General features: G+C 36.8%; 1 protein-coding gene across 1 annotated transcript; it reads left to right on the forward strand.

The window, feature by feature from the left end:
* The first annotated feature begins 10,137 nt into the window (after positions 1-10,137).
* Positions 10,138-93,978, forward strand: LOC140165174 (LLGL scribble cell polarity complex component 2-like). The gene is made up of 28 exons (XM_072188616.1): positions 10,138-10,295; positions 10,446-10,596; positions 15,027-15,124; positions 35,796-35,877; positions 37,069-37,178; positions 37,823-37,966; positions 47,114-47,186; positions 49,225-49,432; positions 52,844-52,895; positions 55,224-55,378; positions 56,204-56,276; positions 56,576-56,723; positions 57,766-57,993; positions 59,267-59,419; positions 60,084-60,328; positions 61,073-61,241; positions 61,979-62,105; positions 62,974-63,090; positions 64,369-64,532; positions 65,755-65,860; positions 66,689-66,881; positions 67,380-67,726; positions 70,070-70,102; positions 76,617-76,725; positions 77,894-77,919; positions 81,271-81,314; positions 89,040-89,167; positions 93,418-93,978. Exons 2-27 carry the CDS (start codon positions 10,516-10,518, stop codon positions 89,163-89,165), a joined length of 3,411 nt encoding a protein of 1,136 aa, XP_072044717.1. The 5' UTR covers positions 10,138-10,295; positions 10,446-10,515; the 3' UTR covers positions 89,166-89,167; positions 93,418-93,978.
* The last annotated feature ends 7,761 nt before the right edge of the window (positions 93,979-101,739 follow it).

Genomic DNA, 101,739 nt, shown 5'->3' on the forward strand with positions numbered 1-101,739 from the left:
ATGATAGCATTATTGAAATCAGATGCTATCTACTGATGATAGCATTGTTGGAATCAGATGCTATCTACTGATGATAGCATTGTTGGAACCAGATGCTATCTACTGATGATAACATTTTTTGGAATGAGATATGCTATCTACTGATGAGAGCATTATTGGAATCAGATGCTATCTACTGATGATAGCATTGTTAGAATCAGATGCTATCTACTGATGATATAGTTGTTGGAACCAGATGCTATCTACTGATGATAACATTTTTGGAATGAGATGCTATCTACTGATGATAGCATTATTGGAATCAAATGCTTTCTACTGATGATAGCATTGTTGGAATCAGATGCTATCTACTGATGATAGCATTGTTGGAATCAGATGCTATCTACTGATGATAACATTGTTGGAATAAGATGCTATCTACTGATGATAGCATTATTGGAATCAGATGCTATCTACTAATGATAGCATTGGTGGAATCAAATGCTATCTGCTGATGGTAGCATTGCTGGAATCGGATGCTATCTACTGATGATAACATTATTGGAATCAGATGCTATCTACTGATGATAGCATTGGTGAAATAAGATGCTATCTACTGATGATAGCATTGTTGGAATATGGTGCTATCTACTGATGGTAGCAATGTTGGAATCAGATGCTATCTACTGATGATAGCATTATTGAAATCAGATGCTATCTACTGATAATAGCATTGTTGGAATCAGATGCTATTTACTGATGATAGCATTGTTGGAATAAAATGATATCTACTGATGATAGCATTATTGGAATCAGATGCTATCTTCTGATGATAGCAATGTTGGAATCAGATGCTATCTACTGATGATAACATTGTTGGAATCAGATGCTATCCACTGATTATAGCATTGTTCGAATAAGATACTATCTACTGATAATAGCATTATTGGAATCAGATGTTATCTACTGATGATAGCATTATTGGAATCAGATGCTATCTACTGATGATATCATTGTTGGAATCAGATGCTATCTACTGATTATAGCATTGTTGGGATAAGATGCCATCTACTGATGGTAACATTATAGGAATCAGATGCTATCTACTGATGATAACATTATTGGAATCAGATGCTATCTACTGATTATAGCATTGTTGGGATAAGATGCTATCTACTGATGATAGCATTGTTGGGATAAGATGCTATCTACTGATGATAGCATTATTGGAATCAGATGCTATCTACTGATTATAGCATTGGTGGAATCAGATGCTATCTACTGATTATAGCATTGTTGGGATAAGGTGATATCTACTGATGATGGTAGCAATGTTGGATTCAGATGCTATCTACTGATGATAGCATTATTGGATTCAGATGCTATCTACTAATGATAGCATTATTGAAATCAGATGCTATCTACTGATGATAACATTATTGGAATCAGATGCTATTTACTGATGATAGCGTTGGTGGAATCAGATGCTATCTACTGATGATAGCATTGTTGGAATCAGATGCTATCTACTGATGATAGCATTGTTGGGATAAGATGCTATCTACTGATGATAGCATTGGTGAAATAAGATGCTATCTGATGATAGCATTGTTGGAATATGATACTATCTACTGATGGTAGCAATGTTGGAATAAGATGCTATCTACTGATGATAGCATTATTGGAATCAGATGCTATCTACTGATGATAGCATTGGTGGAATCAAATGCTATCTACTGATGATTGCATTGTTGGGATAAGGTGATATCTACTGATGATGGTAGCAATGTTGGATTCAGATGCTATCTACTGATGATAGCATTATTGGATTCAGATGCTATCTACTAATGATAGCATTATTGAAATCAGATGCTATTTACTGATGATAGCATTGGTGGAATCAGATGCTATCTACTGATGATAGCATTGTTGGAATCAGATGCTATCTACTGATGATAGCATTGTTGGGATAAGATGCTATCTACTGATGATAGCATTGGTGAAATAAGATGCTATCTGATGATAGCATTGTTGGAATATGATACTATCTACTGATGGTAGCAATGTTGGAATAAGATGCTATCTACTGATGATAGCATTATTGGAATCAGATGCTATCTACTGATGATAGCATTGGTGGAATCAAATGCTATCTACTGATGATAGCATTGCTGGAATCAGATGCTATCTACTGATGATAACATTATTGGAATCAGATGCTATCTACTGATGATTGCATTGGTGGAATCAGATGCTATCTAGTGATGATAGCATTATTGGAATCAGATGCTATCTATTGATGATAGCATTGCTGGAATCAGATGCTATCTACTGATGATAACATTATTGGAATCAGAGGCTATCCACTGATGATAGCATTGGTGAAATAAGATGCTACATGTATCTACTGATGATAGCATTGTTGGAATATGATGCTATCTACTGATGGTAGCAATGTTGGAATCAGATACTATCTACTGATGATAGCATTATTGAAATCAGACGCTATCTACTGATGACAGCATTGTTGGAATCAGATGCTATCTACTGATGATAGCATTGTTGGAATAAAATGATATCTACTGATGATAGCATTATTGGAATCAGATGCTATCTTCTGATGATAGCAATGTTGTAATCAGATGCTATCTACCGATGATAGCATTATTGGAATCAGATACTATCTACTGATGATAGCATTGTTGGAATAGGTTGCTATCTACTGATGATAGCATTGTTGAAATCAGATGCTATCTACTGATGATAGCATTGTTGGAATCAGATGCTATCTACTGATGATAGCATTGGTGGAATCAGATGCTATCTACTGATGATAGCATTGTTGGAATATGATGCTATCTACTGATGATAGCATTGTTGAAATCAGATGCTATCTACTGATTATAGCATTGTTGGAATCAGATGCTATCTACTGATGATAGCATTGCTGGAATCAAATGCTATCTACTGATGATAGCATTGCTGGAATCAGATGCTTTCTACTGATGATAGCATTGTAAAAATCAGATGCTATCTACTGATGATAACATTGTTGGAATCAGATGCTATCTACTGATGATAGCATTATTGGAATCAGATGCTATCTACTGATGATAACATTGGTGGAATCAAATGCTATCTACTGATGAAAGCATTGCTGGAATCAGATGCTATCTACTGATGATAGCATTATTGAAATCAGATGCTATCTACTGATGATAGCATTGTTGGAATCAGATGTTATCTACTGATGATAGCATTGTTGGAATCAGATGCTATCTACTGATGATATCATTGTTGGAATATGATGCTATCTACTGATGGTAGCGATGTTGGAATCAGATGCTATCTACTGATGATAGCATTGTTGGAATATGATGCTATCTACTGATGGTAGCAATGTTGGAATCAGATGCTATCTACTGATGATAGCATTATTGAAATCAGATGTTATCTACTGATGATAGCATTGTTGGAATATGATGCTATCTACTGATGGTAGCGATGTTGGAATCAGATGCTATCTACTGATGATAGCGTTATTGAAATCAGATGCTATCTACTGATGATAGCATTATTGGAATCAGATGCTATCTACTGATGATAGCATTGGTGGAATCAAATGCTATCTACTGATGATAACATAGCATTATTGGAATCAGATGTTATCTACTGATGATAACATTATTGGAATCAGATGCTATCTACTGATGATAGGCCTAGCATTGGTGAAAAAAGATGCTATCTATACTGATGATAGCATTGTTGGAATATGATGCTATCTACTGATGGTAGCAATGTTGGAATCAGATGCTATCTACTGATGGTAGCATTATTGAAATCAGATGCTATCTACTGATGATAGCATTGTTGGAATCAGATGCTATCTACTGATGATAGCATTGTTGGAATATGATGCTATCTACTGATGATAGCATTGTTGGAATAAAATGATATCTACTGATGATAGCATTATTGGAATCAGATGCTATCTTCTGATGATAGCAATGTTGTAATCAGATGCTATCTACCGATGATAGCATTATTGGAATCAGATACTATCTACTGATGATAGCATTGTTGGAATAGGTTGCTATCTACTGATGATAGCATTGTTGAAATCAGATGCTATCTACTGATGATAGCATTGTTGGAATCAGATGCTATCTACTGATGATAGCATTGGTGGAATCAGATGCTATCTACTGATGATAGCATTGTTGGAATATGATGCTATCTACTGATGATAGCATTGTTGAAATCAGATGCTATCTACTGATTATAGCATTGTTGGAATCAGATGCTATCTACTGATGATAGCATTGCTGGAATCAAATGCTATCTACTGATGATAGCATTGCTGGAATCAGATGCTTTCTACTGATGATAGCATTGTAAAAATCAGATGCTATCTACTGATGATAACATTGTTGGAATCAGATGCTATCTACTGATGATAGCATTATTGGAATCAGATGCTATCTACTGATGATAACATTGGTGGAATCAAATGCTATCTACTGATGAAAGCATTGCTGGAATCAGATGCTATCTACTGATGATAGCATTATTGAAATCAGATGCTATCTACTGATGATAGCATTGTTGGAATCAGATGCTATCTACTGATGATATCATTGTTGGAATATGATGCTATCTACTGATGGTAGCGATGTTGGAATCAGATGCTATCTACTGATGATAGCATTGTTGGAATATGATGCTATCTACTGATGGTAGCAATGTTGGAATCAGATGCTATCTACTGATGATAGCATTATTGAAATCAGATGTTATCTACTGATGATAGCATTGTTGGAATATGATGCTATCTACTGATGGTAGCGATGTTGGAATCAGATGCTATCTACTGATGATAGCGTTATTGAAATCAGATGCTATCTACTGATGATAGCATTATTGGAATCAGATGCTATCTACTGATGATAGCATTGGTGGAATCAAATGCTATCTACTGATGATAACATAGCATTATTGGAATCAGATGTTATCTACTGATGATAACATTATTGGAATCAGATGCTATCTACTGATGATAGGCCTAGCATTGGTGAAAAAAGATGCTATCTATACTGATGATAGCATTGTTGGAATATGATGCTATCTACTGATGATAGATGGTAGCAATATTGGAATCAGATGCTATCTACTGATGGTAGCATTATTGAAATCAGATGCTATCTACTGATGATAGCATTGTTGGAATCAGATGCTATCTACTGATGATAGCATTGTTGGAATATGATGCTATCTACTGATGGTAGCAATGTTGGAATCAGATGCTATCTACTGATGATAGCATTATTGAAATCAGATGATATCTACTGATGATAACATTATTGGCATCAGATGCTATCTACTGATGATAGCATTGTTGGAATCAGATGCTATCTACTGATGATAGCATTGGTGAAATAAGATGCTATCTACAGCTGATGATAGCATTGTTGGAATCAGATGCTATCTACTGATGATAGCATTGTTGGAATAAAATGATATCTACTGATGATAGCATTTTGGCATCAGATGCTATCTACTGATGATAGCATTGTTGGAATCAGATGCTATCTACTGATGATAGCATTGTTGGAATCAGATGATGATAGCATTGTTAGCATCAGATGCTATCTACTGATGATAGCATTGTTGGAATCAGGTGCTATCTACTGATGATAGCATTGTTGGAATTAGATGCTATCTACTGATGATAACATTGTTGGAATCAGATGCTATCTACTGATGATAGCATTATTGGAATCAGATGATATCTACTGATGATAGCATTGGTGAAATAAAATGCTATCTACTGATGATAGCATTATTGGAATCAGATGCTATCTACTGATGATAACATTATTGGAATCAGATGCTATCTACTGATGATAGCATTGCTGGAATCAGATGCTATCTACTGATGATAACATTATTGGAATCAGAGGCTATCCACTGATGATAGCATTGGTGAAATAAGATGCTACATGTATCTACTGATGATAGCATTGTTGGAATATGATGCTATCTACTGATGGTAGCAATGTTGGAATCAGATACTATCTACTGATGATAGCATTATTGAAATCAGATGCTATCTACTGATGACAGCATTGTTGGAATCAGATGCTATCTACTGATGATAGCATTGTTGGAATAAAATGATATCTACTGATGATAGCATTATTGGAATCAGATGCTATCTTCTGATGATAGCAATGTTGTAATCAGATGCTATCTACCGATGATAGCATTATTGGAATCAGATACTATCTACTGATGATAGCATTGTTGGAATAGGTTGCTATCTACTGATGATAGCATTGTTGAAATCAGATGCTATCTACTGATGATAGCATTGTTGGAATCAGATGCTATCTACTGATGATAGCATTGGTGGAATCAGATGCTATCTACTGATGATAGCATTGTTGGAATATGATGCTATCTACTGATGATAGCATTGTTGAAATCAGATGCTATCTACTGATTATAGCATTGTTGGAATCAGATGCTATCTACTGATGATAGCATTGCTGGAATCAAATGCTATCTACTGATGATAGCATTGCTGGAATCAGATGCTTTCTACTGATGATAGCATTGTAAAAATCAGATGCTATCTACTGATGATAACATTGTTGGAATCAGAAGCTATCTACTGATGATAGCATTATTGGAATCAGATGCTATCTACTGATGATAGCATTGGTGGAATCAAATGCTATCTACTGATGATAGCATTGCTGGAATCAGATGCTATCTACTGATGATAGCATTATTGAAATCAGATGCTATCTACTGATGATAGCATTGTTGGAATCAGATGTTATCTACTGATGATAGCATTGTGGGAATCAGATGCTATCTACTGATGATAGCATTGTTGGAATATGATGCTATCTACTGATGGTAGCGATGTTGGAATCAGATGCTATCTACTGATGATAGCATTATTGAAATCAGATGCCATCTACTGATGGTAGCAATGTTGGAATCAGATGCTATCTACTGATGATAGCATTATTGAAATCAGATGTTATCTACTGATGATAGCATTGTTGGAATATGATGCTATCTACTGATGGTAGCGATGTTGGAATCAGATGCTATCTACTGATGATAGCGTTATTGAAATCAGATGCTATCTACTGATGATAGCATTATTGGAATCAGATGCTATCTACTGATGATAGCATTGGTGGAATCAAATGCTATCTACTGATGATAACATAGCATTATTGGAATCAGATGTTATCTACTGATGATAACATTATTGGAATCAGATGCTATCTACTGATGATAGGCCTAGCATTGGTGAAAAAAGATGCTATCTATACTGATGATAGCATTGTTGGAATATGATGCTATCTACTGATGGTAGCAATGTTGGAATCAGATGCTATCTACTGATGATAGCATTATTGAAATCAGATGCTAATGTATCTACTGATGATAGCATTGTTGGAATCAGATGCTATCTACTGATGATATCATTGTTGGAATATGATGCTATCTACTGATGGTAGCAATGTTGGAATCAGATGCTATCTACTGATGATATAGCATTATTGAAATCAGATGCTATCTACTGATGATAGCATTGTTGGAATCAGATGCTATCTACTGATGATAGCATTGTTGGAATATAGGCCTAATGCTATCTACTGATGGTAGCAATGTTGGAATCAGATGCTATCTACTGATGATAGCATTATTGAAATCAGATGCTATCTACTGATGATAGCATTATTGAAATCAGATGATATCTACTGATGATAGCATTGTTGGAATCAGATGCTATCTACTGATGATAGTATTGTTGGAATAAAATGATATCTATTGATGATAGCATTATTGGAATCAGATGCTATCTTCTGATGATAGCAATGTTGGAATCAGATGCTATCTACTGATGATAGCATTTTTGGAATCAGATGCTATCTACTGATGATAGCATTGTTGGGATATGAAGCTATCTACTGATGGTAGCATTATTGGAATCAGATGCTATCTACTGATGATAGCATTGTTATATATAATCAGATGCTTTTTACTGATGATTATATTCAAAGTTGCGATTCATATATCACCGGGATATGGTAAAACAACATTATGTTCAAAGTTGTGTTGTATAGATGCACCAGGATATGGTAAAATAACATTATGTTCAAATTAAGTTGTGTTGTGCACCAGGATACGGTAAAATAACCCTGGGGGGTTCTTCGAAAAATTTTGTACGGCCGTGTGCCACGCAGACTTTCTCTATAGGCCTACCTACTTTTTGCTGTTTTTGCTACCCATCAGTATACCAATTTTCAAGAAAAAGCACCCAAAAAGCACCCAAATTTGCCATAATTGGGCGTTTTAAGTGCAATTTTTCCAAAATGCACCCAATTGGGCGCATTGGTCTCCGCTGAAAACCCACCCATCGATATACCAAAATCGCTGAAAAGATACCCCAAAACCGTGGCACATCCCCGTATACCTTCAACCAGGGAGAACCCCCTCCGGGAAAATAACATCATGTTCAAAGTTGTGTTGTGTAGAGATGCACCAGCAGATATGGTAAAATAACATTATGTTCAAAGTTGTGTTGTGTAGAGATTCACCGGGATATGATAAAATAACATTATGTTCAAAGTTGTGTTGTGTAGAGATTCACCCGGACATGGTAAAATAACATTATGTTCAAAGTTGTGTTGTATAGAGATGCACCAGGGAATGGTAAAATAACATTATGTTCAAAGTTGTGTTGTATAGGCCTAGAGATGTACCTATAGGATATGGTAAAATAACATTATGTTCAAAGTTGTGGTGTATAGAGATGCACCAGGATATGGTAAAATAACATTATGTTCAAAGTTGTATTGTATAGAGATGCACCAGGATATGGTAAAATAACATTATGTTCAAAGTTGTATTGTATAGAGATGCACCAGGATATGGTAAAATAACATTATGTTCAAAGTTGTGTTGTATAGGCCTAGAGATGTACCTATAGGATATGGTAAAATAACATATGTTCAAAGTTGTGTTGTATAGAGATGCACCAGGATATGGTAAAATAACATTATGTTCAAAGTTGTGTAGAATTGTGTTGCACAGAAATTCACCGCGGGATATCATTATGTTCAAAGTTGCATTATATAGGCCTAGAGATTAAAAGGGCATTTCGTGACCCACAGCATCAACCCGCACAGCATCCCCATTTTTATATTGCCCACTAGGCCTAAACCTGACTAAACCTCTGGCTACATAATGTTTAGGCCTAGGCCTAGGCCTATATAGCAAAAAAGATTAGGCCTCAGTAGGCCTAATTCCCGAGGTTAGCAAAAATATCGTGAAATTTGACAACACATAGGCCTATTATCGGGCCTATTATGGCGAGTGTAATAATTATGCATAGGCCTACTCGCAAACGCAACTGAAATTTTGGGAATATTTTTTTTCGTATGGCCTGGGGGGGGTTATACTGAAAAATCATCATAAAAAGAGGATGCAATACATACAGGCCGCCCGGACAGCCCGGCCACCTATGGGGTTGACGTTCAATCATTTTTCATGGCCAAAAAGGGTCCTGAAAATATTTTTTAGGTGAAGGCGGGGGTGGGGGCTGTAAAATATGTGATTTTTTCTTTTGCATCAGCCCCCCCCCTCTAATTACAAAGTGTTTGTGAACGGTCCCTAAGCCTGTTGTGGGCCTATAGTATATGCCCACCTAGAGATCTAATTCTGGTAAAAAGAATTAATGTAATGTTTTCCTTTTTCAATATTTAATATTTCATAATTTTCATGTCCATTTCATGATTTACTCGAGTCAACTGGTATTTTTCAAATCATTTTAGAACTGCAGGATCAGGATTTTGTTTGTGAATTATTAATCAATTAAATGGTCACGTGACTAACCGATATTGCGTATGGATATTACTATGATATCATTCGGCCCATTCAAAAAGTTTCCTATAATGGTTTTATATACCATTTGAGTAATATCATTTAGATGTGAATTATATTATTACAAATATATCATTGAATATTGAAATCATCCTACTTTGTCTTAATTGTCCGTTTATTTTCCAGACGGTGGTGTAAATGGAAAAAGCTGAAGCAGACGCTACGCGTATGGATACATCCACGACATCGGGTGCGATTCGGTCTACATAGCTGCTGTGTCGCGGCGTTGTTTGTGTGTGGAGGAGCAAGGCCAATTTCACAATAACCGTTGATCGAATAGACAAATTCAGCCAGATTTTAGGCTTTCTAGAAGCCTCACAAAGACCTGGGTTACTCAGAAGGATCATGTAAGTTACCAAGATTTAAAATGCACAAGTTGATGATTTTTAATGACTATTTAGATACGAAACCATCAATTTGGTTGCCGATTTTTGAAACCAATGTTCAACTTGATTCAATTCAGTGACAGATACGGTACCACTTTTTTATATCCACAGATCGCGAGATTTTACCCGATTGGAAATTATAAGCTTACATTTGTGTATGTGGATAATGTTATACTGAGGTATGCCGTTATTCAAGAAGAAGCACGGTGCAACTGGCGTGGAACGGCAGAGGCAACAGAAGGAGCTGTTCGCTTTTAATAAGGTGGGTGTGATTCCCAAATTCCAATGGAATACATGTACACTGCTACCCCATGTACATGCAGTGCACTGAGTGAGGATGCATTGTGTGCATGGTGGTCAGAGCATTGCATGCTTTGATGCACACACACAGTTCAGCTCTCTCAGCCATGTGTTGTGTTTTGTGTGTGAGGGGAAGTAAAGTGAGCAACAATACTTGAGCAATATTAATAACACTACAGATTTCAAATGCAGCCTGCAAATTTCTGCAAGTGCAAGCAAGGATTCAGATGCATGATTTGGTGTTGTGTGTCGAACAAATAGCGAGAGCGCTGACATCGACTGCCATATTTGCACAGATTGTGATTTGCACTTAATTGGTCGTCCTGTTTTAGCCTGATCCATGGATCGCTTTTTGGAAAGGCAAAACGTAAAAATTGTTTATTTTTGAGGCAAATTGTGTGTTATTTTGTAAAGTGAAGAGATGAAAGTGATGGTTATGAATGAGGTTTAACTTCAATGACGTCTTGCATCAGTAATAATATGTTGGGCATTGTGAAAAAATCTAAACATTTTGCTTTGGAGCTCGGAATATCACTCTGGGCTGCACCCTCTGGATATTCCTCGGTTCCAAAGTAAGATTTTCTAATCCTCCAAATAACTGATGCATGAGTTATTAACCTCCAAGCAGGAGCCCTGTTGACCTTCGATGGGGCGCTATTTTGTTTTTAAAGCTTGTTTACTTCCTGGTTTGTTGAATAGTCGTATTTTGGCCGTTGGGAGTGCTCTTCTAGAATCCCAGACTGGGTTGGATGCCCTACTTTCAAATCCTGGATAATGCCCTGCTACATAATGTTTATTTCACGCAGATTAATTTGTTTAGCAAAAATATTGTAAAAATTTGAATTACAATTACATTGTCTAGATAGAGCAGTGTAATACACATAATCATGCATAACCAGGGTTCGAATTCGTTTAAAAATTTTACATAGCAGTTTTTGGCTAATTCATCATAATCAGGATACTTCCCTAAAGTACTATAAAAAGTGCTATACAAATGCAAAATTGGATAGCAGTTACTTCAAAATTGGAGCAAACTGCTATGCGATACAGCCGAATTCGAACCCTGTGCATAACACGTGGATATCTACTGAAAAAGTCATAAAAAGAGGATGCTAAGATGACAATCACAAAATACTCCTTTAAGTAAGCACCGGGAAAATGCGTGATTTTTGAGAGCAAATTTCGCGCACCAGTTTTAGAAAATTCGCGATTTGCGTGATTTGTCCATAATATTCCTAAAATGGGTGCATTTTCCCCAAAAAGTTCAAATTTGTAGTTAAAAAAATTTTTTTTAATAATGTTTTCTTTATTCCTTGGAAATCGGAAATCCTTCCCCGGCAGGGGTGGAATTTCGATGTGAGTCGACTCGCGCAGAGACTCCCGTAAAATGCCTTTGAACAGTCAACTTGATCGGCTCATTCACTCGGCAAACTAACGTTCAAGTTCAACATCGGAATTCAACCACAGATTCTCAACATATTGAGAATCTGTGATTCAACACTCGCCATCGCGAAACACAACCAGCTTTCAACTCCGCTCATTTTTAACAAATTAATCAATACTACCGATATAAGTTTCTAACCAATGCAGTGATTGGACATGTACCCACTCACAACACGATAATCAGCCAACCTTGTTCTGGTATCTATACACGATGCATGGCACTGCAACCAGAATCGTGTGCTCACTTCCGGGACCCGGGTTCATGTTTACGACTGTCAAAATTGCACTCTGCTTTTTCCTGCATGGATTGTATCAAGTGCAGATCGCCATGGATTCTTTCAATTTGAGTAAAAATGAATACTTTAAAAATGGATATCTTGGAAAAATTGTGAAATTCGCAGCCGAACCTAAAATTCGTGATTATACTCAAAATTTGCGAATTTCTGCGGTTTTTTTGCGCATCGCGAATTCTCCCTGTGGTTACCTTTAAGTAGTTCTTGTCAAAGAGAACTTGGACCACAAATTACTCCATTTAATGTACCTGGTACCGTACTTACCAATCCTGAAGTTATTTTTTCCATGTGTCAACTGTCAAGATTATAATGACCGGTAATAGGAAAATATGACATTTTGGGTGTAGGTTACCAACTATACAATGTACCTAACATCTTGAATTTTTGGTTGTCCATCCTGACAACCACTTAGACGGTAAAAAAAAGATTCCTTGCTTTAAAAATATCCTCATCCCAATGACCGTCTCAAATGTACTGACTGAAAAACTAAATTTCTTTAATTTTGAAAACTAATACTAATAGTAGCATACAAATTACAATTTAGGTCTAGTTTTTCTAATTGTCAACTCTGTATAGTGTAGAAACCTATGCCTTGATGATGGGGAGTGACCCAATTGAAGAACTTCTATACATGTAGCTCACATAGAGTTTGTTCTAAGTTCAAGCACAATATATACACATAGTACCAAAAGTAGCTGTATTTGTCTGGCAGGCATTTAAGGGGGTACTACACCCCTGGCCAATTTTTTGCCTATTTTTGCATTTTTTCTTAAAAATTATAGAACATTGGTGACAAGTAAGATATGTATATGGGCAAGGACTATACAGCTACTGTACTGAAAATTCAGCAACTCAAAGCAAGTAGTTATTGATTTATTGATCGAATATTGGTTTTCCCTCATTTTTGACTGTAACTCCACAACTGTTGTCTGTGCTGAAATACAATTTCCAATTTAGTAGTTGTAGTCCTTGCCCCTATAATATACATATCTTACTTGTCCCCAATGCGCTATATTTTTTGAAAAAAATGCAAAAATAGGCACAAAATTGGGCAGGGGTGTAGTACCCCCTTAAAGAATTGAATTACATAAAATGAATCAGGAGCCGGCCTGCCAACCATTCACAATGAATGCACCATTCTGCCTCATTGAATAGTATTGACCCAAAATTTAATGTGCAAAAGTGGAAGTGTAATTCTAAAAGTTTGTAAAGTGTGCTGAGGCTTGTGGGTGTACAGTGCACTTTAAATCATTGCACTTTACCACCTTTGCGAACCTATTTTTAAAACAAATTTCACTCTCAGTATATTAGCGTATACACAGCCCTCCCCTTTTTAAACAGACGCCCACCCTTCACGGTATATCAAAAAAAGAGAAGAGAAACTAGAGAAAAAGAAAAGAGAATGGCTTGGGTGATTGTGACAAAAATTTATTCCATATTTGACCATTTCAGCTTTAAAAAAAAATTAATATTTACAGTTTACATGTTTCATGATCCTTTCTTAACTCCCAAGAAATTTGTTTTTGTCAAAATTTCTGCAACTTCATTTAATTTCAACCTGTTTTTGGTTCTTTTTGCCCAATTTCATGTGCATTTTCATTTTTTAGGAAAGTGCAGTCTTGTGCCTGATCATGTACAGTATTTTTTGGGAAATCCTGATCATAGCTCCAGACAAGCTGGCACAATTCCAACTGAGTGAATCATCTCATTCAGTGGTGGCACCTGGCATTGGTTCTCTACAATTCAGTCATTATTCAGTGATTGCCAGGCCTCAAAATACTTTATTAATTTTGGGGGCTACTTTTGAGAAAATTAGCCCTGTATTTGAACTTTCATGATTTTGAGGGCTGCTAAAATACCCCAAACAGCAATTCCTAAACAGTAATTTACTTTGAGCCTTGAAACAGTTCCTTTCTTATTTCCTTTAATTCAGGGACTGTTTTCTAATAAAAGTCACCTCCTGTAATTAAATTTGTGAGGGCTATTTTGGCATTTTCAGGAGAAAATTGCACTTGGCCCCCCACGTTTGTTTTGAGCACCTCAGTGAATCATCTCGTTCTGTGACCTGACAAAAGTTCTCTACATGAAATGTTTAGATGAGCAATGAGCCACTGAGGGTGAACCCTGGAAGAACAGTGTATAGATGGTGCAGTACTTTTGTATCGCAGGTGTAGTGTAACTGTGTAATGTTTATAGCATTTATGCAAGCTTCAATTTGAAGCTTGAACCTATGCACCTCAAGCCTCAACATATTATCGACATCGATTCGATGCCAATGATTACCCAAACAAAAGTATGACCTCAATCATCGGCATCAAATCGACATAGATCATAGATGATATCATGTCAAAACTTGTAGGTTCAAGCTTAAAATGACGCTTGCATTAAAGAGATGAATGAATTAGGGGAGCAGCAAGAACATGTGTGACGTAGTAATTGTTCTTACAATCACAAACTGCTCCACTTGCTCATTCAAGAAGAGCTTTTTAGATCGATCTCCTTGAGAGTTCCAGAAAAGCTATGTAATGCTCTCACAAATTTCAAACCGCAGTCCCTGGGATTAGCCGGTACTCAACTTGGGCTAGCGACAACCCTGTTTCTAATTCTATGTGCTGTAAATGTTCTAAACCCTTCTTGTTTTTTTTCCCCTTTACAGACAGTGGAGCATGGATTTCCTCACAAGCCTACTGCATTGGCCTATGACCATGTACTCAAATTGATAGCAATCGGAACTGAAAGTGGTGTCATCAAAATGTATCCTTTAAATATCTATAATGCACTATCCCATTTGAAATCCATACACCCCTTTCACACATGTAGTATGTATTTCAAATGAGTTATCTGAATGTGACTCCATTTGAAATCTACACCGCCTGTGTAGAAGATTAAGGTGAGGTCTTCCATAGGGGGTGTGTGGATTTCAACTGGAATAATCCAATATATCATTATTACTAAAATGGTCGTATTGTCAGATGGCATCTTCAAAAAATCCAAATAATAAGTATTCATTTAATATGTAGACTGTATGGTGATGGGCTATAGTTTAGGACAAAGAGTATATAGCCTAGTGTTGTGATTTTTAATTTCAATGGTCTACAGTAGGTAACTCATGGGCCTGAAACAGGCTCATAGCCCGTTTATTTTCACCCTTGCCAAAGTGCGAGCCCTGATATGATTTAGTACAAGCAGTGTACAGTAGATTGTTTTCCTACCAATTGCAGAGTAAACAATAGTTAAATGAGCGGTAAAAATTATGTTGTGTAGTTCATTGTCTACAATGGTACTAGACACAGAAAACAGAGTCAATAGCATCTTTGTTTGCTTTGTCTGTGTTTGATTATGGGCATGTTCATGAGACACATTACATGCATGTATGTACATATAATAATAAGGGCGCGTTCTCAGTATGCCTGTTTGATACCAGGACGTGGACTCGATCCTACATCGAGTCCACTTCCAAGCATAGTGAGAACGCGAAATAAGTGGTCTTGATCCTACATCCAGGATGTAGCATCGAGACCACCTCATTGAGGTAGTCTCGTACCTAGGACGTGGTATCAAACAGCATAGTGAGAACGCGTTTACAAGTGGACTCGATCCACTTATACCGGAAATGCTCTATGCACGACCTTGATAGCCGTCGCGTCGTTGTACTATAGGCTATACAATATACAGTCTACATTATATAATTTTCCATTATAAAATTTAAACATATGCATTTTCAACTTTAAAATTCATAGCTGGTATTATAGAACAAATTTCTACACTCTTTATTTCATGTAGTAATTTACAACATTTATTTTTTATGTGGAAAAAGCTTGGGGAAAGTGGCTATACACGGAAGTTCGTTTGAGATGCTTGCCGTAGTTTGATGAGCAGCATGCTTCTCGTGCAGTGTGAAAACAACGGCATCGCGGCAAGATACAGATTTTATCCAGTTTCAGAATTAAATAAAACGACATTAAACTTTACAGAAATTACAGGATAGTACAAAAGGATATTATTCAGGTGTAATATAGGCCTATTCGTTTTTGAGTCAAAATTACCAATCAAAAATAGTAATTTTGATTGTGATTTAGAGGTTGTGTTGCGTGTAAATCGGCGTACTTGACCAAAATCAGAAATAACAACCCGATGTATTTCTCTCATTTTACACGTATAGGCCTATTAAATAATAGTTTTTAGAGCGTTTTATTTCAAATCTTTCCAAATTCCATATCACAAAATAACATATCCATAGATTGCAGACTATATCAGGGGGCCTGGAAATAAAAAAATGATCTTTCAAAATTGACAGTCGGCTAGTAAAGTTTAATTTGTGCTGTGAGTTTGGCTCAAAACATGCATTGCAACAGAATTTGTGACGTCATGCTGCATGACTCATGCATTAATATTATAACATCCGGGTAAGTGGAGTCGATCCTACATCAGCATTTTGGCGTTAGTGAGAATGCGAAATCAATGTGGACTGAGTCCACTTTTATGTGGACTCGGACCTAGGTACGAAACCCCATGTTTGTAGTGAGAACACGACCTTATATAGCCAAAATTGTTTTATTTTATTATTTTTTATATTGTAAAAATGTATGTACATATTGATTTACATTGATTACATCAATTTACATGTACGTAAAAATTGCCTCAAAATATTCATCCATCAGCGTGCCATGTTTCAGATTGTCCAGATGGGCAGTTAATAATACCAGAGTTTGATTGTTGTAAAGTGACTGGGTGGACAATAATAGGGGAATAAAAAATTTCTTCTAAAGCTAGGTTTGTTGGGCTTTGTGCTTGTCTCACTGTCCTGGTCTCAGCCGTCTCACTCCTGGTATATGGAAATAGCACATCCCCTCCATTGTACAGCTAAAGCGTTTTGAGCAAAAGTTCTGAAACCTCCCCCACTTTGAATAAGGCTTTAATGTTTAGATTGCACCTACACAGTGATTGGGAGTTTTTTCGTGCAATTGATTTGCCTGAAATGTTTGCAATATTTGGAATACCCATACACGGTTGACCGAATTCATGGTATTCTTGTCGCTATATTTGTTCAGTGTTGTGTTTGTTGGGGTATGAGTGGGTTCATGTGTGTGTGAATTTTGATCAAATGTGGGGAAATGTCTGCTTTTCAATTTCAAAAACATCTTGATATTTGATGAAAAGAATCATCTGTTATAGCATGTGTGTATTGTTCTTCAGCTTATAAAAATCCATCTACAGAGGTATGCATTAGATATCTTTCTGAGTAAGGCAGTCCTGAGTAATTCTAATTAGTGAGTCATGTTGCAACAACTACACGCCCACCCTGCCGCCATGTGGCTTTGTAGCCTCTTGTGTTGCCATAGCAACAATGATGAGATTGTGAATCCTCATCTGATGGTGAGGTTTTTTCAAAGTAAGTGAAGTTGTCATCTCTAGTGAGAGAAAAATCCAATGATTCACAATAGGCTGGTTTGATGCTTGATACACCCATCTGCTATTGCCAGGTTTTATTTTTGGACTGGCATGAAATAGACGAATTTGTTACTATTTAAAAAAATATTTTTAAAATGAAGTCCTGGTCCAGGGCTAGCAATACATGGGGAGGGGGAGGGAGAGTTAAATGCATTCACCCCATATTTCACAAAATGGCCCCAAGAAAAATATTTGTTGATGGCAAGAACTACACACGGGCGTTCATTTCAGAATCTTGGATACATTGTATACCCTCCGTAATCAAGAAGTATTTTTTAGCCCTGGTCCTATGTTGTGAAACATGTAGTGTCAACAATGTTACGGTTGCTGTTGCGAACATAATTCTGCTATTCATGTACAGGTAGACCTACATGTAAATTATTTCCGGTAACAGGCATCCACATTTTTTTTACCTCTCAAAAATATTACTATACACTTAATGTGAATAGATTTGGAAACACCAATTAAGGGGGTACTACACCCCTGCCCAATTCTGTGCTTATTTTTGCATTTTTCTCGAAAATTGTAACGCATTGGTGACAAGTAAGATATGTATATTATAGGGGCAAGGACTACAACTACTGCACTGGAAATGTTATTTCAGCACAGACAACAGTTGTGGAGTTACAGTCAAAAATGAGGGAAAATCAATATTTGATCAATAAATCAATAACTACTTGTCTTGAGTTGCTGAATTTTCAGTGCAGTAGTTGTAGTCCTTGCCCCTATAATATACATATCTTACTTGTCACCAATGCGCTATAATTTTTGAGAAAAATGCAAAAATAGGCACAAAATTGGCCAGGGGTGTAGTACCCCTTAAACACCCACTAAAACTGTCCAGAATTGATAAAATCAGTGCAAATACAGATGTGGATGTGTCATTGTCTATTTAAAGATTGATGACCAATCTATGGTATATTAGTTGGTGAAAACACTTAATTATCCTTGTAGTAATCAGTGTGTTTCTAATGAGCAAGGGCTGGGTGGGTGGGGCAAGGTATATACTTGGTAGTCCCAGCACTGGAGACAGATTGGGTTGACAGTGATCAAGCCTGGAAAAATTTAATTTCTGGGAATGTAGACAAATTTTTCTCCAACATTGCAGGATTTAAGGCTTAATTTTCCAAATTTCTCAGGAAAGAAATTCATGAATTTCCCATTTTTCCAGGCCTGTCAGTATGCAGGGTAATATCAATATTCAATAACCATGATAACCACCATTTTAGGTAAATATGAGTAGAAACTAGAAACACTGTGAGGTTCTTATTTTCATGATAGCTGTGTTGAACACAAAAGGGTGAATACTAATCTGCAAAAATGTTCTCTTTTAATTCAGCACTCATTTTGCTTGGTGGTCTTACTTCATGGTGACTTGAGTTTGCTCAACCATTGAAAATATTACAAAAATACTACAAACACTACATTTGTGCCAAGTGGCTTAATATTAGACCAGGGTCATCCTAGGGACATACATGTAGAAACTCTATGGCTGGCTTGGAATGTCAAATATTGATCTGTAGTATTGGGTAAATTTGACCAGGACAGGTTTGTCATATCAGATGACAGTATATGCACTGAGCTACAGGGCGAGTTTATCTGATCTCACGGCCAATTTGGGACACCCTGAATACAGAATTATAAAGGATTTGCCAGTCTTGCCTGTGATAGGGGATAAGTAGGTCCAATATTTTAGCTAGTGGATGCCGCGCAAATACGACAAAAATATTGATGTGCCTAAAAATCCTGTCACATGATAGAGAATGGTAATTTATAAAATTTATTTAATATTTCTTTAACCAGGGTGGCCCTTTCAGTTTCTGGTACTGATCTCCAAGTGGGCCCTGACTACACAGAAGTTTTTAATGCATGAAAGCAAAAGTTACATACAAGTAAATTCAGTATTTTCATTGTAAGGTAAAGTAATAATTACACTTGGATAAAACAAACATTCCTATCATTCCTTGATTTTATTCTCATAATCTTTATTTTCTAATTTAGTTTTTTAGATGAAAATATCTAGTGCCTATAGAAATTTGAGCATATATTTTTTTATTACCGCTGATTAAACTAATCCACACTACATGTACTACTAACAAAATTATTTGATAGAGGACACCTGAATCATACATTTGTCTAACTAAAGATTGTATTTATAAGCCAGACCACTCCCACAGAATAAGATTACACATTTTGAATGATTGTGCGTTCAATCTTTTGCAGAGATTTTAAATTTTACAAATTCTTCATTTCAGTCAAAAGATCTGTGCGTATTATGTCAACACATGGAGAGCATTACATGTTGAATACTAAGCACAAATACACATGAAGGATGTATGAAGTGAATTATTTACAATAGCCTCATCCCAATGGCATAGTTCAATAACCCCAATTAAACAATCATAGTGTAAAATTTGACCTCAAATTACAGAGTATGAGTTTTTGTACCCAAACTTTCAAAGGTCATTCAATGAATGTACAAATGTATTGGGATTAAAGAACTGCACCCTGATAGATGAGAATTTGTGGCTCCTAGTGAATTGGTAGTCTAGATCTGCTGTGTGACATTTACTATGATTAAGTGCCCATTTCAATATAATTGTTTGACCCCAGTGACCTTTGGTGACCTAGTTATCATGGGAGAGCTTGTGTTGTAGCCCAGGTGTGTAATTACACACCATGTAGATTCTTTATCCAAACCTTCTGCACATTGGGAATATTCTACTTTTTTTGCAATATTAATTTTTCATAATTTTATCTGATCCAGTGCAAGTCAAATACATGTAGTCATCATTTATCAGCAGTTTCTTTTAACGGTTTCAAATATCTGCCTACACAGTACACATTAAACCAATGTCAACAATATTTTTGTAGTGATTTAAAATTTTTGGTTCATAAATTTGTCATGAAAAGTGCAAAAATAAAAAGCTGGTGAAATTTTTCCCCTATTGTATTCAACCTGTGTGGAAAGCTTTGTGACTAGTCAACCTGCTGCTGTGCAATAAATTGGGAGTCAAGTTCATGTCTGGTGTTGAATACTTCAGTTGAGCACTTGAGTTGAGAATAGGTGAGATAGCATGTAGCACAATTGTCCCCTCCCTCCCCCTTTGGGCTCAGGACTAGACCCTTGTCATGTCAAAAGATCAAAATTACAACATAGGTGATTTCCTATTATAAATACTAAAGTGATTTAAGGTGAGCTCTATGCGCGCGATCGCACTCGCGCGCCTTAAAATGCATTGACTGGTGCAAACAAATCATTCACCCCATGCTCAAAAATTATGCAATTGGTATGGGTACTTTGCCCAGGTACATGTAAAAAAAAAAACGTATGTGTAGCCTACATGAAGTATTCAAATCCAGGATGTTTAACACAAGAGTCTCGCCTGAAAATGTAGGCCTACTAAAGCATTTTTCACCCTGATGTGGCAGTGACGTCAGTGTACATTTCATTGGGCGCAGCTACAAATTGCTGGTGTTCGCTCAAAGCTCTCGCATACACAGGTGCCTCAACTCTTTGACGTCACTGCCACATCAGGGTGGAAAATGCTTCAAATAGGAATCGCTCTTTGGTGAAATGGGGAAGGTAACTTGCAAAGTGTCATTAGCCAAGCAAAACGGAAGGATATCATCTAGTATAGAAGCGAGCACAAGGCATCTAGGTGGAATGCTGAAGAACTTACATTTTAACCAATTCCATTTGAAAAAACATTCCCTTTGTGGTAGACTCTTCCACAGGGAATGGCAAATTTGAAATGGAGAATGGGATCATGTTTTCCTGCAATGCAATCCTGATTTATATTATTCACCTGTTTAGCAACAATTACAAGTCTGGTTGTACATTGAATACCCCACACACACTATGGCATGGAAAGGCCACTAACAATACGCCCTAATCTCACAGCTCTCACTGTATTGTAAATGTACAAGTATTGTACAGGGTGAAAATAATGATCTGTACCCAAATTTACAAAAAATTGTTAAAAATATTGAATATTTATTCATTATTCAGTGATTTACTAAAGTTTCAGGAAATTTTGCTCAGATGTTTATGTGCAAAAGTAAACACAAAATTAAATTTTCAGGAAATTGTCAACCATTTCAGGAAATTTTGTCATCAACCACTGGCATCTCTGTTCCAGGGAAATAAGCATATTATTTCTAGCACTGGTGTCACCTTGACAACTTTCAAACCGGGGCATATTTATCAGAGATGCCAATCTTCCGATTTAAATCGAATTCCGATTTTTTTGTATTTTAAAAAAAAAAATCAGATTTTCTAAATTTTTTTTTTTTTAATTTTCAAAAAATATTTTTGGCCAAAAAAGCAAGTTATAGACCCTAAATTACTTGTTATTCAACCATAGAAATACTGCTATTTCAAAAAAAAAAATTGCCAATTTTATTTTACAAAGTTGGATAAAGTTGTACATTTTGATTACTTTTGCTTCTATTGAACAGTCAGGAACACATTGAATTAATATACATTGCTAGCTGTTCAGTAGAAGTAAAAGTAATTAAAATGTACAACTTTATCCAACTTTGTAAAATAAAATTGGCAATTTTTTTTTTTTAAGTAGCAGTATTTCTAAGTAATTTAGGGCATATAACTTGCTTTTTTTAAAATATTTTTTTTGAAAATTTAACAAAAAATAGGGGGGTCAAAATTTGATGAATCATCGTTTTTATATTACGCATTATATATATCCATTGCAGCAATGTAGGCCATGTTATTAGGCCAAAAATACTTTGGAAAATGGTCTCTCATGTACAAAAGTATAGGAAACTGAACATTTAAAACCACTTTTTTGGTATGTAGGAAGCATTTTTTCAAAAAAGTCTAAAACTGGTTTTTATGTTAAAAATGGCCGTTTGGGGTGCTAATTCTGCTAAAATTGCCTGGGCTTAGGTACCTAATTTGCATATTTATATGGTACAATTTTGAGAAAACAAGCCTTGAAGAATATTACATGTATAATAGATAGTCTTCAATACTGCTATCTAGGCTTGTTTTCTCAAAATAACCTTATTTTTTAATCCATTTGAATGTAATTTTACCCTCAGAAATGGTGTCTCCTGCAGTGTAAAATGTGTAGAAACCCTCTGGCTTTGCCCCTCAACCCCCACGGGGCTTTGCCCCTGGACCCCACCAGGGGCCCTTAAGCTGGCCCCTGGACCCTCGGCGTGGGGCGAGACTTGATCGCCGCTCCCACGTTCGCAATTTTCAGATTTTTTTTTTCATAACCCATTGGCATCTCTGATTTATAAGCCAGGAGATATGTACCTTAGAAGGGCCTAACATACCGTATTCATTCCAATAAGCGCCCAGGGCTCTAAACAAAGTCATTTTGGGTGGGCGCTTATTTTTACCTAATTTTTTCATGTGCTGGGCGTTTATTAGAGATGAATTTACATATAAAAGGGTCCTGAGACGTTCTAGTAGCTTAAATTCTGATGTAGAAAATGTATTGTAAGTTTACGCAGGACTTGTGTTACACAGTAGTCCTGCAGCTATTTCACTGTATCGACATCTGTCACTTCAACATTAATGGTACCCTTTAGCAAATTGAAAATACCCTAGGTGGGCGCTTATTGGGGCATGGGCGCTTATTAGAAGGAATACGGTAGGCCTAATCCACAACACTGATGAGAACATAAATTGTCATAAACATATGCCTATATTAAAAGCTATGCATAATGCATCAGAAAATGTGTAAATATTGCCACATTTCAGTAATTAGATTGCGACATATCGGTATAGTAATGTATGGACGTAATTAGTAGTCTAATTAGTGTTGCAAAATTGATAACCTCACATTCATGTGCATTGTGCAGGCCATTAAATCCTGCTCAGACAGGCAAGTATTTGAACCTTTGAGTGTTGAATTGAATATTCATTCCTTCAAGTTTTGTGAAACATTGTTTAAGGCGTAACAGTTTAAAACTTAGAATAAGTTTCTATTTGCGTTTTACCTTTAGGTTATTACAAATTTATTCAAATCAGTTTGTTTTTACACTTAATCGGTAGTGACTAGTAAGACATGATGAAACTCCCAAGTTAGAACCGCTGACTGAAAGGTTACAAAATCTTTAGGAGTTTGGTCTCCTGTGTGCACGTATACCTAATGTTGCATGATGTATCTTGATTGGAATCACCTAAATCAATACATAGTAGTAGTAGTATTGATAGCGAATGAGTCATAATTTGCATAATGTGTAATTCAGTTATTGCAAATGTACATTGTACATGTAGTCGGTATCAAACAGACAAAGCATGGGACCGTCACACAAAAATCACAAACATACAATCTCTACTCTAGGACGCAGTTCTTAAACCCCAACATGCTTCTACACTCAAGCATGACCTTGGATGTGTTGGGTACTGATGATCTTTAATATGACACCTGCCAGCTATTGCAGATAGGACCTTCTTGCAAACACATCTCTGCTTGCAATAGCTTCTACAACAACCCTAAATACACACACAAATATGAGGTCTGCTACCACCATCAGTTCAGTTCAGTTCAGTTCAGTTTTATTTTCATCTCAACACACATACATATAAATAACATGATATAGAAAGAAACATTTTGTAATAAATTAGTAACAATGCAATGCCAAATAATTTACAATTGAGATACCAATATTAATATTACAAAATAATATTTTAATAATGTGGTATGAGAGATGTGGATGCCACAGAAACGCAAAGCGTGCAAAGTTGTGGCACCCATTTGAAGGTTACAGACAAGTCTATAGCTTAAATACAATATTCGACAAGCACTCTGAGTTCTGAGGCACCGGGTAGCAGACGCTACCCGGTGGGTTAGGGTAGGGCTAAGCACCTCTTCGCGCCTCGGCGCTGTGCGTCTCGGTCGCTGTTTGGACATCACAATCAGAGGGAACTGATCAACTTCAATGCTGCACATACCATTCAAATTGAATGGGAAATTATGCCAAATTGAGATTTCAAGAGTTTCCTGAATATTTTTTTTAAATACCAGATTTTTGTTTGTCAAAATCAATACCCTACTGTAGCAGAGTCACAGATGGCTGGGCACTGATCAATTTTAAACTAGCCTCCATCAGAATCATTACACAATCACATTAATTTGAATGGTGAAGGGCAGTCAGAGATAGAGACTAGCATGGGGTCACCATCTGTTGGGGATGACACACACTCTCTACAATTGCTTGACCATCTCCCAAATTGCTATGTATTGATCACCTTTGTTCATGCTAAATCAATGTATATAAGGCTTGCATACATTGAGTGGGGGAAGTACCGTTTATAGGGTCATACGGTATGCCTACTATGTGAAGCTACATGCTGAAAAACAAAGAATGATTTAGCCATCTCACTATCACAACACGGTCAACACCCTTGCCACAACACCATTCACATTATTCTGTGATAGACCTGTTATCGATGTGATTTCTAATTCAACACTGTGTCGGGGTAAACAATACGACAATCGACATGTGTCGAAACTTGTAATGAGATAAAAAAATACTGAAAAAGTCGATAGATAAGCTTAAAATCATACCGATATGAATTACGATCACCGACTTCCGGTGTAAACACACTTCCTGGTTCGTTCTACTTCGGGTTCGGGTCAACCGGGGTTATTTTCAACTTTCTGATGAAAATATGATCGTATGGTAAGCTTATTTGGACAAAATAGCATGGAAATTTAATTTTTTCTTTTTGATGAGGGTTGTAAAGTGTCGAAAAAGGACAATTTCTTTTGAAGTGTCGGATTTAGGGCCAAATCGACGATAATACGACACATACGACAATCGATAACAGGTCTATTCTGTGATAGCGTTTTGGATGCGGTTTGAATGATGGGCGTACATCACTAAATATGAAAGACCTATCTGCTTGATTAGACCAATGCATTGATATTTGTATGTGCCACAACTGAATGCACTCACTTGAGTGTACGCATGTTTTCATTCAGTAGTGTACACACAAGTACAAATAAACCAATACTGCAAAATTAATGTTTGCTAAACATTAATGGTTTATAATTGATTGAAATGTCATGGAGGTCTGGAACCATGTTATACATTATTCATTTGTACTGCGTGGACCAATCCACATGTTTCTACTCCTGGTTTCTACTAAGGGAAATGTTACCAGGTGATTGTACCAATGGTAACAGTCCTAGTAGAAACGGGCCGTACAGTCAGTCTATGAAGTACAAAGTACTGACGCGGACGCACACATTGTGCCGACTTTGAAGGCATGCATACCTGCAGCAAAGACGTAGCACTACGCACTGTTCACACGCTGTATACGCACGTGTTGTCACTTTGTTCTTCAAAGTGGACAAACTGTAGGATAGGCAGAGTTTCTATTCTGCAGACTGCTCAAACAATTGCAGCTCACCAGAAATTAGTACCCCCAGAATTTTACACCCTTAACTGGGTGCATTTCTCCCACTGACTGACAAAGTCTCTCTTTGCACACATCAGGAAGATTGGGTAAAGGGATGATGATGGGAGGGGGTAACCTCACCATTTGAGCCGAGGTGATTAAAATTACGGGGATACAGGCGGGTGACATTCTCAGTAGAAATTTTCAATAATAGCTGTAATTTTCTAGGCTACTGGGCACACCTGTCAAATGTGTGATAAAATGTTAGATCATGTGAAAACTTATTCTAAGAGATAAAAATTTATAGGGGAAAAGTTGAACTACAGCTAATTACACCAAAAAATCCAACCCAACCATGCCAGTGCCAGGGAGTTTCTTTCCCATTGATCAATATTTCTGTCTGGTTTCTCTATTAAGCAGCGTTAACTTATTGACCTTATGCAGGTTTGACTGGTGACATCATTAGGATCATATTGGGATCCAGCTATCAGTTTATAGTATTAGGACTTGCTGCAATGGGCTATTCCAGTTGAAATCCATACACCCCCCTGGTCAAGCTACCATTTTGTTCAACCAAACTGTTCCACAATGCACATTTTCGAACATTGATCGCCGATTTCATGATATCAATGTGATAGCCGGCAGTGTGCGATTTAGAAAAAAAAAAAAAAACTGCATGCACATGGTGCATGTAAATCAGAAAATCTACATGCACACCAAAAGTTTACATGCACCAAATTTTTGTCAAGTTTTATGTCAAAATAAAACTTAAACTTTGAATGCATTACACTTACCGGTTTTATCAATTTTTTAAATACGGTACCTAGTCTCTTCAGTCGTCTTTTTCGCAATCGCAATTTTTATGGAAGGAACGTACGAATGCGATCAAGACTAGGTCTAAAAATAACCAAGAAGGTGTTTTCCCATTTTGTTTACAACCGCAATTATTGCATCAGCCGGATAGCTCACGGGGATCAGACAGACCCACAATGCAAAACTTAGGTACGGTACATAAATAATGGTTTGGGATTGACGAAAATAAATATTTATTATTTTTCATGACTTTATTGTCTCAACAGTTTCATCATTTTAGATTCATTCCTTTAGATTTACCTGATTTTCAATAAGCTTACTGATGAAAATAATGCATGCACCATGTGCATGTATGTCAAAAATGTTACATGCACACAAAAAATCTGCATGCATACGTGCATGCGTGCACCTGGATAAATCGCACACTGATAGCCGGCCATTGTTGTCGACAATATTGACAGTACAGAAATCACATATTTTTTAGAGCACAGCAGGCACTCTCATACGGCACTAGCGATGTGATGGGAATTTTCGTTGTTTGAAGGACCTAATTAACACCCCCCTTTTTGAACAGCAACAACTTTGTAAATAAACTGCACTTTGAGAAATGTGTATGTGAATGCAGGTGCACAGGACCTATGTCTGAAACAAGGTACCATGCCAAATACAATCCTACATTCATTGACCTTAATTTGAGGACAAGGTCCTAGCTATCAGCTATGCTATCACAGATGTCAGGTTTGTCATCACAGCATGCCCCCTATCCTGTAGCTGATGCACAATATAATCTTGATATAATATTTGATCACACATTCAGTGATGCCCCACAGTGCCTTCATTATAAGGATCTCAAACATGACAATCTCTAGGACAGTTCCTTAATCCCAATATGCTTCTACACTCAAAGAATGACCTTTTTTGTGATGGGTACAAAAACTCATGTTCCACAACTTGAGGTCAAACTGTGTGCCTTGCTTGTTTAATTGGTGTCATTGAGCTTTGTCATTGGGAATGATATCATCATGCCACACCCACACAGTTGGGCTACTTACAGAGGCCAACCATGCCACAGCCGCATCATTGGGCTACTTACAGAGGCCAACCATGCCACATCCACACAATTGGGCTACTTACAGAAGGCCAACCATGCCACACCCACACAATTGGGCTACATACAGAGACCAACCATGCCACACCCACACAATTGGGCTACTTACAGAGGCCAACCATGCCACACCTACAAAATTGGGCTACTTACAGAGGCCAACCATGCCACACCCACACAATTGAGCTACTTACAGAAGGCTAACCATGCCACAGCCAGACAATTGGGCTGCATTCAACAGAAGGCTAACCATGCCACAGCCACACAATTGGGCTACATACAGAAGGCCAACCATGCCCTACACAACTTCACTCTGTCCTGCCAAAAAATTGGCTTCTTGTGCAAGTTTCATTATAAGGCATGGTGCAGTGGCTGTTGGTTGTAAATTTCTGTTATTTTACTGATTTTCACAGGTTTTTGATACATAAAAGTGTTGAATTGTGCAGTTTCAAGTGTTTTGAAATTAAAATTTTATTGATTGACTTTTAGACTCATTGCTGGGAAGTGGCTCAAGTTGTCAATAGTGCTTAAAATTATAGTTCAGTAAAAAGCACCCAAGCATTCAGATTTATGTTTGGTTACAAAACACACCCCCTGCTAGGGGCCTTTGGGCTGGAACTTGTGGTATTAGCCAGGGTTGCCAAATTTGCAATTTGGTAGCCCAATTGGGTGACTTTTGCAGATTTCCCCTATTGACAATTATTTTGTCCCATAGAAACCAATTGTGTGACTTTTGAACATTGGCACCTGCATCTTCCTGTAGTTTCATGTCCCATAGAAACAACTGGTGAAGATAAAAATTTGGTTACTTTTTGATGATTTGGGCTGACAATTTTTGGCAACACTGCACATTTACAACCTGAGTACTAAGTATGTGAGAAGTGTGCTGTCATGTTTCATTCACACTCATATTACAAATTGGTTTGGAGGTGTTACGTTGAACCTATTAGGTCAAAGGTCACATAAGTTACAGCTTCTGAATACACTGTGTGAGTTGTATGTGTGTGTCACAGATGCTAGATAGCAATTTGCATGGTTATCTTGTTCCCATGGTTTCAATCCAGTTTACTGGGATTTAAACCCTTCACAGCAAATGAAATTGGATTGAGTCATAAATTCCAGTTGAAATCCATACACCCCATGGAAGACATTACCTTTATTATCTCCTACATAGGGGTTGTAGACTTCAAATGGGGAGTCATTGTTCAGGTAACCCCAAATTAAAAACTTCTCACTCTCTGTGTGGAGGTGTGTAGTGGGTGTATGAATTTCAACTGGAATAGCCCAACCTGCTCACATGAATCATGGATATATGATCTGTACATTTATGGTCATCCTCCCAGATGGGTTTAGTTCAGGTCCATTAAAATCGCCCACCCGCTTTTTTTACCCTTGCCATGTGCAGATATGTCCTTATTGGATGGATCAATTTAAATCAATATTCAACCAATCAATTTTGGGCAACTTGAATTTAACCATACATTGTGTCACTGTCAACTAAATCAAGTAAGAGCAATGTGGTACATGGTGGTTTGAACAATCATACCGCACTATGCCATGCCATGTGCTCAAACACGTTGTCGCCAGTGTGTGATAATCCCGGGGGGGTCACTCCCATTCTGGCCTGTACACCATCCGCGATAAGGCCAAGTAAAATAAAAAACATGTTTCACGTCCGGGTTTTTGAAAAAAAAAAGGAGGAAGAGGGGCTTTTTATTTTTCGATTGTAAATACCCATAATTAGAGCTGTTTTAGCATATACAATAATGCCTGGAAAAAGGAGGAGGACTCTTTTGATGTGTAGTTCTGAGAGATAGGCGCCCTCTAACTATCACAAAATCTTATAAAAGTGTTTCTTGTATATTAGCAAGGCTATAGAAAGCATCTCTACTTCCTAGACATATTTTTTGAAAAGTTATAACTGAATTTCAAAAAATAAAAATGAAGAAACCTCAAAAAGGAAGCGGGAGGGGCGTGAAACATGTTTTATTTTTATTTGGCCTAATGAAAACGCGTAAAAGGGTTTTTTCAGGTGGGTAGGCACGATACGTGGCGTATCGCGTTTAGGGTGTCAAAAACATGAAAAATTGGAAAAAAAGGTAGCAATATGGCAATTGCGAAATACGCGGAAATGAAATTTAGGGTATGAAATTTGATGTTAGGAATGAAATCCCTGTTTAGGGTGTCGTTTTAGCCAAAGGTTAAATCCTTGTTTATGGTGCTTTTCAAAAGTTGATTATCGCAGATGGTGTACAGTACAGGCCACAATGGGAGTGACCCCCCCGGGGTGATAATGTTGCATCTTTCCGAACTAATATCAAAAGATTTCTAAATAAAGCTGCTGAAAAGGTCCATTGCCCCCAACTTTGATAACATCACATTAATTTGGTTGTGTTCTGAAATAATGGCCTGAAAGTACTGTATTTTCAACCATGGGAAATACTGCAAATAATTTTGGAACCTAAAGTTGATTCTTCAGGTCCCTAATGTTTGAGTGGGTGTGCACACATTTAAAGGATTTACCATAGTTCAAAATGTTACTTCAACACAGCATATATCATTTCATGAGAGTCTAGCCCCAAGTAATATTTTTTCTAAAAGTATGTATGTATGTAGGCCTACATGTGTTGCTTTGCTTGAACACTGAACAGTGTAGGCGTTCCATACTTAACTCTGACACTGAGCAAAAAAAAATCTCATTTTCATTTCATGAAATTGACCTACATTAGGCAAAAAAAAAAATATTGTTGTGTTGCCCTCAAGTGAGAAAATGGGAAAGTTGGGGTGGACGGTCGGATTTCTTTTTTTTTTTTTTTTTCTTTTTTTTTTCAAACCTTCAGTTCTTAAAAATCTCCTCAAATATTAAATAATGCTTCTTCAACTCGGGGATATTTGTCAATTCTGACTTCTGGATACCTGTTAGACATCAATTAAAGACTAGTCTTTCAATAAAATATTAATTTTAAGTGAAAAACATAGATTTTTTGAACAAATCTGTAAAAATCATCATTCAAAAAAAAAAAAAAAAAAAAAAAAAAAAAATGCCGACCCTGATTTTTCAGGATTTAGGACCGGGCGGTTGAGGGCAACACAACAATTTTTTTTTTTAGGCCTTAGCAATCAGCAGCTCAAAATGACCTGAAGTTGTGGAGAGTGAGGTTTTATGCAACTTCAAAGTCAGTCATTCTACATGTATGGGTGTACAAACATATCGAGGAGAATGCTAGGATCTTAATATGCTCATCTGTCAGTACCGGTACACAGTTCTTTAATTCCAATAGGTTTCTACATGTCTTTGAGTGTGTTGGGAACAAAAACTCACACTCCATAACTTAAGGTCAATTTTTGAGGTATGCTTGTTGAATGGAGGTTGTTGAACTTTGCCATTGGAGATGAGATCATTTTGGCACATAGTGTATAGAACCAAAGAAGATATCTTACACTTCCCATAATGCATTTCTTCCATATCAATTCTCTTTAAATACTGATTTGCTATTCGTCCAACATGGGTCGATAGTGATGACATGTACCTGAATGAAGAGGCAGATCTTGCAAAATATGTTTATTTCTTGACTATCGACCGCGACCCACTGTCCAGTATTCTGGAAATGTAAACAAAGTGAACCTGTATGAAGTAGACATTTGATGAAATGAGCTGATGTATCATGTTGCAAAGGATTCTGGGAAGGGTAAGATATATCTTCTCTGGTAATGAACTGTGTCCAGTGTGATGTGGTTGATTTTCATCCCAGTTAGTCATGATTTGAGGAAAGTGGAATTCCATTGGTATATCATCATCTTGTTGACAAATTTGTATTTCATTTAATCATATTCACCACAAAGTATCAACACACCTGATGACTCCTACTGAGTAATCTATCTTTTTTATGTAAATAAACAATTTGTAATTGTAAGCTTACTGAGTAATCCACCTGTATGCAAACAAATAAGCATAGAATTTTAGAATTGTCAGATTTGTATTTCATTAATAATCACATCACCCACCCCAAAGTATCAACACACCTGATGACTCTTACCCAGTAATCATTATCATCTACCTGTTGTATGCAAACAAACAAGCATACACTAGGATCCACAGCATGCTCATCTATCAGGGGAACAGTTCTTAAACCCCAATACATTTGTACATTCATTGAATGACCTTTGAAGATTTGGGTATAAAAACGCATATGTATTCTGCAACTTGAGGTCAAATTTTGCACTATGATTATGTAATTGAGGTTATTGGACTATGCCATTGGGATGATGCTCTTGTGGTCCATAGTGATAGAATTTTAGAATTATTGTCAGACAGAATAGAAGAGACATATCTGGCACTCAATTTCCAAGGGGGGCAAAATAATAAATTGTCCCGCCAGCTCTCCCCTCTCCCACAAAGACATACCGAGATAAATGCGCATGAAGCACACAGTGGATGATTTTGACAGAATTATTTGGAAGAACATGTTGGCAAAAAGTAAACAAAAATCTGAATTTTTTTTTTCAGAATTGTTGATTTTTTAAGGGTCATTTAGCCTTTTACAGAAAAAGAAAGTAACAAAATTGTATCCGAACTTGGAAGTAGCAGCAGGGACAGCCTATTTATGGAAGCCCATATGTTACCAACAATACCATCCTTTGTCCTGTGCTAGGCCTCATACTGGAAAGATCAATTTCTCTTTTAGTATTGGACAAATATACTGCATTTCAGCAAAGCACAATATTTTACGTATCAGGGATTTTTTTTGAATTGGAAAAAACCATGGATAATTTTTGTAGCATCAAATTTTTGCTGCATTGATTTAAACTACAATAGGAATAAATAAGGGCCCCCTTGTCATTTCTGACATTTGCAAAATTTCCTTGCATAAAAACACTTTGTTCTTTTTATGGACTCTGTAACACAAATTGCAACACATTGTAATACAACCAAATACACACATAATTAAGTGCAACATGTAAATCAAAGCCTCTAAGCACATAATTATATGAAAACAGAACTTAAGGGGTACTACACCCAGGGCTCGAAAAAATGTTAATTTCCCGGGAAGCAAGCTAAATTTCCCAGGCAAATAGCATGTTTTATACACAAAAAAGGCACAATTTCCTCCAAATACCAGAATTTCCTCCAAACACCAACATTTCCTGGGAATGAGCTTCCCAAATTCCCCACTTTTTCGAGCCATGACTACACCCCTGCCCAATTTTGTGCCTATTTTTGCATTTTTCTCAAAAATTATAGTGCATTGGTGACAAGTAAGATATGCATATTATAGGGGCAAGGACTACAACTACTGTACTGGAAATTTTATTTCTACACAGACAACAGTTGCGGAGTTACAGTCAAAAATGAGGGAAAACCAATATTTGATCAATAAATCAATAACTACTTGCCTTGAGTTGCTGAATTTTCAGTGCAGTAGTTGTATTCCTTGCCCCTATAATATACAAATCTTACTTGTCACCAATGCGCTATAATTTTTGAGAAAAATGCAAAAAATATGCACAAAATTGGCCAGGGGTGTAGTACCCCCTTAAGATAGTATACAAATACAAAACAAACAAAAAATACAAATAAATTGGCAAATTTATTTTGAGAAAATGACAAATTTAACAAAATAGTGAGACTTAAGTGACCAACGAGTCCAGTCCAGTTGGTGAATGTTACAAGAGGAAATGGACATGGCAATTTTATCAAATGGTTTCACTTTTTGTTTTACTTCAATAAAGTCATTGAAATTATATGTTGCATTGTGCTATATTTTAAATCCATACACACCCTATAGAAGACATGACCTTAATCTCAGACACGGGGGGTTTAGATATCAAATAGATTCTCCCATTCAGGTAACTCAACATATAATAGGTTATGTCTTTCATACCACTACCAGGGTGTATGGATTTCTACTGGAATACCCCATTGTAAATTTACACTATGGACCACTATGGCCTCATCCCTGTGGCACAGTCCATTAACCTCAATTAAACAATCATAGTGCAAAATTTGACTTCAAGTTAAGTTAAAGAGTATGAGTTTTTGTATCCAAATTTTCAAAGGTCATTCAATGAATATATGCAAATGTATTGGGGTTAAAGAACTGTGTCCCTGATAGTTGAGCATGTTGTGGATCCTAATGATTGCATGACATGTAGTAATGATCAGGGACAGGCGATTTGCGCGGAACTTTTTTCCCGTGCAATTGGCTATTTTTTTCCTATGGGCATGGATACATGATTTGCACTGAAAAAAGAGTTCCGCGCAATTTGCTATTTTTTTCCGCACAAATCGCCTGTCCCTGGTAATGATGTACTTGTTTTTAACTTGCAAGCAGTGACCAGTTCATGTCGAGTAGATATATTTGTGGGATTTAAAATTGTTTGCACTTTTGCCAATTTTGACTGTTATTCTTGTTTATGAGTGATTCTACTCTAAATTTGTTTTAAAAATGTTACTCAAGAGGAATGAATTCGCACATTTTAATTCTCACGGTAGCTGCGTGGAATGTACAAAACACAAAAATAAATATAGCCCGAAAATTTATACTTATACCCTCACCAAGATCCAATGTGATATCATCTCTGATGGCAAAGTTCATTAACCTTATTCAACAGTGTAACCTAACTTGCCCTCAAATTGTTGAATATGAGTTTTGGTTCCCAACGCTATCATACCGTATTTCCTCGAATAAACGCCCCCCGGGGGCGTTGCATTTTCCAAACAGGGGGCGTTTATTTGAGGTCATTTTGAGAACGATAATTCCCGTTAAAATCATTAAGTAAGCTTAAAACGCACGCTGAAATGATAAACTATGAACTAGAAACACTAACTTCTGGTTCACTTCGGGTTTCCGACCATGATTTTCGCTGATTATTGATGCTATTATCGACCATGTGAGCAACTTGGTAAGCTTACTACATGTACACAAAGAAGCATGAAAATATCGGCATTTTTTAAACATCTTGGTTGAAAAAAGTGGAGGGGGGCGACTATTCGAGGAAATACGGTAGGTCATTCTGTGAATGTAAAAGGGTATTAGAGATTTGGAGTTAAGGAATTTTGTCCTGATAGACTGGAATATTGATATCCTAGACACAGTAAAGAAGAGTGCATTGGCCTGGTCCTAATTGGAAAGTTCAATGACACATGACAAATTCATTGATAGAACCAGCAGCTAAAGGAGGCCTTGAATAGTAAGCGATTCAATCAACATGAAGAATTATTATTTATACCAAGCTTTTGAACCGGTACAACAAAACTATTGTATAGTTTTTGAAAAGTATTACCCAGATGCAATACAAATTTGATTGAATATAATATCGTCATTGCGCATCACTCTGGTCGCAACACTGTCACATGTCACAACAATACATAACCAGTATGACAAGACAGCCAGTTTCTCACGGGAGATTGGTAAAACGAAGAATTTGCGATGATTCTTGAGGTTCAGAATAAACTGAATTTACTCGATTGCCAAGCGATGGGGGGAGGCAAGAAAAATACCCCCCCCGTCAGACTGTGTAAATGAGTATACTTAATGGGCATTGACCATGTACAAAAGCACACAGACCGTGCTGTGTTCATGTGATCGAATTGAACCTGTTTTGTGTGCTGTATTCATGAGATTTAAACCTGTTTTGTGTGCAAGTTTGTTCCTTAACCCACATGCTATCAGATATGGCACTCCTGGAGTAGAATTCCTTGGTGTTCATGATGGTGACAGTCCAGTATGGCAGCTATTCTTTCTCCCAAATCAGGTATGTATGTAAGAACTGCAAGAAGGCCCATACAGCAATAGCTGCCAGGTGTCATGCGCATAATATATAATTGAAGACCCAATTAAAAAGACTAGTTTGCGTATGACGTCCTGTCAACTGGACCAAAAATGCTGTACTGCACAGGTCAGCGACCAATCACGTCGCGCCTTTGTCCTGACGTCAGACGCAAACTAGTCTTTTTAATTCAGTCTTCAAATAGAAAGTCAGATTGTAGGGCAGCTATTGCAGATAAGCCTTTCTTGCACTAAGCCCTTGAAATGCAAGAAGGCAATAACTGCAAAGCTGCCCTATAGACATTTGACAATTTCTGCAATCTATATTTTATACACATATAAAATATGGTACCTGGCAGCTATTTCAGACTGGGCTTTGTTGTACGAAACCCTTAAATTAATTTTAGTCCTACAGTAGTTTACAGGTTGGGGTTAGTGCTGATCAGTGATCGGACATTAATGCAAGGATCAATTTGTAGCTTGAACCTGTAAAGCTAGCCTTGGCATATTATTGACATCGATTCGATGCCGATGATTGAGGTCAACAAAAGCATGACCCCAATTATAGGCAACAAATTAACGGCGATAATATGCTGTGGCTTGAGGTGGGTAGGTTCAAATTTCAAATTGATGCTTGCATAAACATGTATGAACCCTGATGTTTGTAGGATTCAGAAAGAGAATGGTGCACCCTGCAAGTGATCTGGGGTCCATTTCAGTCAATTTTAGGAAGCTTCATACGTTACAAAATCAATTGTAACTTACGACACATCGTAAAATCTATTTTACTAAAATGACTTACGATTGGTACCTCTCGTAAGTAATAGGGATTTACTACAGTGACCCTTCGTAAAGTTACGTCAAAGGGTATTCGTAACTTACGAACAGTTACTTCAGTTACGAAGGGTTAAAAGTTTAGTGAAATGAACCACGGGTAGGTGACGGTAAGCAGTTGGTCCTGTCTTTATAGGGCGTTATACATATGCGGAGTTGGTTTCGAAAAGAGTAAGGTGTTAACCCCTGACTATCCAATTCATGCTGGTCATATTTCTAAAGGGATACTCCTAGTAGAGTGGTTTATCACTGTTGGATTCCCTTTAGAAGTTCTGTTGTTAAAAGTGTAGAATAAAATAAAAACAAATTACAAACCGTCTTTGTTTGTTTCTTACCTGCATAGGGTCGTGTAATAAGCCTGTTGCAAGATAACAGTCTTCATCTGTGGGAGATCAACATTGTAGACGGCAGCTATTGTTTGGAAGAAGTCAAAAGTTACGCCTTGGAAGGAAGGTAAGAAATTCTTCCCCTGATCCCCCTCAAACAACCACCCTCCCACCCAACCCACATTGTAGGCGGCAGCTATTGTATGGAAGAAGTCAAAAGTTACGCCTTGGAAGGAAGGTAAGAAATTCTTCCCCTGATCCCCCTCAAACACCCACCCTCCCACCCCACCCCCATTCTAGGCGGCAGCTATTGTATGGAAGAAGTCAAGTTATGCCTTGGAAGGAATGTAAGAAATTCTTCCCCCATCCCCCTCCCCTAATCTCCTCGTCCCCCTCTCCCACCCCCTCACCCCTTGCAGATGGCAGCTATTGTCTGAAAATACTATAGTTTTCAGCAGAGAACTTCAGCGGTCTGCCAATTTAGTGCAGTTTATGGTGTATACGGAAGTGTGCTTCTGATTGGCTAATTGAATCACGTCATCATCACATAGGCACCTCATTCGCTGGCCAAGCTGTGTAGCAACGAGTGACCTAGTTCTTTTTAAGTGATAATCAGACAGAGCAGACGAACACCGCTGAAGTAATTTACTGAATTGTATAGTCAAAAGTTACGCCTTGGATGGAAGGTAACAAATGTGTTCCCTCTTTGGAAGGTAGCAACATGTCCCTTCTAGATATATAATTGTTTCATCTTATTATATTCCTCATTAGATTGAAGAAGATCTCAGTATGCTGCTTATCAGCCGACAGCAAGCTTTTGTATCTTGGTACAGAGGGAGGCAACATTTACCTGCTGGATGTGGATAAAATGGAACTCTCAGAAAACATCATCTATCAAGATGTTGTCATGCAGAAGTAAGTATGTCAGCCTTGCGTGTAAGGCTTAGAAGCAGGCCTTGAAATTCAGGGAGACTGCCAAGTCTAATGATAGACAGAGATAAAAAGAATTTATCGCATCTGATGTCACTGTCAATTACGATCCTTGATTGGTTTACACAGGATAATAGTGTGTAAAAGGAAGGTTGATTTTTCTGGTGCAGAAAAAGGAATAGCAGAAAATGGCGAAAAATTACATACTTTTACAAGGCAACAAGCAACTTTTCTAGGCATTGTTGACATGGTGCCTTTGCGAAAGAAAGTTTCCTACTATAAAGCCCTAACTTTTGAGATGGTTTGTATGTTTGAAGGTGCAAAAGTAACATAAAGTCGCCCGGTTATACCGCCGCGTTCAGCAAGTCATCATCATGACACTTGTAGACAAACCGTGCTCGAGTTTGATTGACAGATGAAGTCAGACGCGATAAATGCTTTTTATCTCTGTCTTTCATTATAGTAACCTCTATTTGGATCTACTCCTGTAAATTTGTGATTATTCTGTATTCATCATGTGATAAAGATTAGGGAAAGTAGACCGGGATTCAGGTTGCTGCAGCCACCAAGGCTTAGACTTGGCATTGGCTATTCCATTTAGAAATCATACTACCCCTGTGGAAGATTTTGGAAATATCTCCCACAGGGGAGGTATGAATTTCAAATGGAATGAACACATTAGCAGTTCCATTTAAAACTCACTCTCCCTCAGTAAAAGATTCAGGTTGAATCCTTCTCAGAGGGTGTATGAAATTCAAATTGAGCTGCCAATATGTTCATTTCATCTGAAATTCATACTCCCACTGTTAAAGATTTTCCAAAATCTTCCACAGGGGTAGTGTGGATTTTAAATGGAATAGCCCAGTGGCGGCCCACCCTCAATTTCAAAGCATTCTTTCTTGAAAAGTGAATTGGATTATTCAATTCGAAATCCCTACACACACCATATAGAAGACGTGACCTTTAATCTCGGTAACAAAGTTCCTTGTATCTGATCCAATTATACACTTACTTGTGAATGTTTCAACAACCACTGTTGCCTTTGTCAACACTTGATGAGGAATGACTGCAGTTACTGACAACCGACGCTAGAGGGATTTCCAGCGTGATTTTTTGGGTTGCCAGTTGGTTTTCCTTCTAGGGATTTTTTAGGTCCGTGCTGCAGAAACTCATCGAAAATGTGAGAAAGCTGGTACTGCCCCTCGTCTCTGTTCATAGTCGTGCGGCCCGTCTTCCTAATTTCTACAGCTTCCTTAATCCAGCGTTTGAATCTATCTTGCTCCGTGCCAATGACCTTAGCGTCCCCCCACCCAATGACGTGATTCTTGTCAACAACATGATCTGTTATAGCCGACTTGTAGGTGGTAGTTAGCGACTCTTTTCTCCCTGCTCTTGTGACCACTGTGTTGCTGACTTTTTGTTCAATTTGTTCAATCATGACCTTTAATCTCCCACAAATGGGGTGTAAATTTCAAATGGAGTCACCCCATTCAGGTAATCCAATTTGAAATTCACACTCCCTATGTGGGAGATTAAGGTCATGTCTTCCATAAGAGGTGTATGGATTTTAGTTGGAATAGCACTTTTTGAGGCCTGTGCATAGAAGTTAGCCTTACAAAATATGCAAATGTAGTAATGTCAGCCATAGCGAATTAATGATTGGAATTTTTGTTTTGCTATCCTCTACCGTGTGATAGATGATAGGCAGGTCCAATATTTTGAGTAGTGGATGCCGGCGCATTTATTCCCATTCTTAGTCAGATAATTATAATTTTGATAACTAAAACTAGTTTTATTAAGGAAAAAACAAGTTAATAAACTTACACCATGAAGAATTCCCTTACTACGCTTAGAACACTCTACTTACGCGCAGCTAGTGCCTACCTTGACAAGCGTGTTGCGTAATGACACTAATTATATCCTCAACTTTGTGAAAGACGACATGCAGGTACTAATGAAATTCATCACTTACAAGCTAGACCACTCCCACTGACTAAGAATACATATTAACACCCCTGTGAAACGAAATAGTAAGCCACATAGCACTAATTAGGTCATATGGGGGTTGTAACAAAAGGCAGAACAACCCACGTTATGTTGAGTTCATGTCATGTTGAATGTAAAGAAAGCACCATTTCCTCATGGATATTGTAGTCATGTAATTTATAGTCCCTGGTGATAGAAAGAATGGCTCATTATCGCAGTTGCAATGCAGAAAAGGTGTTGAAACTCGATGTTATGCATACAATGTATGTAAACTACATTGTAGACTAGGCCTATATATGGAGTCACTTTGACACTTCAAATTGAAAGTGTTCAAAAAGCCAACATTTACCTAACTACATATACATAATCACATGTAGACCCTAAATTTCAAATCTTATTTATAATGCCAGGCAAACCCCAATATTGAAGAACAATAAATTTAAGGGATACCTAAATCATGGAAATAAAATAAAATTAACCAGCAACATTTTACAAGATTTAATGAAATGCTTGTGATTTTCCTAATTTTATGCGAGCCATTGGATGCTAATTTAACAACTCGACCATATAATGGGCGAATATATTTTACTCCTTTAAAATGATTTTGCATCAGGTCTGTCCTTCAACTTTACATGAACTGAAAATATTGATGCTTTAAACTATGTGCACACTAGTAGTACCATGTGTGACACAATTTCATGCATGTACAATGTATGGTGACACTCATCGGATTTGGTTACAACTTAATGTAGTGCTAGAAGCCACAACATGCTCATCTATCGGGGTGCAGTTCTTTAACCCAATACATTTGTACATTCATTGAATGACCTTTAAAAATTTGGGTACAAAAACTCTGCAACATGAGGTCACATTTTGCACTATGATTGTTTAATTGAGGTTATTGAACTATACCATTGGGATGAGGCCATTGCATCTACATGTGTGGTTGCTCATCTCTCATCAGTAAATATATCAAGGGATAAATAATCAACACTATAGACTCTTTGCACAGACATCTTAACATAAAATTCTACTAATCTACTTGCCATCTCGCTAGGTGCATATTAATTATGTCTTTGCCTTTCCTCAGACACATGTAATTGGTGGATGTAATACGCTAATATTTTTCATACCAAAATGTTAATTTTAAGTAAAAATATGACCTTTCCATTTTAATGCATATAGATGGAGATCTATGCATAGATTCAATACATGGAATGTTAATTAAACTTTTGCCCATTGCCTATAATCAGCTTTATAGCCAAGGATGGGCACTGGACGCCACCACTCATTTCTAGAACCCACTGTTAAAGGTTTATTGCAGTGCCTGAGTCCACCACTCAAATTCTAAAGAACATTATGTGTATTTTACTGAATTTATCTTAAAGGTGTACAGTATTGGTAAAATCTTGCTAAAAATATCAAGTTTCTGCAAATTGCTGCCTGGTTGCAGCAATTTTAGGGTCATTTTCAAAAAAAGGCCTGACCGACCTACCATACATTTTTTTTCGTCGCCTTAGCAAACTTTCTTTCAAAGATAGCAAATTTTCCTAGAAGTTGTTATATTGCTCTTTATTTGGGAAAGCATTTGTTTCAATACCAACATTTTCCAGGAAGCTGCTTTCTTGATTCCCTTGCTTCTGCCAGCCCTACCAGTCAGAATATGTGGCGCCATCCCAGAGAAGATATCTTACACTTCCCACAATGCATTTCTTCCATTTCAATTTCTGTACTGATTTGCTATCTACTGCAACATTGGTATATTGATAAAAAGTACTTCAATGAACAGAGTGCAACCAGATCTTGCAAAATATGTTTATTTCTTGACTATCGATCCAAGTTTAGCCAGTCTATTAGTAATAAGAGTGTCATTTCCTGTAATGAGGTGATGGGTCATGTTGCAAAGGATTCTGGGAAGACTAAGATTTCTTCTCGGTGCCATCCCATTTGAACGGAATCATGGATAATAACCTCATGTAGCAAGGTAAATAGATGAAAACTCATTTATCTGATCCGAGGTTGTTGCATCCAATTTCAATACATCCGATGCTAATTAGTTCTTAGGATGAGGAGTAAGGCTGTCAAGGGCAAGCTAATTACCAAGTGATATAGACACATAGCCTTTTTGTTATTATACCTCATAAATATTCATGAGCTAAAAATGCTAATTTATTGGTCAATCACAAATGACAAGGACTATTATTCTCCATGTAAATAAATTATGACCATTTTTTCTCAACCTCATTCTATAGTCGGAAGTCCAGTGTAATCCAGTTTATCAGGGAAATATTGTTCCATTTGGAAACCCTTAACGCATTTGCCTTGACATACAACTCCAAGTATACTAATTACTGTACTATACAATACTTATTAATTATGAAAAACATTGGGCTATCCAGTTGAAATCCATGCACCTGATATGCACCTAACCCCATTTGAAATTCACACTCCCTGTGTGGGAGATTAAGGTCATGTCTACCATAGGGGTGTATGGATTTCAACTGGAATAGCCCATTACCAAAATACATGCTTTGGAGCAATTATACTCTGTAGGCAACCTACTTAAATTAAAGATACTCGGCACATCCCTTTAAATGATGTTGTTGTTTAAGAGGATGACAAGGCCAATAATGATGATGATGATGATGATGCAGTTATATGACATCTAAGGCAGCTGTGTAAATAGGGACGCATCTTATGAGTCTTGAGATTCAAATTTATAGGAGTAGGAAGAAATTACCTTGTGTCGTTTGGCTTTTTTGTGATTGAAATGGAGAGTATTCAGTTTAATTACTTTTTACTCGCTATTATACTAAGCAGGGCGCAGAGGGAAACATTTTAGAAACTTTCATTAAGCTGCTTATTTTGCTACCCTCAGTTATTATTGGCTGCTAAGACCAATGCTGGCTCAAAATACTTTTATTTTTATTCCGAGGCTAATTTTTAAAATAGAAAAATATCCCTTGTACAATGTATGTACATATTGGCCTATTCCAGTTGATATCCATCCATCCCCCATGGAAGACATTCAGGTAACCCAATTTAAAATTCACACTCCCTGTGTGGAAGATTAAGATCATATCTTGCATAGGATGTATCATTAGAATGCATCTCAAGTTTCAGACCCATAATAGATTTCAAATGGTATCCCATTCCCATCCTTCACAGGTACTAGTATTTTATGAAATTTGGGGTAATCACCCGTAACCCCCTCGAGCTCTCTTATGGATAGTGTCTGATACAGGCTTAGGGCTCATTTGGTGTCTGTAGAATTTGGAAATTCCTGATCCTATCATGGATGGGGACTACCAATGGCAACTTCCACCTCCTTGAAAATTTCTATATAACTATGCAGAATGCCTTAATCCTAACCCGTCTGAAACTCACTAAAGCTCACTAGGAAAACCAGGGACTGCCTTTTGAGGAGAGCGAGAGCAATCACTCTCTACTGCTCTCCTTAAATCTGATATAGGAGAGTGATTTTTAGCTCTTCTTAGTTGACTATTCTATCCTTACATTCTATTGTAAATGCTCTAAACAGCTCTCCTTGAAGGCTCCAGAAGAGCTATTTAATGCTCTCCTGCAAATTCCAAACGACAGTCCCTGGAAAACCACTGTGCATGCATGCATTCCATGTGATTCCATGTGATGGCATGACGCAATCAGCCAGGGAATCGCTGGCCAGGCCAGCGAAACCCCTGTGGCTACAAGTCTGTGATTTGAGTGGCATGCGAGGGGTCCGAGATTCAAATCCTGGGGTACCAAGTGACTTCTTTGTTCATCTACTCTGCTTTTCCGTTTCCTCTTTCCCTTCTGATAGCAAAAAAAACATGGTTTCTGTCAGGGATAACATATTTGGTCACAACTATTTACTATTATTGTGATGTCTACCAACACGGCTAGCTGATTCTTATGCAAGATGACATTGTCTAATGTTAGAGAAAGTGCAATGATGATGTGGCTTATATTATGGTATTAGAGTTTGATTATAGAGATTATGTTTCTCTCTGGTGTAATAGATGTATAGTATACTGATGGTGTGATAAAGCAGTGCTAGATGATGAAACAATACCATACCGCCTCATTGCACACATACTGGGTTGCAGAGAAGATATTGTATCCTTCCCAGAACCCTTTGCAACATGACGCATCACCTCATTACCTATATACTCCTATTACTTCGTACAGGTTTTCTTTGTTTTCATGTTGAGAATAGACTGGCTAAACATGCGTTGATAGTCAAGACATAAACATATTTTGCAAGATCTGGATGTGCTCTGTTCATTGAGTATCCATGTTGCACAAGATAGCAAATCGGTACAGGAATATGAAATGGAAGAGATGCATTGTGGGAAGTTATCTTTGCTAATTTTGGTTGGATAGGGATTATTGGATCAATAATTTAAAAACAAGTGCAATATAGGTCATTAGCGATGAGATTAAATTCAGTTGCCTCCTATGGGAAGTACTGTGGTATGTGTGCAATGAAGCGGTAAGGCAGGAAAGGTATCTTAAACTTCCCACAATGCATTTCTTGTATTAATTTACTATTCAGTGCAACATTGGGTCAATATTGACAAGAAATACCTGAATTTAAAGATCTTGATGAGATCTTTGATCAAGGTATTGCCTATTGCATTGTTTAAGAGTTGAATAGACCAGATTTCAATTTTCAAAACTGCGTAATAGAGGCCTTGCATGTGACGTATCATCCCGTAAATATGGCGGACTACTCAAATGCATTCCACAAAAGCATGATTGCAATCTACCGTGACAGTTCGTCTAACACACATAATCCTGCACTACGATCAAATAGGTTGATGACAGCATTTGATTGAATGGACTGCACTCCGTCATAACTACGGTGAAGGACACCGGCTCAAATCCTTTGTTTGGAGCCAATCGATAATTTCATGCAGGGCCATAATTTAGTTATATAATGAGCCATTGTTACTGAATGCAACGATGTGTAACATTGTGATTTGAACCAGGTGTGTAAAACAAAATAAACCACTATTCCAATAACTTAAGGGCTGGGGTATGAGCGTTTGGACAGTATTTATTTTGGGACATTAGAGCACATCAGACATATCGAATTGCATTCTGAATCGAAGAATGTCATTCTGATATCAAATAATTTTGATTTTTGAAATTGCAATTTAATACACATTTTATGGCAAATCATTAAAATTGATATTTTTGATATTTAACAGTACTTGAAGTAAACTTTATAAATCTGATGATTTATACTTAAAGTGTATGTAGGTGGGATGAAAAGCCGACGATCAATTGAAAATTTTGACCTTTCGTATTGAAGATATGGATTTTTTTCCCAAAACACCATTAAAAAATTAGGTCTTTTTGGGAAAAATTCCATATCTTCAATATGAAAGGTCAAAATTTTCAATTGACCGTCGGCTTTTCCTCCCTGCTACATACACTTTAAGAATATATCATTAGATTTATATAATTTACTTCGAGGACTGTTATATATCAAAATTTGAAAAATATCAAATTTGTATAATTTGTCATAAAATTTGTATTATATTGTGATTTTCAAAAATGAAAATTATTTGATATCAGAAAGACATGCTTCAGATTCAGAATGCAATTCGATAGGTCTGAGGTGCTCTCATGTCCCACAAAAAATACTGTCGAAACGCATAAACGCTCATTTTAGATCCCTTAAAGAATTTCTTAATTTAGTAAAAAAACCTTTCAATTTTGTAAAAAGTCTGGGGGGTTTAAGAACTTGTGGCCCCTTTAGTATGGTAATGGTATGGACCATCAACAAAGTCATGCATATCACAAAATGGTCATCTCAAACCTGGGTTTAAAGTAATTTGTCGCAATTATGCATTGTATGTGCTGGTTTATAGACATTGTAATACTTGCACTATATTTTAGGCCTAACTGAAGGTCTTGCTATTCTTTTGGAAAAAAAATCACCTTTGCTATGGGTGCCCTTATTAAAATTGCTTTGGGCTCCTTTCAGCATAAAATGTTTTCCTAACTAGCAAAATGTGAGAGAATTGCTGAACCTTTCCATACTCACTAGTATCCACAACATGTTCATCTATCAGGGCACATTTCTTTAACCCCAATACATTTGTATTCATTGAATGACCTTAGAAAAGTTGGGTACAAAAACTCATACTCTTCAACTTGAGATCAAATTTTGCACTATGAGTGTTTAATTGAGGTTATTGAACTATGCAATTGGGATGAGGCCATTGGTACATAGTGACTGTGGCACTGAAATGTGATAGCGTTGGTATCTGTGTTTGAATGTGATTCACACAGAATTTGTGATCTTTCGGTTGAAAGTCATACACCACCTATATGGGAAGACATGAAGATCGTAATCTTGCAGGGGGGGGATTTCAAATAGAGTTGCCAAATGCCTCCTTGAATAAGCAAGTCTTTAGCTGTGTTTTTAAGGCTGTGATGCTGTTCAAAATAGGATATTATAGAGTTATAATGATGTCTGTCCAGATACCTAGATAAACTATAGATTTAAAATGAATCACTCTGAAACAGTATATTTTTTTTCTGACCTTGGTGAGTGAACTTGAGTCTGCATATCAAAGTAGGCAACAGATGTTACTTCCACTATGAACCACAATGCCCTCATCCCAATGGCATAGTTCAATAACCTCAATAAGATAATCATAGTGCAAAATTTGAACTCAAGTATGAGGTTTTGTAACCAAATTTTCAAAGGTCATTCAATGAATGTACAAATGTATAGGAGTTAAAGAACAGTGCCCTGATAGATTAGCATGTGCACTTTTTTTTTATCTATTTCAGGCCAATTTTGGGTCCTTGGGTGCTAAGTTGATCTATTATTTGGCCAATTTTGGGCATTTTTGCCAAATTTGTGCTATTTTTTAGCCTTTTTGTATCACTGTATTTAAGCTTTTTTTCAAGTAAATCCAATCTAATGTCGGATATTGGTGTTGATGAACTCTGTCCTACATGCAGATATTGTCACTATAAGTTTTTATTATCTCATTCCCAATTTGCAAGTATTTTCACGGATAGTTTATTTTAAGTCGGAAACCAAGACAATATGTTTATATCCCGGGTTCATATTAATTATAAAATTGTTAATTTTTCCTTGTTTCTTTCTAATTTGTTTTGCAGCGTTCCAGATGATTACAAAGTCAACCCAGGTCCAGTTGAATCCATTGCAATGCATCCAGGAAACCCAGACAAGGTAAAACAGGGGTGGAGAGGTGTGGGGTTGGATACAGGGGGTGTGTCAGGTTCGAATAGCAGTATCAGGTTCTTGATAAGTTTGTGGGACATAAATGTCCAAAATCTGTTTAAAGGAGATGTGCTTTTCAAGATTTTATCCAAAAACTGGGAAAAGTGCATTAGAGTTTTTTTAAACCAAAATTAACAAAACATTTCCACTTTTCCCAAATATGAACTTCAGTTCAAAGATCCGAAAATTAGTATATTTCTAGTTCTGATTTAGGTAATCCTAACCCTAATCCCAACTTTCGTCAAATTTATATTTGGGGTAAAGTTTTGGGTTTTAATGAAGGGGTTCATGGGGTCAAATACTTCAAAGAGCGGTTCATGTGGATGGACAATTTACTGGCCATGTGTTCATAGCGCAGCTGTTGCACTTACGGACAAGCAAAATTATTACAAGATAAAGTACTAATAATTGATTGTGCCTGCATTATTCAGGATTTATCGCTGCCAATAAAACCTCGTAAACACATGCCTAATGGACTTTAAACAGTAAAAATTGCATTATTGAGGAAATAAAAGTTAACCTTATTCAAATAGTATCAAATTGAAAGTTGATATCTATTCATACTAGACTTACTATTTTTGAACTGTAAACAGTCACTTTCACATCCTATCTTATTCAAATAGGAAGTTCATAAAATCTCCCAATTAAAAAGTAATTTCTGCAACAACAGAAAATACTAAACACCTCAAAAGAAATAAGTCCCCCTCTGAACATGTCGTCATAACATCGTAAGGTTTCGTTTTGTACTAACAAAACTAACTTTGAAATAATTATATGACTGTTTACTAAGTGCTGTGTGAAAATGAGAGATTTCCATGACTTCAGGGCTGAATGAGCCTAAATTGAAGGCAAAAACTGCCCTTTTCAAAAGTCACAAAGTAGGCCTGCTTGTTAACTGCAAGGTGTATTGGGACAAGGAATGGAACTGACCATCTTACAACTCACTGTGCTGAACTCTGCACCAAGGGGATTTGCATGGCTGAATGATCAAGAATCGATACACATTACAGTAAATGTTCACTTGGTGAGGATTTTAAACTGCACTCAAACACATGGGGTTTTCCATTTGTAACAAGCCATGAATCAACTTTTGTGACAAGCATAGGCCTACTTTGTGACTTTTGAAAAGGGCAGTTTTGCCTTCAATTTAGGCTCATTCAGCCCTGAAGTCATGGAAATCTCTCATTTTCACACAGCACTTAGTAAACAGTCATATAATTATTTCAAAGTTAGTTTTGTTGGTATAAAATGAAACCTTACGATGTTATGACGACATGTTCAGAGGGGGACTTATTTCTTTTGAGGTGTTTATGTTCAAACTTGGCAAGCAAATGTTTTTAACCAGTCTTGTTCCCAAGGTAAAAATGCTTTATCTACACATCGTTGGGCAGGAAAAACCTATGTGTCATTGGCCCCTGAAAATGTTTAAAACAAAACTGGCAATAGGTTACATAAGAGGTTTTGCTTTAAACATGTTCAGGGGCCAATGACCCATAGGGTTTTCCTGCAGACGACATTTTCCAAATTTTCTTTAAAAATTAAAAATTTCAGAATTATTCATTTTCATGACCATATTTGGAATTAGCAGGAAAAATGCATCAGTATTGGTTCAGTGGTTCTTGAGATAGTTCTTAATATTGGACTTTTTATATTAAAACATATGCCCAGCATGCAAACCATTAACTCCAAAGGTATGGTACATAAAAGGCATGTACTGTAAAAAGTGGAAATTTTTGCACGATTAATTTTTCGCTTTGCAAATTTTGAACTCTTTCCCTTGTTTTAAAATTCAAGATTCTAAGGTCCTTACATTTATCTATACATAAAATGAATATATTTATGCGATGTTATTTTTGTGGTAGCAGCTTGGGACACGAAAAGCGCGAAAATAAATGAAATGCAAAAATTTCCACTTATACAGTATGTGATTTGTAAAGTCTACAAAATCTTATGTAGATGTCTCTGTTCTTTTTTTTTTTTCTTGCAGCTCTTGATTGGGTACAACCGTGGTCTGATAGTGATCTGGGATAGCAATGATTTCCACGCAGAACACACTTTTGTTAGTAGCCAAGAATTACAAAATTTATGCTGGCATCGGGATGGAACACAGTTCACTAGTGCACATAATGATGGCAGCTATACTGTGTGGAAGGCTGATGAGACTAGCCCAGAAAAGGAACCAATCATTCCATATGGTAAATAATTATATGTATTATACATACAGGGATGTAAATCTTCAGGAAATTTCATGATTTCAGGAAATTTTGCTTGGATCTTCCCTGTACAAAGTATAGCAAAATACACATTTTCAAGAAATGTAAAGACAGTTTCAGGAAATTATGGCAGTGCTTGTCTTCATTCCTGTACATAAACACCCCCACATGCATCCCAGTCCACCCCACATCCCCCAACACACAAACCTCCAAATGAGTTGTTTTGCTGAGTCAACCACCACAAAAGAATATTTCACCCCTTAAAATCAACCCCAAAGAAAATTTCAACCCCTTTACCCCCCAAAAAAAAAAAAAAAACACTTCACACACAATTATCACAATAAACACAGGGCCAAAATGATGCCCACCACCAATATTCTTGTCTTTGCTCCCTCAAAAAACTGACTATGCCACTGAACATGTAAAATACTTGGACCCTTCAAAAAAATGTTTACAAAGACCACATTTGTCCAACAAAGTTTATGTAGTGAGTAACTTGTCGTCAATCGTTATGCAGTGCACGGTGGTAAAGAAACAGATGTAGCCAAGGGTACATCCCCATAGGCTTGTAACTGGAGAATTTTTTTTAGTGCCGGTGGTATTTGAGGGAATTTTTTCTTGAAATTGACAATTTTTTTGAAAATTGCCTAAATTTGGCCAAATTCTATGTGATTTTGCAATTTTTGACACTTGAGTGCTGGGTGTTAGAGTTAAAATTGTTTATCAGTAGTGGGCTCTAAATCTTGAGTGCTTGGCTCTGCCGCCAGCCACCACCCGCTGCAGCTACATCCCTGATCCCCCCCAACAAAAAATGTTGCATTACATAGGTCTGGGCTCATGTTGCCCCACAATATCATATATCATATCATATCATATCATATCATTTTAATATCAGTTCTAATAAGGACAATGAACAATTTGAAAGAAATCATGTATGCATGCTATAGGTTTGCTAAGCTAGTAAACTACTAAAGATTTAATTTTGATAGTTCATTACTTTGTGAATCATGTCATATAATATCTGCCATACATATCACAGAATAGGGCAGGTGAAGGATCAGTGTTTTATCTAGCAACAGATGGTTTAATATATGGGTTAGTACATCTTGCATGTCTGCATCTTTAAAACGGCCTGTTGCATCTCAAACAAGTGGCTGTGCTTGAATAAAATTGGGACTAGTTTTGCAAGTATCAGAGTGCTGCATTTTATATGCAATTTCCTTTTACTTGTCCAAATTACTTGAGCTGTTAACTTTCTTAACAACTGGTCTACTTTTTTAGCTTTGACTATTTGGCAATTGAGTTTTAAACTGTATTTTACAAGTTTTTTTAGTTTTTTTTATCAGTTAACCATCAGCATATTTAGCTTGCCCATACTAGGATCCACAACATGCTCATCTATCAAGACACAGTTCTTTAACCATAATAAATTTGTACATTCATTGAATGACCTTTGCAAATTTGAGTACAAAAACTCATACTCTGCAATTTGAGGCCAAATTTTGCACTGTGATTGTTTAATTGAGGTTATTGAACTATGTCACTGGAATGAGGTTATTGTGGTCCATAGTGCCAAGGCATTTACAGTCTGGATTTTGCCAACAGACAGGTGCTTAATTGGAGCCTTGCTTTTGAATTTAAAAAGCTGAATTTAACTTTACAAGTGTTTAATGACTTGACTGATTGATCACTGTGTTTTCAATGGGCTATTCCAATTGATATCAATTACACCTGCTATGGAATACATGGCCTGAATCTGCCACACAGGTCACTGCATTAACTTGGGTGTTTCAGGGATTGAGTTTTAAGGTGTGCGAGTGCGATCACACACCATAGCACACCTTAAATTGCCTTGCCAGGTGCCATTTATAATTATAGCATACTTTGATTCCTAAGCTTCATATTGAGTGTAATTGAATAGCGCGTCTAAGAGCCCACCTTAACATTTCCAGAAGTGCGATTTGTAGCATGCCTGTTATTTTCAAAACTCAATCCCTGGTGTTTGCTGCACCTTTGGCAAAGCTCAAATTTAATACCTGCCTGATGGCAAAATTCAGCCTGTAATTGCCTTTGGCAAGCTGTAATGCTTGTAGGCAGGCAAGCAGGCAGGCAAGTTGTAAAATACAGCCAACTCAATTGACAACTGGTCCAAGCTGAAGCAGCAGGCAAATTGTTAAAAAATTATGATATTTACTAGTAACCTAAATTACACCCATATGTTTCAGAAATACACCCTGATGTATTAAAAATACACTCAAGTGTATAAGAAATACACTCAAATGTATCAGGAGTACAACCAACTATATTAGGAATACACCCAAATGTATTAGAAATACACCCAAATTTGCAACCCTGCATGGGTAATGAATGCATGAAATCACTTTTTGCATTTTGCATGGAACGAGTGTAAGAATAATTTATCATTTGAAATGTTTACGGGCATTTTTGAAAAAAATTTAACACCCAGATAGAATGAAATTTTTTTTTAAATCTCAATATTTTTTAAACCTTATTTACAAAAAATGGAATTTTAGTACACTTCTACCAATGAATTTTGAAATTTCAAAACAAACTCTGTTATTCTTGATAATAAATATCTTCCACTGCCGGATTATGAATTTCAAATTGAATAAGCACATTAATCAACCCACCCTCCCTCTGCGGAAGACTCTGGCTAAATCTTTCTCAGAGGGTCTATAAAATTCAAATGGAGCTGCCTAAATGCACATAATCCATCTGAGAAAGAGTCATCCTGAATGTTGGTTATAATAACTTCTACAGGTAGATTTTAAATGGAATAGCTTCGATAGCCACTAATTTGGAACAAGTTGTCATTGACTACGTTTCTCTTCATTTAAAAAAATGAACATAAAAATTATTTGGTATTTTGCATCATACACCATTGCATATGAATGAATTGCCGGCATTGTTTCAGCTATGGCATTTTTCGCGCCATACAAAGATTGCCACGTGCATGGGTTATAGTATTTATGATATGAAGCGTTAAATAGTCTATGAATAGAACCCAATGGCAATTGTCATGGTCTGGGATATGATGAGAAGTGCATTGATTGAAAGGGTTGACCTTGGTGTATAAACATCATAAATAATACTAAACTAGAAAATATCAGCAGGTGGTCTGATGTAAAATTATCTGAAGAAGATTTGTTATTTATTTATTAAGGTTTAAATTTATTTGTTTTAATTTTTTTTTTATGTTTAGTTTTAATTCTTTTAAAAAAGTGACCACATGTATAAGTTTCTTAAATTTAGTCATTTAAATTGATAATCAGCAAAACGTCTAAACCTTCCAATTTCCAAAAAGTTTTTTTATTTAGACCTGATTATATTAACTATTAACTATTTGTAACTTTCTATTTTCTTTATTTGCAGGTCCATTCCCTTGTAAACCAATCACAAAACTCCTCTCCTTGACGACCAAAAGGTAAGTTGCTATCAATTCAATAACTAATGGTTTGGCAAAAAAGAGACCTATGTCCATTTGCTGCTGTATGTGTGATTGTAACTCCTACAATGGGGCACACGCTGTGCTGCAGTGAAATCATGCATATCACAGGCAATTGTTGCTGAACCATCCGTATAATGGGCTATTCTATTTGAAATCCTCACTCCTCATGTGGAAGATTTAGATAAAGTCTTTCACAGAGGGAGTATGGGTTTCAAATAGACTAGACAATTGGGTAACTTTCATTTGAAATACTCACTCCAGGTAAAGCCATATTACAAAGGGAGTATGTATTTCAAAATAATGAACCCTACCCAATTCCATTTGATAAACATACTCCCTCTGTGGAAGTCCTCACAGGTTTGTCACCACCTGGGGTTCTTTTCACTAAACTTTACAAAGATTCGCAAGTCTTGAAAATCGTTCGTAACTTACGCAGAGTCACAAGTTCCATTTCACTAAACTTAACTTACAAATGGTACCCTTCTTAAGTAATAGGGATTAGAGTGTGTAAAGTTACGTCTAGTAATGGGTATTTGTAACTTTACAAATGGTACCCTTCTTAAGTAATAGGGATTAGAGTGTGTAAAGTTACGTCTAGTAATGGGTATTTGTAACTTTACAAATGGTACCCTTCTTAAGTAATAGGGATTAGAGTGTGTAAAGTTACGTCTAGTAATGGGTATTTGTAACTTTACAAATGGTACCCTTCTTAAGTAATAGGGATTAGAGTGTGTAAAGTTACGTCTAGTATTGGGTATTTGTAACTTTACAAATGGTACCCTTAAGTAATAGGGATTAGAGTGTGTAAAGTTACGTCTAGTAATGGGTATTTGTAACTTTACAAATGGTACCCTTCTTAAGTAATAGGGATTAGAGTGTGTAAAGTTACGTCTAGTAATGGGTATTTGTAACTTTACAAATGGTACCCTTCTTAAGTAATAGGGATTAGAGTGTGTAAAGTTACGTCTAGTAATGGGTATTTGTAACTTTACAAATGGTACCCTTCTTAAGTAATAGGGATTAGAGTGTGTAAAGTTACGTCTAGTATTGGGTATTTGTAACTTTACTTACAAATGGTACCCTTCTTAAGTAATAGGGATTAGAGTGTGTAAAGTTACGTCTAGTAATGGGTATTTGTAACTTTACAAATGGTACCCTTCTTAAGTAATAGGGATTAGAGTGTGTAAAGTTACGTCTAGTATTGGGTATTTGTAACTTTACTTACAAATGGTACCCTTCTTAAGTAATAGGGATTAGAGTGTGTAAAGTTACGTCTAGTATTGGGTATTTGTAACTTTACTTACAAATGGTACCCTTCTTTAGTAATAGGGATTAGAGTGTGTAAAGTTACGTCTAGTAATGGGTATTTGTAACTTTACTTACAAATGGTACCCTTCTTAAGTAATAGGGATTAGAGTGTGTAAAGTTACGTCTAGTAATGGGTATTTGTAACTTTACAAATGGTACCCTTCTTAAGTAATAGGGATTAGAGTGTGTAAAGTTACGTCTAGTAATGGGTATTTGTAACTTAACTTACAAATGGTACCCTTCTTAAGTAATAGGGATTAGAGTGTGTAAAGTTACGTCTAGTAATGGGTATTTGTAACTTTACTTACAAATGGTACCCTTCTTAAGTAATAGGGATTAGAGTGTGTAAAGTTACGTCTAGTATTGGGTATTTGTAACTTTACTTACAAATGGTACCCTTCTTAAGTAATAGGGATTAGAGTGTAAAGTTATGTCTAGAATTGGGTATTTGTAACTTTACGAACGGTTACTTGAGTTACAAAGGGTTAAAAGTTCAGTTAAATGGACCCTAGGACGTTTCCTCTTGCAATCTAAAATGGGGCCACTTCCAAAATCCCTGTCTTGTCTTATCTCCTCAATGTGTTGTAACTGTATTAAATCGCACACCACAACAGTGCCTTGAAATCATCTTGGGTGGATATAATAATTGGCTAATCCTGTTGAAATCCACACACCCCCTATGGAAAGCATGATCTTAATCGTTCACACAGGGAGTGTGAATTTCAAATAGGTTTACCTGAATGGGTAACTCCATTTGAAATCTACAACCTCGGTTTGGGAGATTGAATTAGTGTCTTCCATAGAGAGTATATGGATTTTAATTACTAGTCAGGCCTTGCCGTTTGAGTCGAGCAATCGCTCTTTCTCGCCACAGCTCGCCCAAACTCAATTTCTAGTGAGCATTTTCCACTCGCCACAGCAATAAATATTGATTTCAATCATTAGTTGCTTGTTATAAATCCTATATTTATGTAACAACACTTGATTTTCTTCCAGTGAGCCATTCCTGATCTTTAATGGTGGCATGCCCAGAGCCAGTTATGGTGACAGGCATGGAGTAACCATTATCCAGGGCAAGACACATACTGTACTAGATTTCACCTCCAAAGTTATCGACTTCTTTGTTATGTCAAATATGGACCCAAAGCAAGGTAAGTCAATACTTTATACCTTTCATATGTTATGTGTATATTGATCAGGGATTCTCAATTATATTTTGTTCACAGGCCACAGAGGACCAAAATCATTTCAAAGATTTGTGTTTCAGGGCCAAATACACCTTGTTTTGCTATGTTTACTGTACAATTCATAGCTGTTCAAGGGCCAACCACATTGGTCAACTGGCCGGATCAGGCCGCTTATTCAGAACCCCGTAATCAGTGTCCGAAATAAGGAAAATATGGAGGTTGTCCCGAGGCCAACTAATGCATAAATTCTGCTTGTCCTCAAAACATTTTGATTGTCCCCAAATGTGTCACATTTTTGGAGGTAAAATATAGTGGTTGTCCAGGGGATAAGTACATAGCTCAATTTGGTTGTCCCCAGTGATTTTTGGACAAGAGGATAAGTGCTTATTTCGAACACTGCCCGTAATAAAGGGAGCCAAACACAGTGAATGATTAATAGATCTCTCTCCTGATGACGTGATTAATTCATGTCAGGTTTCAAGTGTAAGGGCTTTGATTCAGTTCTAACTGTATGCTATAGATAAATTATTTACATTAATTGGAAATACCTATTCCATTTGAAATCCATACACACTATGAAAGACTTGATCTTAATTTCCCACACAGAGGTGTAGATTTCAGGTGTAGAGTAGCCCATTCAGGTAACACCGCTTGATATTCACACTCCCTGTATGCGTGATTAAGGTCATGACTTCCATAGGGGGTGTATGGATTTCAACTAGAATAGTCCCATTGTACCTTTAAATTGTCTTATTTGAATGTAATGTAATGAATTGTGTTCATCCTCAGAATATGATGATCCTCACACACTTGTAGTCCTGGCAGAAGAAGAAATTGTATTCATTGACCTGCTAACTGAAGGGTAAGTAACAAACTCACTGATTGGTTAATTACATGATGTAATAATCTCAGTTACCAATCGAAATTATGCTTTTAAATCTCCTAGCAACCTTCATAACCCCAATTTCTTTGTCTTCTCTTTTTCCTTCCTTCCTTTGCCAAAACACACTTAGGGTGTTAGAGTTCACTATCGAAATTGAAGCAAACCAATGTATATCTATAGGCACCATATGCCAGGAGGCACACACTTTGAGTGCCCCACCCACTATCTCAGGGCTATGCTTGTTAACCAAAAGATGATATTTTCTTCCTTTTTTTCAGATGGCCATCGTTTACATTACCCTATCTATCTGCCCTACACTCATCAGCTATCATATCATCACACCATGTCAGCAATGTAACAGAAGAACTATGGGATAAACTTATTGCAGCTGGAGAAGCACAGTCTGGTTCTACAGCAACACAGAGGGTGAGTAAACATGCATACATACCCCACCCACCCCACCTCACATACACACCCCCACATGCGTACAGACATAATTATCGCAGCTGGGGAAGTACATTCTAATTCTATAGCAACACAGAGGGTGAGTTAACATGCATACACACCCACAGCAAATCATAATAGTTTTCTTGTAACCAATCAGCAGGTAGTACTCATGGGGTTGACCTTCCACCATTCTTACCAAGTTGCTGATTGGCTCAGCAAATCATAATAGTTTTCTTGTAACCAATCAGCAGGTAGTACTCATGGGGTTAACCTACCACCATTCTTACCATGTTGCTGATTGGATGAGCAAATCATAATAGCCTTCTTGTAACCAATCAGCAGGTAGTACTCATGGGGTTGACCTAAGACCATTCTTACCATGTTGCTGATTGGCTCAATAAATCATAATAGTCTTCTTGTAACCAATCAGCAGGTAGTACTCATGGGGTTGACCTACCACCATTCTTACCATGTTGCTGATTGGCTCAGCAAATCATAATAGTCTTCTTGTAACCAATCAGCAGGTAATACTCATGGGGTTGACCTACCACCATTCTTACCATGTTGCTGATTGGCTCAGCAAATCATAATAGTCTTCTTATAACCAATCAGCAGGTAATACTCATGGGGTTGACCTACCACCATTCTTACCATGTTGCTGATTGGCTCAGCAAATCATAATAGTCTTCTTATAACCAATCAGCAGGTAATACTCATGGGGTTGACCTACCACCATTCTTACCATGTTGCTGATTGGCTCAGCAAATCATAATAGCCTTCTTGTAACCAATCAGCAGGTAATACTCATGGGGTTGACCTACCACCATTCTTACCATGTTGCTGATTGGCTGAGCAAATCATAATAGCCTTCTTGTAACCAATCAGCAGGTAGTACTCATGGGGTTAACCTACCACCATTCTTACCATGTTGCTGATTGGCTCAATAAATCATAATAAGTCTTCTTGCAACCAATCAGCAGGTAATACTCATCCCGAAGTTTGTCTTTTATATCTCTTTCAGGATTGGCCATTGAATGGAGGCCGTAATCTTGCCGAACCCCCCATGCACCATGACTTGCTACTAACAGGCCACGAGGACGGTACCATAAGATTCTGGGATGCCTCTACTATATCCCTCAAATTCTTATACAAGTTGGATACATCCAATCTATTTCTGACAGATGCGGACGCTAATGGACAAGCAGGTGGGGCAGATGGAGAAGAAGATGAATGGCCACCATTTAGAAAGGTGAGGAGAGGTTTTGAGTAGTTCTCAACCGATATGGCATTTGTCTACCGATTCGATATATCCGATATCGATGTTGTAATATCGGCCGATATCATCAATTATCAGGCCGATCCGATATCCGATCCGATAATCGGTTGAGCCCAAGTTTTGAAATAGTGGTCTAAATTTAAACTAACCAAAACTAGAGTTAGACAAGCTTGTTTACCCTGATTGCGAAGATAAGGCTGCAAGATTGCTAATAGAACATTAACAATAACTGAGGAGATCAGACTTACATTCTATAAAAGCATGGTTTTCAAAAGTTTTGTAAATGTGTAGCAGGGTCCCATGTTAGACCAGCTATTTGGCTGAATTGGGCTACCTGGATAAATATAATGAAAATAATAAATATCAATAATAAATAATAATAATAATCTTGGCTTTTCTAAAAGGAAATTAAAAAATTGGAATATATCTCAAAAATATGTACAATTAAAAATTGTTGTAGACAACCAACATTTCTATTACCTACGAATTTGTCTAGTGGACATCAAGATTATATTTCTTATTTAGATGTGGTGAGAAGTGCATGGGGTCACACTCATATATTTTACTGCACTATTGTGGGTATAAACTCAACTTATGCTATTGTGCCCCTCTCCCAAACAGGAATATAGCGGGGTATTAATCGCTAGTAATTGGGTGCAAAGTTGGGTAACTTGATTGACAGCCTTGTCCCCATCAAAATGGAGAGTTTGTCCAAATGTTACATATGATGTAGATTCAACATCTGGGATGTAATGTAAGTGATATCGTTGCTGCTCTTCTAGAATGTCCGCCCCAAGTATATACCATATCCAAGCTGCTGGGGCAACTTCACTCAAAACTTGGAAAGAGTTGGTTTTGGTGATGACCTAATGTAAGGTACAAAATAGCATGCAAAATGGGCTATTCCATTTAAAATCCACACTACCCCTGTGGAAGATTTTGGAAATATCTGCCATAGGGGGAGTATGTTTTTCAAATGTAAATGGCCACAGCTGATCATTTTGAAACCCATACTCCCACTGTATTATGGCTTTACCTAAATCTTCCACACTGGAGTGAGTATTTCAAATGGAAGTTACCCAATTGTCTATTCTATTTATAACTCATACTCCCTCTGTAGAAGATCTCCCACAGGGGCAGTGTGGATTTTAAATAGAATAAGCCCAATGGAGTTTTAAATGAGAGTAATAGTATAACTTTCTCAATTATTCCATATTCAAACATGTGTTTTCCTTTCTTCTCTCAGGTGGGGACATTTGATCCATTTAGTGATGATCCACGTCTAGGAATACAGAAGATTGCCATGTGTCCTCTGACAGGTACCTTAGTTGCTGCAGGCTCTGCTGGACAAGTCATGTATATGAAGATGGGAACAGATGAAGTCGAAAGAAAAGTTGAAGTAAGGAGGCAAACAACTCTTGTTTTATTTGTAGACGAATAAACAAATTTTATTACCCAGTAAGGCAGACCATATTCCCTTCTAAGATATCAAAGTATGCGAGGCATACTGTTTTTCCGTCTGGATGCTATAGCTCTTTAATTTTTTTATTTTCAAAAAAAGTTGAATATTATTTAAAAAAAAATTAATTTGCAACAATGTGCGACATGCGTCATGTGGAGACAAGCATTGCCTGGAAATTCTAGTTTGTGTGTATTTGAATTTTGAATCAGTTTATGTGAACTCTCAATTTCCAGATGAAAATTCTTACCAAATTAATGATGATCTTACTGGTAGTGTTCACATCATTAGTCCAGGCTTTGAAAAGTAATCAAATCAGAGGAGAGGGGCATTACTTTATTTGAGCAGATTTAGGGGTGTAGGAAACACCCATTCCACATCCACTTAATAATGATCTTGTTGGTAGTGTTTACATCATTAGTCCAGGCTTTGTAAAGTAATCAAATCAGAGGGGGCAGGGGCATTTCATGATTTAAGCATTACTTTATTGGAGCATTACTTTATTTGAGCAGATTTAGGGGTGGGGGAGACACCCCTTATGTATCCACCTCTTTCTATTATTAATGCTAGCCCTCTCTTTTACTTGATTTCACATCTCATTTAGCACTTCCAAACCAAAATTGTTGGTGAACAGGACAAGTTTGTATGGCGAGGTCACGAGGCGCTGCCCATCAAAGAGGACTCGGTCAAACTACCTGTTGGATTTCAAGCTGAGTTCACCATCCAGTGTGAACCCCCTGCAGCCATCACATCATTGTCATTACAGTCAACGTGGGGATTGACGGCAGTAGGAACCAGCCATGGGTTTGCTTTGTTTGATAATGTACACAGGGCCATCATTGGTGCAAGGTAAATACTGTATTCATGTCATTAAACACTCTGTCCCTATTTAACCTCCTGCAGCCATTACATTACTGTCATTACAATCAACTTGGATATTGGTGACAGTATGAACCAGCCATGGGTTTGCTTTGTTTGTATGAGCACTTTTGAAATTCACCTTCCCAGCTCATCCAAGGTGGCTGCTACATGCTTGTTCCAGATCACACTATTGTATCATGCACACAGGAGTGGGATTTGCAGGAATCTGGCTTGCCCGTAGGAAGCAGCGATTTAAATCACTTTATTTTGTCCCCAAAAAGTGATTTAAATCAACTTTTTCATTTTTTATGATTTTTGATCAAAGTAAATTAATTTCTTTCTTAATTTAACTGTCTTACTTCATTCCTACTATTTCTACAACATTTGGATGCAATTAAAATACCTCTCTGATGTCATGTTATCTATTTGCTAAAAATTCATCTTCAAGGTGCAGGATTCAACAGGTTTTTCCCCATGATTATACCAAATTGTTTCTTTGATATTTTTACATGTAAAAACATGTTTTGAATTTTTGTAAATACCTGATAGGATTGTGTATATGTCTAGCATTCCACTGGTCTTGTTTGACTTTACCATGGAGTATAGCAGTTCTTGGAATAAAAAAAAAAAAAAAAATTTAACTAAAAAAAAATCTGATCAGCAACCCTGGTAGGAAGTGTTAAAGTATGTGACAGGATTTGATCCAGTCATACCAATGGTTTTTTTTCCTAGGTGTACATTAAACCCCAATGATCTGTCAGCTACTGGTGAGAACCTGTCCAGGAAGAAGTCCTTTAAGAAATCACTGAGAGCATCTATTCGTAGGCTGCGTAGGAGGAGGGCGCCTGGTGCAGAGAAACCCAAGACATCGCCAAGGAGGGGTGAAGCAAATGCATCACCAGTAAGTGTACAGTCTATTCAGAAAAAATAATCTGCCCAATAACAGAGGTGTGAATACTGCTGTGATATGGTTTACCACAAATCCCCTTTGAAATACTGACCAATTAACAGCCCTCTTGGCATAACAAGGCAAAAGCGACCAGTGAGAGGGGGATTAGTGACATTTGATTTGCACATGCATGTGGCAGGGATTATACCCAGCTGTGAATCTGGCCAGGAAGGGCTATTATCAACTAGTGAGCAATTAGTGGTCTTAGTTTAGATAGACTGAATGGAGTATAGACAAATTCTAGTTTTGAACAATATCATTTTTGCTCAAATTTGTGTATTTTTTCACAACGATATTCCCTGTACTTGATTTCAGTGGTGAAAAATATGCACAAATTACCACCAGACTCCTTCATAAAATATAAAAATTAACACATGTTTAATCTTACCCTAGAGGAGCAAGTGCACATAAATAAACATTGCAGGGAAAACATTCGAACCGGTAACCAATGTATTAAATACTAACACAATGGTGTAACCAGTTGAGCCAAAGAGGGATGATGTCAAACAGCAAATGATTGAATGTTGGTTATCAATTTCCTAGCAGGTGGCATTACAAGTATTTCACTGGGTCTGCTGAGGTTATCACCTAAGTCTGCATATATCCAACTTTATTTATTTTGACATTGTTGTGGATGTTGTTGAATTCTTAACATTCAAGTTTCTTGGTGTTTTTTTTCTTGTTCTCAGGATCACAGGGAAGCCTCAGGCGATGCTGACATGGCCCCGATGGAACGAAGGATTGAGGCCAGGACGGAGGAATCCAAGACTAGTATGGTTAGATTCCTGTACTTTGCCAACACATTTGTCAGAGACAGTAAGTTTGTGTGTTAGTTTATCTCTAATAAACATGAAAAATGGTTATCTTGGTAGAGTTTAAACCGACACACACAACTAAAATTGTTCACTTACGTGAGCTTTCAACACTCTGTGTCTTTATCAAACTGATGGTGATTGGGTTACTGATCTGGGTAGTCACATAACGAGCTGGCGATTTTTTGATGGGAATAAGCAAACTATGATGAAATATATCAGTGATTTGTAAGTGATTCCGTGCGGGGATTGAACCCAGGACCTCTGGTTTACGAGACCAGCGTCTTAACCACTTGGCCACGGGAGCTACATGATTAGGCAGACTGGGAATTCAACCTATAAGTGGTCGCTCAACCCTACCTCCTTCATGCAAGTCATCCCATAGTATATATGGCTTGAACAAGCGTAATTAGAGCATAGTACAGCATAGTACATGAAAATGGTGGCTTTTTCAATGGGAATACCATACTATGATGAAATTTTTATTATAGTTATCGCCTATACCCTGGTCTAATATGTGATATGGTTAGGGCAAAAAAACCCAGAAGAACCTGTCTCAAAGTTGCTGTGCACATGTTTTTGTTGCAGTGCACATTTGTCTTGGACAAATTGCCTAATTAATTGTTTTCCTCAAAAGCATATTTGAAAAGCATTTGTTTGAAGAATTATGTAATTAACACTTTTAAATTAGTAAAAATATTTCTTTGCATGTTTAAGAATGCAAGTTTTGAAAGGTCAAAGCATCTCAACTTTTCTCAAGCTTATTTTGACTGACCTTGCATCGAGGGGATAGAGGATTTTAAAACCTTTTCTTATTACAAGGAGCCAAGCTACCTTATCATAACCTTGTTGATTTTTCTTTGCCATTGCAGGTCATACAGCAACCCCGTCACTGTGGGTAGGCACAAATATGGGTGCAATTCTTATTTATACACTCAATGTACCAGAGGAAAGCAAACGAGGGGAACTTTCTGTCTCAGCGGAGATTGGTAAGCATTCTTTGATAAAAGTGAAAATGTGCAATTTTGCATGATTTCTTACAATTGTGAGTGGACGCGGCGAATCGGCCGTAAACTCGGCAAATTGTATTCTGAGTTAAAGTGTAAAATGTATGTGAAGGTCAGTATTCATAGGTGTATCAATTGCTATTGCGATAAGTATCTTATCAAACGCTGTTTAAATCAATCAATAATACTACTGCTGAAGAGGATAATAAGCTTCTACCTATTTCTATAGAATAGTTTTTGTCTTTGTTTGCTTTGGCTAAATCCTGTTCAAGTGGTAGATAACAAAGCATTGTATTTTGTCTAGGTATGCATAATCAACAATGAACAATGAGAGGATATTTCTGAACCTCGTTGACTTGGGGATGATTTGAAATGACCGCCAATTATGACTGTTGGATATTTATTACCAGAAATGTAGAAAAAGAGACACATGTAGAACCGATAAAAAATACAATTTTGTCGAAGGAACAGAGTTCAACAAATCATAACCCGCTTTTGGATATCGTTTGAAGTCAAATGATATACCATTTTAAAGCTTATGGTATATATTTTCTAAACACAAAATAAAACAAAATTGACCGGGGCCGACTTTACGGCTGATTCGCCGCGTCCAGTCACAATTGGAGTCACAAATTCAACAACTTGGCACAAGTCAAAGCATTCAATATTTGGAGTATAGGTTAGGAGTCTGCTCATAAATTTATGTTAATGTTGATAATCGATTATGATTTCAGAATTTTATGTGTTTTCCAAAAATTAGAATGCAAAACCTGAAATTAGTTACAGTTAGTCTTTGGGCTTGATTATCTCAACATATGAAAAACACCCTAAAAATGCATGTTTTTCTTCCCTGTTTTTCCAAAAATTGACCAAACATTAAAATTTGACTTTGATTGCCAGTTAGAACTAACTAAAGGATTAGGATTTCGCCATGTTTAATTTGGAAAAACAGGAAATTTGTTTGTATTTTTTCTGAAATATGGAGTAATCCCACAGAGCATATATATATGCGTACAAGGGCGGGTTGTTGGTGACGCATGCAGCGAATCCACTTAAAAGCATTGACGTCACGAACAAACGCAAGGTGAAATGAAGTATATTGGGATATTTTTGCTGTGTTAATTTTTCACGATTTTATTTCTGGACAGTTTAGTTGGTGTTCAATTCGGGTTTCAAAATAAGTTCACATTAAGTGCTATGTGTAATGAAGACAGGATAGTGGATCCATCATAATCGTTATCTTTATATTTATCATTACAGCCAAGGAGATCAGGTTGAAGCATGGCGCCCCTGTTGTCTCGTTGGTAGTAGTAGATCATGATACATATCCATTACCAGACCCTATTGAAGTACAGAATGAAAGAGCTAAGCCTCCTAATATGACTGGTCATTCAGTCATTATATGTACAGAAGAACAATTCAAGGTAAGCACCGATAGGCAGACTCCCCCCTGGGGGGGGGGGGGTTGAAGCATGGAGCCCCCGTTGTCTCATTGGTAGTAGTAGATCATGATACATATCCATTACCAGACCCTATTGAAGTACAGAATGAAAGAGCTAAGCCTCCTAATATGACTGGTCATTCAGTCATTATATGTACAGAAGAACAATTCAAGGTAAGCACAGATAGTCAGACGCCACCCTGGGGGGTTGAAGCATGGAGCCCCCGTTGTCTCATTGGTTGTAGTAGATCATGATACATATCCATTACCAGACCCTATTGAAGTACAGAATGAAAGAGCTAAGCCTCCTAATATGACTGGTCATTCAGTCATTATATGTACAGAAGAACAATTCAAGGTAAGCACAGATAGTCAGGACGCCACCCTGGGGGGGGTTTGAAGCATGGAGCCCCGTTGTCTCATTGGTTGTAGTAGATCATGATACATATCCATTACCAGACCCTATTGAAGTACAGAATGAAAGAGCTAAGCCTCCTAATATGACTGGCCATTCAGTCATCATATGTACAGAAGAACAATTCAAGGTAAGCACAGATAGTCGGACGCCACCGGGGTGAAGTAATATTGGGTGTGGGGGTGGGGGAAAGCCAAAAGGGAATTAATGACAGGTTTGGGGCTGGGGGAACAATTTGGGCACTGATTTTTTTTCCTTGGGAGCAGTGGGGGGAAAGTGATGTAAAATTCCAGGATTAATTTGGAATTCCAGATTTTTTTTTGGTCCAAATTTCTGCATTTCTATTTATTTTCAGTCCATTTTGGAGCTTTTTTGCCCATATTCACACACTTTTTCCAGATTTTTTTCCAGATTTGCAGGTTTTTTCTTCAAGCCTACTTACATCCATGCTAGACATATTGTCAAGAGAATTAAATAAATTATCGAATGACCTGACAGAACATTTCCTCACTGGTCATTCGTCATATGTTGGCACCATGATGCATGACCAGTGAGGAAATAGGCTATTCCAGTTGAAATTCATACACTCCTATGGAAAACATGACCTTAATCTTCCAAACATGGAGTGTGAATTTCAAATGGGGTTACTTGAATGAGTGACTCCATTTTTAAATCTACACTCCCTGTGTGAGAGATTAAAGGTCATGTCTTCCATAGTGGGTGTATGGATTTCAACTGAAACAACCCAACTTGCTGAACCTCTTTTTTATTGAATGTTTGAAATTTGCAGGTATTTGCATTACCAAGCCTGAAGCCAACACGTAAAGCCAAGCTGACTGCTCACGATGGATCCAAAGTGCGCAAGGTGGCTTTCATTAACTTCAGAAGTAGAAGCAGTAAGTGATAATAATTTGATAAGTTATTTGTTATTAGATTGTATGCAAACATTGCACTTGATAGAAGTCTAAAAGGGATATGCTATAATGAAAGACAAAGATAAAGAGAATTTATCGCGTCTGACGTCATCTGTCAATCAAACTCGAGCACGGTTTGTTTACAAGTGTCGTGATGATGACTTGTTGAACGCGGATTTATAACCGGGTGCCTTATTGTTAATTTTGCACCTTTCGACATGCAAACCATCTCAAAAGTTAGGTCTTTTTAGTAGGAAACTTTCTTTGGTGAAGGCACCATGTCCACAATGCCTAGAAAAGCTGCTTTTTGCCTTGTAAAAGTACGGATTTGCTGCTATTCCTTTTCTCCGATCAGCACCAGATAGATCGGTCTTCCTTTTACGCGCTGATTAACCTGTGTAAACCAATCAAGGATCGTAATTGACAGTGACATCAGACGCGATAAATTCTTTTTATTTCGGTCTTTAATTATAGGGTGACCGAGATCCACCAAATACCAAATGATAATAATAATATAATAATTCATTGTAAATATGGTACTACGTACTGACCTTTACACCAAATTCATCCTCTTGTTATTTGAATACTGAATCAGTAGTCAAAAGGCAATAGGTAAGGTCTTTGTATTTGATGTCTCATGTTTGAGATGAGACATACCATCTAAATCCCTTGTTGTGTCTCTTGTATCAGATGAGACATACTCAGAGAATTGCATAACCAATTCATAGTAGTTATGATAACTATTCACATATGTCTCATGTTTAAGATGAGACATACCATCTAAATCTCTTGTTGTGTCTCTTGTTTCAGATGAGACATACTCAGAGAATTGCATAACGTGCCTAACCAATCTTGGTGAGCTATCCATCTATAGTATACCACGTCTCAAGAAGCAGGGTGGTTACGATGCCCTTCATGAAGCCAATAAGAATGGAATTCAATCGCTTATCTTCACATCTAGAGGAGAAGGCTTTTACTTGCTCTCACCATCAGAATTTGAGCGGTAAGTAGGCCTACACTTCCCATAATGCATTTCACCCATTTCAATTTTCTGTATTGATATGCTTTCTTGTGCAACGTGGGTCAATAGTGATGAAATGTACCTCAATGAATAGAGCACAGTCATCCTTATCTGGCAAAATGTGTTTTTCTTCACTACCGACCCATGTTTAACCAGTCCATTCTCAAAATGAAAACAAAGGGACCTGTACAAACTAATGGGAGTGTCATTTGATGAAATGAGGTGATGCATCATGTTGCAAAGGATTCTGGGAAGGGTAAGATACCTTTTCTGGGTATGGTCACTCAGAATAAACTGAACAAATACCCTGCAAAAATCTAGGCTTTAGGTGCTGTTATTTTATTGGCGTACGGGATATTTGTAACACATCAGGCCGACAGCGCTCAGTTATGATTGACGGAGTGACACATTTGTGAGGTGTGCCAAGGCTTGTCTGTGCGTAGCATACTATAAATCACTGTGCTTATATTTTTTCTTCAGATTCTCGCTCTCAGCACGCAACATAACAGAACCCATGTGCATGGTAGATTTACCAGATGACAGTCGGTTACCGGACGGTGACAACCAACCAGCAGCAGAGGGCGGAGAAGAAGTAGCAGCAGCAGCAGCGACAGCAGAAGCAGAGCCAGCAGCTGAAGAACAGCAAGAGGTGGTTGAAGAAGTTGCGGCCGCAGCAGAAGCTCCTGAGGAAGAATCAGCACCCCCTCCAGCAGCGCCGGAACCAGAGCCAGCGCCGGTTGTTGAGGATACACCGGTACCTATCCAGATGGATGATGATGATGACGATGATGGACCACCAATGCCTATGCCTGAACAAACACCAGAAGGTAAGACCATGAATTTTGAGTAGTCAGTAGTACTTTCAGTAATCAAAGGGTGGAAAACAGTATTACTCAGAAGTTAATGTTGCTCTGAAGTTGTGCATCAACAATCAGTGTCCCCTCCAGGAGTACCTGAAACAGAACCAGTCAGTTTCATTCAAAGTAGTCAGTGTCAATATTACTCTTTATTAGTTAATATTACTCCTGAGCTGTCAATACTACTCCTAGTGGGCTATATTACTCTTTTGAAGAGTTAAATTTCTATTGAAGACCTGATGAAATAACAATACTGTTTTAGAAACACTTGCTTCATATTTTCTATAAATTGCTGAAATGGTTAAACAAAAATCATAAAAACTTGGGAGCACCGGAGCAGGGCACTTACGTTTGAATATTGCTAGAATTATATGTGGAACTAATAAGAGTCACAGCTGTTAACATGTGGAGTATACATAATTAGGCTTAGTAGGTGTGAGTGGTCTTCACACAGCATAGTTTGATGCAGATTCCAGCTTGCCTGACTAATTGCTTTTGCCATCAGTTCAAATCGATTATATCCAGAGAGAACGGGGTGTTCACAGGGCAAAGTTTGATCCGCATTGAAAAGTCCAGCTGGCATGCCAATTGCTCATGCTCTTGTCATCAGTTCAAAGCAATTTTATCCAAATAAAGAAAATGGAGACTAATTTTTATGTGCGTAAGGCCATGATAATTTTGTCGGACAGTCAGGGATTGAGACCAAAAAAGTGTACCTCAGACATTGATCGGTAAAAGCTTCAACTTCAACTGGAATCACCCACATGCTGTGTGGAGACCATGTTGTTTCATAGCAATGTTTTTCATGAGTTGAGTAGAGTAAATTTGTTTAGTTGCAGTGATATCAAGTTTCCTTGTTTGATCAACAGTGTGACAGTTCTACCCTTGTATCAATCAGTTCAGTTTGTTCAATGGCGTAGATTAGGGTTATTGGGATTTTCCAGTTATCCATACACCCCCTATGGAAGACATAACCTTAATCTCCCACACAGGGGGCGTAGTTTGCAAATGAAGTCACCCATTCAGGTAACTAACTTGATAATTTGATATTCACACAATGTGTTTGGGAGATATACGTCACTTTTGCATAGGGGTGTATGGATTTCAATAGGAATAGCCCATCAGATGAGCGGCACTCACTGCACACATGTGATTATGATTAAAAGTTGTGTTAATATTATGTGTACACATTGCCAATGCACAGTGCTTATATATGACAAAGCTTGTTTTTGTTTGCTTACTTAATTAATGCAATGGACACACAGTCCCTTATTCAGGTGTGTAGAATGATCTAATAATAGACTTCATGTTCATTCATTTCTGTGTTTGTTTGACGAGAAAGGTGCACTGTTTTGAAATTGTTTGAAGAATTATGTTCACTGTTTTTAACATAAGAATGTCAACTTTTACTAACATGTGTTCTGATTGGTTGTAAACTGATAGAATACAATGTATGATCCAATAAGATTTTTCATACTGTACAAGTGCTTGTATTAAACACATGTTCTGATTGGTTGTAAACATCTAGAGAATGCATTAGATTCACCCATATGCACCAATAAGATTTGTTATGAGAACCTTGAAGTGATTGGTGCATAATCTGTGTTCTGATTACTTATATCATGAACGATCACAGTGATATCATGTATGAACCAATACAGTTGTTAATGTCTAGGCATGCCCAAATTAAACATTGTGTGTTATTGGTTGTAAATTGAGAGAATGCAACAGATTCACATGTATGCACCATATGATTGGTTATGATTGTAGTGTTGGCATGAGTCACTAGATGGAGGAAATTTAAGCAAGTTTGAACAAACTTTCCCTCAGAAGTAAAAATGCTATCCATCTAATGTTACTGTCCTCTCACTTGTGCGTATTATAATAAAGACATAGATGTTTGCCAAGTGTAATAAGATAACAATGTTGTTTGCATTCAAGTGCAATAAACTACTTCAATAATTGATTTCCTAATTATGTAGGTAGAGACATAGCATGTGCTAACACCGTTAATGGGTGTGATGCTTCATGCCATCAAGTACTGCCCTTAGCTAAGATCTATTGAAATCTATTGTGCTATTGAAGTTGAATCCATATGTCCCATATGGAAGACATGACCTTAATCTCCCACACAGGGAGTGTGGATTTCTTAATGGGTTACTTGAATAGGTGACTCTATTTGAAATCTACACTCCCTGTGTTTGATTAAGGCTATGTTTTCCATAGGGAGTGTATGGATTTCAACTGGGATAGCCTAAATTTAATCCATAACTAAACCACTGAAGTCAAATGATTAATTTCCCAATTGCGCAGATAGCGGCATAGATCGTGCTAACACAGTTGATGGTAAGAAAAATTAATATGCTAGCTGGATAGGTGGAATGGGTTTTTTTCTATTAATTTTTTTGTTATGACACGGCATATCTAGGCATTAACAGCATGATCAGGGATTGCTTGTAAGTGTTCATTAAACAACTCGATAACTAATTTCCTAATTGCGCAGATAGCGGCATAAGTCGTCCTAGCTCGGTTGATGGTAAGAAAATAAGAAATGATGTTGCCTGCACTTTACTGGGCTATTCCATTTGAAATGGAAGACATGGTTGTAATCTTCCACACAGGGAGTGTGAATTTCAAATGGGGTTACCTGAAGTTTACACCCCCTGTGTAGGAGATTAAGGTCACATCTTCCATGGGGGTGTATGGATTTCAACTGGAATAGCCCATTTCTTCTTGAGTTAATAGTTATGTCAATGTGTATGTCAGCATTTGCAGTAAGAAACCATGCATGATTTGCTCCCTGTACACTAAAGGATAGATATTCTTCAAAACAAAACCAACATTTACTCACTAGTAAATAGACTAGTAGTAGACGGTTCCGCTTTTTATGGAAGTAAGGCATCTTCAGAATATGGATTAATGATTCTTTCTTCCAGTGGCATGAATCCGACCAAAGAGAGTGTAGAAATGTTGCTCAGGAGAGGATCATACATGTGCCTTAGAGAGTTTGTTTAACATCAATATGTAGTCGGGCTAAAGTTGGTAATAATGAAACAATTTTTAAACAACATAAGAAAATGGACATATAAGATTCATAACTTTGCAACCAAGTATTCAGGAGATCTGGGGATTCAACATCAGATAGTATAGGTACTGAAAAAGTTAGTTATAAAATGGTAGTAACTGAATTTTCAACAATTTTGACTATGAGTGGATCAGATCAGGTCACAAATACTCACACACTAAAAAATTGACCTATGAATATGTGGATACAGAAACCCATACTCTTAAAACTTGGTCACCATTTGAGCTCTGAAGTTGATTGAATTTTTCCTGGGAACTGGGACCATTCCGGTTTATAATATGGGGACATGAAACAAAACATTTCAACACAAATCTTATAGAGAGAAACCCTGGAGTCCAAAATTGAGACAAATCTAGTTCCATGGAGGGGTCATATGCAATTTTTTACGAGGTCCCAAGATTGTACCCCTATGTTCTTTGTACTGAAGTTTCATGTTTGCTGGAATAGCTGAGATAGATACTGCATAAATAGCGATGACATCACTATTAACTCAAGACAAAACTTACAGTATAGTGGGATATTTTTAGCGGTATTAATTTTTTATGATTCTAACTTTGCGTTTTTTGCAATGCACAATTTTAAACATTTACACATATAAGGGGAAAAAAGTATTTGCACAAGTTTTTAATTTTGCGGTTTTTAAATTAAACGTGAAAAGTGTGTCAATAAAAACCTCACGAAAGTTTCCCACTATACAGTAAGTAAATAGTTTTGAGGATTTGTGCGGGATAATACTAGCTTGCACTGTACTGTTACACAGAAAGGGTTCATACCAAAGAGAAACCATATCAATATTGATCATGGTTACACAGAAAGTCAGCAGTCCACAGGAAGTGAGTTAGATAAATGTCCCAAGTTTCTAAAAAGAGAATGCAGGTCCATTGCTTGTGTTGATTTAATGTTGTTACATTGGGCTATTCCAGTTGAAATTGATATACCCTCTGTGGAAGACAGGAGGTATAGAATTTGAAATTCATTCCCTGTGCTTGTGTGAGAGATTAAGGTCATGTCTTCCATATGGGGTGTATGCATTTCAACTGGAATAACCCAGTGTATTGTTGTTGATGGTGTTAGTTGTGTACTTGAGGGGTTAGTGCCAGAAGGCTCTATCTGCAATAGCTGCCAGGTGTCATTTTTAAATTGTGTACCATATAGAATGCAGAAATTGTCAAATGTCTATAGGCAGCTATTGCAGATAAGGCTTTCCAGCACTGATCCCTGTACAGAGGGTCGGAAGAAAATGCAGCAAGTTGGATCTTACCCTAGCCCCCTCAGTCTGTATCATGTGACCGAATATGGAATACACGACACATTTCAGGGGACTAGGAGAGATTCCTATTATTGCTTTGTATTGGTTTACTCAAGACTAAATTATATGGTCACAAACATTCAATGTGTGTTTCTTTTGTTTTTATATTCCTATTATTATATTCAGTCTGTTGTTAAAATAAGCTTTTCCAGTTGAAATCTATACACCCCTGTGGAAGACACGACCTTCAGAGAGAGAGAGAGAGAGAGACAGAGAGTTGTAAACCTGAATGGGTGACTCCATTTGATATCTACACCCCCTGTGTGGGAGATTGAGGTCTTGTCTTCATAGGGAGTGTATGAATTTCAATGGGAATATCCAATTGTTAAGGTTTGGTATTGGATAATTTGCTATAGTTGAACTCATGTATGTGTTGCATTTGCTAGCCAAGCATGTCCATTACAAGTGGTTCACTGTATACTTTATGGTGCAATTTGTCCATACAAATGTTTTATGTTCAAAACTAATCAAACATTGTCCAATTGCAAGTATGTTTTGTTCCAAGAGCAGGATTGTTAATATTTGGTAGTCTGTTTCTGACAAATTTCCACACCCTAATTAGTTTCTTACCATTTTTAGTCTAGAGTAAACAGGGGATGCATTTTACTCAACATATTAATGTATTGTAAGTACTTTAAAACCCATCATATGTCTAGACCCTTGATAACTCAAACATATACAGTACCAGGGACGTAAATTATCAGTATTAATCCTATATCAGGATTTGTTATCTTTCCTGTTCGTATGTATCAGAAAGTTAGGATTTTCAAGATTTTTGTAGAGTATTTCAGGATTGCTTTATATCTTATGGAAGAGTTACAATGAGATTGGGCTTATGATGGGTTTAGTGCTTGTGTGGTTAATTTTTGTAAAATGCACCCCGGATGTAATCCCTGTTATATCATCATCATTAACATATTTCCATTTTTATGCAAGCTATGGTGTACCCATCAGTGGGAGATAACTAACCAACTGAGATATAAACTGAATAAGTGTAGAATTGCTGATTAGGAATTTAATACTTGGTTGTCCTTTGTTTACTGCATGAGTAGAAAATCTGGCCAATTGATTACCAACCAGTCTTCCAGCATTGTAGTCCAAATTGAGTCACATTGATTAAGTCGAGTCAAGTCAAGTTGTTGAGGTCTAGATTTGTTGAGATCTTGAGTCAAATTATATAAATGAGCTTGAGTTGTCAAGTCTCATGTCCAGTTGATTATCTGGGGCTCAAGACTTGAATATTACAAAAGTCCTTGTGATCAACCACTCTGCCAGACTTGGTCAGCCAGGATCACACATTGCGATGCGGCTTGGTTTGCAAATGAAGTGTCAATGTTACATAGCTTTCTGTGTCTACGCTGTGTAGGCACTGAAAATTTGATCAGAACACATTACTTTTTTCCAAGTTGGTAAACCACATCAATATAACTTGTAATAATTATGTAGTTTGTTTCTTTTTTCACAAAGTGCTGCACAAATGTCATTTGTTTGCTGTGCATACAATACGGAAGATGTGGTATTATCATGAAGCACTGGCAAAGCACTATCACAATGGGCTATTCCAGTTGAAATCCATACACCCTTTATTGAAGACATGTGCTTAATCTTCCACACAGGGAGTGTAGATTTTGAAATGAAGTCACACATTCAGGTTATCCTATTTGAAATTTACACTCTGTGTGGATGATAAAGCCATGTCTTAATTAGGGGGTGTATGAATTTCAACTGGAATAGCGCAATTCATTTTGAGGGTTTGATGCAAGCTTATCCTATCTGCAATAGCTGCCCTATGGAAATTTGACGACAATTTTTGCATTCTATATAGTATATTGTACACATCTTACACCTGGCAGCTATTACAGATATAGGATTTTCTTGCAGTTATCATAATTCATTTGATGTCTGAATTTGATCTTCGTTATGTGCAACCAGTTTGTATAGGGTCACCCAGAGAAGATATCTTATACTTCCCACAATGCATTTCATCCATTTCAATTTTCTGTACTGATTTGCTTTCTAGTGCAACATGGGTCAATAATGACAAAGTATCTCAATGAACAGAGCACATCCAGATCTTGCAAAATATGTTAATTTCTTGACCCATGTTTAGCCAGTCTATTCTCAACATTAAAACAAAGGGAACCTGTACAAAGTAATATGAGTGTGATGTCAGATGTTGCAAAGAATTCTGGGGAGGGTAATATATCTTCTCTGAGAGTTGCCACAATTGTCCAGATCACAGAAGACAACACATGTGCACTAGGATCTTAAACATTCCAATGTGCCAAGATGAACAATCATATTAAAGGAGTAATATGAATTCCACACCCTCCTCAAGGAAAATGAAGAATCAATACACACTGTATTTTATATTGTCTCATCTGATTGCTGTGTGGTTGTAAGAATGTATTGTTGTCTTTGGGCTGAAGGGATTGAGAGACGATTGAAGATTTCAAATTATGAATTATGGACCAAAATGGATTTGTTAAATGTTACAATGTGCAATATTAAATTTAACTTATATTATTCGAAAATTAGACAGTCATAGCTATTCTAATTAAAATTGATTCCAAATCTGAACTGTGATTGAAGGTATTTTCAGAGGAGTAAAAAAAAAAATGCTGGGGGCTTCACAATCTCCATAAAGATTGTAGGCTGCCAATACCCAGGGAGAAATGTGTACTGAATATTTAATTGACTGCAAAAGTTTGAGCCTTTTTTTGTTGTGATTTATTGAAAATTGTCAAATACGAGATGAATTAACAATGCACTGTAGCTTACACATAGTCTGCCTTTTTACGTATTCACAGGGATGTAAGTTTTCAGGATTTTTACAGAATTCAGGTTTTTTTGTAGTCCAGATTTACTTAATTTCTTTTATTTTCAGCCCATTTTGGGGCTTTTTAGCCTGGATTTACGCCTTTTCCCCAATTTTCAGGTTTTTTTCTTCAGGCTTACTTACATCCCTGTATTCATTAGCTGTAAGGTTAGGAATTACATGCAATTTGGTTAAAAGTGAAATGGTCTAAATAAGAAAGACGTCAAGTGTTTATCTTGCCAGTGGCTTGACATATTCGCTGTCGTAATTCATGTTAGAATATGATCGTTACTAGGTCAACTGGCTCACGCTTTCTTTGTTATGAACCACTGATTGAAATGATCACAACACAAAGCCTGTGGCATATTATAAATCGGAATAGATGTATGAGCGTAGGCTTGAACCAGTAACCTATGGATACTAACATGCATTACGTCAGCCAATTGTGTGTCATGCATTGAGCTACAAGTACACTATTTGATCCCAATGACTCACAATCCAAATTGTTTGTGTCATAAGTTAATTAGGTAAAGAAGAAGTTTTTCTGAAATTTCCAAAATTAGGGTTGGTTCAGGGATGTAAATCTTTCGGAAATTAATGGAATTCCAGAATTTTGTCAATTTCTTTTTTTTTTGCATTTCTGGAATTGGATGATGATAATTGGTCCTAAAAGAGCCAAATAACATTTTTAGTTAAGGGGTGATTCCCTGCAGTGGATATGTTGCCCATTTACAGTCCTGTTTGGTATTCTTTTGTACAGCCAAGTACAATTTCCCATGATTGATTTTCAAGATAAGGGTCGGTCGGTGGTGGACTAGCAAATAATTTTTTTCTAACTGCCCTTTCAAGTAAAAATGCAATACCGTATTGTCTTAAATAAATGCCCCCCTCTAATAAACGCCCCCCCCTCATATTTTTTTCGACCAAAATGCAGACATTTTTATGCTTCCTGAACTCAAGTAAATAAGCTTATCGATCACGATCAGATAGCCAAAAATAGCATTGCAACACTGAAGTTTAAGCACAGGAAGTACAACCAGAGGTCACCTGGCGATATTCCGTCATTTCCAGTTATTAATTTATAAGCTTACGTATGGAGTTTACCTGTGTCTTATCGTTGAAAATTTGCCTCGAATAGACACCCCCTTTGGAAAAATGCAATGCCCCAGGGGCATTTATTAGAGACAATATGGTATCTGTATCGGCTAGTGAGACAACCAATGTACCGTATTCGTTCCATTAACCGCCCATGCCCCTATAAGCGTCCGCCCAGCGACTTTACTACACATGATCCTCTATCATTTTATATGCAGAATCCATGCATGCAACTACTCGTGTATCAAACACAGAGCCTCTACACACATAGTCCATATTCTGGGCCATTTTTTACATATATGTAATTATGTAAACAATATAAAAAATAAGTGCTCACCCAAAATGACTTTGTTAAGCGCCCTGGGCGGTTAATGGAATGAATATGGTAATCCCCAATATGTGCTGTCATTTGGAAACTACGCTTTATACCAATCTCATTGCACCCATTGCTTGCTCTCACCCGTATATTCATCCATATATATGTATATATATATTTCATGGTGCAATGCTATATGGGTTTTTGTTCCTACGCTATACTCATTCTCTTATATAGAATTGGTGTCAGAGGTTGACCGATTATTGGCCGAATCGGGTATCAGTATGGAGGGGGAAACGGAAGACAGCATGCATGAAATCACGTTAGATGAAGTGAAGGATTATGGGTAAGTATATCACGGCCTGGGCACAATTTTACAAGAACTTAAAATGCATCTTGCGTGTCCAAATCTGGAACAGAAAAGTTAGGTGGATTTGGTGGTATTACAGATTGCCCCAGATTTCACCAAGAAAAGCTCAGGCAGGGCACCTGTGGCAGCACAGGGTGTTATGTAACCACTTTGCTGGCAAATACTTTAATATGGTCCTTTAAAATCGGATTGTGCAATTGTGATGCATGAAACTTGAACCAATATGTTTAACCTCAATTTTGGTGGCACGGTTCAGTGATCTTAACTCATGGCATTTGATCTATTTCACCCAGCTGATAATATGGGTACTATAAATAGTGTGGTGTGGTGATGAAAACTGATCGGGATAAAGGATGATTAAAAGGTTGCATTAGGCTGTTCCAGTTGTAATCCACACACCCTGTGGAAAACATACCTTAATCTCCCATCCATACAGGAGTGTAGATTTCAAATGGAATTGCCCATTCAGGTAACCCCATGTGAAATGAACTCTCCTGTGTGGGAGATTAAGGTCATGTCTTCCATAGGGGGTATATGGATTTCAACTGGAATAGCCCATATTCATTACAGTAAGTTCTCCCTGTATATATCCCTGCTATCAGATCACAAGCTCACTTCAGCAATAAGAACTATCTAGGTGATCACTCAACTGATAAAACTGAATCACTTCTACAAGATAGTAGTGTCTTGTCAGTTGTCAGAAGCTAAGAAAACTGAATTGAACTGAAGTGAATCACTTCTCAGAAGCTTCTACAAGATGATAATTTCTTGCTGTTAATGCCTAGATCTGCCTTGACATAAAAAATAAAAAATATCAAATCATTGCACATTTTAGTTTATATGCAAATCATCGTACATGTTATAAGACAAAATCAAATCAAAATAAGTGCTCATTGCAAATTATTGCACAACATGCTGAATGTGTTTTTTAGGTCCATACAGATATGACAAAAGTACATCTGCTTTTCCATGCTGATTCACTTGTTACAGGTCGATAGTCTGAAGAGTCATCAGTCCAAAAATCCAATAACTTAGTTATGAACCCTTACCCTGACCCTAAACTTCACCCTAAAAGTTTTTTGTTTTTAATGCCACTTTTTTTCTCTCTCTCTCTCTCTTTCTTTTTTTTCTTTTAACATTGCAGAAAGGACGACTCTGCCATCTTAGCTGGTAAGATAACTAATTAATATTCTAATTGTTTGTTTGTTTGCATGTTTGCATTGCTTTGACAACAACATGGGTTGGACTAATTCATTTGAAGTCCATACTCCCACTGTGAAACATTTTAGAAATATATTCCACAGGGGGAGTATGAATTTTAAATCAAATTTGCACATTAACCAACTCTATTTAAACTCACTTTCCCTCTGTGGAAGATTAAGATTGAATCTTTCTCAGAGTGTGTATGAAATTCAAATGGAGCTGTCTAATGTGTTCATTCCTTTTGAAATTAATTCATACCCATGGAAGATATTTGCCAAAATTTTCCACAAGGGGAGTGTGGACTTTAAATGGAATCTTCCATTATAAATTAATACCTGCTCATGTTATTTATTTTGTACATGTGATGATATGTATAGCATGCCTCTGTACACTATGGACCACAATGGCCTCATCCCAATGGCATAGTTCAATAACCTCAATTAAACAATCATAGTGCAAAATTTGACCTCAATTTTCAGAATATGAGTTTTTGTACCCAAATTTTCAAAGGTCATTCAATGAATGTGCAAATGTATTGGGGTTAAAGAACTGTGCCTTGATAGATGAATATGTTGTGGATCCTAGTGGTATTAGCCACACATTATAGCTTCAGCTGTGACTCTTATTATAAGTTCATTTAGGCCAATGAAAACAAATTGTTATATTTGCATAATCTGACCAATTACTAACCCTAATTTTTAGAAGGATGAACAAATGGGTTGAGAAAAGCACCCTAATTGTCAATTCTGGTTGCATTTTAAACACATGTGACCATCCACAACAAACCACATGTATTTAGTTGTAATTTTAAATTTTTGGATTTTGAATTAGTTACAGTGTACAAAAAATAAGCTTTCAAATGATGTATTACATGTGATAATTGCTTGGTAAATAAATATTCACTCAAATAATCATTATTCCTCTTAAATTCCTTTGTTTCCTGTTGAGTTTATTGAGCCATATCTCTGAATAGGCCTGGCAACTTAACACTTGGTTTGTGGTGGATCGGTGGATGGTTACATAATTATTGGAAAATGCACCCAAAAATCACACAACTGTGTTTTGTTGTCCATATGCCAAAATAACAATTGTTTTATATCAATCTCAGTATACAATTGCTGGCATTGATAGTAATTGATAACAGTCATGTCATTATATGCCATGTCAAGTTTATAGCAAAATAATTATGCTGCCACATTTTTGTGCTGTGAAATAGTCCTCAACATTTGCTAGTGAGCTTTGCAACAAGCAATCAGTAGTCTTGCAGGTCAAGTGGATTTAAAAGTTACAAAGTACTTGTATTTGAGTTTTTCTCAAAGGTCTTTTTCAGGGTCTGCCTTTTGCGGAGAGCGAGAGCAATCACTCCCTAAGCCTGCTCTCCTTAAATCTGATTTAGGAGAGTGATTTTTAGCTCTCCTTAGTTTGCCATTCTCTCTTTGTATTCTATTGTAAATGCTCTAAACAGCTCTCCTTGAAGGCTCCAGAAGAACTGTTTTTTGGGTGTTGGGTAGTCGATATACAAGTGGGGACAAGACTATGGAGCTTGTAATTTGGTCATTTTATGTTTAGTTCCAATGGGGGTGGGGTTTGCATAATATCTGCAGGGGAGGACACTTGCCAAAAATACCATCATGTTGAAAATAAGCAATCATTGCAGTAATTTATAGAATGTAGAGAAATAAGGATGAGTTGGAGGCACTTCCTTACTTTCTTCAGTAGGTCTTGTAGTTCTTGTAATTATTTCAACCTGTATATCTGGTATAATACAGTGTAGTCAGGGGGAAGTAGGATCCCATGGAATTTCTTGATAAAATAATAACATAAATTGCTTAGGTCCACCATTGTGCATGAAAATGCATGTTGCTGAGATTGAAATGCTACAGATGAATGCCATCTTGGAAGTTCAATATGACATTCCTCTGCAACATGTCCAACATTGGTTGGTTTTCTTGTTGTTTGGTACATGCAGAACATATCTAAATAGGGAATTTACTTGCAAAAAATCATCATTAATTTTCTACATGTATGGACCCTCGTTTATACCAAAATGCCCCTCACTGTAAGGCTTTTGTCCATATCACACTAGTAGTTGCAATGATTAAGATGTATTTCTGGTTATTAAAAAAGGGGGTAAGTGCTGCTAGCTATTATGCTGATGCTACAAAATGTACTGATGATTCAGTTGCTCCCAAAGGATGTCTACTGCAGACATGCTCCAAATTTACCTAAAATGCATTTTTTTTAATTCTAAAATTTCAGAATTGTAAATTTTCATGACCATATTTGGAATCAGCATGAGAAATGGATTAAAACAAGTACAAACAAGCCTAGTATTGGTTCAGTGGTTCTTGAGACAGCTATTGATATTTTTGAGAAAATGTCTCAAAACCTGGACTTAAATGTTGAAGCCTATGGCTAGCACGCGTAGCTTTTTGGGTCTCTGCTATTCAAAGTTTGTCCTAATTCAATGTTTGAAGTTGCAATAAGTGTGTCAATGTGCTATTCTATTATATCCAAACTCCCCATGTGCAAAACTTTGTTGCATAGAGGGAGTATGGGTTTCAAATAGAACAAACGATTGAGTATCTTCCATTTGGAAATACTCCAGTTGTTGGAAAATATAGGTAAAGCAACATACAGAGGGAGTATAGGATTTAAAATGGAATAGCTGAATGCAATGTTAGTTTTTGGTGTTTTTGTGAGAGGCAGCAGAATGCATTTTGTGATTTTCAAGCTAGCATAGACATGTCTACATTGACTTTGTAGAATGGCTGTATATTTTTTAGCTGCATTGATGTTGCTTTTTTATGAACCGTGCAATTGTATAGTTTGATGTGCACAGCTTCAGTTGGTCCTTTGTGTAAAAGAGCACAAAATTGCATCAAGAAGTCGCAAGCTGTGGAACATTTATTTTTAATTAAATCTTGCACAAAGGACATGGTGCAATTGGTTTCTTTGTCAGTATCTTTTTCAAAAATATGTATAGAAAACGTTGACTTGAATCGCTCTGAATATACACAATTCTGTTGGCAGTGGACTATTCCAGTTGAAATCAATACACCACCTGTGGAAGATATGACTTTAATCTCCCACACAGGGGGTATAGATTTCAAATGGAGTCAACCATTCAGGTAAGTCCATTTGAAATTCACACTCCCTGTGTGGAAGACTTTTCTTAAATCTTCTTCAGAGCATGGCATATTTCAGATGGAATAAGCAATTCCACATTGTTCCTTGTCAGTAATTACGGCAGATGTTTGTTTTTATTTGTTATTGTGTCATGCCAATAAACATACCTTTTTCCTTTACTCTAAACAGCTAACGGTGGGGGCATGGCCGACACGGCAGGGGTCGGAGAGGAGGTTAGCCCATAGATAATTTGTCATTTGTTTGTGTTGATTTCTCTCTGTGTGTGACTCTATAGCAGGTTCTAGTAGTGACTTTATTTTGAATTGCAATTTTATTTTGCATGATTGAATTCAAACTTGTATTAGTCAATCAAGGTGTCAATTTTGTTTTTAGGCATTAGTATGATTTTTTTCTTTCTCAAATTTTTTGATCAAATCAATGATACTGATTTATGTAGGCATAAAACAATTTTAAGTGTCTAATTTTGCAGTTATTAACAGTCATTAATTAGAGGAATATTTTTTTATGGATAATTGTTTTCTTTTAGTGTAGCACTTTCAGCTTCAGTTACACAACATCTTCCCCTTGTTTTTCCTATGATACATGAAGAAAACATTCAGTGAGCACCTCATGTAGGTGTTTAGTTTGTTCTTAGCCATCATTGTTGTTTATTGTCTCGCCTGAACTTGTTCAGAAAGAGACCATGCAGTCACTATTTCTGTCTGTACGTGTATGTTTTATGGATGTGCTAAATTTCAGTACTAGTAAAATCAGACTTAGTAGCTTCTCTGTAAATCCCATAAACCTATGCGAGTAGACCTGAGATGTCATCATTTGACGTCACACCGATGTGCACATCGTTTAGTGAATACTGTTGCTCATCTGCATATCAAAGCCGTGAAGTGTGCAGTATCAATGTGCGCATTGGCGTGACAACATTTACCAAAAAAATCAATTGGGTGGGGGACTTACGGTAACCTGTAGGATTTTAAGGTCAAGGGTCATCTTGGGATTGAATGAGGTCAATATATATGTGCAAATACTCAAAATCTATTTTTTTTATCCTGGAAGTATTAGATAAATATAATGGTTGGTCAAAATACTTCTTATGGGAAGGGTCAAATAGGGTGTCAAGGACAATAAGGTCAAAGGTCACCCATGGTTCATAAGGTGTTGGAAATAGCATGTTGCACAACATGCATAAAGCGCAAAAGACGGACTGAGAGAGATACTCAAGTTGAAGGGTTAGGTGTTACATCTCCGACAACTTGTTCAGAGCAAATAATGCATACATATCCAGCATTTGTGAATGCTCAATTCAGGCGAGGCTACGGCACCATAGGTGCTCTTGTAATTGATGTAGTCAACTTGTTTCTGTAGTTTTCTCTCAGTTGATTCTGTTCATATTCTGTTTTGTTGATACAGATTAATTTGCAACGTTTCTGTGCATGTAATTTGTCTTGTCAGTAGCTGTGTGCGAAATATTGTACAAAGAAGAATATATGATGCATGTTTAGATGTCGTAAGAATGATTATTGCCAAAGTTTGTTATAAATTCATAATTTACGCTATTTATTCATAGTAGTCTTTTTGTGATAACATTTCCAAATTTTCTTAATTCAAAAAGGATTTTTACCATGGCAACACAAGTAGTTGTTCAAAAATGAACCATTACACAAAGGATGCGAGAATGTTTATGTTTATGCTTGTGAAATGCAGGAATGCAACACTCAAACTGTTAGTGTTAGATTCCATATAAGAAATGCAAATCATGCATGTGTGTTATTATGTTTTTAAAATGAGAGATTATATAGGTTAACTGTTCCATTCCTTTAATGAGAGACGCAAAAAGTACAATTAAAAAATGTTTAAACATTTAAATTTACCCATATTTTTTTTAAAGAATGCACTTTGATATTACTAATACAAATAGCTCTGTTTCTGTTTCTGGTAGAATACCACATTGTCTGTAATAGATGCTCCTCTACTACTACACACCCTCATATTTTCAGGGACTGCCTTTTGAGAGGAGTGAGAGCAATCACTCCTACAGCTCCACTTAGGTTGCATGTGCAAGAGTGATTCATAGCTCCTCTTGATGGTCCATCATATTCTGTACGTTTTATTGGCCACAGCTGCAAAAAGCTCTTCTAAAGCTCTTCTTGAAGAGACCAGAAGAGCAGTCCACAGCTCTTAACCTCATTTTCAAAAGACAGGCCCTGATTTTTTTTTATTATCAATGAATAAGTGACATAATGCAACAATTTTCATGCAATTTCATCAAGACTCATCCAGTTCATTGCAAAATTATGGTAGAATTTCACTAGTAAATCACATTCTTGCTTAAAATGCACTTTCAGATGTAATTCCATAGTATTTAGCACAATAGTATGCTGTTACATGGGCGCTGCCATATTGGATTTGAACAAGGAAACAGAAAGGAAGTGAGCGATACTATGCAATTATTAAAGCTTTTTTTCGCTAAAAATTTGCTTCTAATAAATGCCCCCTTTAGTAAAATTGCACGCCCGAGTGTTTATTACAGACAATGTGGTATGCATAATACATGTTACATGTCAATTGCACTATGAATTTGCTTTGAAATATGTTTGTAGAACAATGTTAGATATAGTCACTGTTAGGGTTACCACAATGTGATCAGAGCAAGCACCTTGCAACCAGTTGGGCACCAGGAATGTGGGCGGGGGAAAAGGTGAAATTTGTGGCCCTTTTTATCAGAAGAAAATTACCACATCACTTCTGCACCAAAAGACACTTGCAAAAGAAACCCAACTTATATTATTATTAATTTTCGCCAATTAAGAGCTGAACAATCTTTAGCCAGTTGTTTTGCCCATGCTCGGCGAGTCAGGCATTTTACTTGTTATATTGGGACGACATATCTGCTATTTATAGTCGGTATGTTTAAATGGCAACAATAGGTCATTATCTATTACTTGATACACTCATCAGTTCCACATGAGTGGGAGGGGCCTTGACAATGTCTATGAGGTGAAAGCAGGGTCTTAGCTAGCAATTGAGGTTTTGCCTGTCACTTGAATAAAATTGTCTGTCCTAATTTGACCTTCAAAACATTTACCAGACTTCTGCAGCCCATTGGGGGTTCAAAGAGTTCATATGGATTGCTATGGCCTTGTTTTGCAAATCTGGTCAACTAAAAAGGTCAACAGCCTTTCATAACACCTACACTTATAATGTAGCATCTGTTAGAGGCATTAATTTTGCCTGTCTCAAGAGCAAACTCTTTGTCTTAAATGACAGGCAGAGGCAGATTAAGATGGGCAGACGTCTTTAAATGACGGGTAGCTAGCTAAGACATACTGGGTGATACCTAACAACCCTCAAACTTAGTGGAACTGGTGTGTGCATCATTCAAAATAAGCCCTATCGCAGTGCAATTTGCACCCAAAAATTCGCCTGTTGTGATACAACTTTAAAAGTGTGGTGCAAAATTGCGATACCACATTGTACTGACGTTATGTGTTGATTGTCCGAGACTGCACTTCAAATTGCTCTGCGTCAGATAAAATTGCACCACAATTTTCCAAAATGGGGTGCAAAAGTGCACCACAAGGTAAAAAAATAATTCGGAGACTGGGTGTGTGTGTTGAGCAAATAGATAATAATAGTTTCTGCAGGCATGAGAACTTTTCTGTTTTAGGTGTTTGTTTGTTTTTTGCCCAAAGTTCCATGTTTTGTTTGTTTGTTTGTTTTGACCAGAATATTACCTGTTTTTAAATGCTTGTCCATGTTTAGATTTTTTGTTTTTTTTTCACTGTATTCTCATGCCTGTTTCTGTGAGTGATTCTTGTCGTTTTACTAGGATAGATCTATACTTTTACAATCTTTTAACCAGTTTAAGAAGAAAAAACTAGTTAGTGAATGTAAACCAGTTTAATCTATGACTCTAACCTATTATTCTATTCTATCAATGTCTTTCTCAGAGTGAGGTCTAACCAGGTTTAACAAGTTTACTTTCAAGTCGAGGTGGGGGTTAGTTCCCAGTTTTCTCCTCTCTTATTTTTAACTACCTGATTTTTTAATTTTTTTTTTCAAAGCGAATCTGAGCGCAGTATTTGGTAAAATCACTGCTGATATATATATAAATACTCCTTAGTTTATTCTGCTTTATTATTGTTACTCCTTAAAACACTGCTTTATTATTGTCATTCCTTAGTTAGCCTATGCCTATATTTTTTAATATTATCAATCCTTAAAATTGACCCCGCTTTATTATTGCACTTAGATGTTGCTAGCCAAAAAATTAGGTTTGCATAGAATAGAAGCTTGTATGTAATGCAGTATTATGAAGCTTTTTTTTTGTTGCAATTTTGATAGTATGTGTAGTTGCCTGATGTATATAGATCTACCTTTCCAAGTACTGTATTTGTTCCACAAACCGCCCATGCCCCAATAAGCACCGAGCCAGTGACATTACTACACATGATTTTCCATCATTTTGTGCAGGATCCAACAAAACATGTAGCAAACACAGAACCATCTACACATAAAATCCATAATTTGGGCAATTTTTTCTTACGTTTGCAATTATGTAAACAATATAAAAAATAGGTGCCCACACAAAATAAGTGCCCTGGGCAGTTAATGGAATAAATACAGTAAGCAGTATCTGTAACTAAATTACAAAACAAATACTACCTTTTCACATGAGGAGAAAATTGGGCTTTTCTAGTTGAAATTCATACACCCCCATTACATGACCTTAATCTTCCACACAGGGAGTGTGAATTTCAATTGTGGTTGCCTAAAAGGGTGGCTCCATTTGAAATCTACATTCCCTGTGGTGAGATTAAGGTAATGTCTTTCATAGGGGTGCATGATTTCAACTGGAATAGCCAAATTAGCAAAGCAGATATTTAAGTTTCACCTGGAAAGTAGACATTATGTAAACGCATCACAATGCACTGACTGCTTTTATCTCCCAGCCTCATTTACAATGGCATAGTTCAATACCTACAATTGGCAATCATAGCTCAAAGGTTGACCTATGTGGTGTATGAGACTTTGTACTCAACACATGCAAAGGTCATTCTATAAGTGCACAAACATTGGGGGTTAAAGAACTGTGTCCTGACAGATGAGCATGTTTTAGATCTGATGTAGCCTGTATTGCATTATTTCCTAAATGATATAAACTGAATGCCTGCCATAGCTTATGTGTTATAACCCACCTTGCATTTTACCAAACATTGATGTTACTTGGTATGATATGGTTAGAGTGTGCCGAGGCCTTGTTAGTTTGGCATAGACCATTTAACGTTACCATCGTCTTGTTTGTCTTACGTATTGCATGCATTCAATGATGAGAAGATCATTATAGAAACACTGGAGGTTTATGTGATTAAAGAAGGGTCATCACCAGGTCAGGGGTCATCAGGTCATCTGATAGAGTAACATCCATATGTATGTAAGAATCAATGAGCTTGCAGGTATAATATTATTGTTGATGAAAAATATTACAGCAGGTGGTTCCGAATCCCTTGGTACAATCTTTGATGGTGGATCTTGTTTTCTTTTTCCTGGTTGGAGTTGAGGGTGAATTTATTGGAAAAACATCATTTATCCGATGACTCTCGTTATTATATAGTTAACCCTATCTTCAACCTGCATCCCATTGTTAACCATTGACTTCCTTCCCAAAGTAGTTCTAAGACAATTCCCTTTAATTGACCTCCAGATAGTTGGTACCACTATTTGCAACCTGTAGTTTTCTTTTAGTGGTTAGTCTTGCATATACATCCTGGTCGTTCCACTGTCTCTTCAGGGTTATGTCTATTAATATAGTTGTGCATCAAATTTTAGTTGACATTGCTTCAGTAAACATGGGATATTAAATGGTCTTAATAGTTAGTGTTAGAAAGTGTTCCAACATATCTTCACTCTCAAGATTGTAGTATTCCAGTAAGTCATCAAGTCATAGGTGTCTGGCATCTCTTTTCCTTCCCATTTTGTCTATGTAGATCCCCAAGAAATAAGTTGTAAATTATATCAATAAATGACTAATTAATTCTTATGAATACATAGATAGATGATGGTCTTTCTCCTGATTGCTTTTCTGTGAGGTCTAAACCATGTATTGTACAGAGTTATTTCTTGTGTGTCAAGCTACTCATATCCCATGGTGTCTGTATAGGGAACTGGTTGTATTAAGGTGTTGGTTATGAATCATATACCTTACAGGGAACCTTTGTAGGGAGGTGTTTCTCATGATGAGCCTTTCATTCAGCTTATTTATATCAAACATGTTTCTTTTGTTGCTACCCTCTTGCATCGTTGCTTTTGGTGCATTCTTATTTCCTGTTTGGTTATGTTTTGAAAGAGAATAATCATAAAACTACAAACATTTGGTAACCTACTGTTTGTTTGCAAAAACGGTATTAATTTTGTACATGTTCGAAGTAAAATATTACATTAACTATATAGCTTCCAGTCGTATTTTGGATTAGTCTCAAATTTCAATCCAAACCTTTCAAATCAATCATTTAACCAATACTAGGCATGTTTGTACCAGTTATTTGATTATTTCTGATATTTTATTATTTTCAAATGTGTTGCTTGTATTTTTAAGGTCTATGGCCGATATTGTCAATGCATGTGATTTGTTGTGCTCCCTAAGCATTCCAAACTGTGTTGTGTTTCATAGATGCAGCTAACCCCCAGCCTCAAACTACCTCAAGTTACAGACCTGTTGTGCTGGTACTCATTTGCACTATGAGTCGGACTTATACTCGAACTATGAGTCGGACTTCTTGAAATCGTACACTTGAGTCTGACTCGTACTTAGTAACTTGATTTTGGACCCCCTACGTACTGATCTACTATTGGAGTCCGACTCATACTTATTCATTGAAATCTGACTTGTACTCATATGTTTGAGTCTATGTTGTACTCATACTAATTCTGGCTCATACTAATTCACTTGAATCTGACTCGTACCCATTTGCTTGAGTCTGATTCATACTCATCCACTTCAGTGGCAAATACTACAAATCTGGCTCTGACTTGTACTATAAGTGTGACTCGTACTACAAATTTGGTTCAGATTCGTACCACCAGTCTGACTCGTACTACAAGCCTGACTCATACCAACTCTTTTAAGGCAAGTCTGACTCAAATACTTGCCAGTCTGACATGTGTTACTTATACTACAAACCTGACTCATACCACCAGTCTGACTGGTACTATTTATTCTGCAAGTCTGCCTTTGACTCCTACTACGAGTTTGACTCGTACCAACTGTTATGACAAGCCTTACTCATACCACCAGTCTGACATGTTTTACAAGTCTGACTTGTACACCAGTCTAAGGCAGTCTTACTTGTCGTATAAGTGTGACTCTTACTACAAATCTGACTCATACCGCCAGTTTGACTCATTCCAACTGTTACAAGTCTAACTCATACCACCAGTCTGACATAAATACAAGTCTGACTTGTACCACCAGTGTCACTCATACTGTAAGTCTTACACTGTAAGTACACTGTAAGTGTATAAGACTTACTACAAATCTCACTCTAACTCATACCACCAGTCTCACTCATACTTAAGTTTGACTTGTATTATAAGTGTGACTACACTACAAAACTGACTCTGGTTCATACCACCAGGCTGACACATTTTATAAGCCTGACTTGTTGCACCAGTCTCACTCATACCATAAGTGTGGCTCGTACTAGAAGTCTGACTCATACCACAAGTCCGACTCATACCACAAGTACCACTCATACCACAAGTCCGACTCATGCCACAAGTTGTACAACAAGTCTGATCAGTCAATTTGTCCACCTCGGGTCTGGTTTACCTCTCTCTGTCTGTTATAGCGAGTCAATCAGCCAATATTTTTCTCCCCTCTGCATCTTTATTTTTCTCTCTCTCCTTATTTGCTGCCTACCATGCTACTTGTTGGATTTCTATAGCGCACACATTCAGGCCGCCTACATCACCATCATGTAACCTCTAAAATATCCAGAATTCTTATCGTGCTCATCATTTCTTCTTGTCTATTCACGTGTCTCACGCTTGCCACACTGTATCTCACGTGAACGTAAGTATTGTCCTCATCCATGTTGATGTACGTAACGATTCCCACATACTGATGAATTGCATATTACTATAAACCGTTCCTTTATATTTACATCCAAGTATCTCACAAATACACCAAAATGGCTTCCAAATACACCCAGATATCGCACAAATACACCCAAATTCACCTGATTGACTGAGGGCAAGAAGCAACCATGACCAACAAATTTTGCTCCCCATAGTTGTTACCCCATCAGAACAAAAATCACTGAAAATAGGGCTATTTTGGGGACAAGTTGCCAAATTTTAGGCAAATTTGCACATATTTGTCCCCCCTATCCTGCCCCCGATTTCACTTCCACCTCCCAATGCCCACATGAATATAAATTTTGAATGCTGCCATTGACAGTTTGATAATAACGCCCTCTACTATTTCTAATACATTTGGGAGTATTCCTAACACACTAAGTTATATTCCTTATACAGTTGGGTGTATTTGTGATACATTTGGGTGTATTCCCAATACATTTGGGTGTGTTCCTAGTATATTTGGGTGTATTTGATATCGCCCTCTACAGTTGGTATAATACAAAGGGACATTTTACAGTTATATGTGGGTTGTCAGTATGAGAACACTACAACAGCATGAAGATTAAGATGCAAATATGTTATTTTCAAAGGCTGTCTGGTATAATTGAAATGATAATATTGTCAGTAATTGATTCTTTTAGAGATTCATTAATTATGGTAAAAATATGTCTGTTTAAAAATATGCAACTAAGTGCACTAAAATATGAGATAATGATATTCATAATAAACACAAGTCTGGCTATGGTTATATCGTTTTGCATCTGAACTCTTGATAACAGATATTTGGGTGTATTCCTAATACATTTGGGTGTATTCCTAATACATTTGGGTGTATTTCTAGTACATTTGGGTGTATTTCTAATACATTTGGGTGTATTCCTAATACATTTGGGTGTTTTCTGAATACTTTGGGTGTATTACTAATATATTTGGGTGTATTCCTAGGTGTATTCACCGCTGTATATATTATACAGACATCAAAATAATTAAGGTACTAGTTATGTTCACTCCTGTATATCCTAAACAAAGACAAATATGTCAAATTTGAAACCAGCAGCCAATACCTTAGGTCTTAATCTTGATTTTATACTGACTACATTGTACCTCTGTTGGTGTTGAATTACAAGAGTTTACCTCCTTGTTGTAGTTGATTTTCTCAAATTGTGACCTGCTACCACAAAATAAGTAAAATAAGTCACAATTTGGTAGTTTTGAGATGTCCTGGTTGTTTGTGTTCTTTGTTTCACATGCACCTGTTCAAGCTAGTAGTATATCTGTATGTCCTTTGAATGGAGGGCATAAGGAGGAAGCACATACTGGCTTGTACAGGTGCGCAACAAACAAAGAACATGAACTCAGCAGCCAGGATGTCTCAAAACTACCAACTTGCAACTTGACGCACGTTTCGTGTTAGCAGGTAACATTTTTGTGAAGTTAATTTTCCTTGTTGTAGTTTCCCCCACACATTCAGTACTCACACTCTTTACCTTAATTTCTTGAAGTCTTTGATAGGTATGTGGATTAGTTAGTAGATTATACCCATTTTGCTTGCTGCCAATTGTGATCATTATTTTAGGGATGGCTTCAAAACCAAACTGCTGGTTGAACTGTAGGTTTAACAATAGAAATCAGACCCAAGCACCAGTTCTTCCGGGGCGCCAGCAGTCAAGCAGTGGTTGGGTTTTGAAACCATCCCTTATAAAAGAAATACTGTGAATGAAGTACTTGGAAATCTATACGGTGGGTTATTCCTGTTGAAATCCATACACCCCCTATGCAAGACCTGACCTTAATCTCCCACACAGGGGGTGTAGATTACAAATGGAGTTCCCCATTTGAAATTCACATTCCCTTTGTGGAAAATTAAGGTCAGGTCTTCCATAGGGGGGTGTATGGATTTCAACTGGAATAGCCCTATGGTTTGCTACAATCAACCTGCAGAAAATCATTAATGCATGCTTCATGTTCACAAACTTATAATCAACATCATTCATCAAATTTGTTGAAAAGTGATAAAATGAGCTGCCTTTTTCATATCCACCAATGACAGTTTATAGGGCTATTTTAGTTGAAATCCACACGTCCAATATCTCCCATTATTATGTTTTGATGGATCCAAGTTGTGATAATATTGGATCCAAAACATAATAATGATAAAATTGATGCTTTATTAATATTTATTGGTCTCGCTATGAGTTGTAAAATATTGGACTCGACTACGTCTCGTCCAATATTTTAAAACTCATAGCTCGACCAATAAATATGGGCTCAACCGATCCAATTTTATATCAAAATGGGAGTGTGAATTCAAATGGGTTACCCATCTGTGGGAGTTAAAGGCCATGTATTCCACAGGTGGTGTATGGATTTCAATTGGAACAGCCAATAGTGAGGCAGGGGGATGGGGGTTCATATTTGCATGCTTGATTGATTGGTAAATTAGGCTCATTTTCATACATTTTAAGCAGTTTGACTGATTTCTTCACAAAGTATAAGATAAAAGCATAATTATTCATTTTTGTCTGTGAATGATTCTCTGAATGAAGTGCATGATAGTTATAAGACTTGGTGGCTGTGAGCATATTCTGCAAAGTTTAGGGTTTGAAAGCTATATAAGAAAAATGACATTTTAGATCACCTAGATGTAACAAAGTGAATGCAAATGAACATGCATTATTTATTGCTAATTTGCACTATAGTCTGTCTCAAGTTGAGAGTAACGCTATGCTGGATTTCACAGTGGCAGTTTCAAACCGCGCAAGCTATAATCAAGTTTAGTAAACCTTTTGACGAGCATATATTTTAAGTATACATCGCGTATTTATTGCGTTGGACGCACTTGTGTCTGGTTGGCTGCAGAGGCAATCTGCTGTTGCCGAGTGGAAATTTATGAATGAACTGTGCGCCGTACACGTTGTTAGCTCTGAATTTGCAACATCGCGGTAGTCGCGCTCGTCAAAGGTTTGCTGCATTTGATTATAACCTTATCCCGCTGGACGTATATGAGTCAAGCATGCGAGTCAACTCAATCGATAACACGATAATACACTGTCGTTATCCACATAATGCATCCACTGCACATCGCAACTGAAACTCTTTAGTGTTTAATTCTACAATGTATTGATGTAGCTTTCAACCGCTGTAGTACAGTTTCCCAACCTTTGCATTATTTCTTGAAATATACCTTGTGTTAGAGTTGCAATTGGCTTATTTCTGTATCTTGTGGTGCCCCCCAGATAAGGAGGGGGAAGCCCAAGATTAAGACGAATGCCATCCCCTGCTGACACTACCACCGTCATCAATAAACTTCCCTTTTTTGCTGGCATTATGTGCAGGTGGTGCAGGTGGTATTTAAGAGATGCCTATTTCTTGGACAAAGTCTTGGACAAAATTCATAAGATTGTCATGTTGGATTTATCTGGCATGGCAGCAAATCACACTCTCTTAATTGTAAAGGCATGGTCACTGAAGTGTTGTATGTGTTGCCGATATGACTGCCCCAACCTTCCTCCACCTACGGGGGGTCTTGATTTGGGCTATTCCAGTTAAAATACATACACCACATATAGAAGCCATGACCTTAATGTCACACACAGGGGTGTAGATTTAAAATGGGAGTCACCCATTCAGGTAACCCCATTAGAGATTCACACTCCCTGTGGGGGGAGATTAAGGTCATGACTTCCATAGGGGGGTGTATGGATTTCAACTGCAAAAGGCCATTCTGGTTAGTTTCCCATGCCATACATAACGACCAATTGTAATATAAAGGGGACTAGCAGCATAGGTGTAAGAAACGGATATTTCCATTGACAGTTCTGGCAAGGATATCAAATATTTATTTACTGTATATCTCAAGAAATCCCTTGATTAGGGTTTTAAAAATGCAGTGAAAAATTATGCTAAAAAGAGTATCAAAATTCAAATTTGCTTAGACTGCAAAAAGCCTAGTAAATTTCGGAATTATGACAGGTTATTTTCAACACTTTTGGTTCACAAAAGGGTCACTTTCGGCTCTCCGTGTACAAGTATGGGATTTAACCAACATCCAAGACCCCCCTCCCTGTGTTGTCGCCATAGCAACCCTGCTATTTGCTGTGTTTCTAGATTTAAAACAGACAACTAATGTGAATAAAACAAATAATAATTTTCCTCATCTGTTTTGTTTTCTCTTCTCTACAGAGCCATGAACGAAGATTGGAAGGAATGATGGTGTTACATATAGACTGAAGGCGCCCTCGCTTGACCACTTGCTGCATCACCATAGCAACAATGTGCCTCTATAGTGTGTAGATTTAATTTGACGATGAACAATTATTTACTGTAGTCAATTGGTATTGGAAATATAATTGATTCAATTTCATACAGATTATTTTTCCCTGTTTTCTTAAAATTGACAATTTTGTCAAGTTTGAATGACCCTGAAATGAATTATCATATTTGTATAGGAACAAAGCAGCAAGAAATAGTATGGATTGTGACTGTGAGAAATGCATAGACTAATGATAAACAGATAATGCATCAACTGGCAAAGTCCAGCATCATCTGGTGAAAAGAGAAGGCCAATTGACTTAGGCTGTCAGGGCATTCTCTAGTACATCTTTAATCTATTGTGAAATGAATGAATGAATGATATAACACATGATATATGTATAAATGCAACATGTTGATATTATTTTTGTGTAAGATTATTAATAATTCCAAATTTAATTAGTCATTTTGGACTAGTTACCTCTAGATCTGTAGTGGTATGGTATAGTAATGGACTGTTCCAGTAGAAATCCATACACCCCCTATGGAAGACATGCCCTTAATATTCCACACACAGAGTGTGAATTTCAAATGGGTTTTCTGAATGGGTGACTCTATTTGAAATCTACACCCCTGTATGGAAGATTAAGGTCATGTCTACCATAGGAGGTGTATGGATTTCAATAGCCCAATAATAGCCCAATGAAACCATTGGAGGAAGGAATATTCACCTGTCATGATACTAGATACTCAGTGCCAAACATACTAATTAATAAGGTTATTGCATGATGTATGCAAAATCCACAGAAAACAATAATATTTCCAGATCTGTACAAAGCATAATGTTGATGATATTGAGGGATAAGTGTCAGAATGTCCTATCTGCAATAGCTGCCATACAGACATTTGACAATTTCTGCATTCTATATTGTGCACAACCTCAAAATTTTACATCTGGCAGCCATTGCAGATAGGGCCATCTTGTCCTAAACACCTGATATGTGGTGAAGGGAAGAATACTGTAAAACACTTTAATTTCGCTGGTACTTTATTTCGCTAATCGCTTATATTCGCCATTTTCATGAAAGTACTTAATTTCGCGAATCCAGGATTTTGTATTTCAAGTCAAGTTTCCAAATTCTTATCTCTCTGCATGGCCAGAAGCTTAAGTGAAAATTAGCCTTACTTTGCTGGGTATTTCCGCCTTACCTTCCCTAAATTGAATGTTGGGATATCTCTCAAACGAAATATGGTCATATTTTTGTAGGAAATAACATGCAAGCTATGATAAAATTACTAAATACTTTTGTTAAATCAACCAACGCCATTATGGCTCATCATGAAGTGCCATTTTGTTTCACAAACTTTCATTTCTGTCTCATAATATTTTATTAAAATTACTTCTAAACAATTTAAAATATCTTTTTAAATAATAGGAACAAATGAAAATAATATTTTGGAGCGTTGTTTAGAGTGTTATAACGTGAGAAAACAAAGTTCAAAACAAAAATAAAATGTTCTGATTGAACGAGGACAGGCATATTGATTGGATTGATTGATTGATAATTGGTCATTATTTTCTATGCAGCAAATGGATAAACAAAACAGACATCAATTTCGCGATTTTTAGGGAGTTTTATGTGGAGGTTCAATGCTTTGTGGAATTTATGTGATCCTTACAATGATATATGAGGCTATTTTGATGATGTTTCAAGGTAAATAAATGATCTACTATTAATGAAAATTATGTCACATAGTCACAAAATAACTTTGAGGTGAATTCTGTAATGGAAGTTGCTCGAGTTGGGTTGTCAAATTCGGAACCAGTGTGCAAATTGTCTGATAAAATTCGCGAGGTATTTAATTTCGCGAAATTAAATACCTCGCGAAATTAAGTGGTTTTACAGTATCCACTTGTTCCAAACCTGGTGAAATGTTTTGGGTACAATATGTGCTAATTATGAAGATAATTTGCATAATTTATGTATTGTTGACAGAGTGAACAAATGAATTAAAAATTGAGGGTTTGTGTATAATGGGATATTCCCCAATGAATAATGGATTATGTAATGGTTTAAATTTGTGTGAGCGTAGCTCTCGTATTTATATGGACCAAGGTTGTTTTGTGTTTAAAGAATCAATTCATATGTTGCAAGTTTTATGTTGTGTAGTAGTGCCCCAGTCGTCATAAATATATTAAGGTGAACATGGTGAATGCACTGAGCTAGCCCTACTTCTTTGGACCCGTCAGGTGTGGTGGGGGTGGGGTCATCACCAGGGTGAGTTTTTTGGATGATTCAAGTTATTTAAATTTTACCAGGAAGACAAAATTGCAAATCCTGCTGACTATCTCCCTGAATTTATTAACCCGGACAGGTGTGTTTGACATATACAGAAATGTGCAATTGTCAATGCCGATATACATCAAAAGTAGGCCATTTGTGGGTCACATTAAAGGAAAATGGAGGGTGCATATTTTGATCAATTTTCCACATGGCCCTACCCAGATACACCACTGGTCACATGTTAGCACACTGGACAAAGCATCTGTTGCACAAAGCATCTATTTATTTAAAAGTTAAAAGTTAAAATCTTTTTTCATAGTTAATTTCACCGATTTTTTAATTAAAAAATTTCTCCAGAAACAAAAGTTTTGATCAATACAGTCACAAGAATATTTTTGAGGGTCACTCACAATTTAAGGTCTTCAGTGCTGTTTACACAATATTTTAGTATTATCACTAGCTAGAATCTCAGACATGCTCTTATTCTGGAAAGACAAGGTTTAACCTCATACCGGTAATCATATATCTCATGTGGTGAGGATAAAACCATATGCACCATAAGATCAACTTGTCTGCTATAGTTATAGGAATAAATATTTTTGAACTGTCTCGCATGTGATGAGACCATTTGGGTTACTAGTAAAATTATATTTAGTAAAATTACATTTAGTATTTGTTTTCTCTTCACCTTCCCACCCAATGTGCATGTTATTGACCTTTAACCTCTAAACCAAAGATGGTACTCAGAGATATGTTGCAGTACTTTGACATTGTCATCCTAATTAAACTTCTTGTCAAAATCCTTCAGTATTCTGTGGGTCATGCTATGTAAAGCCATGCATAGAAATAGTAGTCTATATGCAAGGGTCATGCTATGAGTGCTCACAAGACTTTTGGGAATATTCAAGCTCCTAATGAATCAAACCAAGTAAATTCTATGATGATCAAGCACCATCTTTGCTCAAAGAGGATCTGAAGATTTTGGTAAGGTTTCTCTTTGGTATGGATCCTTTCATATCTGGTCTTTGAACTTAATGATTCTATTTGGTCTTGATGTCACTACGATGATGATAAAGTACCAGCTTTGTTCAAGAGGATCTGAAGGATTTTGACAGGGATTATAAGTAGGCCAATTAGATGGAAAGAGAAGTAGATGATGATGAAGATATTAATAATGGTGGAAGAATCATTTGAAAATGTATTTTATATAAGGTTCAAACAATGGATAATGTATCACAATATAAATGATAGATGTGTATGTTTGTTTGTTTGTATGAATGCATGCCCTCGCACACTGACATTGGGCTATATTCCAATTGAAATCCACACGCTTTGGAAGATATTACCTTAATCTCCCACACATTGGGGTGTAGTTGCTCATTCAGGTAACCCCATTTGAACTTAGCATTCCCTGTATGGCAGATTAAGGTTGTCTTGGAACAGCCCATTATGTACGCCTTATCCAACCTGTTGCTACCTTTCTGTCCATCAATATAGAGGATGTCATGGATTGCCTACTTATGTAACTCCATCATGTAACTGATGAAAGTAAACAATGCTAAAAAGTATCTGTGTTGCTGGTACAAAAGCAGGCTTTGCAGTTTATCATAGTAGTGGTTTCACATAAAACTTCAAACCAAATGCTCAAAATACACCCAAAATGCCCCAATGGCTTACAAATACTCCCCAAATATTGGTGGACCAAGGCAGCTATTGTTTGGGAACATTTGGATCTTGTGAACCTCTTTGTCAAATGTATTATAAAATTCTAACCTCTGTATAGTGCCCTCATTTTGCCGTAGACTAAACATAATTTACGATTACTTTTAACAAGGAGGTTCTCTGGACTCGCTTTTTGTATATAGATTGGATACAAGTGGATTTAGACCAATCATGGCGAGGGCGCTTTAATTGTTTATTTGCGTTAGGAATAGTAGACACAACTTATTTGTTGATAGCAGGGAGATGTGCGCATGTTATATGTAAATTGTGTACTTGTAATTGTTATTGCCAAGCTGACTCTCCCTTGTGAGAATAAAAAGAAGTATGTAGTATGCGTAGTGAGATAAAAAGAAGTACACATACAGCTATTTTCATTTTTTTATGGTGATACCATATAGTGTTTTTAGGACATGGATATAATTATTAGTATATATATGGGGTTTTCTATTCGGTATAAAGCATGAACATAACTGACAAGTATTCTTCCATTTTTTTGTGCATCGTAACAAATTGCATTAAGGTATTATATAATAAAAACAATGGCATTGTTTCTAGAAAGCTGCATTTTAGGGGTAAGGATATTTGGCCCGCTTATCCATATTGCAGGATCTGGTCTTATAGATACTGCAGTTTGCAGGGGCAAATATTCCAGAGTGTATTCAAGCATGTTTTGTAACAAAAATAACAATTTAATATGAATTGTACCCATGTAGCTGAAATGATGTATTTAATCCTAGTCAAATTATCAAACCAATTTTTTTAGTGTTAATCCCTATCATATACTTAAATCAAGTTTTCTGTTCTATTTATCAAATTTATTTAAAAACTTGATCCTTCAAGCAGAATGTGGTGATGACATAATCAGTTTTTTTTTTTTTTTTTTTTTTTTTTTTCCCATTTTTATTCACCTGTACTTGGGCCTGGTGGAAAGATAATCAGTTTTTTATTACAGGTTTTTCTATTAGCCCCGTATTTGCTTTATTCTTAACTCAAACTTTAACTAAGTTTGTGTATCATGGTGTTTCAATTTTCAATTAAAAACATTCATTTTAATACCATCAAGACCAGTTGTTACCAAAGCAGGATGGCATTGACAAATAATCTTTACTCAGTACTCCGGACCTCATTCATTTTCAGTTTTCATACAAATTAACCCCCATTGGTAGTGAAAGGGGGGATTGTTGACAAGGAATTTCAATCGTGATGCCCCTATTATGGAACAAATCATTTGAATACCTTATGAATAAAATTTGGACATTGTATAGGAAAGGTTTTTTGTTGTTGCAAAAAATGTAAACCACTTTTTTTTATACACAGAATGACCATATTATACCATGTCACATTTGATTTAGTGCTTGCACAGCTTTGAAATTTATCACATGGATATCACATGACTATGACATGGGTGTCACATGATATTACATGGATATCACATGGATGTCACATGATATTACTGTGTACTAACATGATATTACATGGATATATCATGGATGTCACATGATATCACATGGATGTCACATGATATTACATGGACGTCACATGATATTACTGCATACTGACGAATAGCATTCAACTATAAACCGTCCGCTATCACACACCCCTTTGTATTATAGGTATATTATAGAGGGCAATGTTAACAATTTTTGTATGAAGCTAATTTTGCTGTGTTTGCTACCCACACTTCAGGAATATAGTGATGGTTTGTAATAAAATGTTATTCAGCATTATGCGAAATCAAGATATGATCACATGGATGTTGCATAATATCACATGGATGTCACATGATATCACATGGACGTCACATGATATTACTGCATACTTCCGGTAACACAATCATATACCTTTGGGTTATAACAAATTAAAATGCTGTGAAGTGTTTCACCAGAATTTTGTAAGTAAATAATGGTATTTAATTAATAAATCCATGCAGAAGCTTAAATAAGTCCGCACCAATCACTGTTATCAAAATGAAATGCTTAGAAATATACAGGGAATATACTTGTTTGTAATTTAGTACAAAGGGAATTGTAACAAAACATAAGTGATCTAGACGGATGTGAACCATTCTGTACCATTTGTAATGATGTGAATCAATCTGAACCACTCACAATCATGTGAACCGATCTGCTCCACTCAGTGATGTGAATCAATTTTCACCACTGATCAAAGTAATCCAGACTGATGTGAACCATTAGGCTCCATTGGTAATGATATTAATCAATCTCACTCACAATCATGTGAACCGATCTGCTCCACTCATGTGGTGCATGAACTTGAAACCATAATTTAAAAAAGAAATCAGTTCAAATCAAATATAATTCCATGATATCTTATGATCATCACGATCAGAAAGGGTGTCACATGATCATCACATAGACAACAATCCCAGAGTATTTTAGGATATAAATTTCAGTGCATCATTTATCTAAGTGGACAAACAGATATGGTACACACAACTGCAGGGCAGTTTTAGATGGCACTGCAGAGCAAATCACATACCATATTGTAATAATGTTCAGTACTTAAAATTATCAAGTTTAAAAATAAAAGTTGATATTTTCTTGAATCATGAATATTTGCTTTGCACTATTTTTCAACTAAACCCGATTGGTTGATCATGATAAACATTGTACTGTATTGTATAAGGTTCTAAAATATTAACATAATTCATCTAAAGGAATATATAACTGGCTCTTGAGATCCATCTTGTAACTATGGTAACGGTTTCCTAGCAACACTTGGAAACTTCATATTTGTATTGTTATTGGGCTATTCCATTTGAAATCGGGCATACGTAAGTCTTCCACAGAGGGAGTATGTATTTTGTATGGAATTGGCTGGGGTTAATTATTTTGAAACCGATACTCCCCCAGTACATGGCTTTACTTTAATCTACCACAACTGAAGAGAATTTTTCAAATGGAAGTTACCCAATTGTCTGTTCTATATGCAATGCATACTCCCTCTCTGGAAGATTTGAGCTAAATTTTCCACAGGGGGGAGGGGTGATTTCAAATGGAAAAGCCCATTCCATCATATTTTTCTTCTTAGTTTACATTCCCATTGTCCTTTGTCATAGTGTCGCATTAAAACTCAAACAAAAAAAAAACGCTTGAATTTTGCATTATTTATGATGTAGTGTCTTTTCCGAGTTTAACATATCACAAGAAATAAAGTTCACTCACTAGGATCCAAAACATTCTCATCTAAATAGTGCACAGTTCTTTAACCCCAGTACATTTGTACATTCATTGAAAGACCTTTGAAAATTTGGGTACAAAAACTCATACTCTGCAACTTGAGGTCAATTTTTGCACTGTGATTGTTTAATTGAGGTTATTGAACTATGCCATTGGGATGAGGCCATTGTGGCCCATAGTGATTATACAGGCTGTATCAAAATGATTGGTACCCATTGGTTTGGGAGTTTATTGAAAAGCCTGCTTTTTCCAAATGCAACAAAGGATCGCCTTACAATGGCCAGAATATAAAGTTGACAACCTTTTAAGGTGGTACTACACCCCCTGATAAATATTGTGACTAATTATGCATTTTCCTCAAAAAATAACTACACATTGGTAACAAAAGTTTTGTATATTATAGGGGCAAGGAATCGAATTATGTCACTGAAATTTCAGTGATTCAAGACAAGTGGTTCATTATATATGTTAAGAAATGAAGTATATTCTAGCGGTACCTCTTTTCTTATCATAAATAACGTACCGCTTGTCTTGAGTCACTGAAATTTCAGTCTAGTAACTGGATTCCTTGCCCTTATAATATACATAACTTTTGCTACCAGTGTGTTATTAGTTTTTGAGAAAAATGCAAAAATAGTCACAAAGCTGGGGGTATAGTAACCCCTTATAACAAAATTTGGGGATAGACATGAATCAAATTCTGGACTCCCCAACAATTTTTAAAAACGCTGCAACCTGTTCACCGGGTCTTCATCAGACTGCGCAGAGACTTTACTGATGGTTTGGTCACATGATGGTAATCAGCGAGGAAGTAGTTTGGCATTGGAGTCCCAGGCGTGCAAAAGCATTGAATTGGTGGCCAGAGAGTTTTGACTGCGGAGTCCTAGTTTTCGTTGAACTCCCTTCCGGTGCTGATTGAGCGAGCTTTAATAGACTGTTTTGTCTCTCCTGCATACATTGTAAGACTGGGCACAGCTAGTTTCAGAGCATGCAAGTCCATAAACTAGGTTATACTGTTGTCTTTTGGGACCCCACAGTGAAACTAC

The sequence above is a fragment of the Amphiura filiformis genome, chromosome 11 (assembly GCF_039555335.1).
Source record: "Amphiura filiformis chromosome 11, Afil_fr2py, whole genome shotgun sequence".
NCBI classification, from domain to species: domain Eukaryota; kingdom Metazoa; phylum Echinodermata; class Ophiuroidea; order Amphilepidida; family Amphiuridae; genus Amphiura; species Amphiura filiformis.

Bases quoted from the DNA above. Each gene is read 5' to 3' on its own strand.
- LOC140165174 (XM_072188616.1), top strand. From the start codon at position 10,516: ATGCCGTTATTCAAGAAGAAGCACGGTGCAACTGGCGTGGAACGGCAG. The intron at 37,179-37,822 runs GTAAGAAATTCT...ATTCCTCATTAG, and splicing joins AGTTACGCCTTGGAAGGAAG to ATTGAAGAAGATCTCAGTAT. The intron at 76,726-77,893 runs GTAAGTATATCA...TTAACATTGCAG, and splicing joins GATGAAGTGAAGGATTATGG to AAAGGACGACTCTGCCATCT.